Here is a 144,179-nt window from a genome sequence, read left to right as displayed (position 1 = left end):
AATGTTGGTGGTGTTGCCACCAAGTCAACATGTTATAACTGAAAATTTTAGTTCTGGCCTCATATATCTTTATTTTCGAACTAACAGAAGGTAAGAAATGGGCAGTTCTTGAGATCTGTTTGTTGAACTTTGAAGCTTATCTTTGTAGAGTAGCAGTGAAAGTCTGAGGGAAATGTCAGCTATGGTTTTGGATGTTTTTTCATCCAGTGATTTATCTTTCTAATCAAGGAGGACTAAAACTTTAAGAATTTAAATGTGAGAAAGGAAAAGGGAAGAATGGGAACTTGAATTGTGAAATTGGCTTTCTTCCTTCTCTGTATGAGTGGATGTATGGGGCTGTTTGTGGAAAGGTACTGATCACGGAGACTTTAATTTTTAAGGTTTTGTTCTGATGGAGTCATAAAAGAATAAGATTTCTTGTGGTAGACAAAAATACCATTGTGATTTATTTAATCCCAAAGATATCTCCAAATATTTTCCTTCTGTCTTCCCCGTGGTAGTCAGCTCTGACCCGGAGATATTAATCCAGCTGCTCTGGCACTGTGGGATTACACAGCATAACAGATAATAGCCACTGAGAGAAAATATAAGTTTGCTTCCTTACCTTGCATTTAAAACTCCTTGGGGATGTCAGTTCCTCCTGTTTAACACAGTGGTTTTACAGCATGGACATGTCCAACAAGGACTTGGTTAGACAGGCTTTTTCTTTGCATGTAATCCTCTGAGGACCTGATAAATATTTGGGGGTTTCATTTTTTTTTTTTTTTCCTTCTGGAGTTTTTGAAAACAGGCTCTTGAAGGCCAACTCTTGAACCTTGTGAGTCAGGGAGGTGACACACAAGACCCACAGGTAAATTCACTGTGCCCCTGGGGCTGGTCAGTATTTAGAAAGAACACTAAGGAATCAGGGATAAAAACTATAAAATAAGTAACTAGCAACAATTTTTTTGGATGTGCCAGCATTGACCAGTTTTGAAAGGGTGATCTAAACCATCTCTTTGGGCTTCTACAGGCAGGCCTGTGTGGTGTTGCTGAACAGCATTTACCTAACATAAGTAGTTTTACAGGTGGAATATTCTGAAGCAGAGTGACATACCTGTTTTTATAGAGTTTTGTAAGTTATAAAGATATAATTGGACATTTTATATGAGCAGTATCTAAGAATGGTAGTGTTTTATTAATTCTGAAAGCAGTAAAGCTTGCACAAACTGTTTGCATTAGCCTTTGAAGTCTGTTTTCTTAACATCTTGAATCCTGGCTTCCTGGCTTTGTGACAGAGAAGCTCTCTTGAATGATTTAAGAATGGTGGCAACTACACTTGAGCCCAACTGCTTTAGCAAGTCCTAGTTTTGGTATATGGCCCTTACAACTTCCACAAAAACCATAATTCAAAATTTGTCAGAATGAGAGAGTCTTGTTTATGACATCACTCATGGTAACGCAGTGCTTATGAGGTCTGCTGCCAGAAAACATGCAGGGTTAGAATTGTATGATTTTTGTTCTGTATTTCTATAAAATAGAGAAGAAAATTCTATCTTTTATGTTTATAAAGTTTGAATTCATGTTCTTTCTTTCCCCCTCTCACCACTATGGGAATTCTAACTAACAGGCCCTTAAAGCATTGCAGTCGCCATGGGATTCATGTTTTTCCATGCTGCACAGATGTGTGGGGTTTTTTCCTTAGCTGTGATTCTCATCAGGTAGTTTGGACTCTCTGTTAAGTTATGTAGCAGGGGTAAAAGGGGAAGAGGCTTGTGAAAAGGAAGAAATCTGATTTTAAGACTCAGTAATAAATGGGTAAGGAGAAGAGCAATTTTGTTAGCTCTGTAAAAGAAAAAAGTTTTTCACTTAACCTTTCTTTTGTATTTGTTAAGCTATAAGCATCTGCCTTCTCAAACATAATGTTTTACCATAAAGTCCTATAAAATATGATTTTTGGTTTGGGGGAAATTTTATTCTAAAAAATTATGGGATTTTTTTTTTTTTTTTGGAAATAGCTGACTTATTTCTAAAGTACTTCTGAATTCCACTGGGTTTTATGGTCAGGATTTTCACAGCTGTACAATGAGGTATCCCCATTCAAATTCAACTGTAGTTAAACACTGAACTCCTATGCTTTGAAAACTTCCCAGAGTACCTCTGAGTATTGGGAAAAGGCTGCATGGCTTCCCACAAGCTTATGCAATGACTGGAGCATTTGGAATGCGGCTTCATTTGTGGCTTCTAAAAGCATTAGATGTGAAAATAAGTAATAAAAAGTGGTGAAGGATCTAAAACTATTTTGAGAATTACACTGATGAAAAAGTATGAACGAACTTGTAAGGAGAGGTGCAGCCAAAAAAATCTCCGACAACGAAAAAAGCTCCTCCAGACCACCTGAAATGCTGCTGTCATAGCTCTTGTTTTAATAAAGAAATAAATAAACACCCCCCCCAAAAAAGAACCCCAAGCAGACAAAAGCCAAACCATCAGAACTGAAGTTCTGTAATGTTGCAAAACCATGTTCTGCTTTTTTAATGTGAACATGAAAGCTCACAGTGGCCGAATAATGTGTTCCACAGTTTAATAAACTTATAAGCCTGCCTATCTGAGGTACAATCTCTTCTTTTAGATTAAGTTAACAACTTTACCTGAATTATTACACCTAAATTTACCTGTATATTTACATATTTCATGGTGGCTTGAACCGTAAAGAACCTATTTCTCTGAAAACCCCTGGAAAGGTGAAATTTAATAAATATTCTAAAATATACTTTCTGGATGAAAAAGTTTAAGAAACGCTCTGTCCCTGTAGGACAAGAAAACTTCACACAGCAAAATTAGAAAGGTGGAGACACAGAGGGGAATGCAGGGGTGAACACTGTGCCAAATCCCAAAGAAGCAGTGCTTTCCTCCTTCCCCTGGACAGGGGTGTGAGGACTGTTGTAACCTTGTAGTGCTTATTCCTACTTGTGAAACTTGCTGACAACTGACTTAAGAGCCAGCAGGAGAAAAAGCTTGAAAAGGCACTTGTGCATCACTTTAGTTCCCTGCTTGTATATTATGTATCAGCAGTGTGACTCAAACTGTAAATTAAGTGCCTTTGAAATTGAAGTTGAAAACCCATGTGGGTATTGGTCTCTGTTTTTTTCTGGTGCCTGGCGCTTTGCCCCAGCTCATGTTTCCATACGTACCCTAGAGATGAGTAAAAGGACACCTTTCCCTCAGCCTAGGGAAGGCTGCGTGCAGCATCGCTTTGGTGTGCAAGACAAAGACCTGCCTGTGTGTTATGGACTGGAAACTGCGTGGAAGGAAATGAATATTGTAGGTATGGCTCCCTTTCTGCTGGGTCTCAGCAGCGGTTCCAGGTTATTGCTGCACGTAAGTCACCGGTGGAGGGGAAACTTCAAGGCTTCCATGCAGATCTGGAATATTGCTTTGTAAAAGCAGTAGGAAAACTCAGCCATGTCAGACCAAGTAAAACAGAATGAGGGAACCATAACAAGAACAACAAAAATGTTTGCAGTGTCTGCCTGCCTGGTCCTTCCTTGCTACTCTTCATTTGTGCTTATGAGCACCTGTAGCAGTCGGTATTTGCTGGCTTTGTTCAGTTTGTGCCACTGCTGCGTGGCTCCTCACATTCTGATTAGCTCACTGAGGAAAAAAAATGAAAAACAAAACCCTCCAGAAATTAAGATGTGCAGTTCCCACAGACAGCAAGAGGGGTACTGAAAAGCGAGAACTGGAGAGGGCTTTCATTATTCCTGTCCCGACCTCCTTAATGCTGTACCTGAACTTGTATCTGAATTTTTGTTCAGCAGTTTGGGCAATGATTGATTTATGGCACGTGCACTTCTTACCTAAAGCTGAAATCATAAATGGGTAGGATAGGATTTGCTTTTACGATGGCATTATAAAAATAGCACTGTCTGGAAGCAATTTGAAGAGTCCCTGCAACACGAACAGCACACTATAAAGGCTTTCTGATTTGGAAAGTATTTTCTACTCCATGAGGCTTAACCCTTTGGTAACTGTAGACATGTGGCAGTTGACAAGTTACATACAAGGATGTGATCTAGCAGAAGACAAGATAGGTGGGACATCATGTTAAGAAATTATAAAGTCAGAGATATTGGTATTCCTAGGATGTGAGGATAAATTATGGATCTAGGTAGCATACTGCAGATTAAATGTCCTAAATGTTTGTCATTTTTACTAAATATTATAGAAATATATAGCATATTTATATACATGGATAGAATTTGTGTGCTTCATGCTTTAGGTACAGTTTTTGTTAATATGAACTGGATTTGCAGTCCAGAAAATATTTATATTCAGACTGTTAACAAACACTGTTCCAAGAAAACTTTCTTTACAGAAAGCTTTTATGTAAGTTGAAAATGCCTTGCTGTTTATACATAACTGTGTACACAAAAGTGGCATTACAGGTCAGTTGCTTTGGAAAAAGAGATGTGACCTGGAAAAAATTGCCAGTTTGTGAAAATTTCTCTGTTTTGTAGATGCAAAACATTTTGTTTTATTTTTCGTTCCTTTCCATTGGGAAAGAAGTGGTAGGTCTCGTAGTGATATAGTTCATTAGCTAAAAGGATTTTACTGAACTTTTAGAGCACAGGAAAGACTGTGCAACAGAAAGGCATAAAACAGCATTTGCAAGCAGTTTGTGGCCAGCTCTAGCTGCAAACTTCCATCTGTGCCCAAGGGATGCCACCTCTTGTAACAAAACTTGAAAGGACTAGATGCTTTCTTTAAAACTTTAGTTTCTCAACTGCATTTTTAATATAAGCAAAAGATGTGTCTTGCTTGCAGGTAGCTGATAATATTATTATTCTTAGCTACATGTTGTCTGACCTGCTCCTGAATTGAAGTCCTCTGCAATTTCCCTCATAGCCTTTAAAGAAAAGTGAACTGTTGGTTTATATTGCCTTAAAATGCTATTGTGTGAACTGTGCCAGCTGAAGAGATGACTGGTGAATATTCCAGTTGTCCCAGGCAGCTGAGGCCACTGCCTCAGCAGTTATCCCAGGCCAAGTCATTTGTCCTTGTGGTCAGTGAGCTATGACCTATTTCTCCTTTCAAGTATATTTTGGATTTTAATGTACATCTTTTGCTGTTCCTTTTTCCTTGTCCCTGTATTTGAATCATGAACTGCAGTGCTACTTTGCTGAGAAAAAGAATTGCTGGCATCTCAATAAATGCAAGGTAGCTGAGGCAGGCAGGGGATGGGGAGCTGCAGGCAGTGCAACTGCTCTGGTCACTGCACAGAGTGGGGATGGCCACAGGTAAGTTTATTGCACCTTTGAATAACCTTCCTTGAGGAGAAAGCTTTCTCCACTGGGATGCTGGCTTCCTGTGTGATCAGTTAGATTGTCTTCTCTGGCTGAGAAGCAGAAGGCAGAAAAATACAGCACAGTTTAACAGAGCAAGTCAGAGGGTTTAACAGAGAAAGAGGATTACAGACTATATGAACAGGAAAACATATATTTCTGGAGGAACCTAACTCACTGCATAACCTCTGCTCAGCAGCTAAAGGAGAAAGCATGTGCTTTCTCCAGGCTAACACCCACTCATGACATGCTTTTTGCTCCAGTCTGAGAAGCTCATGAAATAACCATTTATTCTGTACAAGTTTTCCATGTGAACTGAAAGAATAGCTCAGCTTTATGATTACAGCTATTACTTTCATCCAGTGTCAAAGCTGAGTTCCAAAAAGGTCTGTGTTTAGTCTCCACTGAAGGAAAAATAAGTTCCCTGCTCCTGCTGCAAACTCTCTCATCTTTTCCAAATAACTTCTGTGTGAAGCAAAAGATGTGTCTGAGCAGTAGAGGTGGCAGCAGCCTATGTTATGCTTTGGCTACAACCGGAATTTTCAGAGAAGTGCTCTCTGCTGGAAACCAGGCTAATATTCCTTCACTTGAGTAGCATGCCCATGAAAAGACAGGATAGCAGAAGGAATCCACGTCTGCTGTTTGTGCTCCCTGCTTAGGGACACACACGAGCACAACCCTACAGAAGTAAAGCCTAAGTGAACTTCAAAGTGATTTCCTTTCACGAAATGTTTCCTATTGTATGTACCACCTATTCCACTTCTCTACTTATATAGTGGATAATAATTAATCAGAAAATAAATTTTGTCAATATTGCACCTTCATCTTTTGGTCTTTGTTTATTTTAAATTAGCTTCTAAGTCTGAAGGTAGAAATGAGACTTGTGAAAAGACTTTAAGTTTATTTCAACCTAAAAACTGGAATTGAAACTGCATTTTGTCCTCACAGTTATTAATACTTGTACAGAATCGGTATATAAATCTGTTGTCTTGCAAAGATGGGAGTTTTACATGTGCGTCCTTCAGGAACAAATGGGTCTGCAAAGAACAAAGCAGAGGATCTCAATTTCTGGTTGCTCAGTGCTCTTTAATGGCTTTAGCATATGATGTGCGAGTTCTCCATCTGTTTTTCGGAGCAGAGGAGTTGGTAACAGCAGTGCCCTGGCCAGATTCCAGCAGGGAACTCCAGAGCTCCATCTGCCAACTCCCTCCCGTGGTCACAGATGGGTAACTCTTGCCTAAATAAAGCATCCACCCACTGCTGACTCTCTCACGTGCACGAGTACATGTGGGGCGCACAGCTTAAGTGGCTTCATGCCTATGCCTAAGTCATCTCTTTATTGTGATAACACAGCAGCTTCTCATTGCGTGTTACATTATGAAATGCTGAATTGTTTTCTTTTTTCCTTTATTTTTTCCCCCCTCATCTTTGAGCAGATTTTTTTTTTTTTTTTTTTTTTTTTTTAAATAGAATTTGCCAGGGCATTGATTGTATACGTACCTGAGGGATAACATGTCTGTATTTTGGCTTTGGAGAAGTTTCTTGCTCTCTGTCAAGTCCAATACTAAGGAGGAAGTTGGCGGAAATTTCTTTTGCAACAATGTCTAGAAGTATCAAGTGCAACGTGAAGTGCTACAATATGGGAGCTGGCAATCTCTGCGAGAGAAAGCAGAGAAGGCCTGGCATCTCTGAACCTGAGGATACTGGAAAGAGGGAAACTTCTGTCCCCATCCAAGAGCAGGATTTAGGTTTTGCAGCAGACTTTGACTTTTGAAGACATGCTTTAAAGAAGCAGTCTTTGTAACTTTACCTACAGGAAATCTTTATATTGCTTCTTGTGCAGAAACCAAGATGAGTGTCTTTAGCAGGAGGTGTCTAAGCATCTTTTCCAGCCTCGGGTCTTGTCTTTGCTTTGCTTACCCTAAACTGGCTCCTTTGAACAAGAGACAATGAGAAAGAAGCCTCCCAGGAAGGACAATTGGTTTTTTTTTTTTTTTAGTGCAAAGAGAAAAAGAGCTGTACTTCAACAGAGGCACCTCACTGGCAAGACATTTGCAGACGGTTGTGTGAGGCAATGTTAGTCTGACATGATGAATATCCTGGATTAACAGCTGCATTACCTTTTCACTCTTTGTTGCCTGTAAACTACAGAATTTAAGCCAGTTTGTCCTGGCCATTAGTGTTATGTATGTGGTACATGCAGGCATTTTCTGATTCCCAAATAAGTAACAAATATCTTTATTTGATGCTGAAAGTATACATACTGTTTGTCTATGTTTCTACTGTAACAAAAATCTAACAATTATGGAACCACTGCCATGCTGCTGCTTCTACAGTCTTTGCTCGGAATTGAATATAAGTGAGGGAAAATAAAGTTCTTAATCTCTATTTTCAATAGACTTTGTTTTCCCATTTCCCCAAGGTTTAAGAGAGCAATTTCTCTTTGGAAGTTATGTTTGCAAACGTGCTTCTGATGTAGCTGTATGTTGATAATCAATTTTACAACAGAATGACGATAAGAAATACCTGATGGTGATTTAATATTTCCTTGATAATAAAAGGATTATTCAGTATGTATTTTTGTACCTTAGCCCCAGATTTATGTTTGAAATTGTTGCTAGACTCCTGCAGAATGCAAAGTCTTATAAACCCTTGTCATTGTCAGAGAAATGGAGACTGGTTTGAAATCTGGGCATATCAGATGCAAGCAGGATTTTCACAGTGATAGGATTTCACCCTTGGATTATGCTGAGAGTTCTCGGTTGAGAGATGACTGAAAACTTAAGCAATTTCCTTTTTTTTTTTTTTTTCCTACTGGGAAATAAGAACTTGTTTCAGGCTTATGTCAGAATCCATCTGAGTGGGTATGGAAGGAGGCAAGTTCCAAAATCACTTCAAATTAAAAATCAGGCCAATGATCATTTGCATTCCCTGCAAGCAAAGATTTCTCAGTATCCAAATATAGCTTGAAATTACGTGGCCGCAAGGAAGGATTAGTACCATCTCATGATAAATATGATTAAATAGAATAATCTATTTGAAGTTCCTCTGGAATTTGCCACTCCTATATTTGTACACCTTTAGCTACTGCTGGAGGAAGGTGAGTGAAAGGAATTTTCCTGGGATTTGTATTTGCAAACTTCTTTTCTAAGAACCAAGGACTCTTCAAGCTATTTGGAAAGTATAAATGTGAATCCGTTCCCTATTCTGTGTTTTATCATATTGCTGATAAAAAAATAATGTGACATTTCAAAAACAAACCTGGAGAAACTCAGTTCACATTACTACTGTAGAGGATACATGAGTATTGTGATGCAGAAGATTTGGTGAAATACTGGGCCAATGGTTTCTATTTTGAATGTTCAGCAAAATAAGTGTGAAGAGTACAGAGATTGAATCTACATTCTGAAACATAACGTTGTGGTGAAGGGAGGGAAAGAACATGGAAGGGCTATCATCTAAGTCACATTCACAGGGTAAAAGTATGAAGAAAAAAAATTTTAAAATGTATCAGTTGAATTTTCAGGTTTTGTGAGACTTAGCAGGCTGTGGATTAGGGTCTGAGCAGAAAATGAATGCAATTAGAACTTAACATGAAAATATGGGGGGACACTACACATGCAACAAATGTCTAGGGAGTTGTGTACTGTGGCGTTTTGGCAGACGACGGCACCAAGTGCCTCAGTGGGTCTTCTCCTTCCCTCGTTTGGGTGATTCCTCATATCCCCAGGACATTTACTTGAACAATTATTCTTGTGGAAATCACTGGGTGAGCAGTTCTGGAAGGGATTGGTAGCACAGTGATGGTCTTTGGTACAAGGTGGAATTTTTGTGACTCCTAAAGCTGTTGTAGCCACACCCACATTTAAGAGATCAGGAGGTTGTAACTGTTTACTTGTTATGTACTTCCCTGATACTTCATTTAATATAGATGTATTTATATACCTGTGCATAAATATGTATGTGTAGAGTGTATATATTCATGCAGAGTCAGTGAATTTTTGTGAATGGAAAATTCTAATTTGGCAGTACATTAGCAAAATGATTGGGAATTGAAAGGATTCTGTCGGGACAGTAAGGCCTCAGATTTTTTTTATTTAATCAGACATAAGACTTGTGAGATATGTCATGTTGATAATGCTAAAAAGTAAAATTTATCTTTTCTGAGAACAGACTCAGTTTGAACAGGTATAGATCAAGCTGTTAATTTGATTACCCTAATTCAGAGAGACAACTTCAAAGCATGTTTCAGCCTCCAGGGCATCTTTTGATGGATAGTTATGACAATTTATGTACTAATAACACTTGTTCAGTAGAAAATAATTTTGAAACCATAGATCACCTATGTAGTCATCCAAGAACGAGTGAAAGTTAAATTCTAGGACTCAATTATATTTGAATCAGAAGCCTACTAGTCAAAATATTTGCATTTCTTTACCAAACCTCTGGATCCCCTTGTCTCCCCAGAACTGCTTTGTTCAAGTACCTTAATAAACTGACTTGTATTTTAACAAAATTGAGGTAAATAACTTAGAAAATCTACGTAAAGTAATCTTGTGCAGATTATGAGAATCTAAAAGCGAAGTCAGTGTGTACAAGGTGGGTGGCTTCTATGGGGTAGAGAAAATGCATTTAACATCATATCTTGAAAAATTCCTGTGACCTTAAAAATCCAGTCAGATTGCTGGTGTTGCATTTGCAATGTAGGTGACTAGGCTGATTTTGACTGCTGCTGTTGTTAGTTGAATTACACAGACACCATGATAGCATACAGGCCTCATGTTTACTGTGGAAAGATTTAATAAAGTTTGCAATTCTTACATACTTCTGCTACTCTTAACGCTAAAATACATGCATCTTCCCTCTTGACTGGCTACAGTGTTTATTTTTTACAGTGCAAAATGATGGCTGATGGTGAATCATCAGGCCAGCAACTACTGGCCTTGTTTGGAATGATGTAACTGGTAGTCAGAGGCATGTGAAAGTCAACCATTATCTGAAGCAATGCTAAAAGTACAGTATTCTAAACAAAAAAAAAGATCAAATGTCACAGTAAAAAGGTTCCATAGTGAAAAGGGTACTATTTTTTTTCAAGTGTCCTCTAATTTAATTTAGGTGGTGCTAACATTCTGCATTCCTGTAACTACGCTGCAGCTCCTTGCCATGCAGCTGAGCTTCCTAGGTAGATGCCATGAAAACCTCAGGACAAGGATTGTCCTGTTGCTCTCAAAGTGACCACTGCATGATTTGAGGTTCTGTGGATCACAGAAAACCGTCTTTGTAATTCTTTTAATATTGGGAATTCTGAGAAAATTTAATGTCTGTGTGGTTTAGTCTGATTTATAGATTGCTTTGTTGATTAAGCCCTTCCCTGACTTAGAGATGGGTCAAAGAAGAAGGCAGCAGGGAAAGCCTTGGTGGATTCCTAAAGCTGCTCTGCATCCCATCTGGTATCCCTTGGCATCATTTCCTGCATTGGTAGCCCGTCCTGGTCATGGGGCAGAAAATAGAGGGTGTACTCTCCCAGACCCCTAAATCTGTTTTTCTGTGCCACTCTTGATGAATCACTCTTAGCAGAACTGCATCAGAAGAAATCAAGGGGGTCTCTAGATTTAAGGTTCTTGAGTTCTTTGAAAATTATCACAGAATGATGGGTCCTTTGCTGTTTGTAGCGGACAGGGTTGTTCATATGTAAGTTCTTTTATCTGAGGAACTACAGACGTGATATTTGCCCTGTGATTTTAATATCATGTGCTATATTACTATGTAATTGACTTCTAAGTTGCAGTTTTAGACATGTTCATTGTGTTAAGTTTAGAGTTCATTTGTGTTAAGTTTAAGTTTTAGCAAGTGCAGTGGTTTTCAGAATACCATTGCTCAAAATTTTTTGGCATATTATTCTCTGTCAAAAGGCAGTGCTTGAAGCAGGTGGGTGCAGAATTCAATGTTTGCTGAATGGACATAAAATGGCAACAGGTCTGTGAGTACTGAAGAGTCACAGCTACATTTTTTTTAAACAATGGAGAGCATTTGCAATGGACCACGTGTAAACATTTTACTGTCAGGGAGGTATTATTAATAAAGGTCTTCTTCTCCTTTCCCCCTATCCCCAACTTGCTTTTATAATGGTTTTTTTTTTGTGTTTGGGTGGAGTTTGAGTGGCTCTAGTTGTAAATACCTTTTATTTCTGATTGGTGTTTTTGATGGGAGGGACACCTTCCACTAGACCAGGGTGCTCAGAGCTACACCCAGCCTGGCCTTGGACAATTCCAGGGATGGGGCAGCCACAGCTTCTCTGGGCAACCTGTGCCAGGGCCTCCCCACCCCCACAGGGAAGAATTTCTTCCTCATATCTAACCTAAACCTACTCTCTTTCAGTTTGAATCCATTCCCCCTTCTCCTGTCACTACATGCCCTTTGTTTTTGACTATATTGAGGTGTAAACTAGATTCATAAATCCTAGAAATTCACATTTATAAAACAAAAAGTAGGTTTCAAAAAGCAGAATTTGCACTGATTCTTGAAGACATTAAAAGTTAAGACAAAATGAGTGAGCTTTTCTTCACCAGGAAATTTCGAAAAAAGGATATTTTTTAGAAAGTTTGGTGCTGCACATATTCAAAATACGTTTGTTCTTTCCTCTTCTGCTTCTTCTTCATTTCCTTCACTTGGACATAGTTGTGGAGAAGCATAACCACTATGAAATACCAGACTACTTTGGTAGGAACATAAATGATGACAGATGCAACTATTTTGGGGAATGAAAGCTGCTAATCCATGTAATTGTAAAAACATATGAAACTCAATAATGGCTTTTTTGTACACTGAATGAATGTCTAATTGTTCACTTGCACTTGTCTTTGAGTTTAATCTTAAGAACTCAGGGCAATCAGACTTCCCAAGAAACTGTGATACCTCAGAAACAGAGCACTTAAATCTGAGCTGTGAAGTTAATTTTGGCATGTCTTTCTTAAGCAGGGTTGCAGTTGGAAAAAAAATCTGTATGACCCAAATGAACTAGTTTGGTCTATTTTTCGGAAATGCAAACAAAGTAGCATCATTACATGATTTATAGCTATTCAGCAATGTTGGATTGTACACCAGAGGAAGCATCTTGGCTGAATGGAAAACTTGGGCTTATAAAGTGACTGTGCTGGTTACCATTCCCCAGTTGCTATGTTTTGTTAAAAAAGGAATACTGAGATGTTGGTGAATTACTGTGAATTTCCAGATGACTTGCCTCAGATTCTGTACTTGGTACAAGGTAATTTCTAGCTGCCTTTTATTTTTTTTTTATTCTCAGCTTCCAACCCTCCTTTGACATTACTTCAAGGCTGGTTAAAATGCAGAATGATTGTTTATTATTGGACTCTGAGTGTATAGTGGAATTTTCAAAATCTCCCTTTTTGAATTTTATTTTGTTAAATGAGTTAAAAGGCATACTTGTAAAATTATTTGAAAATTAAAAAAAACCAAAAACCAGTTTCATTTCCTTTGTTCATATATTTGCTTTGCTGAACTTGGAGACTTATGAAAGGAAGGGACTCTAAGAGTATAGGGTCTAACACCTAAATGGGAGTATTGTTTTGCAAATCTGTTTTTACACAGTTCCATTTACAGCATGGATGGTATTTTAAGCTTTCAGGGTTTTAAATTTTTTTTTTTTTTTAGTTTATTTACCAGTGTCTGAATATCTAATCTTCCTTTTCTTCCTTTTGCAAAGCAGATGTATGGCAGTGGTCACTTGGAAAACATTTTAAGCAGTAGGAGAGAAATGTCATTCAACTGGCGTTAGACTAGTTATTTATACTTAAAACCAACAAAAACCTCTAAAACCCCATGCCCTTCAAAACAGCCTGTTTCCTGTAGAATGCTTGATGGTTAAATTCATCATTCTTGTGTTTTCCTTGGATGCTTTTTGCATGTCTTTAAACACAACTAATAGTCTTGGGAAACATCACAAGATGGTTTGCAGGCAGCTCTGTGAGTTTTCCATCCTCAGACCCTCCCAGCTCCTTTGCAGTGTGTTCCTATTTGTTTAATTGCTCTTTGGGGGCAGTCCCACATACCTGCTCCCTTAGTTTTAAACCCTTGTAGCTGGATTATAAATGTCTGTTAACAACATTGGCAATGGTTCAGTGCCTTCAATTTGGATGCAATTAAAATATGTTTTATCATACATATTTCCTTATTCTGTCTGTAGTGATCAGGATGGCTTTGAACTATTCTGGCTTTGAACTATTCTACCAGCAATTTATGCTGCTGCTGTTGAGGACTCTGGACTTCTTGCCAGCCTGAGAGTCCTTGGTAGGCCATCAGTGACTGAGATAACTTCATCAACTACAGAAACATGTACAAGGATTTAATTTGTGTCTTTGCTTTTTTTTGCAAAATGGAAGTTAAAAAGCCTGGAGGTCTGGTGGTTGTTTTTTTGTTTTGTTTTGGTTTTGTTTTTGTTTTGTTTTTTTTTGTTGCTGTTGTGGTTTTTTTTGTTGTTTTTTGTTTGGTTTTTTTTGGTTGGTTGGGGTTTTTTTTGTTTGCTGTTTATTGGTTTTGTTTTTGTGTTTTTGTTTGGTTTTGATTTTTGGTTTTCATTTGGTTCTAGTTTTTTGTTGGTTGTTTGATTTTTTTGGTTTTTGTTTAGGTTTTTTTTGTTCGGTTTGTTTTTTTTTAAAGAAAATCTGGAAATTCTAATTTTTACTTTTCTTAAGTAGGAGGAATTCAACTTTCTGTCAGAATAGAAATTTACAGCAGTGGAGGATATTTTCTCTTAGATTTATTGTTGCAGCCTGTGCTGGAATGATATGCTCTTTTAAACGAGTTTGTGCCTGAGTTTTAAATGTTTATGAGGGTCAAACAGACAACTCCAGGTTGAAAGAAGCCTTCAAAGTACAACACGGTGAGATTGATCAATTCAGGTTGTGGCTTGGAAGCAGCTGAATTTATGAAGAAGGGTGAAAATTAATTGGAAAACTCTTGTCTGCAGAGTGCTAACATGGAAGGTGTGGCTCAGAAATTCAGAGTTAGAACAAGAAGCCCCCAGTTCATTTTATTTAAGAGAGATATCAGCACTTAATTCTCATTCTTCTTGGGGAATTCTACTCCATGTAAATGATTTAAAAAAATTCCTTGAAAGATCTACTTAATGATTTTTAAAACATGCCATCATTTTTTTCTTAATACTGTGCAAACTAAGACATAAAGTTAGTGATTTGCAGAACTGAAGTGAACCCACAGGACAACCCACAATAAAATTCTGGTGCTCTGATACTGAATAAAATTCTGGTGTTTTGTTCCTTGCACTGTGATTGGATAGAGATGCTTGTACCATAATTGTACCAATAACTGAACTAACAAAAATTTGGATTTTTACCTTGATTTCTTTAGTTCCCATTTATTACTACATTTAATGACTTGGACCAAGTGTTCATAGCTAGTTCCTGGGAAAAAGTTGCAGGAACTACAAAAAATGGTTTTCAACATATGAACCCCACCCTTCTTGGTGTCCCAGTGTGACCTGTGAGATACTTGTCTTTAATCAAACTAGTAGGGCCATTCCTAGGTCTATGGGAACAGTCATAAAGTTGGTACCACTGTCCCTCTCCCTGCCTCCCTCAGTTTATTGAAGTAAAATACTGATGCCTGCACTGCTGAAGGCTGAAGAATTTTTAATATACTCACAAGGAGCAAGAAAGATGAGTCAGTGGTGATTAATTTAATTATCTGCTTCTCCTTAGCCATGTGGTGTTTCACATCTCACTAGCTCTACGGTCACGGTTCACGTCTCCAGGATGAAGGACCAACCACTGCTTTCCTAAGATCTTGCTTTATGGTGAACTTGCCTCCGGCTGCCGCAAGAGAGGAACCCCAAAGAGAAGATAAAAGGACTCCCTGAAACAACATCTCAGCCTCGGCCATATTGATCATCATAACTGGTCCACTCTGGCCTCCAGTCGGGAGGCCTGGAGACACACCATCTATAACACTGCTGTCTCCTTTGAGAAAGCGTGCAGGATCACTCTTGAGGAGAAAAGACAACGCAGAAAGAATCGTGTCTTGCAGAATACACCATCTAAGGAATCTTTCTGCTGTGCCTTTTGCAATCGGACGTGTCTATCTTGTACTGGCCTCATAAGCCACCAGTGTACCTGTAACAAACGTGGGTAGAGCCTTCCTAAATCTTCGTTTGCGAAGCCCGGCCATGTTGTTATGTTGTAGCTCTACGGTCAAATTTTTGGCAACCCATCCAGCAGCAAGTGCAATAGGCAGTTTCTTCTTTCCCCGAAGTGAAAATGCAGCTGTGACCCCAGAGGCTGGCAGCAGGCAGGTTTGCACTGGCCCCAAGTCACTTCTTAAATGCCATTGTTTCAGTCCTACCACTGTCTGTCAGCTGCCCCACTGCAGTCAGAGGATCAGCCTCCTGCCTGCCCCAAAGAAATATTGACCATCAGCCTCGTGTTAGACGGCACACAGCTGTCTCATTTTATTGTGTGAGAAGGCATCTCTTCCACAAGCATAGGTGGGAAAAAATTCCACTGTGGAATCAAATTTCTCTGACCTATATAACTCGGACAAAATTTTCCTTGGAAGCGTAGATTTGTGACATAATCAGCCAGTGGTGGGTGCAAATCAAATTCACTTGCAGATCAGAACCCTCAGAACTATAGAAAAGCCAAATTGCCTTCCAGGTTAAAAATATGGTGGATTGAAGTGAGAACCCATTTAACGACAGTTAACAGTAACTGAGGAACAAGATGATTCCTGAAAAAATATTTGTAAAAATACAAATAATATAAAAAGAAAGTACTATATTTTAAAAGTACTATATAATAAGTACTTTATATATAGTACTATATATTAAAAAGTGGTATATATTGAAAATCCATTACATAACTTGTCAAGAAAGGGAAATTACATCTGTTTTTACAGAATCGTTTCATGTAACAAACACACGGCAGGACACAAAATTCAATGAAATGTCAGTGTAGAAAACAGCACTGCCCAGCTGCTGCATTTTGTATTTATGTGCTGGTCAGGCAGATTTCTCTGCCTGCAAATGCCTCTCATATAATTGCCATGCCTCTGTAGGTACCATTCAGGTGACACATCTAGCAAACACACAAACAGGGAAAGGAGGTGTCCACAGGGAAATCCTACTCTTCCTGATGGAAGAGCAGCCCACATCACACCCTCTCATATCATGGTGGCAGGGCTGAGTTTCATCACTGGTTTTAAAGAGCAAGGATATAATTAAATTGCATTTGTCTTCCCACATTAAGATATCATGAGGTAAAACTGATGGCTGCCTGAAAGAGTTTTGTTTACTACCAATTAGACTTGCAGTGACTGAAAAATCATTAAAATAGCAGCCAATTGAGTTTGGAAAGATTTGCAAAGTAAAGAGACAGCTGCTTCTTTTATGCAGTTCCTCAATCTTTGCGGGTTCCCTGCTCACCAGAGAGCATCCACAAAAGATCAGCAATGCAGGAAACGACGCATAAATCATTCCTGCAAGGTCAGTAAATTCACTACTGGAGGTTAAAAGTTATTTGTGATCAGAGAGAAGCAGTAAAACCTATCAAATGGGGGTTCTAGAATTCAAATAAAAGTTGAAAAAGCAGATAAATGTTCTAACACAATCTATGTGTTTCTACTTTGCATTATTAAAGTCTGAGTTAAATTTTTGCTGAATCTTCTGGCTCCAAGTCATCTTCTTCCACCACTAGCTCAAATAAAAATGAATTGCTTCTACATTATAAAACTAAATATAATAGAACCTCTGAACAGTATCGAGGACAGGAGCAGTTTTGTATTAAGGATGGTGTGGGGGATTTTTTTTTTTTTCCTTTTTCAAGCCATGTAACCAATAATGCTAGTCACCCCAAAATATTGGGGTTACACATTAGGAGCTTGCACATTCAGGAGTGACAGTGTGCCTAATCGTCTTGGCACTGATTTTTCCTACGGCTGGCCTGCTCTTTTAAGCTTTGACTGGCTGAGTTTTTTTTAGTGTAATGGTTTGCCTTCAGTTCTGGACTATCTACTTAAGTTATCAGGCAAATCCAGCATTTTAAGTTTTCTGCACAGGCAAAGCGACGAGACTCTCTTATCTGTTGACATTGGCAAGCTTCACCCAAGGCATTGCTGATAATCCATCTGAATTGATGTGATCTGTCAAGACATCCCATAATGTGGGGGATTTCTCACTTGTTTCCACCATACCATATTCAATGTTTTATATGCAGTTGTGAATTGTTGCTGTCTTTTCGTTTGCTAATCAGTTTATTTCAGATTTTTTGACTTTATGTTATGCTAGAAGCTATCTCCACATTGTATCTAAAATAGTTTTAAAAACCTGAGGATTGATATGGACATTGACTCCATCCAAGCCAAACTTTACTGGGGATATTGATATGTGGGTTGTAAATCTGTTTATTTCTTGAAAAACCCTTCATTCCAATGAAAGTTTGGCTACTGAAAAGAAAGCTTCATTTTTACATGTTTTGTGGCTTGGTTTTACTAGAACTAATTGCATTTATAATAACAGCTGACTTCATTTGTATGGTAATGGGTTATTTTGTATGATAATTAAGAACTTAGATACAAAGAGGACACCAAAAGTGAGCTGTCGCTGAACATCAAGTGCAGATTTATGGGTTCAATTAGGCTTCTTGTAATACTGAACCATATTAGAAACACTGAATGAGGATCAAGGGGAGACAGAAACACATCTTTGTGTATCCAAGTTTCTCAACTGCAAAGTAGGTGGCTGACAAGTCCACATGGATTGGTGACAACACACTACTGTTCTCAGGGTTTTTCAGACAGGGGTCGATTCAAGGTCATGAAACTGCTGGGACAAAGATTTGGTGTGGAAATTGTCCCATAAATGAGTAAAGTGACTAGTTCTGGGCCTCATACAAACGTAAGGCATTAAGTGTTAGATCAGCACCTTAGTTCAGTGGTTTTCTGTACTGATGTAATACTTTCCTTCCAGAAGAGCAGTACTGGGAAAGGGGATGCAAGACAGGCATTTCTGAGTTGTCTCCCTTTTTACCTCCTCCTCCCCTCCCTTCCCTTTTTGAAACACAACCCCCCCCCCTGCATTTATAGTGAAGTTTGAACCTTGCACACACTTACTATACTGCCTTTAGTGAAGTGTGGCCCTTTCTCCCCACAGTCTCACTTTTCTCTGGAAATTGTGACCAAAGTAATTTTGGAGAGTTCTCTTTGGAGAAAGAAAATTCAGTAGGGAAGGAAGGAGAAGAGGAGGAAGAGGAAAGGGCTGATTAAAACAACACAGTGTAGAAACAAAAAGCCTATAGATCAGAATCCTGCTTAGCAGGCTAAATGTTTATGTGCTTTTTGTGTGTATATGCTGTAACATTAGGTGAAACCATTGGCATAACAAAGCCATTGCTGCTGATTTGAGTTTTGGTCAGGATTTTTCCTCTTCAGTATCTTCCTTTCTTGTCCAAACCAAGGTGAGATTCCTAATAAGGTGGTTTGTGTTTTGGTGTGTGGGTATGTCACAAACTGCTACGTGAATACTAGTTCACTGCGTGGGATTGAGGCTTTTAGGACGGATAGAAAAATCAAGGGAAAAAGTTTTGGGCTTGTTAACCTGGGGTTTTTAGTATGCATCACCGGGGGGCAAAAAAGCAAAATTCTGTGCCCATTTTCTAGGCTGTTCTGCTGATTTGTGTATATGTGCTGGGAGAAGTTGAAAGACTTCTACCCCAGACCCAAGGCACAGGTACCAAAGCATGAAAATTAGGGAAAAAATACCTTTGCATGGAAAAAATAACATTGCATGGTGTTATAAAGCAAGATAGAGAATGGGCCCAAGTATGCAAATAGTTTCAAAGCTAATTCTGAGTAGGTAAAAATGTACCATGTACCACAGTATTATTTTTCCCATCCAAACCTGCTCAGCACTCCTGAACATGGTGGGAAATAGGACCTCTTTTAAAATATTTATTTAAAGGAGTCTGACACCAGGAGTGTCCACATAAATTGCGTTTTCTTTCAACTTCAACAGTTGTACAAAACCTTGTACTTAAGCAACACTGCCTTTATGCCAAGTTGCTTTGCTTGACTGCTTGGAATACCCACGGGAACCTCTCAGTTCAGCAAAGCCACTGTGTCATAGTCTTTGGAGTAATGTGATGCATCTCAGAGTGACAAGTTCATCTGGATGCAGTTGAACAATTTTTAAGTGAGATTACTTTTTAAACTAAACTCTTCACTGGATGTTAATAAAAAGAAATTGCAAAAATGGAAAGCAGGTTGTGTTATTCTGTCTGTCCTGTTTGCTTTTCCTCTGATTTTAACTCTCTTTCTCACTTTTTCTTTTCATGTAACATATGTCTACTAGGTTAAATAAAAATAAGTATTCCTTTTCTGGGCAAGTAGTAGATCACATGTTACATTTGAGAAATATATTGGACAACCTTTCACAAGGCTTGTGTCATTACTTCTGCCAATTACAAAAGGTACCATTATTTCCTCAGACCTTTCTTGGAGTCAGGAATACCTAGCCAATGAGTCAGAACCTCTTCACATTTCACCTTTTAATAATTTTCCAGTTGTAATGGTTGTCTGTGTTGTTTTTTCTAAACCCTGTAAACGTAAAAACCTCATTCTAATTAAGTGAAAACAGACTAAAATGTGACTCATCCTACTCGTCAGGGATTGGTTTGCAGATGTAATTTCTCCTTCTATAGCCAAAACCTGGGAATAGTTATAACCAGTCTGAGATGATATTATGTTTCTGGTGAACTAAATTAAATCTCAATCCTTTTAAAAAAAGTTTCAGTTGGAATTACTTTCTTTCAGTCCTCCTACTATTAAGTAAAACTGAGCACTCTCAAATCAGTCCTGCACTCCTGCATGTCTTATTAGAACATAAACATCCAGCAGGGAATTTTTGGAATAAAATAGCAGCTTTTATGCTCCAGCAATAGGGATTCCTGGTAGATGACTGTGCAGCTGTAGTAACCACACTGTTCAGGGGAAAGTGAGGCATTGCTTAGCATAATGCTGAATTTCCAATCTCCCTCTGTATTTGCTAGGGAACTCTGTTAAGAGACAAAAAAAAAGTATTTTTAACATTGCATTGCTTAAGAAGTACACAGGAAGTTAATTTTTGGTAAATTATAAATTCTTGGGTTCCTAAATGCCTTAGTTCACAATCTCTTTGCTTGCTTTATTATTTTACTAGCCTGGCTGGGAAAACAGACTTTTCAGTTCTTATGGGAAAAGGGGAAGAGGAGGAGAAGGAGGGAGGAGCAAATAGATAAACATCTGAGAGAGAATTACAAAGCTGGGAAATAAAAATAGCTTTTGGGACAGCACTGTGAAGTGAGTCATGCACTGGATTAGGGACTAGGATGAAGCATGACTGTGTAAAGGAGGCAGCAGGCTGTGAGGGAATGGCCTGAAGGGGAAAGGAAGGGAGAGTGCTTGGCCCTCTGATGAAAAGGGAAAACTTCAGGTATGACTGTTGCTTGAAGAAGATGGGCTGTTAAAGCGAGATGATTCATTTCATGTTTCTTGCCTCTCCTAACCTGGCTAGAATTGTCTTTCCTGGAACCTGCAGACCTTTGAATGTCCTAAGCTGGGTACCAGCATGAAGCCTGCACAGGAGATCTGTGCTTCAATCAGGAAGTTTTGGCTCTGTGCTGGCCCAGGTACACACACCTCCATTCTTTCTTTCCCTTAACTGTGTTCCTACATGCCTCCAAGGTGGAATCTAACTCATGTGTTCACTTATACATGCCTTATTCTCAGATCCAGTCCCCTCCTTAGAGAGGACATTAACCTGTGTCCTGCTATTTCCCTCTTCCTTGTCATGCATCCCTATCTACCAGAGAGTACAAGTTGAAGTCATCTGTACAACATTAGTTGTAGAAATAACACAGTTTAGTTAAATTGCTGGATGACAAAGTCCTGATGTGCCTTAGGCATAAATTTTCTTTCAGAGATGGAGGAAATAGGTTAATCTGTAGAATTTCTAGACCAACAGACATAACCTGCAGAAGGACTAAGTAAGGATGGATCATGAATGTTTGCTAAGGAAGTAAAGATGATTAAACTTTTAGTTTAGGGAGGAATACTGTAGACAAGCCAAACTATAGGATCAAAGCCTTCCAGTAGCCCCCTTGTAAACGTGAATGAACAACAGACAGAAGTCCTTTTGGTATCTCCTTCTTATTAACAGTGGAGAATGACTTCCATGAAGGCCGGTAAGCATCAGACACTTAAGTTTCAGGATCACTTAAAGCAGTTGTTTCTGCAGTTTTCTTGAGTCATCTCTCACCATCATTAGCAAAGCAGAGTTTGGCTTTGCTGACATTCACTGACCTCTGTGTTCAGAAAGGGTACTTGGTGCTGTCTTGAATTTGACTGTGAAAATGTGGCACTAAACAAAGCTTGAAAACATACAACTGCAAACAGTCTCCAGATGGATTGAGGGATTTACTGAAACACCTGCTGTTGTAGAAACGAACAGTCCTTTGGGTAAAACACGATACCTGGAGTTTTAAAAACATTACAATAAGCACTGAAGGAGTATGCTGTTGAAAATGATCCAGCTTCATGAAAAAGGAAGGAATCATTCCATGATTATTTAGCTGTTCTTTTCTTTCCTGTATAACTCTGGGTAGTGTCTTTTTTTTTTGGAGTTTAGATACTTTAAATATTGCAAAAAGTGCATGATTCGGCAGTGTTTACACAGACTCGTTCTCTGCCAAAGAAAATACTTGTCCATGTGCCACCCTAACTAAGTACTTCTTCTGCGTGTCTGTGTGTGTGTTAAGTTCAGTTTGGCCTCCTGGTATAGCCTATATATAACATAGTGGGTTTTTAAAATTCTTTGTTACAGGTTTAGCAGCAAACATTCAAACAGCCACTGCAAGACTGTTGTAATAACAGTGCAAGTGTCTCATATCCCCAGTCCGGGGTTATGGAGAATGTAAAAGGCTCTTTCTGCCTTATTTCTTGCCCACAGAATCTGCATTTTGTTATTTTGCTGTTGACACACAGATTGTTTGCCTTTGCCACGGTGGAAGTCCTGTTCCAGGACATGTTTTAGCAGGTCATTGGGCTGAGTTACTTCTAGGACTGATATTGGAGCTGCAGCCCAACGAGTCCTCAGTGATCTGTAGGTCACTCATTCTCTCATTGGAAATGGCTTTATTCTGCAGCTTCAGTGAGATTGAGTGACTTTTCAGAGGCCTAAAAGTTCTCTTACAAGCATATAGATCGTATTCTTAAATGTCTGTGGCACTGAGGAGAGGTTAGGAGTAACCTGTTTTCACCTCTCCTCTCCCTCTCTCTATTCTCTACATATGAGAGTACTCTTATAAGATTATTCAGAAAAGCCAGTTACAAGCCTGAATTTAAGATTTCAAAAAGGCTAAAAAGAGGAAAAAAAAGAAGGTATGTTAAGTAAACTAAACAAGTCCTGGAGAATGTCCAAGCCCTAAGAATATTTGACTAAATGCTGGTGACTTTTAAAGAGTTTGCCACATCCTTGAGTTAACATCTGCATAGAGCCCTCTGACTTCAGGGGGGCTTGTGACAGTTTTGACAACTATTCCCTAGGGAGTGTTACAAGATAAGGGAGGGATCAATGTCAGGTTCCTGACAGGACTTTACCTCTGACATGAGTGTTTGCTTTCTTTAGAGAGGGACATTGTCACAGGCTTCTTGAATACAAATAAATGAGGTCAAGATTTTATATGGAAAGTTTTTCCTGTATTCTCAGCAGAGTAGAGCTAGGATTTCATGGCAGTCTCTTATTCTTAGGTGTAATTCTAAAATTAGTTGCAAGAAGCAGACAAAAAAAAATCTGGAAAATTCTTCCACCTTCACAGAAGTTGTATAGGAATTGACAGATTTTCTATTGCAAATTTTATAAGTAATTGTAAAAAATATTACATGAAATAATAATAGTAGATATTTAAAGCTCGTATTCTAGTTGCAAAAGATAAGTTTTTATTAACATTAAGCAAAAGGTAAGTTTTTAATAACACTAAGTTTTTATTAACACTGTTTCATCCTGCTTGAAAATATCTTTTATGCAATTTAAACTTTGGTCTTCATAGAACAATTGTTGGAATGTGGAATGTTAGAAGTATATGGATGAAATCGAACCAGCATTTTCATTTATGTTTCCTACCCAGCATATGAGATGTTTAAACCTAAGAATAAAAATAGTCGATTACAATAGAAAATTTTGTTCTTGGTATCCTAAAATCTGTGGAACATGAAGTACTTTTTGTATACAAAAAAGACCTTTTTTATACATGGCTAAGTTTATGTGGGCTTGGCTCTGTGTAGCTATGTTTAGACTTGATTTGCCTGCTGAGGTAATGCAGGTGTAATTAGTGTACTTGAATATAAATCCTTTATACAAACTCTTGCTTCCTAATAAGAACTCTAAATCTTTCCCAGAGAGCAAACAGTTGTTAACTGAGGGGGAAAAGAGAAGTCCAGTCACCCACTGTGGCTATCACCACCTATGTTTTAAACCAACCCATTACTGGATCAAGGGTTATAAGGGGAGGTTGTGTTCGTGTCCTGCAGTGCCACCAAGTTTAAGTGTTTCAGCTGCTGTCAGAAAGGACATGATAGGAGATATAAGGAGACTGTTTTAAGCTGCCATGGGAATCTTAGGTATGGGGATCTCTGAGAAACAAGTTATGCTACTGAGGCAATGAACAACCATCTTTAAGCACTAATAATTATTTTATAAAACATCTGAGGCTCATCTAAGCTAAGCTAGCTCATCTAAGCTACCCTACTCAAAGGGTAAGAGGCTGGTTTCCTGAACTACGTCATGAAAGCAATCATTTGAGGCAAAATGGAACACGACAGTGAGTGTGGCAGGTAGGTATCCTCCTGAACAATCTGTTTCTGCCCATTAACCAGATGAAAATCCACTTGCTGATGGGCCATAGCTTTGGAAGTACGTCTACATCCTAAAGAGTTCTGGAAAAAAATATTTAAAGGGCTTTTTAAAAGTTAAATCAGTTAATACATTTTTTTCATGGCAAAAATTAAACCTAAACTTGAGGGATTGTTTCTGGGTAAACTGTTTTCAATTAGCACTTAGTCTTTAAATGCAGCACAAAATGTGCTCCACACATGCATTCATAGAATCTTAGTGCAATAAAGCTCATAAAAGCTATAAAATATTGGAAAGAAGACAGCAGGGAAAGGGAAAGGAAATGGAAAAGCAAAGCAGGCAGAATCAACCTGGTTTGCATTCTGTATTTGAACCTGGCATAACTAACCAGGCAACTGCATTGACGCTTATTTAATGTTGTCCTGGGCTTTTAGTTCTAGTAGTGACACCAACATACCCAATGAGGGAGATATACATATTTTATATATATTATAACTGTTAGAGAATATTTTTCTTATTTTAGCTTTGTGCAAATGTGATGCATAAATTCAAGCCTTATATCCTTGACTTACACAAATGCTGATTCCTTTCTTGCTTCTTTTTCTCTATTATTTCCTTTTGCTGTTGTTGTTCTTCCCTTTTCTTTTATTAATCATCCATAATTTTGTCAGTGTTGACACAGCTTTTTCCTTTCTGCTTTAAACAAAGCAGAAAAAAGGAATGTCCATGTCAACATGGAAAATACTAAAAATATGAGAAGTTTTCATTTTTCATGATTTTTAAAAAATGTTTTTAAGTTGGGTTTTAATAATTCCCTGGTTTATCACTTATGAGATTTTATCGTCTGATAGAGGTGGATCCTATTTTCCAGAAGAAGACTCACTTTAAAGAGAGAATATAGTCAGTACATAAATCCCATTTTCCTCCTAGGAGAAAAACAGTGCTGGAAAGAATCTAAAAGGATCCTCCAGAGTATTGCAATGCATTATGGAAGGATAAACTCTATCCATATTATTCTTGGCAGGTGTTTATCTAACTTTTTCTCATAGACCTCTCAAGTGTAACCTGCCCAACACCTGGAGGTGTTGAAGGTGAGACTGGATGTGGCATCAGTGCCGTGGTCTGGGAACCACGGCGGGGTTGGATCAAGGGTTGGGCTTGATTATCTCAGAGGTCTTTTCCAACTCTGCTGATTCTATGATTCTATGATTCCATGTTGGGATTGCTATTGCTGCTGGCATCAGCACCTGACAGAAGGACGTTGTGCTCAATGCTCCAGGCAGGGATGTTTGTTTATGTAGTAACAAACAATGTGATGAAAAGATAGTTAGTCAGGGGTGGAAGTAACATATTAATACAGCAGCTGAATATTGCTGCTATCTTCAGCAGGGCCATTCTTTCACCACAGTGTCTACTGCTTTGATTTGGTGTCAAGGATAGCTGCGCAAAAATTATTAAATCCATTTCTTCTTATTAATTAGATAAATTAAATAATTTATTTTAAAAAGATTACCTTAGAAAAAGCTGAGCAATTCCAGTAAGTTTCTTCTGTCAATGGAGCTGAGGCCTTTCCCAGTTTTAAGGGGTAAGGAAGTAGAATCAAAGGCACTTCAACTATCCAGGACAAAACCAGTATGATTAACTATGGGGGTTTTCTGGCAAACGTAAGTTTAATGTACGGTATTATATCGAACATTCACTAAACATCTGCTAAGGTTTTTCTTACATGAGAAACAGTATCCTGTGTAAATGGATCCCTTCAGTCCTACTTTATAGTCTGTGTTAAGTCACAGGCACTTTGTTTCACATGGATGTAGCAATAAATATGGTTTTGTATAAGGGGAAAAAATATATTCTTTAGTTTAGAGGTCCTTTGCCTCAGTGTTTCCCTCCCGAGAGGGGAAAGTCTCCTTGGACCCATCTCCACTTTTGGCTTGCACAGGGTCTCATCTGCTGGAGATACTGCCTTCTGCAGACCACCCAGGGTGGTTCATGGCAGCCAGCAGGCTCAGGCCCAGAGCACTGCTGACAAAGTCTCATTTTACTCCAACAGACAAATTCCAATCCACTCAGTTACCTCGGGGTTTATCTTATATGGCAACTTCGTTTATAGAGCTTGATCAGTAACTAGCTATCCTTGCAGCATTATGTATATACTTTCCTCTAAGTTTAATTTTAATGTACATTTACTGTGAGTAGCCTGTTCATTCTGAAGTCCCTCCTGGAGCTGCTTTAGCCATTCTCCAGTCAAATCTGCAGGTAAACTCTGTTAATTGGCATGTAGTGTGTACAGGATTTCTCAGCATTTTTATTTTCCTAGGAAATCAGATGTAACTTGGGAGCAACATGGTGTGTAAGGCTGCATTCTGAACTTCTTACTCTTGTTATGGTCGGTAAGAATTTTGCTTCGGACTCAAGTGCTTTATTCCCCAGGCCTGTCTCAAGGCAACGACTCTTTCAGCTTTGGATATTCCGCAGAATTAACTCTAAGGCTGAAGATCCCTGCTTTAAAACTGAAAGTGCAATGATAGGAAAAGCAATTAGCTGGGGGTTTTGCCATGCTTCAGTCAAATGTTATGCAGTCTGATTTGCAGCTGATGGGGTGTAAGTCCATGAGACCAAACACGGAAACCACGTGCTCTTTTCTTATCCAAACTGACAAAATTACACATCAGGAGAGCTGAACACAGGCCCAGGCAGCACATTGTGACAGCGTGGCTACTCTGCTTCTGGTGGTTGAGGGCACAGACTCTTAGGTCCTTAGCTTGAAAATAAACACTGGTGACTATAGGGTTCCTCTGTGTGGGGCTTTTGATGAGAGTGTGGGCAGTAAGGGTTTAATTATCTCCACATCATCATCCTGATTTTTTCAGTGGCCTCGTAATTACTCCTCACATTTTGTGAGAATCAATTCCGTAATATTTCTGAATGTTCCAAACCTGCAGTAATTACCTCCGTTTAAATAAACAGCAACAGATAAAACATTTCAACAACCATGGAAAAACCAATAAATAAGATTTTAATCGTATCCTTAGTTAACACAACTTAAACTCTAAATGACAGACAGTACTTTGTTTCTTAAAAACATGACATCCTACACTAGGACATTATGACAAGTTATAAAAGGGCTCATTTTGTGCTTGGGCCTGCACTGAGCATATTAAATCACAGTTCAGTGATCTGGAATCGGTGACAATAAGATGAAATAGTTCTACATATTCTTAGACACAGATTTTTAAATGAAGGAATGACAATGAAATGAGTATAATGTTCTTTTAAAACCATGGATAGGGTTTTGTTGTGTTGAGTAAGTAACTCTGAGCCTCAACACAGCTTATAATAAGCCTATTCCTAAAAGACAAGAAGATTCAAAATGAACTTTCAGTCAAATCCCCTGTTTACAGTCCCATTGATTTCCTTGGCTCAGGAAAATTGAGATATGAATGTGCTTGTTGGATAGGACTTCAACTCTACTTTCGCATGGACTTTCAGTCAATGAAAAGGTGCAAAGTAAACTAAACTATCTTAGGGTCTTAAGGTAAATTAATTAAATATTAGGGGGGGAAAAAAAGTGTAGACCTATCATCAGTTGGGGCCTATTTGAATTACAGATCAGCATTTGCCCTTGCCATCTAAGTGGGTAGCTTGCTGTGAATCTTTTATGTTTTCACTTAATCAGTTTAAGTGCTTAGGCAGACAAAAAACAGACTGACAATGAATTTGCAATAAACAGTGAAATAATGATGCTGTTTTCCTGTTCTAGGTAAAGAATAAGTATAATTTACAGAGGACTTCATGCAAGACTTTCCCCAATTATTTCCCTAATTAATTCCTTGATTTTTTTGCTTAGACTAATGTTGAGTTTAATTTAATTGAGGCATTCTGAAGGAAAGGCTGCCAGTGCCAATAACCTTACTGAGCTTATTGGGTTTGGAATTGCTCACAGAAAAAGCACATTTTCGGTGACTTGCATAATCCATGACTCCACTCTAGCACTTTAAAAGCAAAGTATCATCCTACTTCCCCAAATCAAAATAAACTGAAATAGCATTACAAAGTTTGAATGCAACCGAAAAAATATATTTCCTCTATAAGGACTTAAATTCAAAGCCTTCCTATCCAAAGTTGATGGCAAAAATCTCCTGCAAATGGGCAACACGTCACTGATGTAGCATTGTTTAAATCTCTAGCTGTCACTAGCTTTTTTTTTTGGCGAATTTCTCTGCAGGAAAATTAGGATTTTGAGGTTGTGCAGTTTGTAATCTAGTCCATTTAAAAATCTGATTAAAAAGTAATATAATATTTTACTGGTTTTATTCTTGCCCTTTTCTATAGTTTCCTATTATGTTTTCTTATTTTAAATAATGGAATTTTCTGTCCTTTTACTATGTGAAAAATCTGTATAAAACAAGAAAACCGACTCCTTCTGCACTAAGGGTTTTAAAAGGGCAAAGTGAACATGCTTCAAAGGAAAAGAAATATTTTCCTCTCAGTTGTGTTCATTTTAATGGTTAGTTCAAATGAAGAAGAGTAAGCTTTTTATGTGGACTATATTTTTGGGCTTTAAATATGTGGTATGTCAATTTGCTGCCTGTTTTTATTTTTTTTTTTTTGAGCTAAGTGGGTGATTGAAGAGCTTATACAAGGTGGAAATTTCAAGCAGCACTTACCATGGATTTAACTGACTACATAAAACTTGATAGCACCTCTCACACTGACTTAAGCTCACTTTGGTGAAACTGTTGCTTTTGAAAATCTTGCTTGTTTTTTGAACAGGCACCTTTTGAATTTAATGAGAACTTATTTCCAGTTTCCATGAATCCACTGATTTCCTGTTGCTCTAAAAGACTGGTCCAGGATCTGATTTATAATAGATAGTTTGCTCAATTTTATGAAGGCATTTTTTGTCAGTTTGGTACAAGTTAGTTCAAAACAGGAGCACTGCTACACTGTATGTAACAGTATGAAAAGTCCTTGAACTCTGTTGTAGAGACTCTAATGGATATCGGATTTTAATTGCTCATATGTATGCGTACTCTGAAGCATTCAAAGCTGCTAATTATTCAGGTTTTTCTGGCCTGACTTGGAGATTTTGAAAGTGTGTGAATTCTATTTTAATATATTTCTGAGTCCTCATAATTGCCTAGTAGTATTCCCTAGCTTCATGTATCACTCACAATGCTCTATGATTTTTGAATAATTTTGAATTTCACGTGTGGTTTTTAGGTCAGATAACACACAGTACCAACTTATTGGCTAAAAATAAGAATGGATGTCAATAGACTGGATAATATTGAGTCTTTAGTTTGTTTTTTTTTTCAGAGTACTGTATCTTGATATTTTTAAGAGTGTCCTGGCTTCAGGGACAGCTGTGATTTCATGAAGACTTTATAGAGCAGATCCTAAAGGAGCACACACTGCTTTTGTGTGGAGATTTTGCTATTGCTTTATTGTTTCTCTTCATTTTCTACAGAGATTCTTCAAACTTAAATGTTGCTCCAATGTGAAGCATTGTATATGTAGTATCCTGCCAGCAGCTAAAGGGGGTCTGTGAGAAAGATGGGGATGGGCATTTGAGAAGGGCCTGCTGTGATTGGACAAGAAGTAATGGCTTTAAACCAAAAGAATGTAGATTCAGACTAGATATAAGGATGAATTTTGTGATGAGTGGTGAAACACTGGAAAAGGGGTTCCAGAGAGGTGGTGGATGCCCCATCCCTGAAAACATTTAAGGTCAGGTGGGACAGGGCTCTGAGCAACCTGATCTAATGGAAGATTTCCCTGCTCATGGAAGAGAGATTGGACTAGGTGACCTATAAAGGTCACTTCCAAACCAAACTGTGATCCAAATAGAAAGTGATTTTTTAAATCACATACTATCACTTTTTCATCTCCCATGAGCCACTAATCAGCCACTAACTGGTATCCATCCTGAATTCAAAGTGTGTCCTGCTGGTGGAAAGAGCCTTGTTTTGTGTCCTGCATTTCCACATTTATTGCTCTACTGAGATGGACTAGACAAAGAGGATTCGGTCTTACCACTCCTACAGTGGCTCTGTCTACTAAATTTGGGGTTGTCACATTCTTTAAGCTTGGTGTATAACAATGAGTAAATTGAAGGCGGATTGGAATAGAACCTGCTCCAGGAGTCAGGGCCCAGGATTCCCCTCCCAAGGAATTTTCATCTTGTGGAAGTTTTCATTGACACAGAATTAAAACGAGCTCCAGAAAGGCTTTACTACTGAATCCAGGATCTTGGGCTAGTTTGAGAAATACCACATTCCTCAGTTCTTACAGACTCCTAAAGTCTATGGAAAAAGTGAAAAACCATTGGAGAGAAGTTGCTGCATAAATACAAAGTACTATTCTATGCCATGCTGGCTTCTCCCCTGTTGAGAGGAGGAGGGGGGAAGTGACACTGAGCATACTTGGAATTATTTATCTGCCCACTCTTAATTGCTTGGTCTGACTCTTTTTACAGTGGTGATAACTGAAGAATTTCTCTCACTCATATCCAATGGGATACTATCAAATAGCTCAGGCCTAGAAGTGAATTTGTTTAAATGAAGAATGATAGACTTAGTGACTCCTTATGGTGCTTGTAATAAAACTGAAAACCTCTTTAAATGCAGATCCATGGTAAAAGGAAGTATTTATAAGGAGGCATAAGGGGATGGATTCAATTTGCATCCTTTTCTATTCCGTTGTTCATCTATTTTATTCATGTGACATAATTTGTTGGTGACAGCAAAGCAGTAATAGATTTGAAGGGCAGCTTTTAGATATTGGTGCAGGAATCTCTACAAAGGAGTGAAACGGCTGAAGGTATCTTTGAAAAATCTAAGTCCTCAGAAAAAAATTCTATTGAAAATGGTCAAAGGGGTCCTTCTGTTTTTTTTCTTAATGTGCTGTATGGGGAAAATTACGTCATCGTTATTCTATCCTGTTCTTGTTCTGGGGTTTGTATCAGAGTGCTCATTCTTGCTATGAATACTCTAAGAATTTACCAACCTGTTGCAGATTTAAGATTTGGGGAAATAAGCGTGAGCACTTGTTATCCCATTTTGAGGACAAAGTGACTGTAAAGGTGAGTTTTACAAGTTTGTGGCCATTTCTCTGGTTCTGGGGTAGAACCTGAGTTCATAGAATCGTAAAATTGTTAAGGCTGGAAAAGACCTTTAAGACCCGAGTCCAACAGTCAGCCCTGCACCACAGCCGTGTTCACCGCTGTACCGTGTCCTTGCTGTAAAAAATTGTTTCCTAATATCTAATCTAAACTTTCACTGCACAACTTGGGGCCATTTCCTCTTGTCCTGCCACTTGTTACCTGAGAGAAGGTATTTTGTGGTCTCATTGTAGCTTTCCCCAGGCTGCTTTAAGGACTTTCAGCTGTGGGTTCTCTGAGCAATTCACAATTTTATTATAAGAAAATTCACATAAATTGTCTCTAGTTAGTAGCATATAGTTCAGAAACACCTACCTGTCTGTCGTAATGGTTTTTCATCAACAAGCACAGGAGACTTTTCAAAACAGTGTTCATATTCTCAGTCTTTCTTCTCTTAAATTATTACTATTTGTGTACTCAGTGCTGTAAGTGACGGGTTACCTCCAACTGGGTGAAACCTTGATTAGTGTGGTTTTTAAAATCTGTTATTTTCCTTCTCTAATATATATACATAGTAATTTTGCATTGTGTGATTTCATGGGATGATTTAACCATGTTTGCTGCCTGTCATAGCTCATGTGTGCACAGAACAGAGCAAACAGCAAAGGTAACATCTGGCTCTAAATTAAATATATTATCTAGAGCACCTGTTGTTTCTAGCAAGCATCACATAACATCAGCTTTTCAAGGGAGATTTCCTGGGGTTCTGTATGCCACTGAAATCATATGATTTTTGAGACTAGCAAACCTGTGCAAGTCCTCATGAACCTGTCAAAACAAAATTTCACCTGTGACAGGGCAGGTGTTATAACAAATAAAAGATAACAAGTGTTATCTTTTGTTTTTCCAGCTCTGAGTTTCTCAACTGACACTTACCAATGACTGTTATTGCTTTTCAAAATAAAAATTGCAGTGGCTTGCACAGCTTCAATATTTTCTGGTTTTTTTTCCCCACAGTTATCACTCTTGAGCAACAGGGACTGTGAGATACTCTACTCCTGCAGTAACACCCTGTATGGGCTTAAGATTGTTGTATCAAGGCTGCTTGGTGCAAGAGAATACAGAATTTTGACTTTGTTCTCTTTCAGCATATTTTTATGCTAATACCTGGTTTTACTACTAGAGGAGGTTTGATGTAACATTGCAGTGCTGTACCATTTTCTGGGTTACCTTTCTTCTTCTGGCTGTGCTGCTCCTTTGAAGAGATAGAAGAAAATTTCGCAGGGTTTAGGATTCTGCATCACTGAGAAGTGCTAAATCATACTGTGACAGAGTGGTTCCATTTTGCATGAATCCAGGTGAAGTGTTTACTTAAAACAGGATTGTTCTCAAGCTGAAATGGCTGAACACAAAAAACCTTCCAGCTGATGAATCTGCATTTCCCTGCAGCAGGTACAGGTGACCCCACTCTTAGCAAATGAGGGGATTAGTGACTGAGCTTCCTTTCAGCAGATCATAAACACTATGGGAAGAAAAAAAATTAGCATCCTACTCCCAGCTGCGATGATCCACAAAAGAGATTGGCTTAGTACTCACGATAGAATGCTAATTAAGGCACATTGTTAAGGGCTAAATGCTAGGTTGGGGCTTAGGTAGGTTTCCAATCATCAGGGAACAGTGGCAGAGAATCTTGGAGAAAAGCAGATAATAGGATAGTTTGGATGGTCATTCTGGTGTTAGAAGTGTAGAGCATCTTCGAGAGATTTGCAATAGTCTTCCTGGCTGGTAGGACAGTAAGTGTAGAGCATGCTAAGCATTTGAGGGAAGATTATTCAGCAAAAGAATTCATTTGAGAAAGACTATTTCCCTTTAGGTGAAAGGCAGTTACTTACACGTTCCTGAAACAAGCTGCCTCAGTAGCTCTGTGGTCCCTCTCAAGGGACTGGGGTCACATTTGGTAACACAGCTACAGCAAGGCAGGGGGCAGTTATCACGGGAGAGGAGGAAGTCCTCCTCTGTCGAGCTGGCAGGGATCAAGTTCCTAATAAGGGAATCGTCTCCAAATGGGTCTCTACCCTCCATTCCCAGGAAGCGTGGGCTGGGTGTGTTAAAAGAAGAGCTTTCTCTTCCTGACAGCTTCTTATGAAACTGTGCTCCCTTAATAACTGGTCCTGACACAGCACATGCACTGCACAGCAGCAGGAAAATATCCTACAAGTGTACTCGTAAAGAGAAAAGTTCAAGGAAGAGTGAAGCCAGCCCTGATTCGGTTATTTACCATCAATCAGACTGTTGCTTGGCAGGGAGTGGATGATTAGGAGCCCGAACGAGCTGAAAAGGGGCAGGAAGAGAAGTGGAGGCAGCATTCTTCCTATTTAAAGCTGCATCCCCTGAAAGGAGTGTTTGCAGACTGCGCTGGAGCTGGTGCTGAAGAAAGGGCTTGCAGACTTTGTCCTGGAATTGATGCGGAAAGGCAGAAAGACTGTCCAGCTGGCTTCATGGTGCTAAAATAACCTTACGACTCTGCACTTTTTTTGCTGCCCAGGGAGGATACATGTCTAATATCTAGGCATGATGGCAATCTGGGTACAAAGGAGAACTTTTTTCATCCTTGCTGCTTTATTAGGTCGATTTGTAACCACAAAAGCACAAGAAGAGGACGAGTATGACGGTGGTGAGTTTATCTCCCTCCCTCTAAGAAAGTTATCATAAATCCCCCCTCTTTGCATGCAGCATGCTCGTTGTGTCATTTGGCTAGTAAGCGGAATTGAAAATCTCCGGAGCGCAAGAGGAACAAGACTTTTGCTTTTACGTACTGAGAAGGGGGCAGAGAAGGGTTTTGCTCTTTGGGCTTCTCACCAGAAGACCGAGGGAGGCTTTTAAAGCCGGGTTTTGCGGCGCTCGCTGCGGGCGCAGAGCGGGAGGGGCGGTCAAAGGCCAAGTGCTGCCGTGGGGCTGAGCCCCCGCATCCCGGCGGGGCTGCGGCCGCTGGGAAGTTCCCAACAAAAAGAAGGGCTTGGGACGGGGCTGGAGAGCAGCTGGGCAAGCGAGCCGGGAGAGTAAACACTGGCAGGGCGGAGTCTTTTGCGCTGAACTACATCTGCTTTCTCACATTCTTTGTTTTAGAGGAACGCAGAAACGTGGATTCCCCTTTCTTCTCGCACACGCTCCCTTCGCCCCCTCTGCCCCCCCATTTTCTTTCCCTCCTCCTCTCTTTCCTTCTCCGATTCGTTTCCCCCCGATTGTCGCTGGAAGGGCTGCCCGATCCCCCCGGGATGGCACAGCCTCCCCTCCGCCCGGGGCTCGCGTCGCGGTCTGTGCCGAGCTCTGCGGGGGCAGCGGGGCTGGCAAGGGGCGAACCTGACCCGTGTAACTCGAGCTGTCTCAGGCTGCTTTATATCCCTCTTTATTTAATGTCATTTCAATGCCTGCGAGAGAGAGACTGATGGTCAGAAGGACGTGCAGTGACTGTCCTCTTTTACCGCTCGGGATGGATGTCGCCCTGTGTGTTGATTTCCTGAAATGTGAGCAGACTGGCTTTGGGACAGTCTGGAGCTATTGTATGAACGTACTTCCGAGGCTTCTCATGTGTAACAGTCCTCTTTTCCAAATTATGCCCAACAAAGGGAATTTGTAGGGCATTCGAAAGCACTGTGGGATGTACCCGACAATACAGCTTGCAGTTACTGTATCGTGTATTTTCAAGAGTAATTTTTCTTGTAACTGAGCTTGTCTGGTAATGCGCTGGATTGCATAAGCGAGGAGGAGTCAAAGCCTGATGAATAAACCAGTGCAATAATTCCGAAACTTTCGTTCTACAAAGAAAAATGAGCTTGTCCTGCCCATGCACAGCTGCGTGAGAAGTCCCATAGAGGGGGCACTTTGTATAAACTTGCCATAAAGGGAGGCATACATTATGCATTTTTCAGTTACGTGTCATACCAAAGAAAACACTTATGAAAATATTGACTCCCCTTTTGGTATCTATTTAGTAGAAATGATAGCTTTTTTGCCAGTTTTAAAAAAAAAGGCAAAATTTACGTGAGAGTTGTGTGGGCTTATTACATGTCATTTACTTCTTTGTTGCTATTATGGAAATTATGGGAATGAGCCAATAATGTAGCAACACATTTTGGGATGTACTTCCCATACACTGAAGGCTGAGGAAATGGAGAGGTACGTGGTAAAGTCAAAGAACAAAATATGTTGTAATGAATTAGTGACATCTGTTTTCACTTACTTCACTTATTCATCTTCCTGTTTGAGAATGTAATAGCTCTTGTCTACCATACATCTGAGGAAGCGCCTTCTCTAATATTCATTATATTAAAAAAAAAAAAACAGACCCAAAGCTATTTGAATGTGATGTGAGGGATAGTGCAATGAAGGTAGAAGTGGGGCACATCCTACACATTGGTCTGGTTTAATTGCATAAGCAAGGGATTTCAGCTTTTATTTAGTTCCTGATTGAAGCCTACAAATGCTGCAAAGTGGGCAGGTTTTTACCCTTAATTTGTCTTTGGCTTAGTGCTTGTGCAGAGGTCTAACATCAGTCAACATTGTATTGTACTGCAGGTGATTTTGTCCATACAGTTGATTCACTTCTCCCCATTCATCTAGTCAAATGTGCGACTTGAGTACAGGTAAAATAGGAAAACAAATACTGGAGGTGCCTGGGGAAGCAAGAAAGGCACTTCAGGAAGCTTAGATTAGAAAAAAAATCAGACTTTCAGAAAATACATAAACCAGTGTTTTACCAATCATTTTTCATGAGAGTCCTAGAAAAAATGAGAAGGATTGAATGCTGACTGTCAACCTCGGCCATGGTGGAAGAAAGAAATAGTTTTTGTGGAAGTATGTTACAGAACTTATCATGATGTGGGGGGAGTGATATGGACAGATGAGTTGAATATAATAAAACAGGTAAAGTGGTCTAAAAAATTAATGAAATAACTGTAGTACGTCTTCAAACCAAGCATACTGCTTAACAATATTATTTTTGGCACTTACAATTGTTATGCTTTTAAGTAATACCGGTTTTAATATTAATTTTTTTTCTCTTGGAACCATTGTGGATATCTGTTTTGCTCAAGAACTCTTGGCTGGCAGTGCTACATGGTGCATGCACTTAGGAAAAATAGGCACTTTCAAGCCTAGTATAGCAAAATTGGACGTTTGGAGACTGACTGCTTAAATGTGCCTATTTAAAAGTTATTTATAAATAAGGTCAGCACTGTGAAATCCCAGAAGGACCGAAAGATCCTGGTTTTAAATTCTGTCTAGAGACCTAGTTTAGTTCAGAAATGCAGTAGGGTCAAAAATTGCCCAGGAGCTGGCTGAAATTATGTGCCATTTAAGCACTGAATACTTGGAAGCCCTGAATCTTGGGTGTTGGATTTTCCACACACGGTCCAATCCTTCCTTTTTCCTTAGGGCTTAGGATAGAGAAAACTACTAGCAGAAGCAATGTATGCTTCTGGGATCCTTTCCCAACCACTTGGGAGTGTAAATGTGATGGCTTTTTTTCAAAAGAGTTTTTAAAAAAAATTATGAACGCACCTTCAGTGGAAAATCAGTAAACTTGAATCAGATCCAAAATTCTGGAAATCACCTTGTTCAAGAAACATTGTCTGCAAATTCCACATGAGCATGGGCAGTGATGGTTTATTGCCTCCATCTCCCATACTTCTTACTGCAATCCTATACTCGCCCTTAGGTTCTCATCAGTTTCTGCAACAAAACCTTGACTGAATTTTGTGGTGAATTATCTTTCCCTGTCCCCCTCTTGTGGTGTCAACCCTACTTCAGCTGAGATCAGTGTGAGCCCTGGTATTGATTTAAAAGTATCTAATTTGCCTTGTTTGACAGCATGAGCAAACAAAAACAAAGAATGGCCGCTGTTCCGTTTGAATTAATGATCCTCATTGCTGCCTTTGAATTCTCAAGGTCTTTCATTTTGTCTGGAAACCATGCAAAGGAAAGAGGAGAATGGACTGGCTTTAATGGAGACAGAAACAGCTCAGCTGGTTTAATGGGGGCTATTAAATGTGTCCATTATCCCCTCATGACATTGGAGACATTATCTTCATGGAGAAAAGATGTTACTACATTGCACAGTTTCCATAGTGGGGCAAGTGTTCGGAATACTATGACAGGTGAAAGTCCTCTGTAGCTATGAGAAAGTAAGAGAATGACTGAGCATTCTTGCCAGATGCTGCTTTAGGTTTTTATGGATTTTTCATCTTTGTAAAGAGTCCTCACAGCTCCTAAGGAGAATGGCATGTATGAAAGGTACTCTGTATGAATGATATCCTATCATTCTGTATGAATGGGGAAAAAACCCCCCTGTTTTGCCACTTCTCACAGTCTTAGCGAGGCTCTGATGATACTTAGAATTACGGAATAGTTTAGATCCTGCTCTTGTCTGTGAACTTGCTGCAATCCCCTTGTCCAGATCGTTGATAAAGATGTTAAACAGGATTGGACCCAACACTGAGCCTTTGGGAACACTGCTAGTGACTGTCTGCCAACTAGATGTAACCCCATTCCCCACCACTTTCTGGCCTGGCCATCCAGAGGGTTTTTTACCCAGTGGACAGTGCACCCATCCGAGCCACGAGCAGCCAGTTTCTCCAGGAGGGTGTTGTGGGGAACAGCATCCGAGGATTTACTGAGTTCCAGGTAGACAACATCCCCAGCCTTTCCCTCATTCACTAAGTGGGTCACCTTGTCATAAAAGGAGATTGTGTTGGTCAAGCATGACCTGCTTTTCATAAACCCATGCTGGCTGGGCCTGATCCCCTGGTTCTTCTGTACTTGATTCTTTTTTTTCTCTCCCCAAATTTCCAGATCCCCAGATCACTTTCTTATATCTGTATTCTGCTTTCTTGGTGGGAAAGGGTGCATGTGTGTGTGCATGCATGTAGGTACCTGTGTTTCAGGGCCTAATCACAGCAAACAACTCAAACCCAGAAATTATTACAGCTCTAAACAAGCAGAAAATGGGAATTCAATATCTATTAAAAAAAAGTCATAATCCTTTGGGGACTAATCTTTGACTTTTGAATATTTGGCTTTCCTGACTGTAAAAGTGTGGAAAGGAGACTCTACACAGAAATTTCCACAAGAAGAGTTCTCAGGAGGATTCCTTCTGCTCAGACTGAACAAGCCTTTCATCAAAACTCTAGAATACATAAAACTGAGGGTCATGTTAAGCTATCCACATTAACTTGCAGGTTTTTTTGAAAATACCTTTTGACTGAAGAATAATTGCATGCTGTGTTTGTCAGTGCAGGCATTTTTTTCCTATAATGTTTACAAATATAGATTGTTGCCCTAGAAACCAAATGGTCATTTCATGCTCTTATTCACATTTTGACCCGCTCAGTCTTCATTTCTTGGTGAAGTCCTTCCATCCTCCCAATTTGTTTCAGTATGATAATGTTCCATCAGCTTGATTTGTTCATGTAAAACACGTAGGATGGGTTTAAAAATAGTTCAACATAAGTTAGTTAAAAATAAGTCTTTTTCAACTTGCTAACTCTTTTGAAGTTTTCAGGAAAACAATAAATGTCCACCAATCCCCTTGACTGATTATAAATGTACCTAGGAAACCCTGCTTAGGAACAACTCCTGGTGTTGAAGTTGTATTTACTGTATGGGTAAAGTAAGCTGTGATTTTTCTGTGGTTGGAATTAGAACTAATGAACTTGCCATATAAATTGTTTTTTGGTGTTCTGTGAGAAAAGAAACACAGGGATTTTTGTGGTATGTGCAGGAAAGCAGAAACTCTGAAGGTAGATCTTCATACAACACTATGATCCTCTAAAAAAAATTAGCAGATGTTCATGGCCTGTGTACAACTATTTTTCCATATACAGGGAAAGGCAACAAACTCTGTGCCAAAAAATAACAAAGTAATAATAAAAAATAGTCAAAATTCCAACTGGAGGCATGTGATCTATCCTTATATGTATACTGATTGTTTCTCTCATGTTTGTCATTGTGACCCTGCACATTTTTGTGTGTAAAGTCCTGATGATATAATTTTCTCAAAAATTCTTCTTAGAAAGAATAAATCAAAGTGCTAATCCACTGGATTCTCAGTTGGGTCAAGGAAGAGAGACGGGGTTTGCACTTTGACTTATTTTATACACAACCCCCCCTATTCTTAATCTAATGCACAGGGCAAAACCAAGTATCCCTTAGTGTAAAATGAATAAATTAATCAGATTAACTTGGAATTTCAGTATTTTACAAAGGCTTCTTGGAGTTTGAACTTTCAGAGCATGAGGAAGGATTGTTGCACTGCCTGAAATCTCAAGCAGCAACAGACCCACCTTGTTCAACCATCCTTTGAATGCCCTGGTGAGACTGTCACGTGCAGAGGGTCGGGTATAATTTGAACTGGAATGTCCCATGCATTAATTCCAAGCTTAATGAGGAAAATGTGTTTCTTCAAATAGTATAAAATAAGAAACCAGGTACTTTCAAGCTGGAGAAAAATGGCTTATAAGTCATGTAACACTTTGAGGAATAGAGGTACCCCAGAGGATGGCATCGTGTACTGTTTATATCTTTTATGTAGTCAGTGTCAAATAATGTGTGTACAAAAAATACCTTTTCTCTAATTTTTTTCCTAACTTAAATTCACAGAAATTTGAAATGTTAACGCTGTTGCTGAACTACCAGGAGGGATAAAGCAGTAATACTGTCTATAGAAAGAGACACAATTTTTTTCAGAAAATTCTTATTTTATAATTTGCTTTATAACTATGAAAACAGTAACAGGCAGGAAGCTTTGGATGCTGATAAGCCCTCCACGCTGTGGTAATTAAAATATCCAAACCATTGCTTACAATTATCTCTTCTTGGTAAGCAACATACATTTTTCATAGCCTGCTGTGCTGTCTTTTATTCTTGCAGTGAGAAAAAATTCCGTTATTCCACTATCCCACCCGCATTTGCTGAGGAAAGGTCATGTGTTATATAAGCAGGGAGACTAAGAATGATTGTCAGAGGGCCAGTGGCGGGATGCTCTCTGTGCAGGGAACTTCTATTCACGCAGACCCTTGGGATCCTGTTTGCATTAGCTACTGAAGATAGGTCTTGTCTTTGGAGAACTGTTCCAAGGCTGTTCCTTGTCCATGCTGCTACCAGCTGAAACTTGACTGGGGAATTTGCATTTTTCTGCAGCTTTGTGTGAGTGGTGCGGCTGAGAGGACAATATGATGAAGTTGTTTCTATACTGAAAAACTTCCATGGTGTTTTGTGCCTTTACTAGTTTTCATTTATAACCTTTGGACTATGTAGTGGTGGCATGGGAGGTCTGAAGAATTAATTTGAATCTTTGTGCCCCTGTTCTTTGGATAATGTGGCTGAATAGAAGTACTAACAGCGACTCTGATACTGCTGGCAGGAATTCAGAATTTTGGACATGAACTCATTTAGAATAAGAACACAAGAATAAACTGTCTCCCTGAGGCCTGCTCCCTGCTGTGCAGTAGATGTCTGGCACAGAAGGTCCATACAATATCTTCTCCAAACATTCTTTGGTCATTAAATGCTTGCCAGCATCTTCAGCAAGCTGAAATGAAGGATTATAGGCATAATGACAGTGTAGAGCAAGAAGAGACTAAGGGAGATAAAAGGAATCATCAGAGGGTCACAGAATGATTTAGGTTATTTAGGAAGTGACATTAAAGATCATCTTGTTCCAACCTCCCTGCCATAGGCAGGGGCACCTTCCACTAGACTGGGTTGCTCAGACCCCTGTCCAACCTGGCCTTGGACACTTCCAGAGATGGGTCATGCATGGTTCATACCATCCCAGGCAACTGGGATTTTGTGCCAGTTGCCTCTCCTCCTCACAGGAGAGAATTTCTACCATATAACTAAACCTGTTCCTTGTTTGAGAACTGTCCCCAGACAGCTGTATTACTACAGGTAACCTAAGAGGTTACGCTGGGCACCCTGTTAAAAGCAGTTCTCTCTCTTCCAGGAAACCATAGACAACCTTGATTGGTATTAAATCACTTTTTAGCCTGAAGTCTCATGCCTTCTGACAGGTTATATATCCCAGTAGGTCAAGAAAAAGTATATAAGGAAAAAAATCAAAGCAGAAGCAGAGAACACAAGCTGGCCTTCCTTGATTGCCTGTTTTACGCTCAGTTTTCCCCAAATATTTTCTTTACTGGGTTCTATAAAATCTTTTGATCTAGTAAAAATGTGGTGTATTGCAATAGTAATTGCTATCCTATGATAATTATTTATGTCTTATTTTCTATCTACTATAAAGTGTTTGGGTTTTTTTCCCCATAGCTGCAGTGCCTCAGGTTTTCCAAATACTGATCCTCACATATTTAGTGGTTGGATAACAGCATCCCATGGCACATTGTTGATATAAATAATTGAAATAAGAAGAACTTCTGTTAGGCTAGGACATAGCATTAGGTTTATGAGGTGCCAGGATTATCTAGCCATCTTCAAACCATCCATGCTATTCAGAAGAATCCAGTTGCCCTGAATTATGAGCATCCAGTTAGACTTGAATTATGAACTATAATTATAGGTGACAAGTAATATAATCGATAACCATGTATTATTTTTATTATTTGTGATCAAGAATGATCTGGTTTTGGGCTTCTCACATCAGTGATGAGCCTCTTGGTAGAAAAGAAACCATTGGGTAGCTTGGGTCATCTCACTCCTCCAAGGCTCCTGGAGGTTTCCTGCAATTCCTCTGAATAATCCTCAGTGTGTCCAAAACTCAGAGAATAGAAGACAAAGGGAAGCAAGAGTCAGGAACTTCCAGAGATGTGTCAGGTGTGTGGTGGGGCTCATAACTCTTGAGGAGTCCTTGGGTCCATGTAACAGAGCCCTGTTGTGACTTTGGGCTGTGGAAAAGGAGTGGAAATAGTCTGCATCTTCCACTCCTTCAGAGGCATAGACAAAAAGTAGTATCCTACCTTTTCTCTGTATTAATTTTCCACCAAAGGAGTGAACTGAATCTTGAATTGTCTGAGGAGTGAGGTGGAATGCAAGTGACAATAACTTCTGAAGGCATGGTTAAGACTCATAGCCTATGCACTAGAATCATAGCACAAAAGACTCCAGTTTGTTGGGCCTTTTTTTTGTTTGTGTTTTTGTTTGTTTTGGTTTGGGTTTTTTTGGTCGTGGTTTTTTTTTTTTTTTTTTTTAATCTTAGAAAAAAAAAATCCACTTCAAATTTCATGCACTAGAAAAAGAACACAACTCTAAATGTAGATATCTGTAATTTGGAACTCTCTCGTATCTGAAGTGTTTGGGTCTGTAAAGCTACCAGTAAATTTTTAAAAGAAAATCATGTATGTTATTGTGTGTTAAATTTTAAAGTAGGGTAATATAGAGTGTGTTATTTTATATATATATATATGTATATATTATCTTACCTATAAAATGTACATATATGCATCACACTACATATCTGTAAGTGTGATGCCTTCCCAGTGTATGGGAACTACATTGCAAAGCAAATGCATCTCAGTGGTGAAAGTAATGGAGGATGATTTCCAGATGTTTAAATGCTTGCTTTGGCAAGAGTCAGAAAGTCCTGGAACATGCATTGGCGGCAACAAAAGGAAGGGAAGAACCTGATGTAAGAGGCACTGAGCCTGGTGAAAAGTGAAGCAGAACATGGAAAATGGAGCCATGTGGGGAAGGAAGAGCCAACATGACACTGTGGCTGCTCTGACAGCACCGAATCCTGGAATTAACCCAATGACTGGCATCGTGCTGGAAACCTACTTCAAAAATTAGGGCTGATGTCAGACAAATTGTCCTTTACTCACCTTTTATTTTGGTTTTTTTTCTTTCCCCTGGAGGAAACGTTTGCTGTAGCAATTGAAAATTTTATCTAGACCTGGATGCTGAGCTTGAGTAACTCGGGCATACTTTGATTTTACGTTATTACTGTGAAGTGGAGGGCCTTCCTATGAATTTGTGTGGTGCTGAGCACAAAGCATCCTTGATCTCAAATGAAGCCTTAGGGCACTGCTGTAATACACATACTGAGTCATTGTGCTAGTAATACGTTTCTGGAATTGCGTGGATTTTCACGTGGAAGGGCTGACTGGTTTCAGAAGTGCAATCTGGCTCCTCAGCAAAGAAATCTCTGGTAGTGAATCACCTGTAAGGTTTCAGTAGGTACCTCTCTGTGGGGCTGGCTGTCTTTATAGTGTACACATCAAAACTCTGCAGCTTTACCACATTACAGCAAACTGCTCACTATTCTTGTGCATTTTTTTTTTTAAATTTGTTATCATTTTTTTCTTTTGGCTTTTTGGTACGATGGGGAGAGAAAAGCTAAATCTTGATTTCTTTAGGCTGTGCATGTCTACCCTTATGACAAGTGCCAGGGCCAATCAATGTGTGTGGCACTGCTCTAATTTCTATTAGTGATATCATTTTGATGGTTTTAAAATTGAGGGTATGGAGCACTTAGTTCTTGAGGTTGGCTTTTTTTTTTTTTTTTTACTTTTTCCAGCTGTTCTCTGTTTCTTTGAGCCTTTCCTGGTTTCCTAGGAAACTACTGCAGTAAGGAATTTGTCTATTTTACAGGCACGGTGCAAGATAGGCAGTTTATTTTGTTTATGTTTGGATGTAATGAATACAGAGAGTAAATATTTAGTTATGTAAATCTCCCATTCAGGAGAGTACCTAACTTGAGGCACGTGAATGGTCTTATTTCTAGTAATGAGGTGACTAATCTGTTTGCCCCTTAATGAATGAAAACTGTAATTATTTCATTTTTTTGTTTAAAAGAGGGCAACAAACTTCAGGATCTATTTGCCTGAAGTAAGATTTAATTAGGAGAAATGATGCAGCAGTAAGTTATTTGTAATAAGAGTAGTTATCTTAAAAATCTTTTATCATTTATACTGACATTTTTGCACAAATTCATGTGATTTTGACTGAAGGTTTCTTCCTGTCATGAGTAAACATCAGCACACAGACAAAGCCCAGTTTCTGGTTTCATGGGAATCAGGGGAATCTCAGTGGCTTTGGTCTGAGTTTGCTTTGTGCTCGAATCTGACACAAAAAAGGTCCTTATATCATCTCTGTACATAAGAACACGGAAGCTAAGGCTTTTGGGATTCTAAAGATGATCCCTGTGCTTAATATGGTAGATGAACTCCTGGTAAATTTTCCATGAAGCTACAAACTATTCAGTAGAGGCTTAAGTTTGGGGCAGAATTAAGCAAGCCTAATCTAGATAGTGACATTTGGGGTGTGTAACATCCTGATCTGTAGCTCTGCCTGGAAGAATGCTTTGGGACCCCTTGGCTGGAGTGATGGTACCAGGAGGGAATGTGACTCTGCCTGGAAAGGAGGTGCTCCTGTGGTCCTGTTTTCTAACAGGATTCAGCTGTGGCTTAGTCTAAGTCCTATAAATGTCAGTGAGTGTTGACTCAGTGCCACGAGAAGAAACATTCTGATGTAACAGTTCCCTGCCTTTCTCTTACTGGGACTGGAATCACAACTGAGCAATTCCTGACACGCATATGATTTCAAAATGCCATGGAAGACTGTGAGCTCCTGCTGCTGCTCTCCATGTCTGCATCCAGTGTCCCTGCTTTCAAAGCCCAAGTTACATCACTGGTACCACCTGCCAAGCAGAGTTCTCTTGAGAAAAGGAGTAACGCATTTTACTTGTGCTGTTTTTTTTTTTTTTTTTTTTTAAGTCTACTTATCCCATCGGTTGAGTGTTTAAACATCTGAAGGGGTTTGTAAATGTAGCTAAAATACAGCACTGTTTTTGAGATAAAGCTGGTCTGTGGGCTGAAGGATGCACTGAAGTGGAAACATGAGCTGTTGGATAGTATTGTTACCCAGACTTAGTAGCCACCCATACTCTAATTAGCTGGGACAGCTCCTGGAAGTCTGTAGCTTCATCAAATAATTACCAAAGGGCTTTGCTCTTGGAGGCAGCTGGGAGACCCTGGGCAGCAGTTCCTGTAATGAATTACTGTAGAGGTATAGGATGTGCTGAGGTTGTGCTTAAAGACTGTTCTCCAGTTTGTCTTTCTATTTACACCCTCACACAAGAAAAAAGGCGTGGTTTTAATGGATCCCTGTTATCTCCCACTGTAATCATATAAAACTGAATCTGGTTAGGATTAATGGAGTGGTTCATCTTCTGACTTTCAGTTGTTTACTTTGAAAGTATAGATTTGGGGCTGGCTTAGCAAAAGGATACACTTCTACTAAAATTAGTTTCCAGTATGTCAGAACTATCACCTTATACTTTTGGCCACAAAAAACCCCCAGCCAAACAAACAAACCAAAACCAGAGAAATCAGAATTATTCTTTTACCCCAAAGTGGATTTTATTTCTTTATAAGATGGCTAAATAACTCTTCATCTTATTCTTGTGTGTGTGCATGTACTCTCCTCTTTTCTTTTTTTTCTTAAATCTTCTCCTTTTTGGAGACTGAAAGACTGAAATTCCTCCTTGAAGTTTGTGAGACTTAGGGAATTCTAAGTCATTTGTTTATATGATGGAATGCAGTTCACAATGAAATGTAAATACCAGCACTCTGATCCTCCTGCTTTTGCTTTTGTTATGACGTAAAACTGTTTATTAAAATGGCAGAGCAAGCTTTAGGACATTTTGTCAGTCAGGCAAGACAAATAGCTAATTATTATGAGCCCTTTTGATATCTAACAAACTGAAGTTTGAGGCTAGGTCTTGCTTAGGCCTGGTTCTTTCAGTACTAGTCTCAGTAGGTAGAAGGCAAGGCTTTTTTCCAGGGGTGGAGTGGTGTAGGTTTTCTTAGATTTTTGAGGGAGTTGGGCATTGTTTTTTCTCTTTTTTCTTCCCCCTGGAATAATTTAGCATAAGGAAGATGAGGATTCGACAAATGATTTCAGAGCTAGTGCAGAGGAAGCTTCTCTTATCCCTTTGTGTGTCCTGTTAAAGCAATGCTCCTGGGACTGCTAGTCTTGCTCTGAGAAGACAACAACAGAAATGGTGTCAGACAACTGTGGTTAAGGCAAGTTTAATAAAAGAAATTATGTATGCTTCTGGCTGATGATAGTCTCTGTCCCACTGAAAAACTTAGCTAATACCTTCAGTTTGATTAGAAATAGAGTGACAATGTTTCAGGAATACAGATATGAAAAAGAAGAAACATCTACTGTGTAATTTGTAGGTTATTACAGATGCTATGCAATTTTAGCAATTATATTTTCTGTGCAATGCAGCACAATATCTTCAGGCATCTAAAATGTTTCTTTCAAGTCTTAATGAACTAAACACAGCCCTTGTTCCTGAGGATGATGCAGGCATGTGCCATACTTCATGTGTTGCTCTGCTGTGTGTTTTTGCAGCCCAGTAGCAGATTTGAGGCTGGGAGAAATTGCAGATCTATCTACTATCCCTAATGATAGATGTACTACTAAAGAACACAAAGTGTTTCCTCAAAATGCCTTTTTTCTCCCCATGTTCTAGCTTATGCTACTTTTCTTGCTGTGGGTTTGTTTTTGATTTTCCTTTTCTTTCTTTGAGTTCCCATCCTGTGGGAAACATGTAGGAGCCTGCAACCAGACAGCTCCGGGTTTAGAAATGAAATTCTCTTCACACAAAGTGCCTGAAGGGCAATGTTTTCCTTTCAGTCCAAATAAATGCATAATGAGTTTTCCAGCACCTGTGTTAAATACACTCACTGCTCTATGGTGAGGAGTCTGACATGCTTGCAGAAATTCACGTTTTCATAGCCTGTGGAATTTCTGTTATGTCATATATGATTAAAGCTTATGGTGTGTGTTGCACCAGCGCTTTAGACAGTGCTTATTCAGAGAAACTTTCTGCAGGAAGAACTAGGACCAGTGTGTACCCTAATTGTGGTGTTTGATCTGGGCATGAATATTCCCTATCTAATAAAAAGGAAAAATTTGCTGATTCCTTGAACAGGCTGGTATATATGTTACTCTGGCTGCATAAGAATATTAAGAAGAACAGAACAGAGAATAGAAAACCCTTAAACATATTACAAGTATTTTTAGTCCAAACTGACTTTGCATTTTTGATTAAGGAGTATTCTCTCTGAGTCATCCAATGTTTGAGTTATTGGTTTTTATAGCATATGAATAGTTCAGCAATTACCTGAAATTAATAATCTGGCATGTAGGAAAGTTTCTTACTCAGTTTAAAGTGCTACCTATGTTAATAACAAATTAATATTAAAGAAGATGGTACTAGGACATCAGATGCTTGAGGCCTGATTCAAAGGGAGTAAGTTTGTAAAGCTACTTTTGGAGCCTATGTGAAGCACAGCCTAGCTCCTGTGCAATGTACCTCTGAGACAGCAGTACAGACCATTCTGGGCTCTTCAGCTTGATACTAAACTGCCAAGGAAGAAATAAGGTTTTTGTTCTTCAAGCACTGCTGGCCTCTTTAATAACATTTTAATATTCCTATATAACCTGGACTTTAAAACGGGGTTCATTTCTGGGTTATTTTGGAAGTATATTGCTCCATCATAGCAAAATGGCACCTCCTTCCAAACCAGCCCACAGGCCAATGAGTTATGCCTGAAGTTTTTCATGCCTGAAGGACATTGTACTGCTCATAGGTAGGGGAATGGAAGCACAGAGTGAGGAGACATCTGTTTCCATCTGCCTGCTGATTCTGAGTATTCCTTTTGGATACTGATAGGGAACACTCAGTAAGGAATGTTCTCCCTACAGATTTATTCACGCAGTGACCTCTTGCTGGATCGGGGTGCTTCACAGTGAGCTCTAGGCACCTGTGTTACATCAGGAATGTTTAATTGCATAGCTCAGTTGCAGGATGATGTCTTGCAAAAGGCTGTCGCACATTTTTGTATGCTCTCCTGTTTGAAAGAAGATGCTTCTGTTGCCAGAGGGATGATTTACATGGACACTATCCTGTACTTTCATTGTTTACCACCAGATGTGCATCTGGGATTGAAATTATTGCCCTTGAGGTACTCTGAGGAGTAATTTTGTTCTGAATCAAGCAGTCACAGGCTTTGTACCTTACTAGTTGGCTCTTCTGCCTCTCTGCCTGTATCACTGGGCTCCTCAGAGCGTATTCTTTTCACGGAGAGCTCGCCAGGAATGAATGAGGCCTGTTTTTCATGTTAACCTCAAGTTGTGCGTAGTTACATGAATCCGGCCAGACGTAACAATGAGGTGTGCATAGAAAATGTACCTCATGGATGGATTTGTAGAGCTCACAGTGCAGTTGAAATGACATAGTTAGTTATGGGAAATGTATGGTTGGTTGTGCTCCATGCTGTGCCATCCCTCAGTTCTGTGCCATGAGAGAAACACATTGCCTGTATCAGCACTGCTGTGAGGTTCATTATTTCCATGTTTTGGCTAGAAAAGGTATTATTGAACAGTAGGAATGGCTTTCTGTCTCTCTTTAATACCTTTACAATAATGTTTACTTTCCAATTTTAGAAATTTTAGCACAAAATGTATTTCTTCTATTTTTAGTTCAGTCAATCAAAAAATTCATTGCTCTGTATTTATAAGCATCCCCTGCCTGCTCCAGACAGGACCGTGACCCTGCAACTCAGAGCTCAGTTAAGAGCAGGGAATTAGGAGACTTTGGAAGGTACAGTTTCTCTGCAAAGCCTGAGTAGGACTATGGAGGGAACTTCACTCTGACAATGTGACATTTACTTAGGGCAGTGGAGCAGGATTTGGACTTGCATTTGGCTGTACTGCCCTGCTGCCAAGCTGTCCCCTTCTTAGGGTGAGAAACACATTTTGGGCAGGGAAATCACTTTCATTTGGCTAAGAAATGGAATTTCTTCATTTCATGTGCCAATTTTTCTTGCTCTGAGCAAGATGAACAGCGACCATTGTGTTCCTGCTCCTTCCTTGTGCCCCGCCCGACCTCAACTTTGTCTCTGGTGGTCTCCTTCCAGCACTGGTTCAAAGTGGGAAAACCCAAATTCTTAATTTCTCTTTCACTCCAAATTTGTTTTTGTTGTAGGTAAATTGCTTTGAGGGTAAAAATGAAGAGCCGGTTTACTTAATATATATTGATTCCCACTTATGAAATAATTAGAAAACCAATGACTGATTGATGGTCCTAACTGTGATTCTGAGTTGATTTCTAGATTGGAAAAGCTAAACAAACATGTCGGTTTTTATTGTTTTCCTTGATAGGTCAGCAGGAGAGTAAGAAAAGTGATTAATTTTGAATTAATGTTTTGAACAGTGAAATTTTGATCTCACAACTAAGCTGATTGTGAAGTGGAAATTTCATTCTGGTATGTTTGGCACCGAACTACCAACCTTAGATATTTTACATGTAGTGGAAATACTTTTCTAGACGTAGGCATTGAAATAGCTTGTGGAAGAGCCACCTGTGCAGATTTATGTATAACTGAGATGATAAACACTTTCTTTGAATGTAATATTAGCAGGTTTATTGTACAAGGAAAATTTTGGCTGAGAAAATGGGGACTGAAACTTTTTTTTTTTACATACAGCTCTCAGGAGCTGTATGTATTTTGTTTTTCCTCTGGTCTGCAGTATGTAAATTCAGAGCTTGGGAATGAATGGTCTTAGGAAAATTGTTTGGAAATTTCACCCTTTCACCTGCAGAGGTTGTGCCTGGCTTTGGTGCTGAAAGCCAGGAGCAGATACTGATCCAAGGGTGGCATCCAGACTGCCATCCTTGTGATTTCTGACATCGACACAGAACCAGTGAAATAAAGTCAAACCACCATTTATTTACTTCAGCCTTCATGAAAAAGGCCTGTCCCAGGCTCTAGGCAACCTGCCATCCATTATCCACACAATTCATAACAATAAAAGCGAAAAAGCAGTAAACCATACCCATGTCTGCCAACTGCCTTGGCTTAGGGGAAGTGAAATCATCCAGCCTCTCGTGTTCCCTTGGGCCCTGCAACTCGGCCCCTATCAAACATTTGTTCCAGAGACAAGCTATGTCTCTGTTGGAGTTAAAAATGTACATGTTAATATGTTCCAACAGATCATGAAATTTCCTAGCTTAGAAAGCTGGCTGTGCCAAGCTCCTCTTCTATAGACTGTAATTTCCTTTCTGAAGAGAGAAGAAGCATCTGGACCTACTCAGTCCCCAGTGCAGAGCTCGTCCACGTCAGCAAACTGAAGCTCCAGTGTGACTGCCCAGGGTCAGCTGTGGACTGCCTGGAATCTCCTTATTAAACAAGCCCAGAGTTTTGGATATGGACCAACCCCCCAGAACTGAACATGCTGGGACATTTGAAAAGTCCTGTTTCTATACCAGAAGTTGGTTGCGAAAGGTCATCGATGTGTGCTCTGAGTCTCAGACTTCCAGCGCAAAACCTTATCCCAGCACAGCAAGGATTAAAAACCCAACTGGTGGAGGGGTCTGCTTTCATTCATCTCTCCAGTAGACAAGGGGATAGACTGTGCCTAACTTTTGTGATCCGAATCAAACTGTCAGTTTAAAATTATCTTGGTTTCTTTTGAAAAGTTTGTTTAAAACTTACATTCTCAGCCACCGTTGCTTGGTAGAAATTTTCCAATAATTAAACTTCTGTCAAAGGCCATACCAGAATTGTGGTAATATAAAGTCATAATGTATTTGGCATGAATGATAGATTATTAATTTTGAGGAGAGCATGGTGTGATATCTAATTTCAGTCCTGGTTGTGTCTCCATGGTTCTTTCTAGATGACTATTCTTTTGACTTTGCTGAGAGAAAATACAATAACATTATTCTTGGCACCAAATTAACCCAAGGATTGTTGGCTACTGACATTCTAGGGTAGATGGAGATATACAAATGGGATCCTCAGTACACATTAGTCAGGGAGATTGGAACAAGCTACTTCCACTGGAGAATTGTCTCCTGACCTTATTGCCTCACAAAACCCCAACTCCAAACCCCAGACTAAAAACCCAACATCAGTCTGCATTTTCTGATTGTCAAGGTGCTGTGTTGGAAGCCAAGTCCCACCCAGCACATTTCTGAAAGGCTTAGTTGAGTGGTACTGGAACTGGTCACATCTGCAGTGGATTCTCTGGGGTTAGTTTTCAACACCAAATAATTTTGCAGTATATTTTTCCTTTGATTGCAGTTTCATACTCGGGTAAGTAATGCATGAAAAAATGTACTGTCAAGTCAGATCATTTGACTTACTGTCCTGACATTTCTGTTTGGAAGAGGCAGATCTTGGAATAGATCTTCATCTGGTGTAAATTACGGTGCTACCATTACTTCAGTGGAATAACTTACTCAAGACAAAGGTCTGCAACGTTATCCAGAGACCAGGTGTGCAACAGGCTCGAGTTTTTTCCCCCATTGTCTGTAAAATTATAATGTATTAATGGCTGGAGGGCTCCTAGTGTGGTGGGTGATCTGCTCGTTGTGGTGTATATGCCTAATGCTCATCATAGTTAGGATCCATGCCATGAAAATATTATCCTTGTTAATGTTTACCTTGCATGTAAAGTACATCCAAGAATTTGGAAATATTCCCTCCAGGCCGTAATTTGGGGATAGGAGGAAATCTCATAACACGCACACTTTTAAACTGGAAAAACAACAAATAAATGTAACAAGTTGTTGTTTTCTACTTTTTGGGTCCTTATCCAATACACCCCTGAAAAGCCTGAATTAAGGCTTGGATTAGGGCCTCATTCAGTTGTTGGGATGTTTTTACTGAGTCTCACAGTTCTTTTTCCTAACTGGAAACTGCAAAAGAGACCTTTTCTTCCCTCCTGGGTGAGAAGCTGGGCTCAGTTTTGGCCTCGTAATGAGCGGTCAGTTGATGCTGTTTCAGATATTATTTAATGTTATGCATGAAAACGAGTGAATTTAGAGCCCTCTGAAGTTTGCATCAGAGATAAAGACTATGGGTAATGAAACAGGCAAGTGTCAGTGTATTAATTCCCATTCTGTAGTAGGTAAGTTAGTATTTTCACTGACACCACTGTAAACTTTTTGAGAGAGGACCAGTTTTTTTTTGCCGATCTCTCAGGAGTTGAGTAAGTCCTCTCTAGGATTCCAGGTGTTGCCATAAAACAAATTCTGTGAAAAAAATAGTAAAAAAACTACTAATAATACTACCTGAAAGTAACCATAGGAGACTTGCTTGTCTCTTCCTGATTGAAATGTTTTATAATTTAAATAAAATATTGGGTTGTCATCAAGCTTATGATCCAGTGACATGAATAAAGTCAGGCAAATTTTGTCCATGGATAACCATGTTGTTCTTTCCCATGTGTTATATCAGACAGAAAAGCAACTGATAAGATTAACATCCAGATAAGTGGACTGTATTTATATGAAATTCTTGAGATCATGCAATCTCCTGGAAGTATAGAAATTCCCTGATTGCTATGTGGCACTTCTTATTAGACTGGGGCAAACTGTATAAATGTATAAATGAACCTGTGTATGCATGCATACATGGGACAACAGTAAAAAATGTTTATTATGTTGATGAATGAATATTTGAGGGTATCATTTAAAAGGAAAACAAGACATTGTGAATGTTGGCATAGTGAGATATTATTTCTTTTCTTTCCCAACTTTTATGGGAACATTTAGGAATAATTTACGCTTTAAAAATTCTTTCTCTTCTAGTTGAATTGTATTTCCAAAGAAGAGGCAGAAAATTCTATGAAATGAATTTCAGTTGTTTTGAAAGATTAAGTTTTTATTACAACGACCTTTATTTACTGGATAAAAATGTACTCAGAAGTCAAGCTTTTTATCATTGGAAAATTTCTTAACGGATGTCCATGCCTGAGTATTCCTCAAATCAGTGAGAGAAACAACACCCATCTCTTCCACAGCATCTTTAACCGCTGTTCCCCAAGGCCTGTGGGACCATTGTGCACACTAGAGCACTACCATGGATGTTTCCAGTGTTGCAGACTTGACTCAAAATTTATGTAGATGAGAAAAAATGGACACGGGGCCAAAAAATGCACAAGTCATGAAACTGGAGTGGGGAAAGAGTAAAGTCCCATGTTGGGAGGAGACATTTGTTGTTTCACTGGTTCCTTGCTTTGCAGCATCACATGCCAGCACTGAATTGTGAGGGAGGACTGGGAGGAAAAAAAAGGGGAAAAAGGAAGTATACCTTTAGTGTCTTGCACTAAATCAGCACACATTTCAATTAAATTGTAGGCGTTTTCTCTTTTTTTAAGATCTTCAATTTCTGTGCTATTTAGTGTTCTCTAGAATTGACTCAAAGCTAAGTAATGTGGTTGAATGTAAGTTATTGTTTAATATTATGTATCGGTAAATAACGCATGATGTGTTCCAGAACAAAAATAATCAAGGAAATGTACATAAACAAAGTGAATTAATGGCATGGCCTACTTTTGCAGTTAATGGATTATCATAATGAGATGAGATACTTTTTTATTTTCTCCCAAAGTAATTATTTTCCCTTTTTTTAAACCCCCAGTTGATAAGAATAGTTTGGGAAAATGGAAATACTAAATATGACACTGACATCTAAAATTCCGTTCTGACAAGTGTTTTTTTTAGTTGCATCAAATCCTGACAGAAGTGCAGTCAAAATATTTTGTAGCCACTACGGAAAGGCAGGAAACACTGTTAACCTTTGTGGACTGTGGTGGTTATTTTTATGGCTGTGGGTTAAAACACTCTCACATAGTTGGTATGAGAAGACACCTATTTGATAATACTTAATAACTTGGCACCACATCATTTTCTATAGTTACCTTTCCATGTGTTAACGCTGCTGCTGTTTCTTTTCCAGTGATCCAGGTGTCACACTCTGAACTCCCTGAGGGGATGGAACCCCTGTATTGTGTCAATAAGTATTTCTCCTGTGGGTGTAATAGTAGCAGGTCCTATTTAAAAAAAAAAAAATTCACTTTCCATATATCTATAAATTAGTTAAAATGTTTAATTTCTATGCTTATTTATTTTTGCAGCTAATTAGAGCGTTCTTTGACTGCAGTGCTATAAACGTGAGAACTTAGAGTTCAATATCTGGATGCAAGTCATGTAGCTCTTCATTTGAAAGCATTTCTGAATTTAGGTGTGTTTGTCACCGTGGTCCAAGGAAAAAGATTACAGGTTGTGTATTTCTGGAGAGTCAAGAAAAAGCCTAATTAAAACTGCACCCCAAAAAAGTTGTGCTTTCCCACTGTAAGGGATCTTCTTTGGTCATGATTAAGGCAGTGTAACTGTGTTTGTAGCTTTTGATCCTCTTTTCACGTGACAGGGGTTTCATCTGGGGAAATCACATTTCTCTTGAAATTGTAGGGGGGATTAACAAAAGTTTATAGAGTAGAAGAAATAAGCAAAACTTACTTTGTAGTGTTTGAGAGTAAAATCTGTTCAAAAAGTGCACGTAGCAAGTTTAACCCCCCCCCCGTGGAGTATGTGTGTGTAAGAATGAAAGCAGGGGCTTCCAACTAGAGTAGAACTAAGCACCTTTAAGTCAGCAAGAAGTCAGTGTTTCAACTGAAACAATCACACCAAAGGATGAAAAGTCCTTGCAAAAGAACTCCTTTGAGGAAAGGACAAGGTATCAAAAACATGGGGACTGGACATTTTCAGTTGGGCTTGGTAATGACTCATGAGAAGAAATACAGACTGAAGGAGTGCATTTGCTTGGCTGTAGTCTTCTGCCAGTCTCAAGCTTTAGTTTGTTGAGAGTGACAAAATACGACATTCAGTGTATTACAGAGACTCTTGGCTGTGAAGAGCAGGGATTGGCCACTTTCTAGTAAAACTGAAAAAAAAAAAAAACCCAGATACTTTTGGCACGTCTCTGAAAAGAACAGAGATTTTTATTAATTGCAGCCCCCTTGCTTTGTGTTCTGCATCTTTAATGGAATAGAGAGGACTTTTCTAAGGCATAGAAGGGTGGGCTCTATTCTGCTTGCTGTTCCACATGGACTCACTTCAAAATCAGGTGAAAGAAAGACAAGCCCCCTCAGATATTTTTAAGACGTGGCCAGAGAGGCAGATAAAATACAGCATCACTCTTGGAAAATTCTGGGAACAAATTTGTTTTCAAGGAACAGAACTACATGACTTCTCACAATGTGTAATGAGGTTATGGTGAAAAAATTACAGAATCACAGAAGATCTTGTGTTAGAAGGGACCTGTAAGTATTGTTGAGTCCAACTCCCATTTTAACATGCTTACACCAAAATCAGTGTTGTTATCAAGAAGCAAGTAAACTAAACAAAGCAATAGATTTCAGTTTGATGCTGAAAATGCTTTCCAATTTTATAAAATCTATTAATTTACAAAAATTAGGTGTTAAATAGAATCTGGTTAAAAAAAAAATGTTGAATATGTCTTTCCAACTTAGTGCAGACTAAGGTCAAATTTCTGCAAAGTGACCTCTAGTTGGCCTGCTAAAAAAGAAAAGAGGAAGGAATGCACTTGATGAGTAGCTGTCCTCACAATATCTCGGGGTGAATAGGCCTACTATTTTGGAGAGGTAAAGATTTCAGTGTTCTAAATTGGGAGACAAGTAGGCCTGAATTTGAAAGAAGCAATTTATTTGCCCTTTTTACTTCAGGTTGAGTGATGGTTGTACATCATTTCATTAGGAAACAACAATAAAAGAAATCTTTCCAGATGAACAAACCCAAACAAGGGACAACTTTCAAATATTCCACATTCCTCAGCTGTAATATAGGAACAAAGTAATATTATATAACCTACGGGGCTTTTTTTGAAACTTCAAAGTACTTAATATCCTTTGATGGAATTAGTTATGTTTAAAAATATTTTATGTAAATTAAATATCTTAAAATATTGCTATTTCATGGTACAATGGAAAAAGACCTCCTTAAATTATGAATTCAAGAAATAATTTTCTTGAATATTAATCATAACAAAAATGTAGCATTCTCAAATTATATTTATGCATTTGAAATACTTTAGAATATGTGCATAATATATGTACAGTACAGAATTTACAAAATGCACAGGTAAGCATCCTGATCTCCTTAGGAGGAGAGCATACAGGAAACTAGGCAAAGTCTGTCTTCTCTGATTTCATTCGATGAACAGAAAAAGAAATCAATAGGAAAAATAAATTTTGAAAGAGGTATCTTAGAATTATTAACATTAATAATTTTTAGTCAGGGTATGTGCAAATCGTGTCCCTGATTCCATTATGTGTGGTGCTACATTAGATGTGTTAAGCAATTCAAAATTAGTCAGCAAATTCTTCCATTTTCCTGAAGGCACTACATATCAGCAAAATATTTCCACTTTCATTAAAATTTGAACCAGCAAATGGTTCATGTTAATCATGCAAGCTGAATACCTGGTAAAAGATTTTCATGTTGGTAACACAAGAAAAAACAAATTATGGTTTAAGGCTCTAAATAATTTTGCAACTAGAACATTACCCGATAATTGTATTTGAATTCAAACATCAGGTTTTTGCAAAGCCAGACATGTGCAAGCTGAAACTGGAGCTGAGACAAACCAAAACACAGGTTATTCTACACATATTAAAAACCTCCCAGCCCCGTGTGCAGGTTATTCAAAAGTAGCGTGAAGCTTGCAAACCAGTGCCAACTACAATCCTGAATATACCAGCATGACCAAACCTGCTAGTGAAGCCATGTGACAGCCTGCTGGATGCAAACAGGCCTTTGCACTCCTTAGAAAAATAATTTTCTGTAAGTCAAGGCAGACCCCTAAATATTGGGTAAGAGCAGCAGACATTCACTCATGCCTGACTGCCTGACCCTCAGTGGACAGCCACTGAAGGAGGTCAAGGATGTGTCAGGAGCACCAAGTAAGGGAGTCCAGAGCAAGAAGGTAGAGCAGGAGCAGGAATGAAGGCTCGGGAATTCAGAGTTCAGCTGTATGAAGACGTACATCAAGCAGAAAGTAAAACCAACAACCTTCCCTTATTTAAATAGCATAAATAAATATCTGATATGTCAGGCTTTCAGATGAGGAAGACTGGCTGTGAGTAGTGCAGACCTGCCAGAACCTGACAGTGAAGCTGTGTCCGGCAGCGGGCCAGGACTCATCATTAAGCATTTTCTGTTCTCATGACCTGGAAAGGATTTTACAGCAAAATACCTGAGCTCCCTTTTATTTGTAATTGAGTTGTTTTCTACAAGGTGGGAGGTAAATTAAGTTCAAACTGCTTGATAATGCAAAAAAGCACTGTCCCCTTCCATGTTTTTGGATCGATGCATGTGATGAATGCTTGGCACTCTGATGTTGAGTAAATGTGAATTTATTAGCCATGCATTGCTTTTACGTTGTTCTGTGTGACTACACAGATGTTTTGTGGGAGGAGGATGTAGGAGCAAAGATAGGATTTGGAAAATGTTTAGATGCTTCTGATACCTGTAATGCTGATGTAAGGCTTTCCTTGAGCGTGTGAAATTAATTAAAGCTTGGTTACTAATAAAGCATTTTGGAATGGAATACTAGAAGTAAACAAAAAGAAGGAAAAATCTGATGCTGATAATAGTAGATGAGATTCATATGAAACTAAGATACAATTGATGCTGTGTTGTTAATTAAGATCTTATTTAATTATATGAAAAGTTAGTATTACAAGTCTGAAACAAAACTGAACAGTACATTTGTTGCCAGAGATGACTTCTATTAAGCTCATATTTTATATGTAGAAGACTGTAACCTTTCAGAAACAGTAGATTAGATGCAGCCAAAATGTGGGAGGATGTTTTCTGTTTGTGTGCAGGGGAGATGAGTAGACAAGCTTACAGACATATGTGTGTAGTTACTGCATTGCAGTTACTGCTCCCTCCTCTGTGTTAAACCTGTGTTTGAGGGTACACTGAGACCCTCCCTCAGCTCTGTGGCTGATACATGTTTGGTCCTGTTTGAAAGACTGAGTCTGCCTGCCCAAATGGGAAGTGTGTGTGGCTTTATAGAGGAAAAATACACAAATCCATCTGAAAAACTGTTCTGCAAGGCCTTGTCTACGTGTGTGGAGTTATTATCTGTGATTTTCGAGTATATGGAAATGGCATAGTACTCAAAATCAAGTTACAGGTTATGTTTGAAGTAGAAAGCTATAATAGCTTGTGATGCCTCCACTTGCTTTTTATTGGTTTTGTTATAAAAATTTAGAGGGATGTGTAAGATTTCCTTGGTGCTCTCTATGGAAGGCTGGGCCAGCTGTCATTCCTGTAGAGATTGTGAAATGCTGGCACTGGAATGGAATCCTCATGTACTCACTAGACTCACAAATGAAGTGGCATTGCAGCAATTTCATCACACCTTTGAGTTCCACCACAGTGGAACTCAATGGGAGTTTGCTGGAGTCTTGATGATCGGATATTTCCTCCCGTGCAAGCTGTGGAGAGGCCTTGGAGCTCCTGGGACAGGGTATCCAGCCACAGCCATTTTTTGGATGTAAGGCTCATCCTCTGTGTGACTCGGACCTTGCTGGGAGGGATGACCCAGCCATCACAGCCTTAAGAGCTGCAGGACTTCAAAATGAAGCAAACCAGACTCAATGTAGGTAGAGTAAAAGAGCCTCTCACGCAGTGAAGCCTCATATGAAGGTAAGGAGGAGGAACTTAGAGTTCTAAAACTTCTACCCCAGCTTTGTTTTCCTGCACCTCACGGCTTCCACTGTGGTGGCAACAGAGCAGGCCAGTGATTTTGGTCTTCTTTGGGGCCCTTTTGTGTGTGCAGTCAGGTCACTGCAGTGCTATGTGCCCGAGTTCTGGGCACGGGGTGTCTTTTACCAGGGTAATAAGTTATGGGATAGATTGGTGACAGTTTGCCTCATGTATTTTTTTTCCTTGCACAAAATGTGTCAGTGGGTTGGGCTGCAATGGTGGGAACAAAACAAAGGTCTCTTTTTTTAGAAGGTCAAGACAATAAACCAAGGAAGAGTCTTCCTAGGAAATACAGAGTTAAGGGCACAGTTTTAGCAAGGGACAACATTATAATTCAGGAACCTAATAGATAATTTCAACTTTAGCAGAATTTTTCTATAATTTGTCCTGAAATTTCTGAAATTGAGATGACGGTCTTCTGGACTTCGGTATTGAGTGGAACTTCATTAGTAAAATAGTAAAAGGCAAATGTATGCTTCTCTATGAACAATTCCTCTCTTACTTTTCCTTAATTTATAGATTTTTAGATTGATATTTCTGATTCAGTTTTTAGCATAAAATGAAGTTCTACAACAGAAAAGTCATTAATAAACATATGTATAATGGTAGTGGTGCTTTTGGATTATTATCAGCCACCAAAATGAGAGTGTGTGCTTTTTAAATGAATCTGTGAACTGTTTCAATAAGATGAGATGGAATACATTTGAAAACTGATTCTGTGCTAAAACCCAAAAAGACAGTTTTGTCCTCAATGCCAAGAAGATGTGTTTTCACCACTAGATAATTAACATCATTTACTCATGACAATGTGGAAAACCAGCCTGGATTTTACTGTAAAGTAACTGTGTGAGATACAGTTACTACAGTGATAGTTGACCTTGTCTCCATTGGGATTTTACAGGGCATTCTCTAATTCTAGCTTTCCAACTGTGGGGAAAAAAGCCCAACAAAACAAAAACAAAACAGATATTCTGCTTTCAATCAAAGAACCCAAATTTATATTTATAAAGGTTTTTTTAGGTTGTTTTTTTTTTTTTTTGTATTAAGAGTTATTTTAGTCTATATTTATTCTTTTCCAACCAACTACATTTATATCAGGTAAGAAACATGAATAGGGCAGGACTAGTTTGAAACCTGGTAGCCTAGATAGAGAGGTGCCATAGCCTAGAACAGGCTTTTACATTACTTTGAGTAAGTCAGGGTAATAACATGAAATAGAGAGAAAGAAAATGCACAAGCAGTGATTTGTTGAGTGTAAATGGGAAGGAAAATAAACTCTGGCCAAGGGCTGAAAACGAATCTCATCAAATTTTTCACTAACCTGGGCCTTCAGACTGATTTCTATTCCACATTTTCTGGATTTAATCTGCTTTGGGATTTGGGAGATATTTTTAAAGAAATAGTTTTCTGAACTCTGGAAGACTGAAGCTATTTCCATACAAAATAGCCTTCCTGGCTATGTCTCATAGCCATAGTTCCCATATGTATTAAAATACTGCAAAATGTGCTGTTCTTTTGTACTATGGTGGGATGTAATCGATTATAGAGACATGCAAAATGTAGAGTTTGTTTTTGCTATTCTTTTCCATGTTTGGATTAGTAATTATCACTGTCAGGAATTTTCCCTTATCAGTCTCTCATATTTATCTGGTTCTCTGGGTACAAAACATATGGGAACTGCAGGGGAGGGCAGGGGGGCAGCGACTGCAGGAGGAAACTTGGAGAGGTTTGCTAAGAGCAACTGATCCCTGGGATAATGGCTTTTCAGCATTTTTTTAATATGTGGGCCCTGAAGAATGTTGGGAGTGCAGTGTACTGTAGAGCATTATAAATCTGCTAACAACAGATTGGCTTTTCCTCTGGTGTTCTTTAAACCGAAGGGCTGAGGTGCATGTCCTAACTGCATCTCAGTTCTGTGCTGGAGCAAAAGGCAAATTTCCACAACCCTGGCTTGCCTGTTTCCTTTTATGCCCTGTTTTTTTTTTTTTTTCAGGAAGAACTGTCAGGGGATGACTTCGAAGTGGGCTCTGATGCCGTCTGGTCAGGGCCCAGGTTTGGAATATCAGGACACCCGGTGCAGTCAGTGCACACGGTTGCACCTGCATTTTATGCACTTCATACACGTCTGTAGGCATCTTAGTGGGACCTTTTTTTGACCATAGGTTCAAAACCACTTCAAGGAATGCTGTTTTGAGAGAATTGCCAGCAGCTCTGCCAAATAAACTGGGACAAAACATATAACCTATTGATCATTAAAAGAGATTAATATGCAGTAAAAGGCAAATATTGGAGGAGACTGGTTGAAATTATACTGAACTATTGAAATTTAAGTTTGGGCAGGGTACTTAGTCTTCTATGAAATACACTTTTTTTTCTAATACTTCTTGCATCCCCAGCAGCTGTTTTTGCTGAGCCCTTACGTAGGTGCCTGGTTGCTGCAGGTGGCTCAAGGGAACACCAGATTTTGGGTGTTAGAGCCTCGTACCTCTTGCCTCATTGAGAAAGCAGAACCAAATATTTGCCTGTGTTTCCAGTGTCTGCATGGATGCTCACCTCCTGCCATGAAGGTAATGGTTCAAAGTATATCTGGTTCTTAACAAGCTGAAGCTCCTGGCTGAGAAAATTGATACTGAGGCACAGTAGAAATGGAGACTTTTGTAAGGTAATATTTACTATCACTACTCATGTAGAGATATTCTGTGATTACTGTGTTTCAACACTGTTACCATGAGCAGCTGCATATTATTTCTGTGCTCTGTATATTAATATTGGACACATGAAATCCATTTGTAAATATACTTAAGGAGCTATTTAAATAATTTGGGTTTAAATATCTTCTTACTGATTTAAATGTAATTTATTGTATATATTTAATATGTTCTGAGTTTGATAAGCAAACACATTTATTTGCTTCCAGCTTGCAGAGCTGATGGTTTCCTGTATTCAGGTTTGGTAGAAACATTTATAATGGCTGTAAAAGTTGCAATGGAAAAGCGATTGGAAAGAGATTTGCATGATTAAATTAAGAAATGTGTTTGAATTTGAGTATTTCTAGAAATTGGTGGCCGTGATAGCAACACCATCCAAACAGAGGGGAAAAAAAATCTTTTCCAACTATCCCCACAACTTGCTTTTATTATCTTTCTTGTAGGAAAGATGACTGTCTTTACTTTCTCTTTGTATTGCTATACTTTGATAAATAAGAAATAGATAGGACAAAACAATGATTAACAATAATGTAATATATTCCTAATACAAATATTTTGATGCCTACTCTCATATGAGTTTGAATTTTTTAAAAATATAACCCTACCTTCTTAAGTTGGTCCTGGCCTGCTCTTTTGTTGCAATGTCCATTTTTTTAGCTGGTCAGAGCATATACTAGATGTCTGTTAAATACAGTATATTGAACCTGGTACTTTTCCAGACTGGACTATTTGAAAGGCAGAAAGAAATTCTATGCATATAAATCCATCAAAAATTCAGGATGAATGAAATCCCAGAGTGATCATGTCTGCTTTCCATTTATTGTGTACACTGTCCAGCACAGAGCAGGATATTATAAAATGATGTAATAATAATAATAATGCAAAAGTCATGGAGTAAAATTTTGTGGGGGATTTTAATTAAGGGAAAGAAAAAGGGAATTTAGGGTTTCAGACTGTGGCTTACATTCTTGAAGTCACAAACTTCTGAACATGCAAAGAAACTGAACCCTCACCTGAGGACAGTTGGAACAGCAGTGGTGGTAAGGTGCTACTCGAAGTGAGTAAGTTCCTAGAAGAGATTCTGCAGCTTTTTATACCCTCCCCATGTATATATCTTTTGGTAAACAGTTAAATAATCCACTGTGCTAGCAATATAGATTTGTCAGTGTTTGTCTTGCCAACAGAAGTTTTTATTTCGAGTTATTAAAAAATTCTGGTTTAGGCTCAGATCCATATTTTCAGAATTTCTCTGTAAATGGCAGCTGATACTTGGATTAGTTTAAAATAGGAAGAGAAGAAGAAATCTCATGTTGCTTCATGCTGTTTGCCATTAAAGATAGTCGTCTAAAGTACTAAAATGACTTAAAATGCAATTGAGAGGAAACTTCCTGACAGATAAAATAGATCCTGAGCAATGTGCTTGTTAAGTGTAAGGGTGTGTCTGATTCAGCTGCTTCAGGTTTCCAAACCATTCAGCAACAGAAAGGAGGGCTCCAGGGTCATGTCTCCAGTTCCCTGAGGCAGGATTGGCACCATCCCCTGGGGGCTGACTGGAGTCCTAGGGACAGAAATGACAGAATCACAGGCTGGCTGTGATTAGCAGATAGTGCCAGAAGATAAGTAAATAGCAGCAGGACGTATTTCTACTCACCCTATGAGAGAGAGAGCACTTAAAAGGCAGAGCTGCTAGCAAATTCTAAATGGAAGAGTCTGGAAGATAAATTTTTGCAGCATTATTTTGATTTTCGTTACACATCATAGAGCTTTAAAGTTGTTCTGGCAAGTGATGATCTGGTTTGTTGTTGTTGGATGTCTCAGCATGTATTCATTAGGCTTACAACACACATGAAGACTGCAAATAAATGGAATCAACCATTTGAAAATACGCTATGTACTGTAGGCAGAGGAAATTTGAGGAATGTGTGCGAATTTTAACCACTCGCCACCTGTTTGCAGCACAAAAGAGCTGATGGATGCTGCCTTCTTTTTGACCCTAAGTTATGGATAACTTCTGAGGAAGGATTCCTTTAGCATAAAAGCTGCTTATGTCTTGGTGTAAGTGTTTTTCAGAGTGATATTTCAAGCTCCTTCATGCAAAAAGGAGTAGTTTCCTGTAGTAAACTTCCTAAATTTTGCTCTAAATATTTTAGTAATGGTGGGAGAGTTTTACTAGATGTACTTATTACACTTGGTGATGAGGTAACTGGAGTAATCTAAACTTACAGACACAGCAAGGAAAATGGACTAAAAATGGTATTAATAGTTCAGTTTCTTATCCATCATCTGCTGCAATATGCCACTACAAGGAATTATCTTTTTTAAAAAGAGAAAATCCGAGACTGAGCACAGTAGTGGTCTGCAGAGGGGTACTTCAGTGCATGTTGATGTGAACAGCTGGTGCAGAAGCAGAAGATAATTGTGTGCTGGAATTTAAGGTTGCAAAACTTAGATCAATGGGTTTTTTTCGGTAGAAAGCTTTGATATTTCTCATGCCAGAATTCTTCCTCTGGGTGTTTTGAAGCGTTCACCACGAGGAGCTGCAGCGTGAGTGGGTGGATCTGGCAGGAAACTACCACTTACAGCAGAGAAAAACGATCTCCTGTGACATAAAAATAGATATAAAGTATGGCACAGAAGCTCTTTTGTCTCTTGAGTTTGGCAAGCTTTCTATGGGGGTGGAAATTCATGTGAAAGTGCTTATTGGAGGTATTGATCAGAGGTTTACCAGTCATCCACCAGAGGAGAATGGAACGATGGCTGTACAGTGGCTTTTGGACTAGCTGGGATTTGAGAGCCAAAAAGTACATCTGCAATAATTGAATAGAAGTCTAAAGCTGTAAATTGAGCTGATCTTACGTTAAGCAAACACAATTATGATATTTTAACCAAAACCTAGTTACTTTTCAGAAATACTTCGTTAGAAGATTCAGTTTCAGGTTTAAAGCTTTTAGAACAAATCTTCACAAATCATGAAAGAATCACTGAAGAATAATTAAGGCACAGTTTAGGCTTTGGTTTGGAAATGGACTTTTCTTTTGCAGCAGAGGCAACAGTAGAGCAATTTCAGAAGACAGGATGTGGTTTTGCTTGGTATTGGAAAATAGTAGTTACCTGTCTCTCTTTCTTGTCGAGTTTCCTTTGGACTGCTATGTGAGATCTGATGTTCCCAGTGGGTCTTAGTGTCTGCAGGACAGTGTTTCTGTTTCTGGGTTTTGGGATAATAAATGCCAGTGTTTCAGTTTTATTAACTCATGCTTTTGGGGTGGAGGTATCCTGCAAAGCACACAGTGATGGTCTAATAAATGAAACTTTTCTTGAAATTAGCAAATAAAGAATCTTTATTCTTTACATAAATTGAATATAAAGAATCTTTTAGAGACCATAAGCATCTGTAGTAGGAAAAAAACCATAACCGATCTAATTTATTATCCTTGAAGACTAGTTACTTTATAAAGCTTAGTGACTCTTCAAACTGCTCTGTTGGTGGGGCATCCTGGCAGTTCCCAGTGACCACTGGCTTGCTGCAGTGCAGGGCTCAGCGTCCTGCTGGCTCTGAGCTGTTCTGTCCTTGTCCTAGGATCCTTGTTGTAGGATCTGCACCTGAGCTGTCCCAGGCTCAAGACCTCACCTTATGAGCACAGTGCAGGTGTGTTTGAAGGTGCTGATGAAGGAAGTGCATCTGCCTGGGCTGGCAGAATCTCTTCCTGCAGTCCTTAAAACACCCTCCTGCTGCTTTCTAATTGACTCATCAGGAGATGAGAATTTATTGCTTAGGGCTGCTTTGCTAGGCACTGTGAATGAGGTTCAGGTTGGGTATCCTGTGGTGTCCTGTGTGCTAACACTTTCACAGAAATCACAAGTACTGAAAATGTGCTCTTTCCAACATCCTGCGACATGCCCAAACCTTACCTCGATTTCAAATCTTGGGGTATGTATTCTCATAGTTTCACTTCCCTCTCTTATTATCTGAGGTGGAATCTTTATTACTGTGTTAAAATAGTTTCCCCCTTTGTGGATACTCGAAAGTTCCCACCTTTTGAAAGGAGAATTATAATGCAAATGTGTTAAGGCTGAATCTCATGCTATTGGAATAACTGCCTAATATCAAAGGCTGTGTTATATATATATATAGAGAGAGAGAGAGAGGGAGAGAGAAGAGTTCAGGATGAAACTGGGATTTCAGAAGGCAAACATGGAATAAACCTTGCTCAGTTCTGTAGCTGGTAATAAATATATAGGGCATACACAATGAATACAAAAAACTGTCAGACTTGTGAATTTACATCTTTTAAACCTAAGTGGTCAGTTAGTCCTGAACAGGAAATTTCACCATTGTGAAGAAGGCAGTATGATGTTGACCTGCAAGCCATGGATTTCATCCCAGAACTTTTCTTTGGTGTTTAAAGAATAATTCTTCCAAAGTATTTGAGTGAACTGCTTATTCCATAGCACCAATACAGGTCCCTATAAAATTACACGGTTTGGAATAAAAATAAATAAATCATGTTCTCCAAATGTAAATACGGATATATATAAAATAATAATTTCTGTAGCACTCTGTTAAGTTTGTGAAAGATTATTCACTGGATTCTTGTGCTTGGAGGTGAAAGGGACTGTAAGGCCATCTATTCTCTGGCCCTTTTATATCACATTTCATTTGCTCTCACCACTTTACCCTTGAGCCCAATATTCTGTGTTTTTATTGATTACATCACTACTTAAAAACATAATGTGCCTCATTATCCCATTTTTTTCAGAATTGTTAAGGTACATTTTAGAGGTTTTTTTGACGGTTTCTCACCTATCTAATTGGAAAGTGTGGTCTCTCAGGCAGAGGTGAGGTTCCTGTGGGCATTTGTTCTCATCTGTGCCTCTTGGCAATGTCAGTGGGGTCTGGTATGCCTGGTGAGGCCTATTTGCTTGTTGGAGATCTTGAGACCTCAGCAACTGCTTTAGTATTTACTGAGATGCATATTGAAAGGTATCATCTGTTATCCACTGTTTCATCCCTAACATGATGTAATCTTTATTATTCTCTTGTGCCTCAGTGAGAGCATTAAAGCTCAGCAGTGATTTCTGTTACCTAGAGTTTGAAAATTGTTGCATTATATCAATATTCACATCTGATAGAAATCTTATCCTAGTATTTTTTTTTTTTTTTTTTTTTTTTTTTAAGACTGACTATAATGTTGTTATTCCATAATATTGGCCAGGGGTCTGGTACTGACCCCATTACAACTTAGGAGGTTGCAATGCCTCTTATGGTGAGATTTAGTGGATGTGCTTCACTGATATTTACCAGGGTCTGGGAAACAGGCTCAGCTCTAGTTCCTTTGCCTATGCAGGAGTCCTGAAACTGCTGCTAAACCAAGTGCAATGAAGCACAAATCTCATCTAAATATGGGTAATAAGCAAACAAACAAAGAAATTATAGAGAATTGAAATTATTTTTCAGAGAAGTAATAAGTTCAGAATTCAATCAATAAACTGAGTTTTAATTGCATATTTAATATTGTTTCTTTTAAAAGGAGCAGTGCATGGCCTATTAACATAATAATAAAAGATTGGGTTAAGAGCATTAGGTGAAATACTGTTTGAATTAGGTCTTGTAATGTAATTACAAAATCCTATGTCGTCGTTATGGAGAACATGGTGTCTACAGATATACCCATAGTGTACAGAGCTGATAAACACCAAACCAAAGCTTTTAATCCACGTGGAAATTTCTGCAGTGGAATCAATAAATGCCAGTGTCTGAGAATGATTTTTATGGTGTGGTAATTTCAGTTTGATCATTTACAACCATCTGCATGAAGTGATATCTTGTTTTGTATTTAGAGATTGTGTATTTTCTGTTGATCAAATAGCAACTGATGAGTATAGGTATTTTTAGTGTTTTATTCAAAATTGAAGAATATTAAGATTTTTATCTAGTTTCAATGGCCAGATACTCAGCAGATACACAAGATCAATTTTTAGAATTGACTTTTATTTATTTATTATTACTCCTTTATTAATGCTATAACTGTATTTCACTCAGCAGTCACCTTTCTGATTTGTTGGAGAGATTCTATAAAATACAACAAGCAATCTCTGAGCTATGTGCTTTGTAAGTTCTTATATTTGATTTATAGACTATATTGAGTGTAAACTACACTGCTCTGCTTAATATCAAGGGTATAAGAGGCCCTGAAACAACAAGGCTGTTTATATTCTTCCCAGTGTTGATATCCAAGGAATGCCTCAAAGTGAGGTTTGCTTCTGAACACAATATAATTATAACTTTCTGTTTGCCAGAATGGTGCAGCCAAGGACAAAGAACTTGAAACTACATAACTCATATTGTTCTTCTAATACCCTGAAAGAATATTTTGCATCCCAGAACCTTGTTGACGCTGGTCTGTTAAGTCACTGTCATCAAAAATATGACAGGATAATTAAAAAAAAAATATATATATTTTTTATACTTTACTATACTTTGTAGTGCCTAAGGAACAGTCTATGTTTTGGCATAATATATTTTTCGCACTAAGTCAGATTTAGTCCTGATGTTGAAGAAAGGCACGTTTTCACCTCATAGGTTTGCTCCTGGTAGGAAAAAAAAAGTAGAAAGCCTGTAAATTATGCTCTATAATGGTTTTAAATTACTGGATTTCTAAATTGATGAGTATTGTATTACAATCAAATCATAGTGATCTCTATGTAATATAGCAGTTTATCAGCTGTGCACAGTGGGGTGCACCTCATCTTGGAAGCAAACTTCTCCCTGTTTGTCCTACAGTATATCAACAGGGAGGATTCTCCCTGTTCCCCAAAGTAAACACAAATTTATATAATTTTCCCGTGTTTGTATTTGTTAGCACAGGATTGCACAGGAGGCTACACCCCTGTTGAAATGCCACAGACCTCAATGTTTAATTAATTGTTCATTCGCTTAAAATTCTCTCAGAAAAAAACCCAAAACAACTGTCTTCGAGTTTCTAAAAATTGTCTCTTGGGGGGATTTCTCTATTAAACCCCCAACATTTTATGTGATTTACATAATAAATAATTTAATATTTTTTTATATACTGCAAAAGGCTGTTACCTCGCTTTGGGTGAGTGCAACCTTTGCACGTTCTCATGGTTTATATATGAGAGTAACTGCAATAGCTCGTGGCAACTGTTGCAAATTTAATCTGTCATGTTGTCAGTGTTTAATTTATTATTCATTTTTAGTGCTTTCCGCAACCATAAGAAAACCCAAACAGCCCACCAACCACAAATAAACCCTGTCAAAAAGTCCCCTGTCAAGCAGTGAGTGAATTCCTTGTCAGGAAAGAATTTGTGATCCAGATATTGGAGGAAATTCTAATACTTCAAAGTTTCCAGCAGAAGAACAGAGAGCTAGGCAATGTGAAGTGAATTGTAAGCGTACAGAGAGAAGCTTGATCCAAATTTAATGAGGCCAAAAAATGTTTTTGGGATTGTTAAAGTGCTCTAAACTGTAACACAAAATTCTGGATTGGATCCAGAACTGAGTATTAAGAAAAGCAGTGTTATATTTACTTTTTACATAGGTCTTAAAAGTCATTCATTTTCAATAGATAGAATTAGTGAAAATGCATGAAATTATTCCAGATAATCATCAGTTCTAGTTCAAAGCAGTGAAATGTTTTTGGAAAGGACAAAGCTGAATTAATGTTTTCCAAAACATATCTGAATGTAATTTGTTAACTTGGGGCTTGTTTCAGCCGTAACGAAATCTGTTCTGGCTTATCCATCAGATGAGATTTTTATTTTATTTAGGACCTAACCTTTCCATCTCTCACAAATAGCTGTCTTCTCTGTGTTATTTTCAGTTTCTAACAGGTCTTATCCTTGGTTTACAACTGCTAGTAAAATATACATTATATCTGTACATGTGCTCAGAGATGGGGCAGTGTTTGTCCCTGTGTGACAGTACAGGAGAGAGCTGACGTGTCACAGCTCTGTCGGCGAAGTCACTGTGGGTTACTCCCGAAATTGTGTCTTTCTAGTTGAGGTAGAAATGTTGCCAGCCAGCTGGAAACTGCTGGAAACAGGGAGGCCTTTTAGGGAAATGTTGACAGAACTTTATCTATAGCATAGCCGTGTAAACCATCTGTTTCCAATAAGGTGGTTTTTATCTTTTCTTGTCAAACTTATCAGCATGAAAATATTTTGCTCTCTTCTTCAATATACAGGAGTGCAGTTACAGACATGATAAGAATGAGCTCTATGAAGGATGGTTTTCCCTTTTGATACTATGAAGGTTAAGATATCCATTTATGCATGTTTATCTCACTGCCAGAGGCAAAAAGTTATATTCCCTTTATGTTCTCCCAGCTCTTCAGTTTTCGTAGTTCTTCAGGGAAACAACACAGAGGACCACACTTAGACATGTACCTCATTCTGCAGCTTTTAAAATTGCTACATATCCACTTGTTTAAAAAATGGTGCAGCAGGTGACAGTGCTGAAGGGCTGTTATAAACAATAGGAAGATCTGTCAGCAATAATGCTGATCCATTAACTTCAGTGCCACAGTACCCGTTCACACAAATTGAGGGTGAGGTTCTCTGCACTAAGTCTGTGAAAATTTGGTTTTCTCTTTTGCTCATTTAGTGCAGTTCTGTCCATTGTCTTTATCATGTGTAAGAGTAAGATTCAACAGGTATATGTTAGGAGACTACAGACCTTGAAGGATTTTGATTTAAACTTTGAATAAGTCCCTGGTGAATAAAAGCAGAGAAGATTTTATCCATATGATGCTTCCAACTCGGTGCTGAAGGCCTGCTGAAGGTATTCAAGAAGTCTTGTGGGTGGCCTATGAGTATAAAATAAATCCGTTTTATTACATGCATCTAGTTTATGTTGCAACATTATTGAAAACTTGAACTCTTACATGAATTTTTGAAGAGAGCCAGGCAGCAAAGCACTCTCCTGAGGAGATGTGTGGGTTGTGCTTTGGAGCTCCACTGTTGGACACTCCTCCCTGAGAGCACTCTGTCTGTTTTATGCACTGGTGTGCTTCTTTAACAGCTGAAATAGTCACTTCTCATGTCCTGCAGAGCATTTTATTTGATTATAACAACCCTTTAATGAATTTGATTCTGGGTATGAGTCTGCTAACCCAATAGGATTAGTAATATTTTAAAAATAATATAATGATGAAATATTTAGCCTTATTTGCACAAAAGATTGTTGGGGGTAGCTGCATGAGGCTATGTTAGCACAGGTCGCTGGTGAAGCAGGAGTTAGGGAGGAAGGGCACTGGCAATATTGCATTTCTTCACTAGTGTGAGTAAATTTAGCAACAGGACATTGCATTCCGGAAATTGCCACAGACTTCTGGCATACTCTGAGGACAGATGCCAGCTATTTCTAATTATCTGGGAATTGTCCTAGAACAGTGATAGATGCCTATGTGAAAAACAGGTGCTGATCAAGGGATTGAAAGTCAAAATCTTAAACAGGTGTAAACTGGAGAAAATTCAGTTTACTCATGGTTACTGGCTTCTCAGAGCTGTGACTCTTTCAATCAGCTGTGACCACCACACCATATTTCCAGCCTTCTTCTTTAAACGTAAGAAATATGAGTATCTTTGGTGGTGCTTGTGGTGATTGCAATGCTCTGAAGGAACTACAATATTAGAGTTGGTTTAAAAGCTGTGTTACATCTGAAGTATAAGATCCCTAATTGATTAACTGAATTTCAGCAGGCGGATAGAACAAAACATCCTAATTTTCACACAGATGTTCCAGTCTTGCTTTACTCAGAAATGTGAGTAGTGACCCAGGCAATAAAGCCACCTCTTAAAGTTCTTGAACATAAATATCCTACAGGCTTTGAAGAACCAGGCTAATGATCTCGCTTCTTTGATCATAACAAGCATCGGACTTTACTGTTGTTACTGAGAGGGTGTTCCAACATATTCAATACTTTGCTGAACTGGATTCCTATTTCTAAACAGATAGTAAAAGAATGGCAAAGGCTTGTCTGTTTGAGGTAGTGTGAATTACTTATTGCTATGGAGTTACTGATGCTTTTAAAATTTTATCAAGCAGTTCTTGAATGGGAAACTGTACTGTTAAGGTATCTTCGTGATGTGACTCTCAGAGGTGGAAGGCGGTGAAGTAAAGGAAAGATATGCTTTTTCCTCAGGGAAACGGTTTCAGAGGAAGAATTTGGGGTTTGGAGGAAGATAAAGTGGAAGGGTTTTTTGGTTCAGAAAATGAAATTACATAGGAACTTAAAATTTAGGAAATGAAGATGCTTTTTGAGGAAAAGTTAAGACCTTGAAAGACCCAGATGAGCTTGTGATAAGCTGGAGTTTATCTGAACCAAGCAAAGCATCATTTGAGCTTCTCCAGGGAGTGATTTGAAAAATATTGAAGAGCTGCGGTGAATGGACTTGTATCGTGTTTGTATCCAAACTGCTTCTTCAGTCATAGAATGTTTTTTCAGTGCCAAAATCTCAATAATTCCATGTTCAAGTAGAACCCACCCTAAAGTGAACCTTTATGTCTTTTATGAAAAGTCCTAAATTGTGCTGTTCAAAGAAGTAATTGTGCTGTTATTACTTGTTGCTTGTTTTGCAGTCTTAAATACTGTGTGAAAATGTAATTTGGGATACATTTCCGGTACCACAAATAATCACTGCATTAGAGACAGGAAACCTATACTGAAAGGTGTTTATAAGGAATTGGTGTGTTGCAACATGAAATTTCAGTGCATCTAAATGTAACACAATAATGCTTTGCATGGGATTAAAGCCCACTGACATTAATAGGTGCCTTTTGATGCTGGGGGCTCCATCACCAAAGGCTTATTATTTAAAAGCAATGAAGGTTTCAATGAAAAAACAAAGTCCTTTGTTTTTCAGCTGGATGTGTGCTGCTATCATGTAATTTTGTAGATAGGTGAAATAAGACACATACTTTCACTGTTAAACTGAGTCCAAGGTGATGTGCAGGATTCCTGGCTTCCAGCTGGTGATTTCCACTTCAAAGACCAAGCCAGGTTTGGTCACATTAAAGCCCAATTTTATGTCAGGGCTTCCTGTGTTGTTTGTACAGATTTCTGAGTGCAAGTGAAGGACCAAGTATTGATACCAACAATGGGGTACAGTCACACTAGAGTGCCCACATACTCTGAATTGTTCCCTAAAAGTGATTTCAAGTCTAACATCCAATCCCTTAAGCATGGCTGCTTCTTTCAACCACACAGAGATTTTCATTCTTTTATAGAAATGCTGCTTATTTTCTTTTTTTGGATTCTATGCATTTACATGCACCTGGTTGCAGCTCCTAGCTCTGCTTTGAGAGTTAACTGGTGCAACAAGTTGTCTGTATTTGTAGTGCTTTACTTTGGAAGAAAATGTTCTTGTAACTTGGATGCTGCCTCCCTGGGATTTTAAGGGCTCATCTCAAAGAAACAATAGTAAGATAAAATTAAAAAGATCTGAAAAATGATAAAGTAGTTTTGAAAGGAGGAACTGAGGGAAATACAAAGTAGATTAAGTTCAAAGCAAACAGTAGCTGGAGGTGATGATGGCTGATTTGTTTTAAACTATGCAACTCTACTTGAATTTTAATTTATTCCAAACCTTTTTAGTATGGACTATTTGCCTGACAAAAGTTCATAATGTTTCCTCCCTGAAGTATGGAAAGATATACAATGAATAAGAGCAAGAGAGCCTACAGGAAAGCCTTTCATTTCCTCTGTCCCAGAAACCATAATCCTGCAGGACAGCAAAGTAATGGCTGGTATGTGTCTTTTTAAAGGACATTTATCAAGTTATGCATCTAAATGACAGGGTGGATAGGATTCACTCTTTGCTGACCTTTTCTTTTTTGTTCTTTTTAACATTTGGTGGGGATTTTTTATGCTCATTTTTTGTATGTATGGACCAAGAACTGGGACAATACCAAAGTATAATACAGTAACAGAGAGAGTCTCCAGATGGGCAAAGATAACTCTAGTTACTCTTTCACACTGGATTTTTCCTAAAAAGTTAATGTAGCCATTTCCCACTGTTGCATAAAGACAAAATAAGAAACTGTTTTTTTTTTTTTAAACTTCCTTCTTAAATTTAATGAAGTTATACAGCATTCTGAAAATGGAGTAAAGACATTCTTCATCTGACCTAAATCTTCTCTTCCTCTAGTAGGATTTAAAGTATGTTAGTCTGCAAATACAAGTCTTCTTGAAGACATCCTGGAAGTTGCAGTTTGCAACCACCAGCCTGTGCTAGAGAGAAAGCTGTTTATAAATAGCTGGCTTTTCCCAAGCCAGCCTTGATGAGTTGGGGCAACCTAAAAAAAGGTCTCATGACTCAGAAATGATGAAAAAGATGGAATTGGGTCAGGTCAATGAAAACGTTTTTCCTCAGCTTGACTTGGATGTTTATTACAAGGCTTTTATTGGTGTGAAGTTCTCTTTAGCAAATCCCAATGGGGTTTTTTTTGACCGAAATAGGTAATTTCAAACATCCTGAGAATGAAAGAAAAGGTTTTCAATTATGTACCTAATAAAACTACCTTCCTCAGTATTTCAATAATGTTATGTTCTCCAAGAAAAATACCCCACATTGTAGAAAAATTCCTGGCCAATGCTAATTGTATTGCTTTTATATTCAGTCTCAAGGATTTTTTCATCCCAAACCCTTATTAAAATGAACTCAGCCCTACTCTCTTGTTACTTACTGACATTGTTACTTTTTTTGCACTGAAAGAAAGAAACTGCTTGTTCCTCCTATATCTGTAAGTAATAAATAACTTTAACTCTCTCTTGGGCATGACACACATCTAAATCACTGTCTCTTCCTCGTGTATGTATGTCTGATTGACTTCAGATTGTGCTTAAAAACTAGGCTGCTCCTTTATACCCCTCCTCCCTGATGCTGTGCAGAAAGCAGCCAGGATGTCCTGAGGGCTGCCAAAGCCTGTTCCATGTCATCTTGAAACCAGAAGTTGCTGACTGAGCTGTCTGAACTGTGGTAAAGGTAATGGTGGCAGAAAAGAAACAGAGGCTTTGTTCCTGACATTTTTGCAGACTTTTTTGCTTACCATTCTCCCTTTTTTATTTCTCAGAGGCCCGGAATTTCAGCAAATGAATAGTTTTGCTGTACAAACAGCACATTATGAGTATAGTTTTCTAGCAATACCTTCCTGCTCCACCCAAGCACTGGGTAGTTTTCACTTCTGTTTGAAAGGCTGAGCCTGTTGGAATGCAAGGATTTTTAATTATAGAATTGAATTTTCTTGCTAATTACAAATCTTTATTTTTAGTTGAAATGGAGGGTGATATTAGCCAGCAAGGATACATTTAGGGGATTACATGAGTCCACTTTGTAAACCACAATGCAGGAAAGCTTTGTGGAAAAAACAGTGTGTAATGGCAGGTTTCTACTGAACTTTGATGTGTATAGCTTCAAAGAATGAGGATGCTTGGTCAGCAGTGTGTTTCTCTTAGATGTAACAAGAAAAGATATTCATACACATTTTGTCTGACTTCAAAAGAGCTAAATCCTACAAAACAAGGAAGGCAAACCTGTTGTTTTGCAGTGCGTTGTTATTTTACCAGTTAGACTCCTGGGTGTTATAGCATGTGTGAAACTGGAATAGTGAAACTTGTAAGATTTTGAATAGATGGGTGCAGAGAAGAGTAGACTGCAGTTAGGGGCTGTTTATTTAATAAATTTGCCCTTTGCCATTGAATTGGTTAAATCTGATTGCCTTCTACAATGAGATGATTGGCTTGGGACACAAGTGAAGACAGTGGATGCTGTTTAACTTTGGTTAAGTAACATTTTTGATGCCATCTCCCATAACATCCATAGGCAAATTGGGGAAGTATTCAGTCCTATATTCAGGATAGGACTGAATGAGTGGATAACAAGGGGAATGAAGAGCTGGTGGGACTACTGAGTTCCAAGAGTAACAGCTGGCAGTTCAGAGTCCAGCTGGTGGCTGGATCATGGTGACATTCCTCAAGGATCAGTGCTGGCAACATCAATAAATGCTTATTTTAGAACCTGACTGACACAGTAAAACCTTACCCTGCATGGCTTGTTCCTTGGGCAATGGTTTCTGGTTGACTGGACAGCCCAGATGGTTTCTTGGGAATCGCTGATGGATTTACCACGGGAATCCAAAGGGACTGTGAGTGGAAACTTTGTCTCGATGATCCTGACACAGGAAGCAGCTGAGAGAATTTTCTTCACAGCCAAAATGCTTTACTTTTTCCTAATGCACAGCAGTCCAAGATTGGATTTGGAAAGACCAAAATCAAACATCCATGGATTCTGGAACAGTAAGCCAAGATATACTGTAGAAGAATATTAAATTTTCATTGTAATCTTGCTATTTTAGACTTAAGTTTAAATATGTTAGGATCAGTTCCCTATGTCCTGATCAGATTGGCTTTAATGTGCAGTAGCAGCAGGTTGGGCAGAATTCCCACTGTTTGGGTTTGTTTGCTTCCAGAATGAAACCTCTTACATTTTAGAAAATGTGCTAATTGCAGGTTTAGTTCTGTTTTAATTTTAAAGATAATGCCTGTATTGCTGAACTTGTGAGTGTTCAGCAGTGCTGAGCCCACCCCTACCTCCACTGATTGAAATACTCCTGCTACATGTTCTCTTTGTAAGCTCCCTGCCATAAGAATCTGATGTTTCTGTGGGACCAGCCTGCTTTCGTGCGAATGAAGTGATTCCACTTAAAAACGTCATCCTGGAGTCAAGACTGCGCTCCAATATTTTACTTAGAAAAACAAATGATCTCTGTTGCCTCAAGCCTCTTTTGAAATAATAGAAGATAATAACTGGCCATGATAAGCACTTTATTTAGGCTTTTTCAGCACTGAGTCAGGAAGAAAGTTGTGGTACAGGCAGCAATAGCTGAACTGACCTCACCCTGACAACCTTGTATGACAAAGTCCAAGCAGGGCACTTGTGGCTGTGTGGGCTCCAACAGGGGCCAGGCACCCTGTTACTGGCTTCAGCTTTTGGCTGATTTGCTCCAACTGCTGAAATCTGCAATAGTGTTTTCTCAGGCATGCCCTGAATGCCTCCCCGTTGCAGTCTCTGTGCAGCCTTAGACATTTGGAAGTAATTTTATTTCCCACTGTATGCTTGAGGCTTGACTGCTGTCATCTGAGAGTATCTGAGCAACCACTGCTGGCAGATCAGGCTCTTCAAACTCCCTCCTTCACCCTATTCTCCTGCAGGCACCAAGCGATGTGTCCAGCCATTCACTTGGGTTCTACTTGAAAAAAAAAGAGAAAAAGAAAGTAAACATGTTTACATCCAACCTCCTTCATGGGATAACTCCAGTGAGTTGGTTTAACTAAATGCTCTTGAAATAGGCAGATCCCAGACTGTGGAGTAACCAACAGGAAAGGACCAGTCCAATCAATCTTTGAGCAAAGTGTTGCTGCTGCACAATTCCTTGCCCCGCCTGGGATGTTTACAAGGGTTGAGACTCGTTCAGCAGCTCAGGAACAGTGAGGTTAAGATGCAGATACACACCAGATGCTCTTAGGGAATTGAACAGTATAATAAACATTGGTTAGTGCTGTGGGACCAGCAAGAGAAATCCTTTTTACTGGAAGGGATCCCACTATATTCTGTCTTTGGATACAGTATGTGTTGGATCTTGTAATAAAAACATTCTTCTTGATTGTTCTGTGTTGGAAATGAAATTTATCCATAAAAAGGCAAGGAAAACTTCTATTCTTACTGATGGAGACATAAATCTGTGAACTTGAGAGCTGGGGAAATAGGGACCACCCCCAAACCAAATGTAAGGTAGCATTGATTCCATTCAGTTAAGGGAACAGTGGAAAAGCAGTTGCATACTTCAGATATTAATTTAAAATAATTTTGGAGGGGTTTTAACTGTATCCTAAGCATAGCTTTTTCCTATTCAGTTTTCCCCATTCAGCAAAATTTGAAATTACAATGCTGAGTGGAGAACACATTTATATATTTTGGCACAATTTTCTGGAAGAAAAAAACCGCAGTTGCCAGGTCACTTTACCTGAGAAATTACCTCTTCTCCTGAGTCAGGGTGTATTGTTCAACTGTTGCTTTTTGCCTGTGGACTGGTGTTTAGAGCTCGGAGGCTGGGTTTTCTTGGTCGATGAATCTCAGAAGGTGAACTCCCTCCCCTCAGTGCCAGTCAGAAGCCACCGGCCCGGTGCAAAGCGTGTCTTTAGTAAGGCTTTTATGAACTGCCACAGCAATTTCAGCAATGAATTAAGTCTCTGCTTGGGAGCTGACTTGCACCTTGATACTTAGCAGTTTTTATTCATACTTAAAGTTATTCGTGGGCTCTGCAGGAAAACCAGTTGAGTCTGTAATTTTCCAGTCCTAAAATATATGTTTTAAAACTATCTGCATCACTTAAAATAACACTCTGGGACTTTTCTACTTCTGAAACAAGGCACAAAGAATTGCAGCTCCTTGTCTAGAGAGCTGACCTCCTCAATCACATTGATACTCATTTGGACTTAAGAGCATGCAATATCTTTTAATCTGTGGAATGCTTTTAAAAAAATCAACTTTCTCAACTTTGCAAATTGCCCTTTAGGTTTTTTTTTTTTTTTTTTTTTTTTTTTTTTTTTTTTTTTTTTTTTTTTTTTTTTTTTTTTTTTTTTTTTTTTAAGCAGGAACTCTGCAGGATGGATTAAACCCCCTTACCTCTTTTCCTGAGAAAAAGTTCTGATGAAACCTGTTTTCCTACAGGTTTGTAGTCTAAACTGTGTGCCTGTGTGCATTCCCAAAGGCATTTGTTATTATCCAATTGTTTTACAAAGGAGCATTGGTAGGGCACTGACTTGGAACTCTCTTCCTAGCTTTCTGAGTGCACAAAATTGGCAAAGCTGTGCTTCAGTTTGGTCTTTTATTAGTCAGGAATTCCAGGTTCATCCTTATGTATATAGCTATAAAGTATTTATGTGAACTCTGTGTGTTAATAACTATAAACAAGAATTGTTTCTGTGTAACAAATGCAAAATATATTTTGTATTTGTCAACACTCCTGAAAACTGTCTGATTTTCAAAGTAATTGGTGTTTACATTATAATTTGCAAGGTACAATAATTAGGATAATACTTCATTTAGTACGACTCCAAAAAAAGTTACCAAAAGATAAACAAAACAGGCAGTCTGATTCTTACTGGAGTAAATGAGAGGCTTTTTCCATTGATTTGAAGGGAATTGGATCAAGCCCCACATTTGTTGTGGCAGGCTGACAGTCAAACATTATTAACACCAAGCTCCTCTTGTCCCTGCCTTGGCAGTCTGTACACATGCACAACAGCACATCTACAGAATGGTTGTTAGCACTTATCATCTTTCACTTGTATTTACTTCTGCACCTCTGCTTTGTGAGTCAACAGGCTTAAATTTTGCAATTCATATCTTGAAACTCTGCTTTTCGTATTCTAGGTTTTTTGAGCTTAAAACCTGCTGTATCTGTGTAATCTTATATTTCCCTATTCTTTTGACAAGGTAGCATGAGGATGACAAAGGGAAGATGAGATGAGCCCTATTTCATTAAAAAACCCCCATACCTCTTCTGTTCCAGTCTTTTTATGTTAAGCAATGCCAGAGCATTTGGGTTTGGTTACAGGATGCATCATGAAGTTACTCTTGGCAGAAGAAAGCCTAACACTGGCAGACTGTGCTTTCAGTACCAGTCCTCATCTTCTCTGCCTGTGTTAGACTGTGTTCTCTCCTGCTGTAGGTCTGTCAGCCTTTAGGTTTCTTTAGTTAGCACATTGGTAGGACTAATAAAAGTGCGATGAAATGGAGCTGCTTTGGTGTCAAACCCTTTTCTTTCCTTTACCATTTCATCTATGAACCAAGGTTGCTCCTGCACAAAACCTTTATATTTACATATATTCTTCCACCATATACCTGCCATCACCTCAGCTGAGGTAGTGGTGCTTGACTGCTCCTGCTTTTTATGGTGCCATTTTCCTTCTTTCTTTTTGTTCTACCTGGTTCCATGCCCGGGCCTTATTTTCCTTTTTCATACACAAGATGCAAACCAGAAGTCAGTGAAAGAAATATGGGCACAGTAATGTGGAGTAAGTGACTTTAAACAGTAAATGGAGCAGCAGTAAATTTCCAGGTTTTGCTTTCAAAACAATGCATAGCTGGTGGTGAAAAATTGAAATGGCTTCATGTGCTGTCTTTTAAAACACTTGTCCTGTTGTTGGCTTGTTGAGGAGTGGAATTAACCTTGAGAGAGATTTACTTGAAATGAAGACAGGCTCAGCATAAACTGCCCGAAGCAGGGTGTGCCTTACGCAACTTGTATGTGCACAAACTTCTTTGACACTTGCTTGTGATGACTGACGGATGTTGACAGCCATCTAGTGGCTGGGATCCCGTATCACGTCCCCTGCCCCTCTCATCCCCCCAGTAATTAGTACATTTTCAGTGTTGACACCAAACTGAGCCTGGGTATGTCAGCGCCTGGTATGATTTTTTACTTCCAAGCTGTTGATATGTAGCCTCTGAGTCTGATGATCTAGTACATTAGCTATAACTGACTCTTTGACTTCTGAGAAATTAGTTTCTTTGAAGTAAAACTGTTACACTGACACGACAATATATAGCAGAAAAAAATGGCACTGTGCTTACAGTGCATTTCATTGAAATCCTCTTTCTGTAGGTTGGTTGTGCAAGCTCATGGATGAATGAGTCCTTAAATATATCATTGGGTATTTCTCCTACCTTGCCTTTCATATTTGCAGACTGCTTTGGAACTCAGTTTCTCCAGCTTCAATGGATTGGCAACCCTGTAAGTTCTTTAGTCAGTCCAATACTAATTAGAATTGTACTTTTTTTTCTGTAAGAAAGGAATTGGTTAATGGTCTAGCAGATTCTTTTGCCGCATTAAGAATTTCCAAAGCTGCTTCTCAAGCTGTTCAACACATTGTTTTACAACTGCAGGGATAAAAAGAACGTGTGATACATAAAGAGGTTGTAAGTTGGTCTCTGTAATTAAAACAAACTTGCAAATTTCCAAGCCAGAGAGGAAATGGTAGAACTAGTTCCTTTGCTGTCTCTGCCAATTTGGGTGTAGCTGGATAACATGTCTGCAGCTCAGGCCTGAGAGCAAAACATCAAAATGTGCTTTTAAAATGAGTTGGCTTTGAAATAGCTGCTCTTGTCAGGTTACTGCCTCAGTGTGATGCAGTCACGGCAGAAAAGAAAACTAGAAGCACCCAAGGTAATCATAGAATATGCTGAGTTGGAAGGGACTCAGGATCACTGAGTCCAACTCCTAAAGCTGGATAATTAAAAGATGTAAAATCTTTGTAAAGATGTAAAAATATGAACATCGAAAGATGTAAACCTGCGTTTTCTAGCAGTGTGATGAGGTATGGGTTTTTGGTGTGGTTTTTTCTTTTTTGTTGGATTTGTTTGTTTGGTTTAGTTTTGGTTTGTTGTGGGTTTTTTTTGGTTGTGGGCTTTTTTTTGGTGGTGGTGTTTTTTTCATTGGCATATCTGCAATCTGATAGGGAAGCAGACTTCTTAGTATGCTTCCAGAAGCTGGTATGTGCTTTTTTCCCCGCCTTTGTCTGCCTCCTTCCCAGCTGTTGAGCGGGACTCGGGCAGAAGCCAGTCCCCATCTGGCTCAGCTCTGATTTGCCAAAGCGGTTGCTGTGTGTGGTTTATTTGAAGTTATGACAGAACGCTGACTTTGGGCTCAATAACTTAGAAATTTCATTTATGCAAGCTGCTGCTCTTTGGAGCAGCACAACGAGTTCTGAGGGTGATGTGTTAGTTAAAGGAGACACAGACCATATGCCAGACATCTGGGGGGGAAAGGCTGAGTGTGTCAGACAGCGTGTGATGTCATGCTCACAGGGGAGAAGGGAGGAGAATGGTTTCCAAAATGTGATCTGCTGTTTGGAAAACGATTCTCACAGTGTCATAAATGGACTGTGCAGCAGTCTTGGTTGATGTCTTTACTTCACACTGAAAACATTTCCTCCTGAGCTTCTGCAAGCACCTCTTCTAGTCCTCCTGTCAGTTGGTGTGATAAAGTGACCGAAGAGGAGTCAACCTGGTGAAAGTTGCCATTTGAGTTTCTGTAAGAGGGCTGCAGAAGTTAGTGATGGCAGGCAACAGTTAATGACACATCTGCTCCAATTCTTCTTGACATTGATGGAGTAACTGGACTGGAGTTGAGGCACGAAACCGAAATTCCAAATCTGTTCATATTTATTACTTTGTAATTTTCTGTTTGCATCTGGTTTAAATTAGGGCAGAAATGTATAGAACAGTGAAACTTTCATTGTGCTTAGAACTGTGAATTTTTACACTAGTAACAGATTTTCTTAAGAAAACAATGATTGTGATCTCTGACTAGGGAGATGTGCTCTCTCTCTATAATTGACCCTATTCCCAGTCTTGTATCAGCTAGAAATTAGACCTGATGGGGAATTTTCAGTAATGCATTTAACTGGATTGTCCAGTTTCAAAGACACTTTTGATAGGAAGGTTTCTGTGATCAGATGGAGCTCCCACCCAGGTAGGATTAATCTTCTCTGCAGCATCTCAGGGGTCAGGAGAGTAATTTTTGGACTGTGAGTGACAGCTTTGCTGTGTGTGACTCAGAGAATGTCTTCACTGGGATTCTCGGTCTTCAAGTTGTTACACATTGTCTAGGGGCAGCCTGGGGACAGTTTATTGGTTTTGTGGGTGCTTGTGTTCCTTTAGAGGATGAAACATTCATTGAGACAAAATGAAAAAATCTCTTTTTGCTGCTAGGGTTTTCTGTAAAACACCAGACACACAAGGAAAACTTAGAACTTGATTTTTGAATTCTTTCTCAGACACATTATAATTTTAGGAGAAGATACTGAGATATACTCACCTCATGATTAAAAAAAAAAAATCCATGATATTTAGAGCGTTTGCCTACAGAGTAGGAAAAAAACAAAGGCATAGACTTAAGTACAGATAGAACAGTTCCCAAACAGGTGGTTAAGTCCCCTTAGATGCTGCCACCAGTCAAATGGGGAAATTTTTGGAATTTCTAGGTTGCAAAATGAACCCACAGAAGTTGTTTCACCTGGGTGACAGTAGACTGTTTGTAGAGGGGAGAGAAAAAACTATATTGAGTGGAATTCTAATTGATAAGTAAGAAATTTAATTCTAAATTGGAATTCAAGGAAAAGAAATAAGTTAGTATTAAGACAAGAGAGAAAGTAAACCTTCTGTAATGGAACAGAGTAGGTTAAAAATGATGTATCCAACTTCAATAAAATAGAATGAGCTCCACAGAAATGTGTGAATACGTACTTAGATGGGACATATGCACATAGTCTGTCCATGCTGATCCTACATAAATAGTGACATAGGATAGTCTTTCACATAAGATAAAATATTTAAGAGGCATTTTGCATGTAGTTAATATATATCCAGAGAAATATTTTGTGTGTTTTGGGGTGATTGTGTAGGTCCAGAGCAGCTGGATTATAAATGCTGAGCAAAACAATTAATGTGGGGAGCCTCTTGTCACTCAGCTGGAGACAACGCAATAGGTATCCTTGCAGCGGGTGCTGCTGGGCCGGTGGACTGTGGCTGAAAGTCCTGTTTGGAAGATTTGATTCTCCATTCCCCAGTAATTAAACCTTGCCTGATGAATGAGGTTTTTCTGTTTCAACCACTGTCACATCTGTTCAGCACTGTCCCAGGCCTGGCTGTGTAGGTCACCTGCAGCTGGGAGCAGGCAGCGTGTACCATTTCATGCAGAAGTCTCACAGGTCCTTCCCCCTGGTCAGATGCCTCCAACACCCTGTGCGCAGCTCTGACACAGAGCAGGGAATTGGCAGGAGTTCCTTGGGGCAGAGTTAGTACCCCACGGAGCAGAATGACATCCAGAGATTCATGAGGCAAAGTTCATTTAGTACTGTGGGGGGACTGTGCTCTCCCTGGTGACTCTATTTTACTTCTTTCTGACCAAGAAATAAGGTGGTAAAATGAGAAAGGCTCGTGACTGATATTTAAAAGTCCTTAGTATCAACGTCAGCTATGCTGGTGGCCTGATTTCTCTGTGTATGTGATGCTGCTTCTCATCTCCAGGTGTGCCCTTTCCTTGTCCAGTCCTACTCCTTCGATTTCATGGTTGGAAAACATGTCGTGTGTTCTCTCTCCCCTGTCCCAGGAGAAGACGTTGATGAAATAGCCTGCACTCAGAATGGACAGATGTACCTGAACAGGGATATTTGGAAGCCCTCCCCGTGCCAAATTTGCGTCTGTGACAACGGAGCAATTCTTTGCGATGAAATCCAGTGTCAGGATCTGCTGGAGTGTGAGAACCCGCAGGTGCCCCCGGGAGAGTGCTGTCCTGTGTGTCCCCACACTGCACGTGACTTTGACCCCACCATTGGTGAGACTGCTTTCTAGTTTGCTTTTTTGAAAGGACAGAAAACCCAAAGAACTAGGGAACCTCATTATATTGAAGTTTCTAATAGTATTTCCGTGGTGAAAGTTTAAATCTGGCAATAGTGGATACTTGATAGTTATCTTCCATCTTGGGTTGCACCAGAGCTGGTTCTGGAAACAGTTTTCTTTAGAATATGAATCTGAAATAAGCCCAAATGGTTTTACAGCTAAAAAGTTGATCTGAATTCCATCTTGATGTTTCAAGGAGGTCGAATTCTGGCTTCTTTTTGTGGTTCATCTGAAACTCAAAGATAAATATATTGACATAAATATATATAATAAACATATTACCATAAATATATATCATATACATAACTATATAAAGTGTATTCTTTAATAAAATTCAGGGGGCCTCTAATAGATGAACAAATGTACATAGTGTAAAGTGTTTCTTCAAAGTGAAAACATGGATCCTATTGTGAGACATAAAAATAAAACGAGTGTGAGGTATTATTGACCCCCTGTTTGTATCCTGTCTGTTATATACCTTAAAGATTATGTCCTTTCCAGTCCATTTCTTCTTCCTGGAGAGACTTCAATAAAGCAATCCCCCCTCAATTTTCCTAAAAGAAAATTTCTTACCTTGCAATTAATGCCATATAATACAGTGTATTGAATTCTTAGAAATACATTCTATGTATAATAATTTCTTCAGGAGATATAATTGCTGTTGATTAGCTTAATATAGAACAAAGTAGTGATAAAGGCCAAAGTAGGGACTTATGTAATTGAGAAATGGAGCAAGATGTGGCGAGCATTATTAAATGGGCTGTGTATCCTGTTGTGTTTTGGGAGGCATTAGGCCAACACCAACAGAGTACACCCAGTAAATATAGAAGCAATGTGGATACATTCCCAAATTCCTTACTGTTATTTGAGGTATTGATAAAATATTCCTCTGAAGGATTTTTGTGGTCATGGGTGCGGCTGTATGGCTCTGAATGCAGGCACATGGTACTGCAGGTGCTTTTTGAAAAAGAAAAGGTCAAAAATCCCTCTGTTAGCTCTGCTTTTTGAAAAATACCATGTAGTTTGTTGTGGATCCATCACCATTGCTTGTATTGGAGCCAGTAATAAAGCTGTCTTTGACTTCACTTTCAATCATTAGGCAGCATCTGACAATTCCCCACAAGATAAACTGGTTTCCCAATGTGATTTTTGTTATTCTGTGCAATGAGGAAAAAAAGGCTGAGAATCAGGGGCCACCATTGCAAACTGTTCTGATTCCTCACACCTGAACAAGGGAGTATGTGTGTCCCTGGGAACTTCCCCAGCTCCCTGTAGGCAATACACCATACTCTGTGCACCCCAGGATCAGGGATGGCTCTGGCTGCAACACTGCTCAGCTCTTACTGTGTTCTGTCTCTCAGAGTAAAAGCATTAATTTCCTCTTTTCTTCTTTTCTCCTTTTTCATAGGTAGAGGAAGAAAGGTAAGATTTCCTTCACTTTCTTTTTTTTCTAACATATTACAGCTGTTGAAAGACTCTCTTGCATCTCTCTCCAGCTCCCTGAAAGGAGGGTGTAGCCAGGTGGGGGTTGGTCTCTTTTCCCAGGCAACGATCAGCAAGACAAGAGGGCATGGTCTCAAGTTGTGCCAGGGGAGGTTTAGGTTAGATATTAGAAAGAATTTCTTTACAGAGAGGGTGGTCAGACATTGGAATGGGCTGCCCAGGGAAGTGGTGGATTCTCCGTCCCTGGAGATTTTTAAAAAGAGACTGGATGTAGCATCAGTGCCATGGTCTGGTAACCACAGCGATAGTGGATTAAGGGTTGCACTTGATGATCTCTGAGGTCCCTTCCAACTCAGCTGATTCTATGATCTCCTTGGAGCACACCATGAAAGATACATATATAAGCTCTGTTTGAAACAATTCTTTCTCTTGGTCTTCCTCAGTGGCTAGAGAGATTGCAGTCCACGTGGAAAAAATGTTGCGATGCAGGCAAAAACTCTGATCTTAATATAGAGAATTCCCTGGCTGAAAATCCCTGCTGTCTACATCAAAGGAATTCCAGTTTGAGTGGTTTGGTGCTTTCACTTCCAGCCGTGCCACAGACTGAGGGAAGGGACCACGAGGTCATTGGATGCTGAACTATCAAAGCCTGCAGCTGGTTTTTGTGCCGAGGCTGAGCTGCCCAGTGGGCAGTAGGACAGTGTGTTCCTGCCCAGAGCCACAGTTCTGTGGGCAGCATCTCTCATCACGTGCAATTAAACAAATAGAAGATCTGTTCTTACAAAAGAAATTAAAATGCATTCTGATAAATGAGCTTCTAAGATAGTAAACGACTACAATAAATAATTGAAATAATTTCTGGGTGACACCAAAACCGAGTGCTCTCTATGTAGGGGTAGTTTATAAATGGATTTATTTATTTAAAATAATTTATAAATTTAAAATAAATTTAAATCTATTTGTAAGTAGACTGTAACCTCCTTATTGTTGCTTGATAAACAAGGCAGGAAATTTTTTATCTCTTTTTTCCTTAAAAAACCAGTTACCACCAATAGGTCTAAAGCCAGTGATTTGATGTAACGTGCAATCATTGTCAGCTCAAAGAAAAGTCAATTGGCAAAGAGTGAAGTTGTCCTTCACGCTGAAGCTGTGCAATATCATTCTGTCCCTGGGCTGCAGATAGGTTTTTATGCCCACAGATTTCATGTTACAAATTGGAATTTAATATTTTGAAGAAATGGAACCTGAATGCTGCTGTGGACTCTGCATTTTGTATGAATCAAATCATCCAACAACAGAACTCCTGCATATTTTCTAGTGCTTTGTAGCACTTCTAGCACAAAGGTTTCACAATACTTTTTTAGTTTGATTATTCTGTCAGAAAATATGTTAACAGCTAGAGAAAGTTTTAATTTACACCCTTCATTTAATCAGTGTCCATAGTCATTAAAATAATATGGATTATTTGTCACAGATACTTTAGTCTGGTTGTACCCTTAGAGAAGCTTTAGTTTTTGTCACAGTCACAGGGATGGCATTGATAAACTAACGTGCTGTTAATTGCACTCGCACTTCTGTTCTGCCATCTAATGTTTGTGCATCTTTTTCCTACAGGGACAAAAAGGAGAACCTGGAATAGTGCCACCTGTAAGTCTGTATTTTTTTCTCTATCAGCACACCCTGGAAGTATATTTGAGTGCTTTAAAGCAGAATTGCAGTAATGAAGTAAATACAACAAGAATGCACATCCTAGGAATGAAAGGAATGGAATTAAGTACACTGTGTCACACATGCAACATTAGAAATTCCTGTCAATTGCATTTTGGGAAAAGTTCTTACTGAGTCAAAGCTGCTATAATCTTTATTTTTATAGTTAGATTTTTGTGGAGGTACAACAGTAAATTAGTATCTAGAAAGCGGTGAAATAAAATGTCACCGTTTATCTCTTTCTAGTGTGAAGACAAACAGACTAAAAAAATCGATAAGTTGAGCCTAAATAATTTTAATTCACTTATTTTTTTATTTATAATAACAGTGATACTTCCAAGATTTTGTTCACATTGCTTATAAAAAGACTGAACTGGAAATTGATAACCAGTGGAATATTTTCCTTTTTCTTTTTTTCCATCCCCCTAAAAAGCATGATACTTTAATTTCCTCTCTTGTTATTTGCTTTTCAGTAACTCATTTTCTGCAGGGTAGTCATGACAAACACAACCATCACATTAGTGTGGTAACTTTAGTTTCTGTTGCCTGCTTTAGGTTTCAGGAATACGAGGCCGCCCAGGACCAGCCGTGAGTACTTTTCCATCCTCTGTTTCTCTGATGGTGGCATTTGCCACTTCCTGCCATTTCTGTTTTGTACTGGGGAGGTGATATGAAGGAGGACTCTTCCATACTTCTAGTGGGTATTGGTTGCAAAGCCATGAGGTTTGAGGGGGTGAGATTATGGGATGGTTGTCACAGTCGCGGGTCGGCCCATCCCAAGCAAATGGATGAGTGCTTGTAGGATGTGCAGGTCTGAGGACTTTTGTGCCGGGTGGATGCTGGGAAACGCTTCTCCAGCAGGGATCTAGCAGGAGTAGAGGGAGATACAGAATTCTCTCCAGCTGTGGCTAAGCAGGGAGCACTACTGGACTAGCAGGAAGAGTGTCTCAAAGCTGTGCAGCTCCACATGGAGAGCCTCCAGCATTCAGAAAACCTCTGCTGAATTAACCTGTGGAGCACAGGAGAGATGAAATTATTTTGTGTGTCTCTGTATCCTGGTTCTACTCCCTTCAGGCAATGTACAATTGAGAAGAAATACTGAACACCTGGTGATTAGAGTTGTTTTCTTTACGATGATGTGGAAAAAAACCCCTCCCAAATTATTTTTCAAATAAGCATGGCATTTCATATTTTCAGAGCATTATTAATCACTAGCTAGTTTAAAAGGTACTTAATATTTCTGGTCTTTCTTTTAGGGACCTCCAGGCTCACAAGGTCCACGAGGAGAACGAGGACCAAAGGGAAGACCTGTAAGTTATTAAATACCTCAGAAATAAAGTACTTGAACTAACCTCAAAAGATTAGATGTCTTTAAACTATCTCTATGTCTTCTAGAGCTATCAAAACTGTCCTCCTATTTTCCAGGAATCAGTGAAATGTTTCTATTTCACCGTTCCTTGGTTAGATTGAAACGTGAATGCTTTGAGAGAATTGACAGAGGTTTAGCGGTATTTCCACTAAAAACTGTGTGTTCTCAACAAACATTCCCAGACAAAACTAGAACATCACGTTCCCCTGTTTCTGAACTTGTTGACTATTTGATGGTGACTCCCGTGCAGCAGAAGCAGCGTGAGTTGTGTGACCCAGAGCATTTGAGAAAAGACAAAGCTCAGGAAGTTAGCAGGAGTTAATATGTGACTACAGTTGTTGGTATGCTGGTGAATAATGTAATCAGGATTGCTCAGTGGAAATGAAGACTTCACAAGGGAATTTCAGTGTCTGCATGTGGAGAACCACAGAAAAGGCCAAAGAGGAGTGCTGAAAATACCCAAGATGACATGTTCCTTTTGAAAAAGCTAGGTCAAAGAGCAGAAACTGCTAAAAGCAGATTTTAGTGTTGTATCATTGTAATTCCAATGTGGATATTTTCCTATCCCTCAGGAGAGAGCAAGCCAATACTGAGGTTGGGCATAGGCCTAAAACAGACGCCTGAGCTGTTCTTCCAGTGTGTGCCTGTTGTCTGTAGATGGAAATGACATTTCTAAAGCAGTGGGGTGAGTGTGTAGCCTCTTTGAGACAACTGCCAAGCCACTGCTGCTCTTTAGATCACCATAAGACACTTGTCTGAAGAATGAGTGTCAAGATGCTTAAAAGAAATCTGGGAGTAATTGTGAAATCTTGTTGTGTGCAGAGCAACCTGGGCTGTGTTTTCTGAATCAGGCTGTCTGAAGTGCTTTCCTAATGTACAGTACTGTCACTGAGATGCTAAATAATTTCTGATTCCCTGCCAAGCATCCCTCTCATGTCTCTATACAGTGGTGGCTACAAGCACCTAAAATGCCAAAAGGTTGTAAACGCTTTTGGGTTCCTCTGACACAGGTTATTATTCTGCTTTCAAGGAATATCAAGGGGTTCAGAAGCAGCCAGCTCCTTTGAAAATGTTACGTCAAAGTTTCCAGAGAGCGGTGTGTATGTCAGGTCTGAAACCAAAGAGCACTCCTGTTAGATACAGTGACTGCCAGTGAAGAGGGTTTTATTTTTACTTGTGGAAAAGAAATGTTAGTTCACACCTGCAGTTTGTATTATGAAAAGCCCTCATGGAGCAGGTAACCCTGTACAGTACAGACTGCCTTTATAAAGTCAGTTTGGGTAAATGCATTGCTGACTGGGGATGTTACAAAAACACTACACGTTTTCAAGCTCTTTCTGTCTTCAGGTTATTATTGATTATTATTAGTTTTTTTTTTGTTCTTTAAATGGGCTCCTGCTGACTAGTGAGTAGAAGAAACTCACCCTTGCTGTGGATCTCTGTCTTTTACAAAAGCAGGACCCTTGAATGTAAAATGAATATAGGAGTATGAGCATATTTTTTACATTAAATGCTTTGCTAGTGTAACAATGAGAGCCATTTAGGGACTAGCACATCTGCATTTGAAAATGCATCTAGGGAGGGTGGGTTTTGGAGCATGATAACGTTTTAGGTATTTACAAATGATCTTTGTAGATCTACCTTTGTAGACAGGAAATAAACTTGGGCATCCTCAGAACCATTCATATGTTTTTCTTTCCGAATGGATCTACACTCCACTGTAATTGCAGTAGCAGTTTAAATAGACAGAAGTTTGAGAGTGTTCTACTGCGAGACGCATTTTCCTTTTATTCTATTACAAGTAGTCCCATTAATAGTTTCCTGACCATCAGCAGCAGTGGGCCAGAATGAGGAAATTGTGTGTTTAAACGGTGCCACCTCGTGGCACTTGTGATAATATTTTTCCCTTTTTTTTTTTTCCTCTCAAACCTCACTGATTTTGAGCTGGTGAAAGAAAATGAAAGAGCTTTTTTATGTACCTATAAATAGATGCATAGCATAAAATAAATAAAATTACAATCAAGATTTTATTAAAAACCCACTTACACTGTTTATATCCCACTAGTTAGTTGCTACCTACAAATACAAACATACTTCTCTTAGAGCAGATTGATTTTTGGTGAATAAAAAGTAAGTCCTTTTTAGAAAAGTTATTAAAAAAAGCAACATTTTCTTGATTAGATTTTGTTAAAGTGTCTTGTTTGGATATAGAAAATCAGTAATCATAAAGAAGGTTGCTAAATTCTTTATAGGCAACTGTTTGTTGCTTTTTTTTCTGTAAAGCTTAAGTTTGTTTTCTTTTTATTTTGAGAATAAATGAAATAAGGTAACTAATTCTTTTGCTCCTTTGAACAGTAAGCACTTTTAGGTTTGGCAGTGTGTACTTGTCTTTAAAACAGAGATATTAAATAATAAAATTTTCCACTAGAACCTTCTGCTTCCATCCATCATGCACAAATCTTCTAATTTGTTTTGGACTTCCACCTATTCACAACTCATTCTGCAAACCATACTAGTAGAAACCATACCAGTTCAGACATAAATTCCACTGAAATGTGTTGCAGACATAGTCCTCATCTCATGGAAATACAAGCAGTCTGTCTGATTATTAGTTGTGTCTCTAAAGATGACTCACTGAGCCAGGCTTCTGAAGTTTTATGTTTAAGGATCCTTAAAACAGAAGACCTCATTATATACCATGAAACTTTTCCTTGCTGTAGTCAAGCATTTTGTTCTAATGAAAGAATCAGTAGCGACAAGCACTTCAACATCTTTATTTATGGTTCAAATATATCTTTATTGGCCCTGTTACCATTGGTTTTGTTCCACTAATGCTTTATTAGCTGCTTCTGTATTTAATTTTAGTTCTTACATGAATTAAGAAAAATGCAGTTTAGGAATCAAGAGTGGCTGATCAAAATGAGAACCACAGGATGGGCTCCTAGCCTACTCTGCAAGTACCAGCTAAAGATAACTGTGACACCAGATAACTTACTCTGCATTTCTGGCATTGTAACTGTGTTGAGAATTCACCAATGGTATGAGCTGTCTAAACCATTCATGATGTCAGTAGGCTGTAAAAATCCAGCATTACGCTGAAGCCTCCTAATCATGTGTGTATGGATGTGCTCTGAGCTGAGCTGTATGTATTTTAGAAATAAATTCACTTTATTCTGTATTGTGTGCAAAGCCAAGTAGTTTTTCAGGGGTAGTATGCTCCAGTATGGATTGATAGGAGGTCTGAGTTTCTAAGAGAGCCTGTGGTAGAAATTACTACCATTTACTTATATTTTGGATTCATAATTAATTTTAGCCAATGCTTCTGATCTGAAGGCAGGAACAGGTTTTGAGGGATGTTGTTTGTTTGAAGATCTTTAAAAGCCCAGGTTTGTCACAAAGAGGCAGTTGTTTGCCAGTTGCTATGATTTCAGTGAACGCCTTTGCACACTTGGCATTTCTGATTTTCTTTCTAGGGTCCTCGTGGTCCTCAAGGGATTGATGGTGAACCTGGTATCCCTGGCCAGCCTGGTGACCCTGGTCCTCCGGGGCATCCCACTCACCCAGGACCGGATGGAATAAGCAGGGTAAGTTTTACACTTGCTTTAGGAGAACGTGAGTGTTGGATTATATCCACATGATACAATTACTGACTTCCTTTCGATTCAGTCAACATGGAATGTTGTGCCTACAGTTCCCATCTTCCAGTCATGAGGGACAACAGCAAAAAGTTCTGCCAAAAGTTCTGCTAAGAACTGGAACAAGTTGAATGTGAGAAACCTTGGAAAGGACACACCTTTCAAAGTGGGTTTTGGGATCTAGAAAAGCCAAACCGCCCAAATCTAAGACTATCACTAAGGTTCTGTTACTTCCAGCTGATTTAAAGACAAGAGATCTGAGAAATATTGCAGGAAAACTAGTGCATCAAATTAGTAATATGGAAAAGAGAAAAGTAAGATGAATTATAAATAATAAAATAACTAGTGAGAGAAATGAAAATGTAATTGTTTATGCTTCTTGCTGGAAGTATTGAGATCAACACTGAGAAGATTTATATAAGAATTTTGTTTGTAAAAAGCAGTGCTAACCAGCCATAGACATTGACAAAGTGTTCTGCAAGACTTCTTTTTCTCCCTCCTCCTATTGAACACTAATTGTGACTGATAATTAAATAGATATTTGAAATTCTCAAGTATATTCAGTTACATATTTATTGCTGTTTAAAAGATACCTGTTTTGATTTCTCACTCCGATGGTCCAGCAATGTTACTGAAAAAAAATTGACAAAAATCTGAAATATTCATGTTAGGCCAATGGCTCGTAACTTTGGGCAGCTTTTCATGACTTTAACCACATTTCCAAATAGTCTTGAATCCAGAAGATTTAGCCCAAGTAAATATCTTCAGCAGACAGGAATCTCTTAGAATCACAGAAGCAGCATAATGGGTGTTAGGCTGTTGCCCTAGAGAAAACATGGAAGAATAGGTGTGGCCAGAGATCTAATACATTTTTTTTTTGTATTCCTGTTTCTGAAGTTAGGCAATCTCCAGCCTTGTGGAAAATATGTTTGGAGACCAATTTGATGAGGAACAAATAGTAAATCTTAGAAAACTTGAATCTGCATTTGAGCTGTTCCTTGTTCTCAGCCACTGTAAGCTCTGGCCTGCCATGAGTGAGGATCTGGCTCCAAGCGAAGCAAAACAGAACTTGATTTCAACTATGTGCTTGCACAAGAAGGAGGGCACTGCTCGAACTCATTGGTCTCTGTGAAGTGGCAGGAACAGCAATGGCTTTCAGCTTTGCTGGATGAGGGCAGCATGCTTAAAAAATCTGATTTGCAACCATAAAATCAGCCACATTTCCTTTTACCTTAAGATATTTCTGAACTTTGGAGCACAGTAAGTGAAAACAAAAGGAAGCTTTAGAAGACATGAAGGAATAATGCAGCTGAAGTTAAGGTGTGGTTTAGATTTGCAGGTCATTTAAAAAGTTACTTAATTTCATGGGAGGTTTTTCCCTTTTTAGGTAACTCTCTCATTTATTTAAGGTTAAAGTGGAAAGAGTCAGAATAGTAGGCAGACAATATGATTTATTCATCTGGTCTTCGAAGCTTTAAACACCTCAAATTTACAGGAGAGACAAATTCTTTTTTAATGATTAAACTAAGAATTTAGTTGTAAATGGAAATGTGCTTAGATGGATTTTTGCCTTTTGAACCACGATGATGACTTACAGCTAAAATCACCCATCTTATTTTTTCAGCCATTTGCAGCTCAGATGGCAGGACTGGATGAGAAATCTGGGCTTGGCAGCCAGATGGGACTGATGCCTGGCGCAGTGGTAAGACCAGATTAACCCTGTATGGTAGGACAGGGTGGAAGTGGGGTGCACATGCAAAAACTCAGAGGGTTTCCTATGCCTCTAGAACTTGGATATACAGTATATTCTAGTGCTGTGTTGCTCAGTACCTAGAAAAAAAACAAGTGAAAAAACATTCTTCTGCTAAATGAAAGTCTTTTTTCCCCCCACCTCTAGCCATCCTGCTGTTTTCCTTCACTCCTTCTGAAATGTAGCAGCTACTAACAGTAAGGTACAGGAGAAAAAAACAGCTCCTGAGTTTGTGTTTCTTATATCTTGAACCATGCAGATTAACTGAAAATTGTCAGGTGTAACACAAAGCAGAATAAACAAATATGTGACTTTGAAGACTTCTTTTCACGTTGTGACAACAAATAAGTTATTTTTGGTAGTAACTGAAAAAAAAAATTTCCAAAACCAGCTCTTAACTGAAATCTATGCTTTATTATTTCAAGACAGAAATAATTTCTGTTTCTCCATGGATCCAGTTTTATCACTGGCATCCCTCACTTTTCAGATATGTCTTTTACTTTTTGTGCACTGGGGACTTAGTGGTAACACTAAACGTTTTTGCCATCAGTGAAAGCTGTTTCACCACCCTAAGCTTTCTCTGCTAGAACCCCTGGGGTTGTTTTTGAATATTATCTCTCTTCATGTTTGATGTCCTGAAAATACTGTTACCCTCTTTGCTGAAATCTTAACATTTATTCTTAAGGAAACCATCCTTTAGTGATTGTGCTGTCCATTAGTTTGCCTACCTGAATCTTATCCATCCAAGTCCCCACTAGTAACCTTCAAAATTAGTTTCAATTCCATATGAAAGGTTCTAAAGATAATCTGATGTTTTGCCTCAGGATTAACTTTTCTTTTCTGTGAATGTCTCTCTCCAGTGAACTTGCTTTGTGCACATACAATGATTTTGTTGCCCTTCATTGTTTTGCTTAATCCTTTTACTCAGTTTGTCTCAAGGTATTGCATCTCTTGTACTGTCTCTTCTTATGTCATTCTCAAACATTAATAATTTTGATATTAATACATCTATGTCTCTATAAGGCCTTACACAAAGTCCAATAAAGTAATTTGGCACTTACTTGCTGTCTTTGGATTGATTCGTCTGTTATGTGATATTCTTTTTTCCTTTCCTTGTAAACTAACTGACAGCTGAAACATTGTTCTGTTTCTAATGTTGATTAGATTTTTAAAATAGCCTATTACAAACTCTTTGACATTTGCTTTGTAAAAATTGATAAAAATTAATGAATGTTAAAAGACATAAATCTTCAGCCTCTGTCAAAATGCAGATTGTTGTCTCTTATAGATATTTTTGTGTTCCTAGAAACAAGAGAATTATTTTCAAACAAGATAATGTTTATTTCATGTTACAATTAAGCATGAGATTTTTCTAACAATCCCATAAAACCTTCTAAGGGAAAATCTGAACTTTCTGTAAAAAACCACAGCCATTTGGAAGCTGTTTTGGTGGTTTGTATGATACATTTAAACACGTTCTTCCATTGCTGCTTCTCAGCTCATGGCTGAGAACAACAGGATTAATTTATTTTTGTCATTGATTCCATTATGAGATTCATCTGAGTAATGAGATTCCCTTCAAGGGAAGACTATTCTTATTTTGCTACTATTTTTTTTTCAGTGGAGACAACACAGTTGTTCTGGCTGATTCCAGAGAAACTGTGAGGTTTCAGAAAGCAATCAAGCCCACATTTTCAGCTGTTAATGAAATGACGCTCCTCTGACTTTTCGAGTTTGAAGATTTCATTCTATGTGCATTTGATAACTAGAGTTTTCTGAATAAAAGCCTTCCCAAGGGTTTGACCATAGAAATGCCATCTTGGAGGTCACTATCAGGCCTTTTTTGCTGTCTTTGCTGGGTGAATGTTGCTTGGGAAAGGGTGTTTTCCAGTGTGTAACAAGTTATGTGTTCGACAGGGTCCGGTGGGTCCGAGGGGTCCTCAGGGTCTCCAAGGAAAACAAGTAAGTGCTTCACCTCATGGGATTTGGGATAATTGGCTAGAGATGAAGAAAAAGCTCATAGTAATGGGTGTGTGTTCATCTCTGGGGCGATGCCCATCTTCAGTGACACGTGGCTGAATACATCTTCATCTAGAAGTGAATTTAAATGAACTGCTGTCAAGAGCTCTGCTCCAGATGTACTCTGTACACAGGAACTAGCTCAAAAAGAATGGTTTATTAGACCTTTAACAAGGTTTTAACCCAGCACGTATTTTTTAATAAGGGAACAGTGATGAAAATGGTGACTGTTCTGTACAGCTTCAGTGTTTTTAGTATCCAACTTTCACTCATATTGAAATGTGAACTGGTTCTGAATTAGAATCCAGTCTGTCCCACGGGCTGTGATTTTCCTGGTCATGGATTTTAATTGATATCCTTATAATTCCTTTTGGACTTTGTAACTGTATTAATCTTTGGTTAATTTTAGGGTGGTGCTGGCCCCACAGGCCCACCTGGTGAACCTGGGGATCCAGGACCTATGGTAAGACTGATAAATGCAAACATTTCTGCAAGAAAATTGCCAATATGTTATTCATTTTTGTTTCAGAACAGAACTTTTCTTATGTTGTTTCAGCTATTAAGTAACTTCAGTGGAGTTGTATTGTTCAAAGCAAGGACCAATGATATTATAAATGATCATTCTTACTTTTCCAGCAGAGACCTGAGGATGGTTAAGCACTGGTAAAACCATACCTGGTGGTGTAACTTGCACAAAGGGTGATGAGAATGTTTATTTTTTGAGGGAACAAAATGATTCAAAAAGGCAAGAGCCAGAGATTTCCAGCAACAGTAACTGATTTTTAAAGTATTTTTTTTTCTCTTAAAGAGTCTATCCTATATTTTCATATAATATAATGCAGGTTTTTTAGGGCAGGACGGTTAGAAAGAGCACCACAAAATTAAGCAAATGTGCTTAGGCATAAAATTTGTCCTTTGTCCATATGTTTTCATAAAAGCAGACTTTGAAATGAAGCAAATAGGTATTTTAGTGATGGCTAAATCGACTTCTCAAGAAATATATTTATGTCTTAGGGACCAGTAGGTTCTCGAGGACCAGAGGGACCTCCAGGCAAACCTGGTGAAGATGTAAGTTTGTTGCTCTTTGTATCTTTTTAATTTTTAATAAAACAAACATTGGCATCTGTGAGACAGTGACTAACCAGCAGATGTGCCTGTTGTAACTGCTGTTATCTGTTTGCTTTTCTTTGTAATCAGACTCCTCATTAAGTGCAGTGTCACAACTGGGAATTTTGGCCATGGTACCTAAGGCCTAAGCACCAGCTCTTTGTTATTTCTTGCCTCAGTCAGTTCTTGACTGTGATGTCTTTCCTGAAATCAAATGTGATAATATATCATGAGGCAGCAATTCTCTTCTCTTTTGGGATCACATGACGAGTTAGAAGAACTGTGATGGTAGCATGTACGTGTGTCTGGACAATGAGATTTTAGTCTTTAATTTCTTAAAACTTTTGATAGTTTGTTATATTCGTAACAGATTTTATTACTCTTATCCATGTATGTACACATATATGTAAAACGGGTGGTTTATACATGTTACATAAACGTATATGTACTGCACAACAGCAGCCTAAGAGCTTGCCAGTAGGTGTGTATTATTTGTTTGCAAAGCACACTAAATCTGTCTGAACTGTAATTTATAGCTTGGAAATTCGTTAAAAATTGCAGATGCTAGATATTTTAGTATAAAAATTACCATAGCTTGTGTACCAGCTACCTTCCCATTTAACTGTATGTTACAACCCCCCCAGAAAGGGGAGGGTAACCCAGGTTCTTATTAATAAATCCCTTGGGGTAGATTAGAGCAAAATGACATTGAATAATTGGTGTTTGAAAACTTATATATGTAGGGTTTATTTTAGAACAATTATGTTTCAAAGGTAAACAGGTATGTTGCCATTTTGGGTGTTATCATCTGTATCTCTCATCTACAGCAATATGGCATAAAGAGAACCTTTAGGGGAAATGCATAAGGGAGAGAAAGGAAAGACAGTATAAGGGTAAGGGAGAGTAAGAGAAAGAAAAGCTGAGAGTGGAAAGATGTCTATAGTCACCGCCCACAGGGTCCAGAGGTGACACTTGGTAGTTGCAGTCGGTGAGTTGAAGTGGTGGCCTTGATCCATTGGGGATGGGGGAGGGAAGCCCACAAACTCAAAGAAGTTGTGAGTTACTATATCCATGGATGCTGTCCCAGGCCATACCTTGAGCCTCCAAGGTCTCCTGAGTCTGCGCAGAGCTCCCGTGAGGGGCACGGGGAAAGGGTTTTTCCTGCCTTTCAGGATTGGCAGGGGGCTTTGATGGACCAACAGCCGCCACTTCCCAGCCTGCAAAAGTCCCCTGGTGATCCTAGAATGCTTAAATCATTAACTGTTTCAGTCTCTGACACTGTACAAGGAGTTTACAGTTAACTCCCAGCGTGGGGAAACCGAATCTTGATACTGCTCTAGGACCTTCCTCCATTTCCAGAGTACGTCTGGGCATCTTTAATTGCATTTGTGAGGCACTTTGCCTTCTCTCTGTCCAGAAAATATTTTTCTGAAGCCTTTCATATTCCTGCAGGCTGGTGTCCTGGATGTATTTGAACTGATTGATGCATATAAAGGAACGATTGGTTGTGACTGGAGGACTTTGAATAATCTCCAAAACATGCTTTCTTGGCTCTGCCATATTTTCTTTCCCATTGCAGTACACAGAAAATAGTCACCATCCTAGAATGGAATTATACACGTTTTAAAATATTTGAGCAGAAGGAAAGTAACAAGCTGCAATGCAGATAGTTTTAGATTGCTGTTCCAGTGGGAAAATAAAGTAATGTGGTGCTGGGTGAAGATTGCCTCATTAATTCCCAGGAAAATTGTGTGGCAGCGCCATCTTGTGATGCTGGGATGCATTGTGGGATGCTCAGTCTTCAGTTCCCCCAATTCTTGGTTAAAAACCTTTCTTAGGTTAATGTGCCTAATACACAACTGCTGGACATGTGTGTGGTTGATTTTAAAAGAAGATGATTGAATGTCTTAATTTATTTGAATGGAAGAATGTTAAGAGAAGTTAATTTTCCCATTTTTTCCTAATTTAATGTGTTGTTTCTTTTTTTTTTCCCTTAGGGTGAACCTGGTAGACCAGGACAAGCTGGTGAGCCTGGATTTCCAGGATCTCCAGTAAGAACATGATTATTTACACTTTAGAAAAAACAATTGTATTTAGAAAAATAATCATGTGTCATCATATGATATTGATCACTTATCACATGATACTGATGATTCATCAGTGCAAAGCTCTGCCACTCATACTTGTGTTAACTCACTCTTAGGCTCCAGTCAGTGTTTGCTGAACTGTTGTTGTCTGAGAGTGTGAAGGTGTTCATGTAATTTCTGTTATAAATTCCTGTGATCAATATTCTAACACAAGCACCTAACTCCCCTCCATGAGTCTTCCCTGAGAAACTGGGGAGGAAATTAAGTCCAAGATAACTTCAGTTTAATTGCTAAATGTGTGTTAGTAATGGTTGTTTATCATGGTGAACTTTTCCAAAAGAACATATGCAGTGTGCAACTCTGAGTTTATATTTATTTTAAATATCTCTGAGTTTAGATCTCTGCTTAATTAATGTTTCTCCATATTAAGACTCAAAAGTTCATTTGCCACTCATTTTATTTCGTTACTTCTGTTGAAATTTGAGGCTTGATCATACCCTGATATAAATGATAAAGCTTTTAATATTAGTAAAAACATGCATAATGCTGAGACAGTCCAACTTCAAGGCTGTGTCATGTGCGACCTGCTCAAATTCCCTGCCTCACTATGCTATGTCACCAAGGTGAAGGGATGTTAGGAGTATTCATATTACCTGCACCCTCATCCCTGTTAGCACCATTATTGGTGGGCTCATATGCAGAAATCGGGATTTCATTTGTTTGTTTGTTTGTTTTTCCTACTTAGGGGCCTCGAGGCTTTCCTGGTGCTCCTGGTCTCCCAGGTCTCAAGGGTCACCGGGTAAGAGACAGGTTTTCCTACTGCTTATAGATGATATTTCCAGGCAGTTTTACTATAAGGATACTAAAGATTTTTTTTTTTTTTTTGTATTTATGTGGAATTTGACTACACTACAGGCGAGCCAGCTGTAGCAGAATTACTGACATTTGAGAGGAAGAGGGCCTTGCAGAAAACCAACGCTATTCCCCTTTAAACTGACCTCTGTGTTACATTCTCTAGTGCTTTCTTCACTCTATTTTCAAATGTTCTGGGAATCTGGAAGGAGCTTGCATGAGCCCTGCCAAGCTTCAGGAGGCGCAAACCTGACAGTTCTCTCTCTTTGTTGGCAAGTCTTGCGTTAGGGTGGGGAACTTGAGAGGTGGATATGTTTGCAATATGGAGTGACTACAAATTACCAGGTTTTCTGGCCAGAATTTTACTTTGGGGAGGAATAAGTAGGTTTCCTGTGGCTCAGAGCCTCCTCCTTGTTGTTTTAGGATTTTTTTAAAAAAACCGTTCTTGTTTTAAAAAGGAAACCAAATCCAAGGAAATGTACCTTGTACAACTGGTTTCCATTTAGGAAATGTTTAAAAACTTTATTCCATCTGTTTTTTTTTCTTCCTTATTTTTTCCTTTCTTACTCTTACCACCTCAGATCCATTCTTAACACTTTAGTATCGAGTTACTTTAACAATAATAGTAGGAATGCTCTCTGTATGTACATATATGAATGCAATTTCTCCATATTTTCATAATTTACAGGGATTGAAAGGACTTGACGGTCCAAAAGGTGAAATTGGAGCAGCTGGAGCAAAGGTATTTTCATGGCCCAAAAAACTAAATGGTTAAGCATGTTTTATATGACCATGAAAGAGGGTAGATATTCTGAACACAGCTTTGTGCACGCTCCTGTCAGTGCTATTCATGCAGAGTGGAGTTGTCCATATTTACTGTGTGTTTGATACATATAAACTGCTATACAATGACATGTCTGGGCTTTATGCTGAGAGTCCCAGTTTCAACTGGGGCTCAGTCTTAGGCCTGTAAGGTGTCACTGGGTGAATTGACCGCGGTCCATCTGCGACGCGTATCTGTGACACTGAACACAACAAAGTCTCTTAATGAGGAGCCCATGCATATGTTGCAACTTTCCAGTTGGGCAGTTCGTGTTTCTTGTTGGCTTTGTGACCAAGTTGAGAGGCAAAACACAGTTTTCTAACACTTTTTTAATACAATAAAATAGAGCAATGCATAATTAAAACCTGACTCTTCTCTTTTGAATTACTGTACTACAGACTGACTTAAATGAAACAGGCATTGGAGTGGAGAGAGAGGATATATTTCATCCAGCTGACTATTTTTCACCTAACAAGTTTATTCTATTACAATTTTTGACCCCCACTGGCGCTGCAGCAGCCTTACAACTTCAGCTTAAAGCAGTGGTAACACAGGATAGCCACCTGGAGTCAGTCCTTTCAAGATAGGTTAAAAGTTGTATTAAAAGAACATAGAACACTTTTTTCAAGCTTTTCCACATTCATTAGTGCTGATGCTGAAACAGTTTTTGGCCTGGCATAGGTAATAATTGAATGTAGGACAGAACTATTCCTTTAGATTAAAAACATAGTAAATGAAGTGAACCTTCCAAAATCTGAATTTAAATGTGTAATTAGTAGTTAAGGAGAGTTTGTGTAAGAAAAAATTTCTTTCCTGACATTACCCACGACTTTCGGTGGAGGCAGCAAGAGCAGAAGACTTGGTAGGAGCAGGTAGGTGGTGTGGGCTCGTAGCTGGAACACATAGGAGTTAAATCTGCTTCATTATTTCACTGAGAACATGTAAACATGGCACTTCCCATCAGCATGGGAAACAGTGCTCTTGCCCTATGTGATGCACACAGGTGACTGTGCAAACCTGCCTCTGAGCTCCAACAGAAGCACATAGGACAGGGATGAGATGTAACTCCACTTTGCTTTCACCCATTTCTCTAATTGCGTAATTTCATTTCCATTTCTAGGGAGAGTCTGGACCAACTGGTGCCATGGGAGCAACGGGTCCTCTGGTGAGTGTCATGTGCACTGGGTATTGCAGAAGTGATTGTAAATACTGTTGCCAGTAGGAATTTCTTGGTTTTGATATCTGTATTTGAGGTCATGGGGCTGAACTTTCTCTTAATTAAGGCTTCATTTTCTATTACACTCACAGTAAGTTTGGTCCACTGTAAGCTGTTATTCTTCTCTGTTCAAAGACGTAGGGTGATAATGATAAATCAGAAGGCTCAGCAGAAACATGACTGTAGGTGTGGTGGTTGTTTGCCTACTCATGTAAGTGTAGGGTGATTAGTTTTTTATTTTTATATATTGATGTTTCATATGGAGCGATTTCAATATGAGAAAAACTGGGTTAGGTTGCTCTGAGGTAGAAGTGGAGTAATTTAGTCAGAAATGAACTAGCTAAGAAAACCATGGATGGAGGATTTTGGATATTACAGTAAGGATAAGCATACAAGGCATGAAAGTGAAATGGAGAAACTTTTTCTCAGAGTAGTTTTCATTTAGATGCGGTTTTAGAAAACTGAATAGGTGTGAGATGCCAAAGATTGACTCTCAGCAGTTCTTCTGGAAGTACAGCACCTTTCTGATATTAGATAATGGCATCTCTCTGGGAGCACTATGTTGTATCATGTAGGATGCAATATCCCTGAAGTGGGATCCAATTTGTGAATGAGAAGTAGTGAAAGAAATTGCTTTATTGTTACTGGTGAGTATATACAGAACTTATTTAAATGTGTTTAGAACTGGAAATACTGTTGGAACAGAAGAAGAAAAATTACTGTTTATTAAATTTCCACTGGTCAAGCCTGTGAGGCTGTAAGGACTAATGTGAGATCCTACTTCTTTCCTGCTACAGCACAAGACAAGCTATACCTGCAGGGGTAAAAAAAAGAATAACTTGATTCTTTAACTGTTGTTTCCATCATCCATCCTTATCACTCTTGTAGTCTCAGTGAAATTAATCATGTTCATGTTAAAAGTAAATAAAGAAGATTGAGCAGAAAACCACTGGAGAGTGATGCAGTGCAAAGGAAAAGTCAAGTATGTTTAGAAAAATCCCCAAAAAACAAAGGAAAAAAAAATCCAAAAGAGGTGGTGGCAAGTGTTCTCTCCATTATGGGGGGGAAACTCAAGTGAACTGTGTTCTGCCCTTCTTATTATTCTGCCATGGTCATCATGGCTGGGCTTTGCGAACAAAGATTTGGGAAGGCTTTATCCACATTTGCTGCAGGCACGCTGGTGGCTTATGAGGCCAATACGCTTTGTGCGACCGCATCGGAAGAAGATGCCCGCTGGCCTGCGGTTAGCCAACCGGGTGAAAGTGGAGATGAGCTTTGTTTAGGCCACCTTTTCTAGGCCCCTCTCCGAGTGGAGCAAGCAGTGCTGTCCTTGGAAAGGCTGCTTGGTCGTTCAGGGTGCTGCCCCAAGAGACTGTCATCTCCAGTCAGTCTCAAATGACCAATATCCTGAACCGCCTGCATGCAGGGTTGGGTCTGCGGCTCCCAGTGCACCTTTCACCTGCCGTTTCGACCCTCGCCCGTCGCTACAGGACTTTTTGCATGTGGGTAAAGCCTTCAAGCCTGCGCAATGGATTTTTTAGGTGAGATGCAGTATGCGCGGAACTGAACCCACCCTTTAATCCTGAGGTTCATCTGCCAGGGCCGAGCGAGCTTGGACGGTGGCAGTGAGGTCCTCAGGATGTAGGTTTGATTAGAGTGACCTTCTCTTAGATGGATGGCCTTACAGGGCTAAACAAGCTCCATCTGCCCGGGTTTGGGATTAGAGTTGTCCTTCTCCTAGGATGATTGCCAGAAGGCTAACGAGCTCATCCTGCTCACGGATGTTTTGTATCTGAGAATCATGGATTCTGCCATGGTGGTCTCCTAAATAATGCACTTCTTGTTCTCTCTTCAAGGGACCTAGAGGAATGCCAGGGGAAAGAGGTCGAATTGGACCACAGGGTGCCCCTGTAAGTAGGATCTTCCTTCTCCATCCTAGTAATTCCTCCCTTGTTTTACTTAAATCCCTGACCCTGAAAGTGTTTATTCATGTGACTTGTCAGTCACTTGTATGGTGAGTTCTGCTGTAGCCTAAGAGTGTTAGGGCTGAGTGGGTTTGTGGGGTGAGACCTTTACCATAAATTTTAAAAGTTAGAAACAGTTTTTAAAAGGAGAATGGTAGCTGTATGGTAACTTCTCATACCAGAGCTGCCCATGAGGCCAAGTACCTTCACAACACTTTTTTCTGTGATACAGAAAAAATTTTGTTTCTGTGGAATTTCTCATGAGAGGCTATTTTCACCAAAAATTACTGAACTGGAAATAATATGTATTGATTTTTGTCTGCATAAAAGTTTAAGACAAAAGTTTAGATGCAGTCTTTCAATTAAGATTTCAAATTTAGATGAAGTCATACAATTTAATTCCAGATAATAAAACTGTCTTCTTAAAAAATATTTTGATTTTCATCTAAAAGGATTAGCCTTGACATGAGATCATACTTGAGTAGGAGTTTCATCTTGTTGCTTTTACATCAAATGTCAAATATTTTTTTTCTGGCATTTCTCCCTATGACTTTTATATGCTCCATGTATGTTATATGCCCCATACAATGACGCTCTCAAAATATTGTCCTTTCTGAAAATAGAGAAATCCATTAATTAGAAGGGGAACGTAATTTCTTCCAGAGGTTTTTGACAGTGTTTGGAGGAATGTGCAATCCAGCACTTTAATCAATTTACTGTGTGTGGCTTTTATCACAAATGCCAACAATAATAATTTTTAAAAAAGTAGAGTTCTTATAAATATTCTCTGTTTTATATTTTCATAACTAGGGCGGGCGTGGCCAGCATGGTATGCCTGGGAAGCCAGGGCCAATGGTAAGTTTTTTTTCTCAATCACCTGTTTCTTCTCTCTATTTCCACTTGCTTTTTGACACTACAAAATAAAAAACCATGTTGGCAGTTGCTGGTATCAGTAAAGTGCACCTGGAATTAATTACCTGTGAGTGATTCCTAATTCTACTTATTTTTGTTTTGGTGCTGTCTTCTGAGAAATTATACTCCGTAGTTTACTTCCTCTAAAGGCTTTTATTTGCAGAGGAGTAGACTATAACATCCTCTGGGAAAGGTGATGCTTTGCTGCTCTTATGGAGTCCATACTGTCGGGAGGAAATTGTCTTAAACATCTGCACTGTGATGTAAATCAGTTTATAATTGCGTATTATCTTCCTTCGAGTACAAAGTTGTCAAACGAGAGCGCAGCCATTCTCAGCAAGGAGAAATGCCACTCAGTGAAGCAGAACTTGCTCCCTGCAGTTGATCTCTTACCAAAGCTGTGTAAGAGCCTTTTAATTAGGGACAGTCACTTATGGAACTGAAGAACCAGAAGCCTCAGTGTCTGCCAAAATGAGCAAGCCTGGTTTACGTGGCTGTTGAAGTCCTCACGTGACGGCAGCAGGGCTGCAGATGATGTGGCTGTTTGAACTACGAAGTCATTGTATCAAAGGTTGCTGGTTTCAATCATACAATCTGGTCTCACAATGCATTTGGAAAATGCATATGAGGAAAATTCACATAAATCAGTGATTATTCACACACTTATTAATTTTCTGTTGCTTTTGCACATGAGAGCTTGTGATGATTTTGTACTGCTTGTGCAAGGCCAGCTTCCACTTAAAAAATATTGTATACCTTTATGTTTACTTTTTTTTAGGATGTGGTTGACAGTTACTGCCTGTTGATAGAGTAAGCCTGAACCTTTAGCTCTTTGTGATGTTTTGCAAACAAAACAACAAACCAAACACAATGTCTAACAACCAGACACCCCAAAATCATTGCATCAAAAAAAAAACCCCAAACCCCTAAAATGCACCTGACCACAGTAAAAATTTCATTCTTTATTTGCTAATGATTAAAACCTGAGAAAAATTCAGTTACCTATGTCATTGGAATGAGCAGACTATTTTATTAAAAGCTTCATTAAGAAATAATTAGCTTTAATAGAAGCTCAAAAAATGAGCGTAAGTTCCTAAAAGCTGCAAAACTCCGTTATTTAGTTTATCACAAAAGATGTTAAAGTTGTTAGAAGAAACTTTCAAACAATGAAAAAGATTTTTGCAGTATCTAAAACAAATGATAAAGTTTAAAAAAGCTGAGTCCCAAGCTAGGGAATTTTACATGAAGCTTGAAATTTTTCTTTGGCATAAAATATGAGCTCAGCTTCACTGGACGTGATAACTGGTTGGCTAATATTTTTGGAAAATCCCATGAAGTGTCACAAGGGAGATACTGGTCCTTGATGCATGTGTTTCTCATTGGAGGAAGCGTTAATGAAATGTGTTGTTATTTGGGTCAGTGCAGTGGTACACTGTAATTCTGGAATTCTTCCTGCAACAGGAGAGAGATTTGGCAGATATTTATTTGTGATCCAATAAACTGGGACATAGGTTTACAAAAATCTACCTAGTGAGTTGTTATATCAGTTCTGTAGAAATCCAGTGCAAGGTCATGGCAGAAATGCTTGTAATAATGCTAAGTGGGACAGACTGTTCTGATTAAGTTTGTCAGGAGAGCTTTATTACATAGAATATTTTTCACAGTATGAGTCATATTTTACAAAAAGGCAGAAAGTCAAGAAAAGATAGAGGAATCGTGGGAAGAGTGTTGTAGTGAGTGTTTATAACCACTGTGTGCCGCCACTCTGAGACTTTGTAGTACAGTAGAAAGTTCATCTGTTGAAAGTCCTGTTCAGCACAGGAGGCATTATGTAAATGGAACCAATCCACAAATTTAAGGCCCTTAATTGGCAGTCTTCCTGTATAGCAGAACGAGTTTTGCATCATACCATGCAGGTATTTTCAAGTATATACACTTGAAGTTTGTTTTCTAGTGAGTTTAGTCAGTCTGCCATGTAATGCCTGCCCAAACTTCATGTCCTCACAATCACAGGAGGTGTGACTCTGTTACTCTGCAGTGCAACAAACCAAGAATTTGCCTCTGTAGCCAGAAATAGTGTAGCAACATCAGTACTGTGGCTGGAGCTGTCAGACCTTCTGAGAACATTGACTATCTCAAGATATTCTGTTATTTGAGGAGAGCTATACTGGTTTGGGGAGCTGAAGGTGTACCTCTGCAAACACTTGTGCTTCATGGTGTGGCAGAACTCAGCCTTTTCTCCACTTTCTGTTCCAGAAACACCTGCCTATCTTTGAACAAAGATTCAAGCAGTAAATTGTCTCTGCTCTACATCTTTGTCTCTCTTGAGAATTTAGTAAAAAAAATCTGTGTTTTACAGCTTGCAAATGAACTTGTCTGTGAATCTGGGAATCTTAATTCCCATAATTGCTAACTGTCTGTGTTGCAATTTCGGCATTAATAGCTGAATCAAGAACTTTTCTTTGCTAAAGTCAGTAAATATATTATTAAAATACTGCACCACAGTTCCATAAAATGTGTGTGTATCACTTAAAAAAAGATATTTATAGTTATTTTTATAAAAGTTTTATGACTAAAACCCACGTGTAATCCTAGAACCATATTTACCCAGTGATTTAGGAACTAGTCTGTGGGATATAAACTGCCAAATTACAGCTTTGTGTGTCTGTCTTTTATAGGGCCCACTTGGCATAACTGGTTCTCCAGGTTTTCCCGGTATTCCTGGTCTGAAGGTAAAAAAATAAATTGAAAGTATCTTTTTAAAATGTCTAATAACACATAATTAAAAATATATACTAGACTGCACAGAGTTCAGATTGACATGTGTACAAGTCCCCAGGAGTCACTGTAAAAACAATGTTAGTCAAGACCTTCAGAAAGAAGATGAAAACCCAAAGCCAAAGGAAGCAATTGCAATTCACCACCCTTAGGATACTTTGCTTTCACTTTTGCTTGCGTTAAGGGGTGATTATAAGATCAATGTCATGCTGTTCCTCAGGAATCTTGTCCCATTCATTCAAAGCATAACAAGATGTGTTACAAGTGAGGTTGCTGGTCTCAGTCAGTATGGAAGCAGTACCTTCTAGAGCTGAAACCTCTAGTTTTGGCCAAGAACACTTTTTGAGATGACCTCAAATGCCTGAACCCCAAGAGAGATGTGCTGCAGTTCATCACAATAGAACAAATTATGTTTGCTGCCTTTCGTGGCTCAGTGTGATTGGGCAGAAATGGAAAACTTGCACTGGCTGCAGCACTGCCTTTGTGGCACTTCCCTCACTTGCTTTTCAAGAAAGTGCTCAATTCTTTTTTCTTAGCATTGAGACAATGTCTTCAAAGAGAGAAAAGACAACTCATACGGCTTCCTTATACTTCTTATACTTACCCTCCACCCAGTTGCTCCTTTTTTTTTCCTTTACGCTCCTAAAACACGATAGGAAAATGTTATACAAGAAGAAACTCTCAATCAGTTAGATAGCCAAGATCAGCAGATGTTTTGTGTTGTTTTGAAGCTGGCAGCGCTCATGAAACTGTGTTTTGGAAACAAATCTTAAGAAGAGTGTTAACATAATTGTAGAGTCAAAGAACAGCAGGTTGGAAGGGGAGCTCGAGGATCATCTGGTCCAAGCTTGCTTTACAAAAGCACAGTCTAGACAAAAGATGGGTGTACAGTTAAATGATAGACCTTTTAGTGCATGTCATAAATGGTTTTGATATGGTAAGCACTATCTTATATAAGTAAATGTTTGGAGAAGCTGTCACATGATGAATCGATTACAGCTTTTGAAAAGGAGAAGCTTGGCTTCAAGTTTGATCATCAGATGATGTCAAATTGGAGTAGCTGCTTTGAACTCCTAAAAGCTAAGCAGAATATACAATGAAGAGGTGGACTTTAGTTCTGAAGACGTGATATTAACAGCCATCAGTTCCAAAAAGCTAATTTCCTATATAAAGATAAAATTCAAAGAAGATGTTAGGAAGAATTTTTTGTTTGTTTGTTTGTTTGTTTGTTTGAGCACCCAGTCTAATCTTACAGGGATTTTATACTTAATATAGTACTGAAACAGTGAGGTCATCTGCACTGTGCAAAAAATAATCACCCAACCAACCCCAGATGTGTTATTATGTCTAAATCTTAAGCCTTGCTGCTAATGAAGGCAAAAAAAAAAGCCCTTGTAAAATTACAGACACATACTAGGATTTTAGAGAGACAAGTCTGTCCCTTGATCTGATTTGGGCTCCTGGATAGTGGTACTTGCATATAGAAAGCTTCCTTGTCTTGTAAACATTGAGGAAAAAAAATCCTGTTCATGCTTTTAAAGTTTGCATTCACATAGAAGTAATAGAAGCAAAATTATGTAAGCAAAATTTAAAGGTAATAAACTAATTCAAAACATGAATTATTTCTCTGTTATAAACTCAGTATGTCTCCTTAATTACTTTATAGTGCTGCTTTTTAGGGCAAAATAATGTTGTTATTTTGTCATGTGAAATCTTAGGGTGAAGCAGGTCCAACAGGTCCTCGTGGTCCTGAAGGTCCTCAAGGACAAAGAGGTGAAACAGGTCCACAGGGCCCAGCTGGATCACAAGGTCTTCCTGTAAGTACATTAAATTGAGTTCCTCAGTGCTCAGCTTGTGCATGTTATCTGTTTATAGGGCTTTTTAGTACCCCACTTGAGCACCACCGAGTTTTGCTCAAATTACTTTCCTTTTTTTTTTTACCAGGGGAAAAAAAAGGTCTCATTCATTTGTTTTGTGCTTACTTTACTGATAATAACTTTTTATTATTTAATTACAACAAGAAGGAAAACTGAAAGTTATGCAGCTTGATTCAGTATCAGTCCTAGAAGTACTTTAAACTTAAGTTTAAACATAAGACCTTCAACATTAAAAATCACATTTACTTGCATACTTTATTACCCATTTTAGCGTAAGTAGATCATATCTTGCTGTATTTATTTAATAGTCTTTCTTGTCTGGTCTTCTAAAGTGGATAAAATAACTACCTTCTGCATTTGCTATTGATTCCCTCCTCATTAAAATGGTTCTTAATGATTGGTACATTATCTTTAGGGTACTGAAGGCACAGATGGCTCCCCAGGTGCAAAGGGCCCTACTGTAAGTAATCATGTTTCCTGTTGAAGAAATTGTGTAAGTTAATTTATTTTATTTCCTTATTTTTATTATGTTTCCTTACTGTTGTTTCTGTTTGCAGGGATCTCCAGGCACTGGAGGACCCCCTGGTTTATCAGGCCCACCCGGTTCCCCAGGACCACAGGGCAGCACTGGCCCCCCTGGTATCCGAGGCCAGCCGGTAAGGATGGCCTTGTCTCCGTGGGAATCCCAACGTCTGACACGTGTGTCACTCTGGGAAACTAAAAGCAGGGATCAGCAGGGCTTCTTTTAAATAAATTAATAACGAGTGTGCTGAGACTCGGATTTTGTGGATCTTCTGTGTGTCCAAAATACTGTTGTTGCCTTCTTAAAAGTCTGAGAAAGAAGTGTGTCTATATAAACCCAGACAAAGAGATTTATTTACTTTTTGTCTTTATAACGTCATAATAAACAAGCATGGTAAGGGGAAAGGTAAATCATTATAAGCATCCTATTATATTGCCTTCAACTAGTAACTAAGCTAGGAAAGGTTCCTCTGTTTCACAGTATAATACAAACTGATCAGGTGATTTATGCAGACTTTAAACCTTATCAGTGCTACTCATGTGTTTGTTTTCAGGGAGACCCCGGTGTCCCGGGTTTCAAGGGAGAGGCAGGACCCAAAGGTGAACCTGTAAGTCTCCATGTGCTTCGTAAGATGAAAAGGAATCACAAAGGCTTGTATGGATGTTTCAAGTAGATCCTTAAATTTTTAAAGACATTTCTAACTGCTCATAATCATGAGAGTAACCACTGTGGAAGACAAAGCACAGTGACCCTTGGTGTAGAGTGCTAACAATGAATGGTGAAGTGGGTTCTTGGATGTTATAAATCACCCACCCAACATAGGCCTGACAGGACTCAGGGACAGAAAAACCACTTAGTGCAACTATTGAGGTTTCTGTAGCATGCAGAATGAGGGCCTGATAGTTTCTTCATCTCGTATGAAATGGATCCATATGATTCTGGACATTTAAGAGCTCACAGGTCTGTGTGCTAATCATAATAAAGTCCATTTTATTTTAAACTTACATTTAATACTTATGAAGTTTTGCATATATTAGATATAGTTTATTTAGACACAAAATAATATAAATAGTTGCATGTTCACAGTATGAATAGCTGTTTAGCCCACAGTTAATATTTGTGAAAAGTTACTTGAAAACATGGCTAATTCCATGCTGCAAGCATGTGACTTGGGACAAAACTGACTCTACAGAGTTTAAGTTGATTTGACTTGTCAAACAATCTTCAGTTTTCCTTTCTCACTAGTTAAATGATCATGTAATAAGTGACAAAAATGCACAGGTGAAGTAATGGTTTCCTTACCACTGTCTTCTCTACTAGAGTCTCACTGAGTTTTGAATTCTTTGCAGCTTTTCCAAACACAAACTATCATGGGTGACTGTAAGAAGCACTGTACAGCCCAACCGCAATTTATTAGCTTATAAACATTGTGAAAGAGAAAAGCAGATGCTGAAAAGCTCCATTTTTTAACTGAATCAAAACCTAATTCTTTTTTTTCTCCTTTATTTGGAAAAATGTTTATGGTGTTTAGAAGACAGTCTGTTTCAATATGCTTGAGAAGTGGTAAGCTTAACAATGATTTTTTTAAAAAAAAACATTTTACTTTCACTAGGGCCCACAAGGTCCCCAAGGTCCCATTGGTCCCATTGGCGAAGAAGGGAAAAGAGGTCCTCGAGGAGATCCAGGGTCAGTAGGTCCACCAGGCCCTGTTGGAGAAAGGGTAAGCAATCCAAAGGAATAATGGCTTGAGAGATGCACTGCTAAGCTGAAAAACCTCTTCACCTAACTATGGATGTTCTTACAGCTTTGTTGTGGGTATAGTCAAACTTTATTTTCCTAACAGAAGTTAATACTGTGCATTATTTTCTTTTTACACTGGATATTTTCATGTGGGGATTCACTGCACAGGGATCTGCAGACCTTTTGCTTAACCCTGTGTAAGTGGTCATCTTGCTTCCAAGGAGCTGTTCAGTATGCATGAATGAGACATTGATGTTTTTACCACTCCAAGTGGTAAAAAAACCCCAAGACTAAGTACTGAAGTTAGAAAATTGTGAGGAACCCCCAAACGATAAATCTGGTCCTTTATTTGCAATAACTTATGTAGAAGTTAAGATAATCACCTCATATCTATTGCTTTCCCTAGGGTGCTCCTGGTAACCGTGGTTTTCCAGGTTCCGATGGCTTGCCTGGACCGAAGGTAAATGAAATTAAAGTGTCCATCTTTTATTGGGTCATTTGTTAAATTTTCATACATGCAGATACATAAAAAGAAACTCTTCCATTAAAAATGTCTGCTTCAGGGTAAATAGGCAGATCCTCAACATCACTGGAAAAACAATCAAAAAGGCCTCAGAAATGCCAAAAGGGGTCTGAGTGTTTTGAGAATAAAATTTTTTGGGAAAAGTCACTTTCAGTTCTTGTGATGTTCAGCTTTGCTTGCTTGTCCCTGACTTAAGGCTCCCTCGTGCTGAAGTGTGCATAGATAAGAGTCTTTGACCTGTTCTACTACTATGTTTCTTAATGTATTGCTCTGTAGGAAGTAGCTATTTGAAAAATTGCCTTTTCTTTGTGTATGGTGTAATTTTCCTCACACAAATGGGCTTATCTGTCTTTGGTTTTCCTAACCACTCTAACACTTCTAGGGAAGGGATTCACGTGGGTATTTGTCTGGTGCTTCCGTAAATTCCCAATTTCTTGGTAAAAATAAAGGAATTCTAAAATTCTTATATAAATTTGCTTCAAGGGTGAGAGACAACTTTTAAGTAAAAAATTGGGAAAAAAGTAATAATAATAATAATAATAATAATAATAATAATAATGGTCTTGATAATTGGGAACTGTTTGCAAAAATAGGTCCTTCATGGAAGACACTGTTTTTACTTAACCTTCTCTTACTGTTGCTGCTCAGGCTGTTAACAAGTAGCCCATTGGTATCTTTCTAGGGTGCCCAAGGAGAGCGTGGTCCAGCAGGATCTTCTGGTCCTAAAGGAGGTCAGGGAGATCCTGGACGTCCTGGTGAACCCGGCCTTCCTGGTGCAAGGGTGAGGAACTAACAGCAACACGCTATAAACCATGGTACTCTGCATTTTCTAAAGGCAACAATGAATGTTATGGAATACAGAAGCTCTCATACAAGGGCAGACTCATTTCTGTGAGGCTAAAGGCCAAAAAACCTGTCTTTTTTCCCTGCTGATTTCGGGAAGCATAGCTTTTGTCTTTGAGAAAGGGGAAATAGCCCTGATTGAGAACAGCTAAACAGAAGGAAGTGTGCTTTTAAAGCACATAATTGCCACAGAGAACATGAATTAAAGGCCAACCTTCATTAAATTGGTGGTTGATAACTTACACAGTTGGGTGATGCATGTCATCTAGGGATTTGTTTACAGGAAAATTATATGAGAACAATTTGGAATACCAGAAAATGACATAAAGGGATAAAAAAGAGATAAAAGGTAAGATGTGATATAGATCACTGGGTTATGTTGGCAGAAATAAAAATGAGCCTGTGAGAAGCTCAAGAGGTGTAACAGCAAGAAAAGGGGGAATAGGAAAAGGGAAGAGTAGAGACATCGAGGGATGAAGCTGTAAAGTGAAGATAAGGATGGAAGACCTTTAACACAGGGAATTTTGTACTATGGTATTAACTGTGCATGTCTTTTGGATTTATTTACCTTTATTTAATGTTCTGGAGTTATATGCCTAACCCTAACACCAATAGTATTCCCAATTTTAGGGTTTGACAGGAAATCCAGGTGTTCAAGGCCCTGAAGGAAAACTTGGCCCCTTGGTAAGTGTTACAGAAATTAGTTCTTTCAGTTAATGCTACAGTAATTCAGAGGTCCCACGTCATTGAATTTAGTTCTATTAACACGAGTTTTCTTGATTTCTTAAGGCTCATCTTCTCTTTTAATTGTTTGCTTTAGATTCCTGACTTCAAAATTAGTTTTGTCTGTATAGCAGCGTCTGTTGTTCAGCAGCTGCTGCAACATTTTTAAGCCATTTATTGCTAAAATATTTTTCTAGCTGTCTCTTCAGGGACACAATAAAGTATTTGGTACATAATGACTCATTTATAATAATTGCATAGTATTTGGTTAAATCCAGCACTATGGCTAAAGCTATGTCTGCTCTAAAGACATTTTAGCTGATAAGTGGAGAACCAAAGCAGGTTAACATTATTTTCTTTCTATATGCAAACATTTTCTAGAGGTTAATAAATGCCTATGAATAAGTATATTTATAATTTATTTGTAAATAAATTTTATTTATTTATAACTTAATGTGGAAAATTCTTTATCTCTTCAGGGTGCTCCTGGAGAAGATGGACGTCCGGGTCCAGCAGGTTCAATAGGAATCAGAGGTCAGCCAGGCAGCATGGGCCTTCCTGGGCCAAAGGGTGGTAGTGTGAGTATGGCAAGATCTGTTCAACTTGAAACATCTGCATATATTTTAATGGATGAAAAAAATATCTAAAAATAGTCATTTTTATTCCTGCAATTTAGGGTGATCCTGGAAAACCTGGAGAAGCAGGCAATGCAGGTGTCCCAGGACAGAGAGTGAGTGTGGTTGTTATTTGCAATGATTACAGAAAAGGATGCTTTCCTGTTATATAAATTCATTATACAACATTTCTTCCTACGTCATTTTAATTTAGGGAGCCCCTGGTAAAGATGGTGAAGTTGGCCCTTCTGGTCCTGTTGGCCCTCCAGTAAGTCAGCTTTTACCACTCTGCCTGCCCATCACTCCATCCATTCTTCACCCTTTTGGCTTCTGTTTTTTTTTCTATCTTCATGCCAGTTGTTGATTACAGATAAAAAAATCCCAAGAACATTTAAAGAACAAATTGTCCTAGAAAAATGGGAAGCTTTGTATTAAATATGTGTGTATATATATATGTGTATATATATGAGTAGTCTAATTCCTTTTACTAACCATTACAACTAATAGTGCATGGAGCAAAATTTTCATAGTTCATTTTCCTAGCTTCCTTAGTTTTAACAGAACTGAGTTCTTTTCTGTGACCACAGAACTTTTGAGGGGGGAAGGATCTTAAGAAGAAATAATATTTTTTAGATGGGGCATATCCTGGCCTGGGATAAGTAAAAGTGTTGAAAGCATACATACTCAGAGAGAAGAAAAATTGTGGATCCTGCCTATATTCCTCTACTGTTTACTTATTACTTTCTTTTGTGTAGGGCCTGGCAGGAGAAAGAGGAGAGCAAGGCCCTCCAGGTCCTACAGGATTTCAGGTATGTGCATTCATTTTTACTTTTATTTTTATTTTGTTAAGAAAAAAAATAAACAGCCATGTCTTTATCAACTGAAATTGAAGAAATTCAATCAAGTGATATATGACAAGACAACTTCAGAACTAAGGCAATGATGTTCAGAATAATTAGTGATATTCACTCAACTGAACTGGCAAAGGCTTAGATGCCAGCTCTGTATCCCTTGAGAAAACTGCTGCTGTTATTCAGCTTTTATTTGGAGATTTTCCAAAGATGTTCCAAATGCAGAGCAAAGTGATTGTTTTGATAATGAGGTATTAATTAAGTCAATCTCTGTTAATAGAGACCTTTATTTTTAGGGCTGACAAGCATATGTCCTGCAAATGTTTTAGAGAAGGGCTGTCATCTCATTTAGGGGAGGGAGAATGCTTTGGTGCAATATTCGTAAAACTGTTTCCCTCGGGGGTCTCTTGTACTGAGTGTGCTAGTACATCCATAGTCTTGGTGTCTTACATAAATTTCTATCACGTTTCTGAGCATTTTTACTTTTTTCACAGGGCTTACCTGGGCCACCAGGTCCTCCAGGTGAGGGAGGAAAGCCAGGTGATCAGGTAATTTATGTGTAACGTATAATTAAAAAGAATTTACTTCATAAAGTAATTTTGCATTTTCTTCTCTTTGCAATTTAATTTCCCCCTCTCTATTTCAAAATATGTACTGATGTAGTTTGCAAGCTGTCTAAGAACTGCTTTTGGATAAAATAATTGCTAGAATCTGACCATATTCTTGGACTAAGTTGGACTATTACCTCTTGTCATTGATAGATAATATTTAGAATTAGCCATCCACATTCACAGGACTTTGGAAATGAAAATGTTTATCTCTGATTTCTATAACTGTAAGGTTATGAATAGTGATTTCTTTCTAATAGTGAGTTCTGTTCCGTTTAGGGTGTGCCTGGAGATCCTGGAGCTGTTGGTCCATTGGGCCCGAGGGTAAGTGTTTTCTTTCAGAGTTTAAATATTCATAACAGTTCTCTGAGGTTGCAAGTTGATATATAATATGGACTTTAACAGCTAAAGTGACTATTTGACTTTTTTCCCCCACCAACAAAATGGTTGTAAATGTGGATATTTTTTAAGATAATTTCTATAAAACCTACCCCCTTCCCTTTAATGATTTTGTAGCTCCTGAAGTGGTGTTGAGTACCAGCTGCTAAATTATTTGATTTACAGCTTTGAAATGACAGTTTTTAGTTTGCTGACAAACATGCTATTTCCCCCGCCTTTAACAGTAAAAGCATTTTATTTGATCAATTCTCCTAGAATTTGTTCACGGGCTCTGCAGTTCTGCACTTATGATGCATTTAGCATTTTGTCTACCAAGACTGTACCCTGACTTCTAAATAAGTAATAATTTTCTATTTTGTAGGGAGAACGTGGCAATCCAGGGGAAAGGGGAGAACCAGGGGCATCAGGACTCCAGGGTGAGAAGGGCATGGCTGGAGGTCACGGTCCCGATGGTCCAAAGGTAAACTGAATGGAGATTTGCATTGCTGGAGTGATGCAATATATAATTCTGCTCATTTGCATGAATATAAAAGAGAGGGCTTTTTTTACTATAAATATGAAAGGTCTTTTCTTTGTATAAGGGTTCCAGGAGGACAGAGAAGTTATTCCAGTTATAACAATATTAATAACTTTCAACATACTTAAGTGCTGAGAGAGAGCATTTTGTATTAATTTATATAGACCCGAAGTTTAAAATGGTTTTGGTGTTTCTCAGCAGAATGGGACAAAGTCATTTCTGAACTACAGACAATCTTCTAGCAATGTTTTAAGAGCCATGTCAGCTTGTGCAAAGACACTTGGTGAGGACGAGCATTTTAAAAACAATGCTGAAAGCTGCGTGCCTGCCTTTCATCTGCCATAGAAGTGATTAGGCCTAGGAAGGTCACCCCAAGAAGGGAGTGCCTTTAGTAATGTGGGACATGTGATAGGCATGAACTGTGAGAAACAAAGGAAAAATAAAGCACCTTTGCCCCTGGTAACTTCTACCTGTACCTACTTTGTGTACTGAACCTATGTGGCATCGAGGTCAAGGCAGAAACATGCTCAGGCTTCTTTTTTTGACTGTTTTCATCCCCAATATGCACTGAATAAATACTTTGGAAGGACTGTGGTGTCACAACTGAACTTCCTGAGTAACACAACGGGGAAAGAAAAGTATTTGGATGTGAACAAAGTCCAAATTTCAGATGAAATTATAACTTAAAATTGTACCCCAGAGACTTCAGCGCAGGCACGGCGTGTTCTGCAGCCAAGACACAAAGATACTTCTTAGTTGAATAGACAACAACTTGTTCTTTTTGTGCTTCAGGGGAGCCCAGGCCCTAGTGGGACACCTGGTGATCCGGGCCCACCAGGTCTTCAGGGCATGCCTGGAGAAAGAGGGATTGCTGGAACGCCCGGCCCCAAGGGTGATAGAGTAAGTCTCTTTGCTTCTGTTCTCCTGAGTAGAATCACCTGTCTCTTGACACTGCATTTATTCCAGGGTATGGACTATTCAACACTCAGTGTCACAACTGAGCCTTTCTGGGTGTTTTCTGTAGGGTGGCGTAGGCGAGAAAGGTGCTGAAGGTACAGCTGGCAACGACGGGGCAAGAGTAAGTAAATCCACCACTCTTCTCAGACCCTACTCTTCACACCCTGGATTGTTTACTGTGCTAAGGGGTCTCAGCTTGTGGAGTTAAACACCAAGCTTAGCAATACCATGGATTTGTAGTCATTGTCATTACCCCAACTTCCGAGATGGTTTTGGGACATCTGTGTTCCAAGGTCCTGTTTTGTATCATCAATAATGAGAGTTAGGGTGTCAATGGAAAGGATTCTCAGTTGGTTTGGGCTTTGGCTCAGATGACTATAGTAAGAAATATGAAAAAAAAAGAACAGGCAGAGATCAATAGGGGAAAAACAGGCCTTCCAGCTCTGACTCCTGGACTAAGGCAGATGCCTCCCTGTTGTCTGGATTGAGTTGCCCACAGTCAGTCCTGAGTTTCACATGTGAAAATTCCTGTAAACGTACTAAACCCCACATGGGCAGTAAGTCACAGGCCTTATACATAAACACTGCATAAAGGAGAAGATGAAGTTAGATGAGAAGAAAGAGAGAACGAAGGAAAGCAGGTCTTTTACGAGGAGTTTGGTCATTGGGAGAGGAAATGCAAGTCAATTTTAGACAAAGGAGTTAAAACAAGTTTTCAGAGATAAAGAAGAATTCAAATGAATGAAAAAGCATATGGGAATAGTAACATCTGAAAAGTTTTATAGTAACTGTTTTGGAGCATCATTTCTCTAACTTTCTTTCATCTTAATTTGTTCGAAAGGGTCTCCCTGGTCCAATAGGCCCAATGGGTCCAGCAGGTCCCACTGGTGAAAAGGTAAACAGATTTTTATTCCATTCTCTACTGAAGTTCCTTAATATTATCAGACTTTATTAGCACTTTTGCTACTCAACAAATAAGTTACTTGGGAAATAATAACCTTTAATTTTATTTAAAGGGTGAACCAGGTCCTCGAGGTCTAGTTGGTCCTCCTGGCTCTCGTGGAAACCCTGTGAGTAAACATGCTTTGGTTTTGCCTGGCATAAGTTAATATCTAACGCTGATCCAAACTCCAGGCCTTATTCTCATTTGCTGATATTTTTTCCTCTTTTTCCTTCCCTTTCTTTGTAGCCAGATTTGTAGTTCTGACTTGTAACTGTGCACTTGCAAAACTATTACTAGATTTTGATCCTCTCTCCTATACTTGTTTCTGGGAAAACTTTACAGAGTTAAACTCACATCACTCCTGAAAGTATGCCACTACTTTTAGTTGTTTAAATGTTTTTAGAAGCATGCCCATACCTACCAGATACCACTGTACATATACAAATATTTAGATGGACAAAGTGCAGAGGTAATTCTTAGTTCATCTAGTTATGTAACTTGTCATCTTCCATCTATTAGTGATTTTGAGTATTTTAAGGGTTGACTTCAATCAGGGAATTAGAGGCTCAGCCCTTCTAGATCCTTCATACTGCTTGCAATTGATTGTATCCCTGTCATAAATCAGAGCAGTCTTATTTCCAGGATAAATTGGAACAGCTTCCAGCCCTCTAGGGAGTGCTGGATTTGGCAGCCTTCAGCTCCTTCTTTTCCAAACAAATGTTGTGGGGAAAGCTCAGCTGAAGCAGCTCATAGCCCATTCTGACCATGTAGAGGTCTTTGAACTACTGTTTTTTTTCCGCAGTGTGCTTGGAGTGGCAGGTTGCATGAAGTGCATGCTCTTTGGCTAATCATACTGTCTCTGGAAAGGGCGGGTTGGGAGAAGAATTTCTCCTACTTCTGCTTTGGTGCTTGTTCATTCCTTCCATTTTTAAGTTCTGAAAGCTGCATATAGTCTTGACCATATGGCGGATTTTAACGTCATAGTTAACATCCTTTTTTTTATGATTGAAAGACCATTTGCTTCTGATTAATAGAGCAAAAGTATAATCACACTTACGACAATAAATAGTTAACATCCTTTCTTATATCTTTAACTGTAAATTATACTGTATATAGAAAGGACAGTTGTTAAATACAATTATTCTAATTTTTTTCACCAGGGTTCCCGAGGAGAAAATGGCCCAACTGGTGCTGTTGGTTTTGCTGGCCCTCCGGTATGTGTTTTGGAACACTAATGAGTTTCCTTTGCTCATGCTTTGACACAGCTCATTTCCTTCATTATGAATAATATTGCAGTGCTTTGGAATGTGAGACACATTTTTGCTGCAAAAAGGGTTGTTCCTTTTTCCCATCAGCATATCGAGTGAAGAAAAGGGCCAGTAAATGCCCTAGACAGATGAAAAGTGGTTTTCTTTATAAGGTTATGTAATTGCTCACCAGATCTCGTATTTTCATTAATATGCAATGTTGCTCCTTTGAGATTAAAATGAGGCAAGTTGAAAAGTGTCATCAACTGAAGGCAGCAAAGATCTGCGCCATGAGTAGTGGAGGCTGGAATGAGTTGATGGACCAGATGGAAGGGAATACTCTAAACTTTCCCACAGCCTAAGTATTGTGTTTCAGACCTTTCACAAAAAGTCAGGCACCTGCTTCCCTTGGTGGGAAAAAAAAAGCACCTAGAAAAGACAATTTTGTTTAATCCTTTTTGATTTTAAGTATGTAGTAGTTGCTGAGGAAAATAGAAAATCTAAAGAAAAGGGAAATGTGAACTGGAGAAGAAAAATATTTAAAATGGAAATATTGACCTGACAGAATGTTCAGAAAGTCTCATGTATGATCTAAAGACTGCTAAACTGTTACAGCTCCCTTGATCTGAACTGTTAAGCAAATGCAGTGTTTTCTGGGTCAATTTGTTCCCTTGGTATTTTTTCCTTATAGAAAGTCCCTACAAAACAACTTTGTTAGGCTGGACAGATTTTGTATTATCTAACCTGATTTCTCTTCTAAATATTATTTCTTATAGGGCCCTGATGGTCAGCCAGGTGTAAAAGGTGAACCTGGGGAACCTGGACAGAAAGGAGATGCTGGATCTCCAGGACCCCAGGGTCTTGCTGGGTCTCATGGTCCACCAGTAAGTATGAATAACATCATCACAGAACCAGTGGTGTGGGCTGATCTTGCTTGTTTAAAAAGTTCTGGGTGTTCACTTTCACACCTCTCTTTCTCCTCTCCTCCTAGGGTCCTCCAGGTGTTCCTGGTCTGAAAGGTGGTAGAGGAACTCAGGGTCCCCCTGTAAGTAGATTTTATTTGTTGTGATCTGACTGTAGATAACCTAATACTGAAATTTTACGTAATGTGTGTATTATTCCTCGTGTCAGCTTGTTTTTTCACAGCCTGCAAATATAACATTTGCTCACTAATTCAGGTGAGAACACTTGAGGTACCTAATGTTGTATTTCTTTTGATAAATGTGGCATTAAAACCTTTTTTTTATTAGGGTGCTACTGGATTCCCAGGATCTGCTGGAAGAGTTGGACCTCCAGGACCTACTGTAAGTCAGTTGTTTTATTCCTAATAGATGTGTTGCATAAACTGGTCGTTAAGAACCTGAAGACTAAATAAAGCAGGAAAGGTGAAGCAGAGTTTATGGCCTGACACTATAGAAACAACAGCTAATCAACACCGATTTCTGTGGCTGCATGTTTACATCATTAAGTATGTGTCCAATAGGTGCAAGGCTTTCCATTGTGTTAAGTAGACTTTGAGCTGATGACTTAATTGCTTACAGGAACAGAAAACCAACCTATACCTACCTCTATTTTTTACTTTTTTGTCCCTTCAGTGGTGACTGAAGTTAGGGTAAAGGAGGAGGCCTCTGCCGAGCTATCTCATTGGTGGAGTTACTCATAAGATCCATTAAAATAAATTCAAAACAAAACCACGATCACAACATTTTCAAAAACGCAATTAAAACAAAAAATTAGCTGTGGATCAACAAGCTGAGGATTCAGCTCCATGGAGACCTGTGTCATGCTTCATATGCCTTTTGATGTTTTAATGAGAGAAATAACTTGCAGTCATCGTAAGTTTCTCAAAAGGTGAAGTTTATGGAAAAGTTAGTATTCTTGTGAAGTTTTTAAAAAATATTTAAGGAATGAACAAGGTCTGTTACAACAATTTGTACCATGTGAATGAAAAAATTGGATATGGACTTTAGCTTGATGATGGTGGAAAAAATGGGCAAGAGTGACTTTTCTAGCAATGGTTGTACACCTGAGGTGAAGAGAAAAAAGAGAAAAACAACCAAAAAAATGTCTTTTAAAGGAGGGAGTTTGGAATTGAAAACTGGGGAGGCACAGGTGGAACTTGAACGTAGTTTGATGTTTATTTCATCTCATCTATCTGATCATAAAAGAGATGATAAGAATGAGCTTTTAGATCATTCAGATTTTCAGGCTTTCTCAGACTATATGTATTTATAGTTAATTAAAACACGGTCCTTAGAATTTTATTGTCCGGATCAGAAAAGAGTCCAACGTAACGAGGTGTTTTAATCTCCTTAGGGAGCCCCAGGGCCTGCTGGGCCTATTGGTGAGCCGGGAAAAGAAGGTCCCCCAGGTCTTCGCGGTGATCCCGGTTCTCACGGTCGTGTGGGAGATCGAGGACCCACTGGGCCTCCTGGTGGTCCTGGAGACAAAGGTGACCCAGGGGATGATGGGCAGCCGGTACGTCCTCCGAGTGTCACTAATTCTCCCTGAGCCAGCTCTGGTCTTGGTCTCATTGTTATTTATTACTGCTGACACGACAGTGATGTGGTTTTCTCCTTTCTGGATTTCAGGGCCCGGATGGCCCCCCTGGTCCAGCAGGAACCACTGGTCAAAGAGGAATTGTTGGCATGCCAGGGCAGCGAGGGGAAAGAGGCATGCCAGGGCTGCCAGGTCCTGCAGTAAGTAATAACCAAGGCAGTATGTCACCAGCCTGGTCATTCTCTTTGGGGGATTCTGAGTGTAGTGCCCCACAGCACAAGGAGAAAGCTGGAAAACTCCAACTGCAGGAGCAAATATAGAGAGAATAGAAAATATATAAATCTTATGCAAATGCATGAGGTGCAAGGTTTGTTTCTGCCATAATGGAAGGTCTGAACCTGAATTAAGAATAAGGGGGTAATAGCATTAAGACTTCTGTCTAAAATGTTCCTATTTGACTTAAAACTAGAGCCTTGAAAAAAAACAACCCCAAACTCTTCATTTAGGTGCCCAAAGGTTACTTGAATGTGAGCGGATACTCTGTAATCATTATTTCATAAATAGTGAACTACAGTCTTTAAAATTGCCATTTGTGCTCTCTGCTAAATGTAGGATTTATAGATATTTATTAGAAAGCCAAATTATCCAGGAATTCAAGTCATTAAATAGACTGTTAGTTAAAGGGTTGATATGGAGGATCTACCATTACCACTGGATCCATAAAGTAAATGTACAGCTGAAGTTGGCCAGAAATTATTCCAGGCTAAGGAGATTTGTTGGTTTTGAGGCAGAGAAAAAAACCCCCAAAAGTTACTCATATCCAACTTCATTATGTTTTTCTGGAGTCTAAAAGACCTTACCTGTTACAGATAATGACATTGGATGTATTGATTTATCAAGGGAGTATGTGCTTAAGAGAGTTGCTACTAGATAAACTAACTTCAAGTGCAGCTCCTAGTCAGTAAAAGCCTATTCGAAAGTAACCAGCACAATTAAACTTCACAAAAATACACAGTATACTAAACACATATTAAAATACATAAGAACATTTTCTAGATTTATCAGTTTATTGAATTTACAAATGCAGATGGGACTTCAGTCTGGATTAATGAGTAGTTTTGCAGGCAGCAGTTTTTTTGTGCCTTCTTTGTTTTGTGATTAAAATTTTGATGTTTCTCATCTTTTTTTTTAGGGTACACCAGGAAAACAAGGTCCCACCGGGCCACCTGGTGATAAAGGTCCCCCAGGGCCTATTGGCCAGTCAGGCGCCACTGGACCTGTAGGTGAAGCTGGTCCAGAAGTAAGTATTAGAGCCTTGTAGTGTGCAAAAAAAGACTAGAGATTATTCTTCTCGAACTAGAAAGTTGTTATCCACCTCTAACTTCTTTTAGAAATGCAAGGTTACAGAGTTAACTGATAGCTCTATTTTTATTCCATAACTCCAGGGGCCTGCTGGTAATGACGGTACTCCTGGACGAGATGGAGCTGTTGGAGAACGAGTAAGAATATATTGTTTTCTTAAGTAACTTCTGGAAATCTCTGTTTTATTGTTCACTTAATGTAGATTTTTTTCTTCATTCAGTTAACCTGGATGGAGAACGTGTTCTGAAAATGTATCACAGCTTTGGATAAGCAGTACCTCTCAAAGCTGGGGACACCTGCCTAAGAGGCTAAGAACTCATGCCTCCATGAACTCAGACTTGAGTTCCTGCAGCAGGAATATCTCTGTAGATTGCAATAGCTCAAAAATAGGTTAGCAGTGCTACTGGTCTAGACCAGTCCTCTTTAGATAAATAATGTTGCAATTCTGTTTTGCAGGGTGATCGTGGAGAACCTGGCCCTGCAGGCTTACCGGGTTCTCCAGGGGGTCCAGGAACTCCAGGCCCTGTTGGTCCTCCAGGAGATGCAGGTCAAAGAGGTGAAACTGTAAGTGAGGCTTTTTTTAAAGACACTTTGTTTGTTTATCAAAAAACCGTCATGTCTGTTTTTGTGCATTGCTTCACATCCCTTCTATGTGTCATCTTTGTAGGGTTCTCGAGGTCCGATGGGTCCCCCGGGTCGTGCGGGAAAAAGAGGTTTGCCTGTAAGTTGTCCGTGGGCACTGTGGTTTTGTCTGAGATACCTTTTACTGGAAAGTGTATGAGAAACTCAGCCCAGATCAGAATGCTAAACAGGGCTTCATTTAGCAGTGTTCTGACTGCGAGTGGGTGCAGGTAGTACTCTGAGCAGCAAAGCTAGACAAATCTGTTTAGATACTCCAGTTATTTCCACATGGAAATAACAAAGGCTTTGGAAGTCTCTTTATTTGGACTGTGTTGCTGTCTGGATAATGGTAGGACCTGAGTTAACAAATGGCTAAAATCTGTGTTTAAATAAGGGGTAAAGAGACAAATGCTGAACACAACGGCACATTTTTAGGTAAAAAGGGCAGAAATACAAAAAAATCACCTGTTCCCATTAAACTGCCTTAATTCAACTCATGATTTTCTAAATTCAGTCCAAATGGATAGCTAACAAAAGTCATCTTTTTTATGTTACATAACTCTTTTACAATCCAAGCTTGGAACAGAAAATTAATTGCAAACTTGGGAAATTCAAAACAGTGTTGTCCTGTCCCTAAGCAGATGTCATTTATGAGACAGGAAAAGTTTATTGAGTAGTTAGTGATAATGATGCCATTGATAAAATATTTGGAATCTGGCATTGAGAAATTTAGCATTTAATTTGAGCTTAGAAATATAGAATTGAAAGCAGAAGCCGTATTTTCCACTGATTCTTGAATTAGTGTGAGCAGTTTGAAACTGTCAAAATTAACAAAAATGAAATTGTGACAGTAATAGAAGCAAGTTATTTGTACTGGAGAGCCTGGAAATTGTTGTCTGTAGTTAAGGAGTGTAACTTCAGTTGTACTGTAATCACAGTGAACTTGAAAGAAGCTGTGAGAAGTAAAAATGCATCATGGAGGATTTCATAGTGAAAATATGTCTTATCATTATGAGTCTGTGAAAGAACCATAATATTTCAATCTCATCAACAAAAATCATTTGCCATATCCAGAGAAATTTTGTAAATCATACAAAAATTGGTTGGTTTTTTGGAGTTTCTCATGTTTTTTTCCTGTATTCTGTAGCTAAGTAGGTTAAATTTACTACAACGATATTTAAGCAAAAATTTTCTGTATTTATTTTTACGTATTCTTTGGTAAAACACTAAGGTTTTTGGAGCTGACCCAGAATCACCTTCTTTTTGGCTTTAGAAGGGAAGAGGTCTGAGTACAGTGTCTAAAAGCAAATGAGGGGTGTTTGAGGTTGTTTTTTTTTTCAAGTTCTGAATTTTACAATTCATCACTGATATTTACAGGGTCCCCAAGGACCTCGTGGTGACAAAGGTGACCACGGAGATCGAGGTGATAGGGGCCAGAAAGGACACAGGGGTTTCACTGGGCTTCAAGGTCTTCCTGGTCCTCCTGTAAGTTTTTCTGTTTTTACTATAATTTTATTTTCTTGGTAGTTAAATAATGTATCAGGAACATATTTATGCAATTTAAAACAGAAAACAAAGCCAATTAGTTACTTTTTTCCTCCCAAGGTGTTTATGGGTGGCCTGGCTGTCCATGCTTGCTAATATTTTTAGTGCAGCTTTACAATACCATTGCATGATGAGGTAAAACTACGTGTTGCAAGATAAAAAAACCCAACAACCAAATCATATTTTCACTTCACATTAACTCTGTCAATTACTCTCTTGTAAGCCACTCTGATTCTAAATGCCATGAAATTAAGGCTTTTCTGCAGAAACAACTTAATATATGGCCAAGCACCAGTAAACTCTATCAATTTACTAAGGTACTAAGGGAAAGGTACTACACATTGTTCATGTGTATTTTAATCCTATTCATCCCAAATCTTGTATATCACACATTAGTCCTTTAAAACTGAAGGAATATGCTTCAAATGTCACAATGATATGATAATTTCTTCTGTTTAGGGTCCTATTGGTGAACAAGGTAGCCCTGGCATTCCAGGTCCCTTTGGTCCTCGGGTGAGTATGATGTGGAAGGTTTTTTGTGCTTGATTATTTCTTTTTCCGTGATCAGACTTCTATTTCTGCTTCACTTTTATTTCAATGGATGTTATTCACTTTGGTGTCATGTGGTGGTTACCCTAATATCTTTTACTGAGACATCACCTCGTTTAATACAGTAAAGCTTTGACATAAGTGTAGTTTATAGCTAGATAAAAAGAGCAGGATCACAACAGACCCTTTTTGCAGATGCTTTTGCTGCAGCTGATGCGAAGCCAAATAAGTGGCAGCTCTGCTGATTGCTACTCTGCCTTTCATATCCCCATATGTGTCATTCACCCAAAAGTAAAGGAGAAAGATGACTCTCTTGGATGTTCCCAAGGGACAGTATATCTCTGAGCCTGTATATGTTTTGGCATTCAGCAGCTATTCCAGACTGCATAGCATCTGAAATTGATCCCACTTGAATGGTTAAGGAAAAAATATACAGCTGATCCAAGTTATATTGTCTGAGGTGATTCACATTGAAACTGCCTTCTTACTTTTACAGAAGAAAACCAGTGATTTTTAAAATTGTGGTATTAGACACAAATAATTGGATTGTTTTCTGACAAGGTACTGCTTATAAAGGGCTGTTTTGTTCAACTTTGTTATTGAATGCTAAAATATGTTTCTTCTTTCTCCTGTATTTTCTAGGGTCCTCCAGGTCCAGTTGGTCCTTCTGGCAAAGATGGAAATCCTGGTCCACTTGGGCCAACTGGGCCTCCTGGTGTCAGAGGGACTGTGGGAGAAGCTGGACCTGAGGTAAGTTGGTCGGAACATGGAGAGAAAAGGTTACTTTTGAATAATGAGCTTTGTTCAACAGCCCATCACATCACTTTCTCAAACACCCATGAGCTCGAGGCAAATAACAAATGTGCTAGTTTCTCCAACAAACAGCCAGGGTTACTGTGTATTGGAAGGGCTCATTTCTTACTCATTTTCATCTTCTGCACTTGTGATGATCTCAGTCTTATGCACCTGTGCTCCCCTTAGACCAGCCTGGGGCTAGTTCTGCAGTTAGGTCATTGGATCCTGCTGGATCTGTAGTTTAACATGGCCATTTGGGTCCTTAAACCTCAGGCCTAAGCAGAGGCCAGCTGGTGTCTGGAATCGGCAGCAGTTCAAAACTGGCAGTGCCACAAGGGTGGCACTGAGTTAGCACAGCCATCACCACACTCTGTTGTGCCTTCAGTCCAAATAAACAGCCCCAACTCTAGGCCCAGCTGACCTTCAACCTGGTCTGAGGTTGGGTTTATCAGCCTAACTATGAGCTGATTTACAGCTAATGAAAACTAATTTGACCAGTTTGGAAGAAGTCCTAAACCTTTGCTAAACACCCCAGGCATATTCCACATTTACCCATTTGTAGTACTCTTTCATAGAATGGTAGTTAGGCTATTCCAAGGAAGATAAGTTAGAAAATTAGAGGGATTTGAGGAAAGAGTGATCTGGATGATCATGTGAAGAATTAAAAAATTGGTGTTACTTATTTTCGGGAAGAAGTGGAAGAGATGGAACAAAATAATGAGCAAGACAAAGAAGGCAGTTTCTGCTGTCTTTCTGTCTGGTAAAACATGATGTTTTCCATGCTAATAATGTTTATCGTTCCATTGATTATTCGCCGTATTTCATTTGAATTTCTGCCAGTTATTTGTAATTCCACTTCTGTCAAGACACTAAGACCTGAATGAAGAGTTTATGGCAGAGCATGAGAATATAATATATCTCCAGATACTTTATCTGTGTAATGAGACAGTACAAGAAATATCACATACCAGTACTTTTAGTTTTGCTTTCCACGGTGGATTTCACAAAACTATTAATTGGAACCAAAAAGCAAGAAATAAAAGTTAAGACTTCCTTTGCCAGACACAGGGTGTGTTAGTTTGGATGTGTGCTCTGTAGGAAGAGTGTGGAGCACTAGTTGTGAATTCTGAAGTAATCACTCTCAAAGGAAATGTCAGTTCTGATCCACTATCTGATGCACCAGAGCACCAAACTTCAAATGAAGGTATGTTACAGACTTTATGCTGCCAAAGAAGAGCTTGTGTGTGGAGATATGCTTATTATCAGACACCTTCTGTGTCAACATTCAGTTACCTCCCCACGTGTCACAATCCAAGTTGACAGAAGGACCTCACAACCTTTCATTTGGAAAAACTTAGTCAGGAAAGCACCTGCTCTTCCAAGGAAGGATGATGCAGGTTCTGTGTCACAGAAACCCTGGGTTCTCTGGCCAGAAAGCTCAGCACTGGGCTGCATATCTGTAAAGATGTTTATAGTGTCAAATTTTACTAATTGAAAATGTGCCTGAGGCATCTCAGGGGAAGCAGGAATTTTAGATTGCTCTAAAAATCACTTACAGCTGTTGGGAATTCAAGAAATAAAGTTATTATGCAGAGATTTGAACAAGAAGGAACAGATGGCTTAAAAAAAAAGGAGTGAGGAGGCCATTCCTTGGCGACTTTTTCCAGCCGTTGAGTCTAAAATCAGGAGTAAGAAAAAGTGGAGCAAGGCACTAAGACAATCAGAGAGGACGTGAAGCAGAGAGAATGCCTCATATGTGGTTCTAATCTCTTACTTCTGTTCCTGAAAAAGGTGACTTGTTTATATCTGAATTGTTCCCTGTGCGTGAGGGTGACTGGCCCTGAAGTTGTGGGGTTTTTTTAGTGGCTGACTTTGCTGCTGTTATGATCTGGTTATTAAAACTACTAGAAATGCCTCTACCCGAATTCAGGTACAAACGAGACCAGATGCCAAAGTCAATAGTATGAGGTTTATTTAATGGTAAATGTGAGACAGAGAAAGAGAGAAAGAAACAGGAAGCGGGGGGAGAAGAAATAAAGAAAGTGACAGAGAGAGATTAAAACAGAAGTATCTCCACTCCGTGTAACCCGTTGGCGTCCCGTCGGTCCGGTTCTTCTGGTCTTCTTGGTGGCGAGGGTTTCCCACAAAACACAGAGTCCAGTGAATAAATATACATTCAGGAGATGCCTGGCACGTCCCCTGTGAGTGGGGGGGAAGCTTTGCAGTCTCTTGTGACAGGCTCTGGATTTGTTACCTCGCATGGGTCACGTGCAGTCCTCTGGTGGTGGAAGGCCTCAGGAATGAGTTGGGGGGGGCTCTTTGGGGGTCCTTGATGGTTTATGACCCCTGCTCAGCTGCCTCTCATGCAAATGTCCTGTGTGCACATGGCCTTCCCAGAGCGGGGGGGTGTGGGGTGTGGGTGTTTATTCCTTCAGTTTAGTGTGGAGAGACACACCCCAAACACTTCTCCACCACCACCCCCTGAGCCCAGCTAGGGCTGCTTCTTAACACAGATACATTGTCTTTCCCTGAGCCTTGTTTACTTCTCCTCAGGCTTCAGATGATTAGACAACAGTCTTATCTCAAGTCCCCTGACGCAGTCCAAGTTCCGGTCAGGTTTCAGTGGTGGCAGAGAGGCAGTTGCTTTCTTGTAGTTTGACAAAAAGTCTTTCTATGGTTTTGACAATGTTTAAGACATTACCAATATTTCAGTCCATCACAGTTGACATTTTGCATTGTCTTTACTGTGCCTCTGTTGCCTTTTTGTTTTGAACCTTAGGGTCCACCAGGTGAGCCTGGTCCACCCGGCCCTCCAGGACCACCAGGCCACCTCACTGCTGCCATTGGTGACATTATGGGACACTATGATGATGCGATGGCAGATCCTCTACCAGAGTTTACCGAGGATGAAGCAGCCCCAGATGACCATAACAAAACAGACCCAGGAGTCCATGCCACACTGAAGTCACTGAGCAGCCAGATTGAGACCATGCGCAGCCCGGATGGCTCAAAGAAACACCCAGCACGGACTTGTGATGACCTGAAGCTGTGCCACCCCTCCAAGAGGAGTGGTGAGTATAAACACACAACCTTGTGTGGGCTGTATGATGTTGTCTTGCTTCCAGTATACACTTGGGCACTGGAAAAAACATGTTTAATACAGATTTTGATGGCCTAAGTTGACATTCACAATAGGAGCTTGAAAACATCTCTCAAAAAATTATTTCCTCTTGCCGATGAAGTATATGTTCTGATGTAACCCATATTTAGTTGTTCAGTATTTAGTCAGATGTATTTTAAAATAAGTGCAGTAGCACTCATATGATGACAGAGATAAGTTGGGATGCCAATTGGGAATATTTGCTTAGTTGCTATTAGCTCAAAGTGCTACCTGTGGGCTGATGGCCTGTAAGTGCATTCCATCCAGAATTCTCTGCTGTTATTTCATATTGGCACTTCATAGATGGTAAAGCACTAACATACTGTTTAGGGCTTTCCCTAATTTACATGGATTATCGGTGGATAAATCAGAACAGACTGGAAGGTAGAGATAATTTGTGGTAGGCCTTACCATCTTTTGCCCTGTTTCCTGAACTTTGCTTCCAATATCAATATTTAGGAGGGGCTGACATCAGCTTCTCATATGTGGAGAAAAATGTCTTCTGGCCACTGTGTGTTCTTTATATACTTGGAGGGTTCAGAAGCTTTGCAATGAATTTAAAAAACCTTAACCATAAACAGCTTTCAAGTGTGAATTCTCCAGTTTTAAATGTTAGAAATACTGATCAACTTGTATCTTGGAGCAACATTATAGTGTATATCTGAAGCACACATCAAAACACAGTTTGGATTGATTCATGAAACATATGCCTCTTTTGCACTGTTGCAACATACTTTTGCTTATGTCTTCCCAGTTATTTAAAGAATCCTTATAATATAATAGAGGCACATTTTATGTTCTTTGTAGGTGAATATTGGATTGATCCTAACCAAGGATGTGTTGAAGATGCCATAAAAGTGTACTGCAACATGGAAACTGGAGAGACCTGTATTTCAGCAAACCCATCTACTGTGCCCCGCAAAATGTGGTGGGCCAGCAGGTCATCTGACTTAAAGCCTGTTTGGTATGGCCTTGATATGAACAGGGGATCACAGGTAAATAAATATAGTTAATGTTAAGAGTTGGCTTCTGTGAAACTTATTTTCTTCTGGTTTAGAACTTCATCTGCCACTCTGAGTGGATTCTGTTACAGTGAGAACATTATAAGTATTGACTGACTGACTTATATTCAATTGGTTGTTATTACCATACAGTAAAGATAGGAAACAGCTGGGAACAGCAATTGCAAGTGCATCTGAGGCAGGATTGCCTGTAAGTGGACCACTACTCTAATAAATTTATTTCTCTTGATCTCAAAGCCATCAGCTTCTTTAGCAACCTATTTTACTAAATCACTATCTTGTCCTTAAAAAGAAGTGAACTTTTACCCTAATATGTGATCCAGATCTCTGCTGTTTTGAGTTCTGCTCTTCCTTTCAGAAAACTCTTTACTGCTAAAAATAACAAAACTTACTTCACAGATTTGTTTTTAAAGAAAGTATGATTGTTATATGTGCCAGGTTGATCCATACTGAATGGATCAATCTGTAGGCAGAAAAAACTCCACTCACCTTTCTGTTGGGTTTTTCCCTCTGTGGTAACTTCTGAAATTAGGCTTAATGATCCTGACAAATAACAGAAGTTTATCCTATGCAAAGGATATAATTAATTAACCAGCTTTTGCCATTTTTTTCCCTACTTTATCAAAAACACTGAGAATATCTTCAACTGTTATTTCATAGGGAGTTTTTATCTTTAAGCATTTGGTGTGTAAAAGAAAAATGCTGCTATCAACTGGATTACTGAAAACAGTTCAGAACTCCAACAGTTAAGAAAGATATGATATTGAGAACAGATGTGATATTGATTGCTTTTTTGAGATGATTTCACTTATTATCAAATTCAGGAGATCTTGCCATGACCCAAGATATCACAGTTGATGTTTAGCTGCCTACAGAGCTACACAGAGGGGTTTTGTAGGTCAGATGCTCTTTGGTGGAATAAATGATCTTGAGGAATACTTACTATAAAAAAATTTTCATTTTTTTGATGTACTGTCAGATTTGGTAACAAATAATATAAGCTGTGTAAAAGTCATATGCACTCCTTATGGATTCTAAATAATAAATGTGTCCAAGATTGCTCAGTAGAGATACCATATTTTATAGATTATGACAGTGTCGATCAGTAAGAGTTTCTCTTTTCTTCTCTGGTTTCACTGAAATGTATAAACTTTTAGTCATTCTTGACTGTTTTTTTATATGTTACAATGATTCATAACACATGAATAAAATGAAACGTGCACAGATAGGGAAAAAAATCTCAAGAATTTTAGAATTTTTGTTATTGATAGAAAAATTACTTGTTTTTGTAGAAACAACGGCACTTTGTAAAACATTTGTCAAACTTCTCTGAAGATTGATCAGTTGATAAAAACATATGCAGATGTATAGTTATTTTTATGTAGTCAAACTTGGGCTGTTTGTGATGCTTCTAAATGCAAAACAAGTTGCTAAAGTTGCAATGTAACAGGTACTCTGTAAAAGGGTTTTCTGTGCTTGACATTTCTTATATGCTTCAAGGCTACTTTAATGCACTCTTTCATAGGGAAGAATCCCTTTCAGAAACAAGGCAGAATTCATTCCAAAACTTGGCATTTCTGTGGAGGCCCAACTGCCTTTGGGTTATTCAATTGCTGAGCTTTACAGTCAAAATTCTTCAAAATTATCCATGTTACAGAATTCCTGCATTTTTTTGTCCTCACCTGGCAGCAAATTACAAAAGAAATCATTCTCAGATTTTATGTAATAGGGCTCCTGCTAGTTATGTCTGAAAAGGGGTACGATAATGACAGATTTTAGAAAATTCATGAGCTCTTTATGAATTTTAATGTAATGTAAGTCGACCTATTTCTTCATCTTCACAGTTTGTGTATGGGGATACAGCTGTCACTCAAATGACATTCCTGCGCCTCCTATCAAAGGAAGCTTCCCAGAATATCACCTACCTGTGTAAAAACAGTGTAGGGTACATGGACGACCAGACGAAGAACCTGAAAAGAGCTGTGATTCTGAAAGGGGCCAATGACCTGGAGATCAAAGCAGAGGGAAACAGCCGATTCAGATACACTGTTCTCCATGACAGCTGCTCTGTAAGTTTGGGGGGTTTGCCATTTGCTGTGGAGAAATAGGACTTTTGTACCTTTTCAGTTCTTTCTTGAATTAGAAAAAAATCCATAGAAGGAAGTAATTAAAATACTGCCGAATTGTATCACAAATTGCAGAAGTAACCGATCAAATAGTCATTTTACTACAATTCTAGCTTTATGTAGTAGAAGTCTGCATTTATTTAGAGAATATTTACAAATTACTACTTCTTAATGAGTGTCCTGAGATATGTAATCCTGCCATTTTGCATTTCCCAGTATTTGTTTACCTCTGTGTGGAATCACACAGATTGGTGAGATAACCACAAATATTTTGTTTGCCAGATGGGTATGATTATTGCAGCAGTGCGGTGGAGGAACCTCCAGTGAGTTGGAATACTCATTGGACTGCACAGTACTCATTCAGTACTCCAATGAGTTGAAAAGGACATGTTCCCCCCCAAAAATTCTTAGTGGGAATAGAAACCAGCAAGAGTAGTAGATTTTTTCATGTTCAGTAGCAGCCTCAACCAAGTACAAGACACTGGAAAGTATTTCTGAGTTTAGTTTTGCACCTGAAATGAATTAAAGGCTCTCTGTCCTTTGAAGTAGTGATGTGTACAGGTGCATATTAACACACAGAGGAGACTTTCACAGCATAAAGAAAAGCCAGTGCTGTTGTCTCAGCCTGACAGGTCTGTTCATTACTGTAACAGCAAGAGAGCAAGATCTCTACCTTTCAAAATAACCAAGGTGCAGTGCAGGTGGTGTTGCTCAGAGTGTGTCACTCAGCAAACTTACACTGAGATCCTTCTGAGCAATCAGACAACTGACTTGCCACTGGAATTTGGGCTGGTTTTGACATGGCCTAACACCTAATTTTTTCTTTTTTTTTTTTTTTTTCCCCCTTCTAGAAACGTAATGGGAACGTGGGCAAGACTGTTTTTGAGTACAGGACGCAGAACGTGGCGCGCTTACCTATCATAGATATTGCTCCAGTGGACATTGGCAGCACTGACCAGGAATTTGGAGTTGAAGTTGGACCAGTTTGCTTCGTGTAAGAGGAAGGGGGGAAATTACCACACTACCCAACCAACAGCAGCAACTAAACACGTGAACTTAGACTGATTGAAGTTAATCCTGAGACTCTTGAAGTAATGGCTGATGTTGGATCAGCACTGTATATACAGCTCTTTCGAAATGCCCGGCCTCCTTTTGAATATTTATTTTACTTGCAAATGTTCTAAGTGATTAGAACCAACTTTTTAGTACAACAGTACAATTTTAAGAGGATCAATGACCACCTTTTAAAAGTAGTATGAATCCTTATGAATCTTTTTCCTTGGTTTCGTTTCAAATAATTTTGAAATTTACAGGTATTCAAAATAGTTAGTTTTAATGTGGGACTATGTAAAGCCCTAAGGATTATTTCTTTTGCTTTGATATGTACTGAATAACAGAAAAGTAGAGCACTTCTGTGAACCCTTGGCTGTATTTCAGTCATACCTACTCCTTCTATCCCAGTTTGTCTTCCTGTGGTTGCCGGTACAACAGACATTCACAGAAATCTGTGTCTTTTGTAGAAGAAAACCTTCAGGCAAGATCGTCTTAGTTTGGTATTGTTTTTCCTGCACCTTCCTATGTAAGTCTACTCAGAAGAGAGATCCACAGCCATGATTAATTTATGAAGTAAAAACACTACTGGGGTAAATGTGAGTTTTCAGTAGGGGTGTCCCACATATAAAATTTTAAGGCCAGACTTCACTTCTCACAATGTATCGGTATAATTCCATTAAATAATCCTTAATCTTAAAAATACATCTTAAACCAAATACTTGTTGATTTTCCAATACTTGCCCATCTAAGAAGTCATTACATATCAAATTATAGAGATGTCTTATATATGGTGCCAGTTTCTGTACACTGCAAACCATTCACATGTATACCAGACCAATTGCTAATAAAGGAAGTTTAGAAATTCATTGGTTTTAGCTGACATTCAGACATGCATCACCAGTAATTTGACTTTCTGGCCTTGAGTTGTCAAGGCAGGACAGTTCCATCATTTCTTAGCATGAGCTACCTCATCTCTGGAAGTTGGGATGCAATTAATATTCCTGTTTTTATTTTAGATGTTAAAAGGTGCTATGCTTCTGTTGTTATTTCAAGAAAGGAGATAGGCAGGGCAAAAAAAAAAAAGAAAAAACCCAACAAAAAAGTGATGGTGCTAAATGACTATAGAAGGCTGATGAAATAAAGATGCCTACTGTCAATGTCATTTTCAGAGCTTAGCTGTTAGGCTTATGGTGTTTGAGAGAACAATGTTACAGTGCATTTATTTGTTGGTCATTCAGTATATAGAATGTTTTGTACCTCTGTCATGCTTTATTTTGTAAAGTATGTGGGTACAAACTTACTTAGGTTTTTTTGTTCCTTTATTGCATCTGTGCTCTCCACTTTTTTTTTTGTTTGTTCTTTTAAAAAAAATAAACAGCTGGGACTATCCCTAAAGAAAGTCATGCACACAGCTTTATTCATGTATCTTTGCAAAGCATTTAATTAAATACATGCTTCTTGCTATGTAAGTGGTTTCCTTTCTCCAGTGTGTCCCATATCAGTTCATTTCCAGGAAATTAAAAATAGAAGTATTTAATCTTTGTTTGGTTGCTCTTTGCATATCTCATTTGCAACGCACTCTCAAACCCAGGAATATAGGGATATTTTGAATCATGTCTTCTGTGCCACTTTTTGCAGATAGGTACCAGTTTGTACAAAGTCATCACAGCAAGCCTATTAAAGCTGCCTAATTAGGATTGTTTGAGACTCCAGAGAAAGAGTTTTTGTTCAGGATGGAATGAAATGTAATCTGGCCAATTCCCAATGTCCGTGTAAGTTATCACTTATAGAGAACAGTTTCTGGACAAGCTGTAACGTTGCATTTGTGGCAAAGCAGGCAAGAATTTACCTTCCTTTCCCACTTCTGAAAGGGCAGGAGCTTGGCAGTTTTCCAGGTTGTCCACGTGCGTGTCCTACAGGAGAGATACAGAGGCTGGGAAGAGGGAAGCTGACAGGTTAACGCTGATGTTACCTGTTGGCTTTTATTACCCAGGCAGGAACTCTACCATTTCTTTTTTACTAGCATGAAATGATTTCTGTGAGAATGTGACTCAGGAGTTAACTTATCTACTATTGGATCCTTGAGAACTTTTAGATTATGTTAATTCCACAGAATTATCTGAAATGTAATGGCTTGATTCAGTGTGTTCAAGCACAGGTAGATATCCAGTGGCTGTGATCCATACTTCTACAGCACATTTATCCAGATGCACAAAATAAATAATATTTGGAGTATAGGTTCATGTTAGAAAGTTATTTTTAACCTCTAATTTTCATTAAGAGAGTATTATAATCCATGATTAATACAAATGTTTTGTGAGGTTGTTGAAGAAGAAGAGTATTTTGTTATGGAAGATACTTTTTGTTTTGAAGTTTTTCCATCTCTAACTGCATATGAAGTGTGCAGTGTTTCCTCAGCCAGCTGCCTTGAGCACTGAAAAAGACCTTTAACTAGAGAGCTAACTAAGGTAATATTCTGTAAAAACTATGGCCGGAGAATCACTAAAGCAAGGCCTCTTGTCTCTCAGGTAGTTAACTTTTCTTTGTAATGCAAGTGGTTGGACATGCTTTTCCTCTCCTCTTGATTATGTTTATAGGATACATGAATACTGCATCTCTTTCCCTGTTTATGCATTCCTCAAAGTATTGTAGAATCATTTTAAGCAGGAAAAAAAAAAAAAAAAGTAGTGGGAGTAGGGAGAGGATTTCTTGTCCAGGCAATGTGGCACAGTATCACATAAATACAGCTTTAATTCTGTGAGCATAGAATGAATGAGCTGATAATGCTACTTTATAAATTTCAAATAAGGTCAATGTCAGCTATAACATTAGGAAGTTCTATCTTGGTCACAAACAGCCTCAAAAATGCTAAAAAAGGCACTTTAGAGTGATTATAGCAATATAATACCAAGGACTGCATTTAAATTAAAGTTACAAGAGTTGGTTGTTGCTTCTGTTTTCCATAACTAACTTGTCCTCAGTGAGAAACACCCCAGGACTGCCAGCGGCTGACATCTTCTCTTGGTTCCTCAAAACCAGTAATGCAATATTTGTGTGACAACTATTCATTGAAATCTTATCCAGAAACTAAAATTCCAAAACTCCTTCCTTGCCTGCCTGTTCCCTTCCTTCAGGAAATGAAGGCTACACTGAAGGTTTAATACTCACTAGGCAGTTGATTTTGCTGAGAGAGGATTCCAGAAAGAGAGTAAAACAACTGCAAAAGGAAAAGCAAAAACTAGATGGAAATGTAGAAATGTGAATGAAGCAAAAAGATATCCTGCAAGTATGCAAATAGTGTTACCTGAGACAGAAGAAAACTTGATTAGCTTGATTGCTAATGTATCTATTGTGCTATCAGCATTACGTATTTTATCCTTTGCTGGGAGAAAGTCTGTGTCATGGTTTGAGATCCCCAAAATCTAATTCCCTAGTCTAAGCCCCCTCCCCCATCTCAACCTAGTATAAGATGTGTTTTTTTTCCAGACAAAACACCAGACTCAGAATGGGGGAAAGGGAATATATTACAATAACTGTACAAATAAATATTATAATACATTATACACACGATCTCAACTATCTCTACCATGCCATAAGTATTTACAATGGATCAGATCTCCTCTCCCCTCCAAATAAAAGTCCAGGAGGGAAGAAGGACAGATCCCTTCTAGTCTCTACTCTGAGCAACAGTATCTTCTAAGGCAACAGTCATCTGTCTTCTTCACGTGCAGCAGCTGATAGCTGTATTTCTTTTCAATACACACAAGGGGATCTCCAAGCCCCTTGGCCCGTCGTCTCCAAATGAAGGGTCTTCAAGACACGAGGGGGTCTCCTTTTCACCCCTCTTGGCTCTCCTTCGACTCCAAGTGAAGGCCTCACCTGTGGACTGCCAGCAGGGACAAAACTCGCTTCACCACAGGCATATCACGAAATGCAGGGGCATCTTCGTGAAAGTCCCTTCCTCAGGGGGTTCACCCCTGAGTCAGAACATCTTGGGCAGCATTCAGTTGAAAGCCTTTGCCTCAAGAGTTCTACCAGAGCTCCTGTGCTCTGTTTCAGGCTGCCACCTTGGCAGCAGTGGCGAGGGGGGGGGGAAGGCCAAGGTCACCCCCCTCTGCATTCCTCTCCGTCCCGGTCCAGTTTCAGGACGCTTTTGAGCTTCTCAGCTCCTCTCTGCAGTGCATGTCGCACTTCACCCCTCCCTTCTAGGATGTGAGGGGTCTCCAAGGAGTTTGGGGGGTCTGGTTCAGTTCTTACCCCAAACTCTGTAACTCTGCTGCTGACTCTCTTTCTCGGCTCTCCTTCCAGGAGTCCTCTCTACGGTGCTGCATGCATCTGTTGCTTCGTCTTATCTCTTCTGGCCCTGTGCCACCATTTCTCCAGTCAGTGTTGGTCTGTCGCTACTCCTGCTGCTGCCCACTGTGGAGAAAACATCTCCCAGTGTAACTACAGACACTTAGCCCAGTCTAACACTGTTCCAAGTCTCTGCAGTCCCCCAGCCAGGGCTGGGGGGAGGCCCAGAGGCCCCCAGAGGGCTCCTGCCCTCACTACTCGTGGCTTTCACAACATGGCTACCACTTCTACAACCAAACTACAACTAACCTTCTCTTCTGTTTGCTTGTGGTATGTTTACATTTCGCAGGAGCGCAGATTGGACAGAACTTCAAAACTTCCAGGGGTCACCACCCCCTGGGGTTTTACCATTTTCTTAGCTTCAGGGGGAAAACCTGGTTCAAACCACTACAGTCTGGAAAAGCATTAAGATACCAGGCCACACTCTAATTTGAGCAGGATAAGAAAGAGTCGATTTTTTACTCATCCCCCACAATAATTTTGTGTACATTTTTATTTTCTCGCTAGTAGGGTAAGAACCCATCTTTCTGTAATCTCTGGCTTATTTTTTTTAATAATGTGATAAATTGTTATGATCTATTGTGTTCTCAGTATCAGAGAATGGTGTGCTGTCAAATGTTTCTATTGCAAAATTAGTTCCTTGATTTATGTATTACTGTCCCTCCTCCAGTAAAGGCTGCAGCTCAGTGTTTGTAGAGAAAAACAAACAAACAAAGAAACAAACAAACAAAAAACAAAAAAAAAACCCCAAACCAAGCAAGTTCACATTTCACAAAACATCACAGAACCGCTTTTTGGCCTTAGTCAACTGAGTGAAAAAGTCTGATACAACTAACTGTAACAAAAGAACATTATTACAATTCTAGAAACTTTAGTGAAATATTTTTGCATGTTTAGTAGGGTACAATCTTCCCTGCCACAAAGAAATACTACCGTGACAGAAGATTGTGACAACTGTAGGAGCCATCGTTGTGATTCAGGAGCCTCTGCCCTCTAAAGAACAAGCTGTGTGCTTCCACACAAAAATCAGAGCAAGTCCAAAGCATTTCCTGCTGCCACATTGGTGTGGTTTAACCCAGCAAGCAGCTAAACAGCACTAAACTGCTTGTCCACTCCTCCCCTCAGTGGGGGAGGGAAGAGAGCTGGAGGGGAAAAATGTAAAATTCATATGTTGACAGAAAAGAAAGGGAAAATAATAATAATAATAAAAGAATTCAAATGTACAAAATAATGATGTACAATGCAACTGCTCACCACCCAGTGACCTATACTCAGCCAATTTCCGAGCAGTGGTTCCTGGCCAGCTTTCACTGCAGCTTTATACGTTGAGGATGACACCATATGGTTTGGAATGTCCCTGGGATCCATTGACATCAGCTGTCCTGGCTGTGTCACCTCCCAGCTCCTTGTGCACCCCCAGCCTCCTTGCTGGCAGGGCAGCATGAGAAGCTGGAAAGGCCTTGACTTAACATAAGCACTGCTCAGCAACAGCATCAGTCTGTTATCAGCAGTATTTTCATCCCAAATGCAAATCCAAAACACAGCACTGTACCAGCTACTAGGAAGAAAATTAACTCTGTCCCAGCTGACACATCAAATCTGTGATTTCCTGCTAGGAATTTTATTCTCTGCTTTGTAGATGCTCCCAGAGTGAGAGGAGGAGGTAGCAGGCTTTTTCAGGTACCTTGGAACTGTTATAACAAATATAGAGAAGCTGAAATGTGAGTTATGATGGGAACATTCACAAAAATCCCATGGAAACTGCAACATCTCCAGTGCCTCCAAAAGTGATCTTTAGTGACTGCCTTCTCAGGGGGCACAGATTCAGCAACAAAACTTGTGACCTTTAATCCAAAGTTATTTATGGCTAAGGGTATACTGAAAGAAGAGAAAGGTTGGATAAGCTTAATTTTGCCAGGTACAACCTCAGGAAGCAGAATTGGCTGCTGTGATGGGAAAGCAGCAGTGTGGGTTACAGTCAGTGCTTTCAGAAGACACTCTAGGCCGAACCCTGGAGTCTATTTTTGCAGGATGAAAAGCAGGTGGGAAGATAAGAACACTGGGATTTTGTTCTGGGTCTTCATTCATCCTGGAACAGCAATCCCTCAGTGTAGTGCGAGCTACTTCTCACCTCCTCCCAGTAAACAGGTAGGTAGAAACACGGAAAACATCTCTTCATCTCCCAAATCCTAAAACCTCCTGCATAATATCTTTCTCTTCTGGAACTTTATGTCTAAGTTTATATAGATTTTCTTTAAGAGCATAGTAAAATATAATCAAGGACATCTGGTTACAAGCACATGTTGAATTAAAATGCTAGATCATGATAAAAAAATTCATACATTACTGTAGCTCAAGATTTTTGTGACATTGTGTGTCTCATTACTCACATTTCCCTAAAGAGACACTTAGTTTAAAAATTGAAGTCTGCCAGACCCAACTTCTTTCCTGGTGTAAAGAAATGGATAAGATTTTTCATTGAACCCTCAGGGTTTCAGTCTTGTTTGAAATGGATGTGTTATCAGTAATAAGAAACATATCCTAATTAAATGACTATAATAATGTGTTCTTATTGTCATAAATGATGAGTCCTCCAAAATAACACCTTTTCCAGCCTATATAAATAACATGCACCTGACAAGGAACACTAGACATTAGATTTTCCTAGGAAAGCTCTCAGGACAGCCTTAGCATGGCAAAGCATGGGTTGGAAAGAAATTTCTCCTTTATGAATATTGTGTGGACAACTTCTTTCCTTGTTTTTTTGTGCCTCTCATTCAACTTCAAGACTCTCTTTCAGCTACGCAGACAACAATATTTTTTTCTTTTCTCCAAGATAGTTTTAAATTTATATGACAAAGGAATATGCACCTGAATATGTGCCTGAAATCAGCTTCTCTTAGAGCTTGAAAAAAGGTGTTAGTGTTTTCATCCAGAGCATTTCTGGATGCTTAAAATGTAAGGAAGGCAAACAGGGAATTGATTTAAGTCCTCTCTGTCAAGAGCCTTTTTTCAAACCACAGTTTTGGATATATGCTCCTTAGTTTTAGACTAACTACAAAGAAGAGTTCACATTTTTACATTTTTCTACCTCTATTAAGGCAAGTAAAGAGTCTAAAAACAGGTTAAGAGCAGAAAAAAAACATTATTTTTTTTTACTACTGTAAGATGCGGGCCCTAGGTTTTTTTTCTCCCCTGTAGCTGCCTGAGATTGAGCAAAGATGGGTAAATACTCTCTTAATCTATGGGTATTTTAATTATTTTTTTCAAGAAACCAAGGCTATATGGAAGATTTATTAATCAATGGGTAGTTGCTCTCACTGAGGGAGGATCCCAGAAGGACAGAAAGTAAAAAAATTGCAAGAGGAAAAGCAAAACTTAATGGAAATGTAGAAATAGTAAAGAAAGAAAAAAAGATTTCCTGCAAGTGTGCAAATACTGCATGGAAAACAAGGTAAAAATGATAGCGTTAGACAATGATGGTATTATTGTTTAAAAAATCATGACAAAATGTAAAACTAAACCAGCAGGTCAAAAGCTGAACTGGAAATGCTGAAAAAATTGGGGACCCATAGACCCAGTTGGCCAACCTGTGTGCTTATGCTAGAAAAAACACAACATTTTGATTTTTGGATTATTGTTTCCCTTTAAACCCCTTACTGTGAGTTTAAAGCTTTTGTTTTGTTGTGATTTCAAGCCCATTCTGAGGAGTTCAGAATATCCACAAAGGAGCCTGCTCGAGCAGAATTGCTCTGTGGGTACCAGGGAGTTCAGTTGATTTCTTACAATTTAGGCTGGATTTATCCTGTTCTACCTGCTGTCCTGCTATTCAGAAATTTAGCTCATGTTAAAATCAGAGGTAATGCTTGTTAATGCATCAAATAAAGATCGTGAGAAACCTGAAGAATGTGATGAATTGCAGCTGAGAATCACCTGTGTTAACCCCTGCCCTGCCTGCCCCAGGAGAGCATTTGTGGTCAAAAATGGAAAACCAGGGACAAGGGACTATCTTTCTTGTGAAGTTGTTGCTCATTCCTGTGATGTGATTATTGGACAATATATTTAGGAACAGGAGAAGAAATTTGCTTTTTCCACAAGCCAAAGAAGAGGAGTGAGTAACTAAGTGTGTTTATAATTTGTTTATAATTAGGGTCTAATTAGACAGCAAACTTTTCCTGTTAGAGGAAAATTTGCTGGATTTCTGTCAAATTTTGGAGTGTTTTAAACATCATTTCCATAAAGAATGTAGAAAGGAGATGAACTAGTCCACTTGCCAACCAGTCCACCTTCACCAGCTTGGTCTCCTGCGAAAGAGCTGCACCTTTAGGTGACAGCCTGTGAGTAATTGGAAAGGTGAAGTTTCAATGCAGTATTAAAAACAGAATTAGTGATGTCTTGAGCTCTTGGTATGAGTCAGGCAAACCTTTGAGGCAGGTTTAGTTTGTTTACATGTTTGTCTGGGGTTTGTTTGGTTTTATTTTTTTTTGGCTGGGGCTGGGGGTTGTTTGTTTTGATTTTGTTTTTGTGGCTTTTGTTATTGTTGCTTTTTTTGTCTTGTTTTCCCCAAAGAGTAATGTGGTAATATAAAAGTACAGACATACGAGGGTCATGGTAGCTTAATGGGTGACCCTCTGAAAAAAAAATCACAGCGTTTTTGGATCAAGTAAATTATTTTATGTTGGTCTTGGTTATTTCTTTGTGTTTTCTACAAATGTTCCAGTAATCGCCTTTCATTAGAAGACATTATTAACGAAAGACTTGACAACTATGAGTGCTTTAGCAAATAGCCCCCAAAACTGCAGTTTTAAGGTTGAGTAATTGTTCCCAGCCATCCACCCAGCCCCAATAGCAACGGGGATAACAAAAGCTACTTTTTTTTCTGCTGTGGGGATTAAGAACAGGTGTTTCCAATGCATTTTTCC

At 39.0% G+C, this 144,179-nt stretch overlaps 1 protein-coding gene across 1 annotated transcript; it reads left to right on the top strand.

The window, feature by feature from the left end:
* The first annotated feature begins 33,428 nt into the window (after window positions 1-33,428).
* On the top strand, window positions 33,429-136,373 carry COL5A2 (collagen type V alpha 2 chain). Its single transcript, XM_027751993.2, has 54 exons — window positions 33,429-34,016; window positions 83,856-84,080; window positions 85,554-85,567; window positions 87,203-87,235; window positions 87,851-87,883; window positions 88,552-88,605; window positions 92,138-92,248; window positions 93,924-94,001; window positions 95,967-96,011; window positions 96,478-96,531; window positions 97,083-97,136; window positions 99,173-99,226; window positions 100,008-100,061; window positions 100,803-100,856; window positions 102,058-102,102; window positions 104,010-104,063; window positions 104,928-104,972; window positions 107,708-107,761; window positions 109,526-109,624; window positions 110,100-110,144; window positions 110,242-110,340; window positions 110,761-110,814; window positions 111,820-111,927; window positions 112,354-112,407; window positions 113,153-113,251; window positions 113,944-113,997; window positions 114,516-114,614; window positions 114,713-114,766; window positions 114,865-114,918; window positions 115,406-115,459; window positions 115,996-116,049; window positions 116,389-116,433; window positions 116,870-116,968; window positions 117,818-117,925; window positions 118,050-118,103; window positions 118,824-118,877; window positions 118,999-119,052; window positions 120,086-120,139; window positions 120,949-121,056; window positions 121,164-121,217; window positions 121,423-121,476; window positions 122,489-122,650; window positions 122,764-122,871; window positions 123,864-123,971; window positions 124,117-124,170; window positions 124,490-124,597; window positions 124,701-124,754; window positions 126,032-126,139; window positions 126,659-126,712; window positions 127,391-127,498; window positions 130,323-130,614; window positions 131,511-131,698; window positions 133,570-133,794; window positions 134,703-136,373. Exons 1-54 carry the CDS (start codon window positions 33,914-33,916, stop codon window positions 134,847-134,849), a joined length of 4,491 nt encoding a protein of 1,496 aa, XP_027607794.1. The 5' UTR covers window positions 33,429-33,913; the 3' UTR covers window positions 134,850-136,373.
* The last annotated feature ends 7,806 nt before the right edge of the window (window positions 136,374-144,179 follow it).

The sequence above is a fragment of the Pipra filicauda genome, unplaced genomic scaffold, assembly GCF_003945595.2.
Source record: "Pipra filicauda isolate LSUMZ 115617 unplaced genomic scaffold, ASM394559v2 scaffold21_size4447388_pilon, whole genome shotgun sequence".
In the NCBI taxonomy this organism is placed as follows: domain Eukaryota; kingdom Metazoa; phylum Chordata; class Aves; order Passeriformes; family Pipridae; genus Pipra; species Pipra filicauda.
Note: the sequence above shows the minus strand (reverse complement) of the source record. Positions and strands in the feature narration are given on the sequence as shown.

What these genes read in the sequence shown, in the direction of transcription:
- COL5A2 (XM_027751993.2), top strand. Translation starts at nt 33,914, where the DNA reads ATGATGGCAATCTGGGTACAAAGGAGAACTTTTTTCATCCTTGCTGCT. An exon ending in TTGGTCCATTGGGCCCGAGG is followed by an intron (nt 116,434 to 116,869) that starts GTAAGTGTTTTC and finishes TCTATTTTGTAG; the next exon opens with GGAGAACGTGGCAATCCAGG. An exon ending in CGGGAAAAAGAGGTTTGCCT is followed by an intron (nt 124,755 to 126,031) that starts GTAAGTTGTCCG and finishes TGATATTTACAG; the next exon opens with GGTCCCCAAGGACCTCGTGG.